This window comes from Xyrauchen texanus, chromosome 3 (genome assembly GCF_025860055.1).
Source record: "Xyrauchen texanus isolate HMW12.3.18 chromosome 3, RBS_HiC_50CHRs, whole genome shotgun sequence".
NCBI classification, from domain to species: domain Eukaryota; kingdom Metazoa; phylum Chordata; class Actinopteri; order Cypriniformes; family Catostomidae; genus Xyrauchen; species Xyrauchen texanus.
This window is the reverse complement of record NC_068278.1, coordinates 40,876,732-41,020,910: the sequence shown is the minus strand read 5'-3', so window position 1 is coordinate 41,020,910 and position 144,179 is coordinate 40,876,732. Positions and strand designations below refer to the sequence as shown.

At 37.9% G+C, this 144,179-nt stretch overlaps 4 protein-coding genes across 6 annotated transcripts; all 4 read left to right on the top strand.

Annotated features, from left to right (window-relative positions):
- Positions 1-39,760: 39,760 nt before the first annotated feature.
- On the top strand, positions 39,761-59,641 carry LOC127630932 (condensin complex subunit 2-like). Of its 3 annotated transcripts, none has more exons than XM_052108839.1 (18): positions 39,761-39,792; positions 41,475-41,691; positions 42,895-42,985; positions 43,071-43,160; positions 43,265-43,382; positions 43,532-43,683; positions 43,805-43,994; positions 46,311-46,390; positions 47,466-47,665; positions 53,215-53,360; positions 54,970-55,076; positions 55,906-56,025; positions 56,193-56,300; positions 56,392-56,526; positions 56,679-56,789; positions 57,215-57,291; positions 57,427-57,502; positions 59,250-59,641. In XM_052108839.1, the coding sequence occupies exons 2-18, from the start codon at positions 41,480-41,482 to the stop codon at positions 59,307-59,309; spliced, it is 2,073 nt and encodes a 690-aa protein (XP_051964799.1). In that variant the 5' UTR covers positions 39,761-39,792; positions 41,475-41,479; the 3' UTR covers positions 59,310-59,641. The 3 variants fall into 3 exon arrangements, with proteins under 3 accessions (XP_051964799.1, XP_051964790.1, XP_051964781.1); XM_052108830.1 differs by lacking the exon at positions 39,761-39,792 and adding an exon at positions 40,957-41,043; XM_052108821.1 differs by lacking the exon at positions 39,761-39,792 and adding an exon at positions 40,958-41,019.
- A 1,052-nt stretch (positions 59,642-60,693) lies between these two features.
- On the top strand, positions 60,694-65,980 carry LOC127630722 (vesicle-associated membrane protein 8-like). The gene is made up of 3 exons (XM_052108456.1): positions 60,694-60,858; positions 63,153-63,317; positions 63,496-65,980. The coding sequence occupies exons 1-3, from the start codon at positions 60,832-60,834 to the stop codon at positions 63,658-63,660; spliced, it is 357 nt and encodes a 118-aa protein (XP_051964416.1). The 5' UTR covers positions 60,694-60,831; the 3' UTR covers positions 63,661-65,980.
- A 3,466-nt stretch (positions 65,981-69,446) lies between these two features.
- On the top strand, positions 69,447-79,585 carry LOC127629655 (vesicle-associated membrane protein 5-like). Its single transcript, XM_052106810.1, has 3 exons — positions 69,447-69,652; positions 76,792-76,935; positions 78,274-79,585. Exons 1-3 carry the CDS (start codon positions 69,650-69,652, stop codon positions 78,415-78,417), a joined length of 291 nt encoding a protein of 96 aa, XP_051962770.1. The 5' UTR covers positions 69,447-69,649; the 3' UTR covers positions 78,418-79,585.
- A 774-nt stretch (positions 79,586-80,359) lies between these two features.
- dnah10 (dynein axonemal heavy chain 10) lies at positions 80,360-129,434 on the top strand. The gene is made up of 79 exons (XM_052099758.1): positions 80,360-80,591; positions 83,010-83,140; positions 83,284-83,389; positions 83,484-83,599; positions 83,694-83,913; positions 84,141-84,298; positions 84,485-84,715; positions 85,067-85,257; positions 85,751-85,949; positions 86,063-86,257; positions 86,344-86,514; positions 86,662-86,838; positions 87,741-87,884; positions 88,032-88,189; positions 88,344-88,495; positions 88,608-88,772; positions 88,924-89,131; positions 89,246-89,402; positions 90,176-90,655; positions 90,766-90,924; positions 91,138-91,254; positions 91,687-91,789; positions 91,886-92,064; positions 92,185-92,396; positions 92,505-92,661; positions 92,805-93,038; positions 93,487-93,609; positions 93,746-93,979; positions 94,173-94,396; positions 94,633-94,902; positions 95,409-95,592; positions 95,671-95,805; positions 96,036-96,188; positions 96,315-96,503; positions 97,039-97,185; positions 97,312-97,503; positions 97,701-97,819; positions 97,967-98,125; positions 98,543-98,678; positions 98,763-98,885; positions 99,135-99,147; positions 101,278-101,399; positions 101,480-101,701; positions 101,840-101,954; positions 102,656-102,801; positions 102,908-103,060; positions 103,199-103,459; positions 103,590-103,762; positions 103,957-104,050; positions 104,223-104,387; positions 104,512-104,700; positions 106,229-106,400; positions 106,574-106,777; positions 106,899-106,979; positions 107,869-108,066; positions 108,152-108,313; positions 108,685-108,859; positions 112,904-113,085; positions 115,537-115,673; positions 115,850-116,067; positions 116,922-117,143; positions 117,241-117,388; positions 117,717-117,996; positions 118,086-118,315; positions 119,988-120,261; positions 120,484-120,588; positions 120,698-120,852; positions 120,956-121,110; positions 121,205-121,388; positions 122,223-122,423; positions 122,636-122,845; positions 122,986-123,081; positions 123,304-123,475; positions 123,561-123,692; positions 125,753-125,964; positions 126,490-126,657; positions 127,682-127,862; positions 127,963-128,108; positions 129,083-129,434. The coding sequence occupies exons 1-79, from the start codon at positions 80,360-80,362 to the stop codon at positions 129,227-129,229; spliced, it is 13,740 nt and encodes a 4,579-aa protein (XP_051955718.1). The 3' UTR covers positions 129,230-129,434.
- Positions 129,435-144,179: the final 14,745 nt, after the last annotated feature.

Below are 144,179 nucleotides of genomic sequence, written 5' to 3'. Positions count from 1 at the left end.
GGCTTATTATGGCAGAACTTGGCAAGCTAATGAGGATCTTGCCCTCAGGGGCCAATGCCCCTGGGGTGGGAAATAAAACGGACAAAAAAAATATACAGCATATATATTAGTAATGACTGATGAGAATGCAAAACAGTTAATTTCTGTTTCAGGCAGTGCAGCAGTAACTACAGCAGGAAGCTGGTTCACTTTTTAAGCTTTAGAGTGAGGCACTACACAGCCATTGTGTTGAAACAATGGGTTGCGATGTTCATTGATAAATTTCCTCCTTGAGACATCTGCAGTTTTATTTTGTTGTGTTAATTCATTGAATTAACGTTTCGCGGCCAACCCACTGGCCAGCTCGTTCTCCCCATGGCCAATCTGCCCCTGATCGGCCACAAAGTGCGTCGGCCCACTTGGAAAATGTCCGTTATGCCAGATTACCAGTCCAGCCCTGGTGGCAAGGAACACAAAACTCCATAAGATTTTGGTTAATGGAGAGAAATAACCTTGGGAGAAACCAGAATCACTGTGGGGGCCAGTTCCCCTCTGGCTAACATCATGAATATAATGCTAATAATACTTATGTATAGTGCATGTAATGGTTTAAAATGATTAAACTAAGCAAGTGTTAAGGGTTTTGTATAAACTATAAGATTAATGACTAATGTCTTTGAAGTCCATCCTGGATTAACTGTAGAAGTTCACATAGATACAATTGTCCTTGTTAGTTGGCTAATGAAGGTTTTTGTTGGCAGTTAATTGATAGTTTATGTATTCCATTATAAGAGTGTAGTCCATCATTAGACCGAGGTGATGCAGGTAGAGATCAGTGAGATTCATCGCAGTTCAACCGGACGGTCATTTCGGTGATGTCCAAGTCCAAGGTTCAGGCAATGGCATATGAAGTATCCCATGTCTTATTGTTGGAGTTGGCATCAGTTCATCCTCTGAAGTCCATTGTAATAGACTGAAGTGATGTTTGGCTGGCATCGGCTGCTATTAGTCGTCATCACTCAGAGACAAGTAACAGTGGAGTCCAAAACAAAGCAGGAATGGAGCTGGATCTAGCCGGTTATGGTGACCTCAGGACAGGAGTCCCGAGGTTGAGACAGGAAAACAAATATAATAATATTAGCATAGATGCCATTCAATTTATTGCAGAGTTATAGATCATCGTCACTGTTTCTGGTTCCGGCAGACTTAACTAAAGCAGACTGATTGTGATTTGAAGTATATATTAGGTGTAAGATAAAGTTGTAAGATTGCCTGGCTAAATAGATGAGATTTAAGTCTAGACTTAAACTGAGTGAGTGTGTCTGCATCTCGAACATTGTTAGGGAGACTATTTCATAGTTTAGGAGCCAAAAATGAAAAGGATCCTTTTGTGGATTTTGATATTCTAGGAACTATTAACCAGAATTTTGTGATCATAATGAACGTGTTGGAATATAGCATGGTAGAAGGTCACTTAAGTACTGTGGAGCTTGACCATTCAAACCTTTGTATGTAGTTAACTGAATGTTTTAATTAATACAAAATTTAACAGGTAGCCAATGTAACGACAATAAAATGGGGCTAATATGATCATATTTCTTGTTCTAGTCAGCACTCTGGCAGCTGCATTTTTAACCAATTGAAGTTTATTTATTGATCTTGCTGAACATCCTCCCATAATGCATTACAATAATCTAGTCTTGAGGTCATGAACGCATGAATTAGTTTTTTTGGCATCAGCAACAGAGAGCATGTGTCTTAATTTAGCAATAACTAAAAACAAAAACAAACCAGTCAGGTATGTCACAATACCAAAAATATGTTAATTCTGAAATGCAGAGGTGGAAAGTAAAGAATTTCTACTACTCTAGTTACAGTACTTGAGTACATTTCTCACGTTTTTATAAATAATATAGATTAGGGTACAATAGGGATAAAGGCCCACCAGGGGTACAGACAGTTTTGAATTTATTTCCCAAAACACTAAACAAAAACAAAAACTACCACAGTACTTTCCTTAACACCTGTTTGTCACTACAATCTGCATTGCTTGCATGTAATGTCTAAACTTTGATTATGAGGTAATTGATCTAATATTTACATTTACATTTACATTTATGCATTTGGCAGACGCTTTTATCCAAAGCGACTTACAGTGCACTTATTACAGGGACAATTCCCCCGGAGCAACTTGGATTAAGTGTCTTGCTCAAGGACACAATGGTAGTGGCTGTGGGGATCGAACCAGCAACCTTCTGATTACCAGTGATGTGCTTTAGTCCACTACACCACCACCACCATATTTAATAATTTATTAAATTATGCAGATTTATGTAGCTAATGAGAATCCCTGAAATGAGGTGATTAAATAAATAAAAACTGTCCAATAAGTGAAAGGATAGTATTTGGGTTAAAATCCCTCTGTAGCAGGAGCTAAATGACTGCAGGGCACAACAGCATGCTCCTACTAAGAATAATAATACGTTTTATTTATCGGCGCATTTCACAGCACTCAAGGACACCTTACAGCAAAAAACAACAGTTAAGCAAGATAAGATACAAAATAAACACAACATAAACTTGGTCCAAGTTGGTCCAAGTCCAATGAATTCAAAAGTTACCTAAAACACAACTATATTAATTATGTAATGAATAAGCTAATTTTAACAGATACGTTTTAATATGAGATTTAACCTTTGAGTTGGAATCCAACTGATGAATATGGAGTGGCAATGAGTTCCAAAGTTTTGGTGCAGAGCAACTAAAAGCTCTAGCACCCATTGAACCCATTGAAGTTTAAATGTTGGAACAATCAATAAATCAGCAGAGGAGCATCTTAATGAACACAATGGAATGCATGGTTGGAGAAGGTCTGAAAGATAAAGGGGGGCTAAATTATAAGTAGCTTTAAAAGTTAGTAATACAATTTTAAAGTGGATACAATATTGAACAGGTAGCTAATGAAGTTGAAAAAGAATGGGTATGATGTGTTCAGTGGTCTTTGTATGAGTGAAAATACTTGGAGGAATTGTCAGGGATATCAAATAAGAGAGAGATACAATAGTTAGTATGGGATGTTACCAGTGCATGAATAAGAATTTGGGTTGAGTGAACACTGGCACATTTTGGCTGCTTCTACTCACTTTATATAATAAAGTATAATGTTTTATAGTTATCTTGTGTGTGGTGGTCTGTTGATGTCCTGGCTGTCGGCTTGCTCTGGTGGTTCTTCAGATTTTTTCACTTACCTGTGGATATTTTCTGTTCTCTGTTCTCATCCTGTGACTGGCCATTATCCCAACCTTGGATCTTGGGCTTGGATGTTTATAGTTGGTGTCTGCGGTTACCTGCTTCTGCTGAATTACTGATGCAGAGGTTTGGCGTTCTGCAGGACCATTTGGTATGGTTCAGGTCCAGTTTGGTTGCTTGGCTCTTGCCTCTCTGTCGATCACTTTCACTCCTGTTTGGCTAACCTACTGAGAAGCTGATGAAACTTTGCCATGTGGTTCCTTAAGATGCTGTTGTAGATTCTTTTATTTTCCACCCTCATCAGTGCCGCTCCATGACTGATGTACTCAGAACTCTACAGAATCAGTTCTTTATATAAACCTCCACTGACTCTGTTTAACCACCAGGAATAATTACGACATCCAAAATACATTCATTGTAGATCCCATCAGAACTCTCGATACAGCAATGCCAATGTCTGTCTGGACATTCTTGTCGACAAATTAGAGTTGGGGTACTCGAGTTTGGACTCTGACTCAAGTCCGAGTCACGAGTCCAATTTTAATGGACTTGGACATACCACGAACTCGAATGCATTTATACTCGGCCTTGACTCAGACTTGAGCCTTTGGGACTTATTTTTTTCAGAGTCCAGCAGAGTCCATGACATTTGTGATGCAATGAAAAAAATAAATGAATAACAAAACAGAAGAATGAACACATTAATATTGGATATTAAGTCTTTTAAGGCATAATTTATCTATGAAGGCTTCTAAAGTCTCTTGTGGTTCACGCAGTGTTGTCAGCTTGAACTGGTCCATAATAGCTTGATTAATTAACTGTCACTTTTTAAATAGTCGGGGTAAAAAGCATTATTGCTAAAGCAGACAGCAACTCTTTATTATTGATTGACTATTTTCAAAGCATTGACGAGCAGCTTAAAATACATTCTTTTACAGCATTTGTCCACCATTCACAACATTCAACCATGCACAATAACATTTTAGGATATTTTGGGCAGTGAAATGTTTTGTTTATAATTGAATTATAGACTATATAATAAATGTATTATTCGATGACAGAGTTTGTGTATGAAGCTAAACTCAATGTTACGAGATTAATTAATGTATTTTTTTATTTAAAAATTTAATTTAATTAAATCTTTTATTGTAAGCCACTGGGTAACTTATGCACTTTGCTACTTATTTCTTTTTTAGCCTACATCTCTGACACATTTGAAGGACAATTCTGTTAAATGTATGACTCAAAATGTATATTCTCCATGTTTTTGCGGTTAAAGAAGAGCTCAGTTAAATTTTCTTTGGTTGATATTTAAAGATTTCAGATTGAAAATGCATGTAAAATGAGCTAGTGAAGGCAAAACATTTTGAGAAATGGTGACCAGCACCTAAAATACACTATAAAAATGTTTTTCTACATTCATATAAATGTAATAAATTATTTAAGTTAATTTAAAAAAGGTTAATGAACATGTTATGTGTCGACCACCCCTTTACTTCATTTTTATAATTTATATGTACTTTATGTAATTTACTTTAAATAATTTATTATTATAATTTTACATTTTATATAGTGTATTTTACATCTGTCTACTGAGGCACGTTCAAAGAAATTACTTTTACATTAACACAAAGAATTGTGGGTTGTGAGTGACACCGAAGGATGTAATGTACCTCCTACACCCTCTTAATTCATGTGAAAGAAGGTTGCATTCAAAGGCTGCATACGGAGTGTCCAACTTGCTTTTCTGAAACAAGACAGCCTCTAATGACGTATGCGGCTGACAGATGCAACCTCCGGAGCACGCAGCCTTTGAAATGAGACTCAGCTAATGTGATTTGCTCAAGAAAAACATATTCTGGATTGACATCCTGTGTTGTTCCTGGAACAACAGTCTTATCAACAAGTCATTGCACTCTTATTTTATGGATTGGGTTTGGGCTATGATTGGTTGATCTGTTCACCCTATCTGCTGTTTCAGTAGAAATATGTCAACACACTAAAGAAAACTGCACTTGTCAAGGCAGCTCACGAGGCATTTTATTTATTGTCAAAAAAATGTAGTAATTCTTAACTATAACTTTACAGCTTCCAAAGGAAAGCTGGGCATTGTGGGTTGGATTTTTCCATGACCGAATTATGTCCCAGTCCAACCCATATCAGGAACCAACTGATAAAAAAAACACACATTATGAGTGTGTACCATTACATAACACCACTTATTTCACGGTTACATTAACTGGCCTTCATTATGACACCTGCTATTATGTACATGGAATTATCTGCACTAATAGAGGTTAAGAAGCTGCCTCTCTGAGGGCCTTTTAGTCAATGTCCATCATGTCATAATGAGTGTCATTAAATGGTTGGACAAACTGTGTCATATGGAAATAATATAGACACATGCACACAATCACTCTGACATTCGCTTGAAAAAAAAATGCAGTTCCATGGTTGACGAGTTGAAGCTGTGAAAATATTTTTAGTACATGTTCACAGTAGGATGAAGGGGAAACCAGCAAGAGAATACAATGAACAACTGGAGAGAACAGAAAGGCAGCATCATGGTTGGATTTTTAGCTGCCTGGCCACAGCAGGTGATCCCTCTAAATGCTGCACAGATAGATATGTTAAGGTAACAGCATAAAAGTCCCCATAATTCTTTCTATCTCTCTTTCAGTTCTCTCTTACTTCCCTTTCATTATTTGGCCGCCAAACCAAACCCCTACTTTCTTATTTCCCAATGTTGTTCAGCTTATTGTAACTGCTTAATCAGATCTCAATGTTTTCTATGAAGATATATTTGGTGCAAAACAAATGAGCACCTGTGACAGTGTTATTTGTAACTATTCATACTAAAATAATCACAAAAACAACAACATAACTTCAAAGTAACTGCAACTTTGGCACCCCTCCCAGGAGCGCAGTGTAAACTTTAATTTTTTAAAACATTTTTGTCTTTTTGAACTCAAATAAGGTACATTCCAAATTAAGGTATTTTACAGGGTTTAAGAGCCTGTTTGATTAAATTTGTTTAGCCAGGTCAATATTTTCTTTTAAACGTCATCAGACCTGCCGTGACCAATTTGGTGCCCCTTGCATCACAGCCAATTCCACACAGCGCTGATCAGTGGTTCATACACTTACACAGGAGCTGCATCGCTTTAAGCTATGGCATTATGTCTTTGAGATTTTCTTTATTTTTACAAAAAAATAAATAAATGAAAACAGTATTAAAGAAGGGGGAGGCTGAGATATTATGGATATTATTTCATTGAACTTAACTTTCTCATGGATCAAACAGTCCATTTGTAACTAAGGGGGTTGTTGTTGTTTTTTTACATAATTTCCATCAGAGTATTTAAAAAAGAAAACATGAATTTTTAACATGATTAAATTGATTTCTATTTTTACACCGAACATTTTATAACACAGCTCTCCTGCTTTCATGGCATGATGGTCTTTAATTATTTGAAGCATTATGAGTTTATTGTTGCTATAGTAACGAATGCAACATGCATGTGCGTCTGATTGACAGATAAAACGCACGCTCTTATTTCAGTGTTGATGTTAATTTTGTAGTAATTATTTTGTGGTTATTGCTTTGTATTCAGTTCAACAACATTAATAATTTTGGGGTGATGTTGCCTTTAATTTTCTCAAACACTGCACTTTTAATTGACCTACAGGATTTACAATTCAAAGTTTATTACGAGGTACATATGAATGACAATGAGAGATCCTTGGCAGAAAAGTCAAATTTATTACATGTAATATGTAAATTTAATGTCATTTAATTCATTAAACTTTGGATATAAAATATTTACCTGCCCTATCCAAGAGTCTTAACCAGTCAGATTTCACATAGGCTAAATCAAACATATTAATAAACACCAGCACGTCACAGACACTTAATAAACGCGTTTTCATCAATATAGTAAGACTGGCTATCTTCTGCACTCAACAGAAGTCAGAAAGCACGTCTTTCTGTTATATGGATTTTAATCGTGGCTGGCTTGACCGCAGTGACCAGCGTTCATATATAAACTATAAAGAAATGTATAACGGTGAGTGATTTCAGAAAAAGAAAGAAAAAACACATCTTTATTTTTTGCCATTGCCAGCTCGGGAAGATGCTCATGGAAGTTTTATTTTTTTTTCCTGTTCGGGCGTCATGTTCCGGCAGTGGAGAGGCGCCCAAACTAGCTCTTCTGATTGGCCAAAATTCTCTGATCTCTGAACAGTGCCCGCCTGCTGCCTCTACAGATGCACAAATCACTTTTGCTCCATATTTTACACAGACATGTGGTGCAAAAGGGAGAGCGCGCGAAAAACAGTGTTCGAGACTCGTAGCAGCAGATTCAAGCAGTTGTACATTTGTACTTGTGTTTGTGTAAGAAGAATATCAAAGAAAAAAAAATATTTGTGAGAAAATATTCTACAAGTGTGCAGCTCTCATTGGATGAATTCACATACTGATTTGAGGATGAGCAAAATCTGTCCGTGTGTGAATGTGTTTTGCACCATTTTTACTGCAACAACTGTAGCAAAAATGTGAGCATATGAGTTTCTTAGTTTGTGATTCATAGAAAATTATTTGTGCACCTGCAATGAAGAATTTGAGAAGGTGTAACTGTTGTGTTGTGTTTGTGGGAGAGAGAAAAAATCTACAAGCTTGCAACTCTTAAAATAAATTTCTCTGTGACTTCAAATGTACTGATACACATGTGCGGGGCTAATCTCTACAACTACAAATAACACTGTCACAGGTGCTCATTTGTTTTGCACCAAATATACCTTCATATGTTTCCTTCACTGTTTAGCTCACTTCACTTGTATTTGTTTCTGTGTTCAACATGCTAGACAGGTTATCAGTGTTTGTGTTGCTTGGTGATTTTGCAGGTTGATCCAGCTCTGGCTTCTTTGGAACTATTTTCTTTGGCAGAGTAAAAATATGTTAAATAACTTTCCATATTATGTCTAAATGTAAGTTACTCAGTATAAACTTATTGTTAATAAAACTGTAGTATAAAATAAATATAAAAGCATTTCTGCATGTGTGATATTGCCTAATTATTACACATGAGGGTATTATTCTTGTTCTCAAATGCTTATTGCATTCTGAGGTGGATGGATATAACAAAAAGCATCAGAGGTCTGAGTTCTTCACCTGTGTACATAGATACAACCTGTTATACAGTATATGAATTGAATTGAATATACTTTATTGTCCCATATAGGGATTGTAACATATGACCTTGTCCTGTTTTACTGTTTCCCTTTTGTCTTCCATTTTGATACTTTCGTCACTCCATAGTTTTCACTTTTGAACCTTCTGTACCTCCATAGTCTTGTTAGCCATTGTGTTCATTGTTCATTGTTCTCACCTGTCCTCGTTAGTTTCCCATTGGTTTCTGTTCATCACCTCATCATGTCATTTTGAGTTCTGGTTGTTCATTGGTCCTGTCTTGTATTTATACCCTGCCTGTTTGTTCAGTCCCGGTCGATCGTTGCATGTTAGTAATGTTTGTTGTTATGAATGTTAGTTTATGTTGTAAGCCTGCTCTGTGTTTCCTGCCCTTGTGCTCTGTTCATGTTTATTTCCCCATCGCGGGTGTTCCTTTGTGTTTAAGTAATAAATATACTGCGTTTGGATCCTCAACCTTGTCTCCCTCGTTGTCCCTGCTAATTCGTAACAGGGATATTTGTCTTCGACTCAATGCACAGCAGCCAATGGACAGCAGACACATCCAATATGAACAACACAAAATAAAATAACAAAAATATACTAGCATAGAACAATATAATTTTAGTGCATTATGCACAATGTAGAAAATACAAAATACAGTACAAGCTCCCATGGACCTATAGTGCAAAACCTTAAGAAATATTATTAAAATATAAATGCATGTGCACATATAAAATACAAAACTCCATTATATAAAATCCAAACTTCTTAATAAATCTTATTTAAAAGCCTGACTGAGGTTGGCACAAATACATTTTTGAAATGGTTCACCTTACATAATGGAAAACTGAACCATCTACCAGAAGGTAAAAGTCTGAATTCTTTATTTAGGATATGATTTTTAGAGCTTGCCTCACTGTATATCACTAATATATAGCCACTGAATGGAGCGGCTTTCTTTCCAACCTATGATTTTTTAAGGCAGAATATTCCAAGCAGTTAAGCTTTGATTTTAACTGGACTGATAGATTACCATACCATGCCGTTATACCATATCTTATCAAACTTTCGAAAATAGATTGATAAAATAGAAACATAATTTTCTGATTCACCCCATATACCTGAAGCCGGCACAAGAAATACAACCTCTGCTGCAATTTCGAACACAAACTATTAATACGAGAAGACCAGCTCAATGTGTTATCTATATGGACCCCTAGATATTTAAATGAAGAAACTTGAGACATAGGATTACCACCTATTACTACTGGACTGGGGTCCTCCACAGACATAGGGTCAAATATCATTTCAACTGACTTTTTCTCATTTAGAGTCAAATAGTTATTGTCACACCACTGTACAAACCTGTCCACTTCTGAGAAATACTTAAGAAGACTGGTATTCTTGTGCAATAAACTCAAAATAGCAGTGTCAGCAGAACATTTGACAATAAAATTACTTTCCATGCTGCTAGTACAGTCATTAGTATATAGTGTTAATAAAATCAGCAAACTGACACAAACTTGGGGAGCCCCAACATTAATACACTTGATTTCAGAAATTAACTATTGACCCTGACCTGCTGAGTACGATTTGTTAAAAATTAATAAAAACCATTTATTAAGAAAAGTATTCACATTCAACTCTCTCAGTTTCTTAATGAGCAAGTGAGGTTGAAGAGTATTAAAAGCATAACTAAAGTCTACAAAGAGTAAACATGCATAAGCCTGAGTATCTTCTAGATGCGTATTAACAAGTTAGGGTTAGGTGAAGGAAAATTATAAAGATTCAATAATCTTATTTTTAACTCTGACACGTTTTTTTTTTTTCAGGTGTTTTTAGCTATACCAGAGAAATAGGTATGTAGCCGGAATGCCCAAGGTGGTTTTTCAGTCTTCCCGGTTTTCACCACTGATGATATAGCCCCAACCTGTGCTCCATCACCCCACTCCCCTTCATCTGATTTCACACAGCACTCCAACACACTCACCCACAGTATTTCATTCACCACGGAGATTGAACTCCAGTCTCCCAGCCAGCATCAAGGGGGAACTGACATTACACTATGGTGGCCCTTGGAATGGCCTTAAAGGGTTAGGGTTAGGGGTACCATGGTAAAGGTGAGTGATATTGTTGATAGCATCATCAGTGCTCCAAGAAGATCTATAAACAAACTGAAGAGAGCCAAGGGATAATCTGACATCTTCTTTAAGGACTGTTACCATCAATCGTTCAAAACATTTAATTACATTTGATGTCAAGGCCACAGGCCTAAAATCATAGTTCTCAATTGGGCAAAGTTTTTTTAGGCACAGGGGACATTATAGATTTTTGTGTCCAAAGGGTCCAAACGGGGTATCATGCTAAAGCAAGTTAATTGGTACAAGTCTTTAACAAAAAAAGCAGAAATGTCATCAGGACCTATTGATTTCTTAGTACACACATATTTGAAGAGTGACCATACCTCATGAGGAGTAATCTCCAGTCTCTGCTCTCCAGCACATGAGATGGAATATACCACAGTTCTATTATCAAGGGGGAATCGTGGACTTCAAATCTAAGGTAAAAATCATTCAGTTTGTTTGCCTTTTGCATATCATTATTGGTTATACTGTAAGTCTCTTCCTGCACAGATCCATATTTGTTACTCTTTTCATGGCATCCCTCAGTTTTAGGAAGTTAAAACTTCCTTGCACTCTTTAGCATTGCATTTAGTTCCTTCTGGACTTGCTTGAGTCCCCTTTGATCATGATTGATAAACGCATTTTTTTTTCCTATTTATACAATCCTTTACTTCCCTCATAATGTAGGGTTTGTTATTGTCTCAACATCCATATCCACACATTATTGTATATAATTTGTTACAGTTTCTGTAGTCAGTATCAATGTTAATTTCATGAAAAACTTGACAGGCTGTACAAGCAACACAACCCCTTAATATTTCAATACTATCCTCCGACCACACTGCCACTCTTAGTCTGTGGCTTACTAGTCTTTAATATAGTCTAATGTGTAGGGATTAAATGAATTGTGTTGTGATCTCAGTTTGACAAAGCGGGTTTAGACTTTGCAGTGTACCCATTCTTTATATTCCCACAACACTTATCTAAGATCTTGTTTTCTTGAGTATCCTCACACCTGATGTATTGCTTATATCCAAGGAGGGAGAGTTCTAATTTACAATGATTAAAATCCCCAAGGATAAAGATGGGAGCTCCTGGAGTGTGGATCAGTTGCTGATGAACACAGTCTATTATACAACTTGCAGCTTTAACAGCATTCCCTCCCAGTGGTACATATACAGCACATATTAGAATGTTCTCGAATTCCCTTGGAAGATAAAGGGTCTCATCGATAAACTAAATCAGAACTACACATTGTTTCTCTTACCGTGTGCTGACTGCATAAATCGTCTCTTACACACACACACACACCCCCTCCTCTGCTTTTTCCAGATTTTTTGTTCCTGTCTGCCCGTACAAGGGAAAAGCACTCAAGTTCAATCAGTGAGCTGGGGACATCGCAATACAGCCATAAGACTCTCGGTGAACAGCATCAGACAAGTCATCAAAGTCAGGGCCGGCCCAAGCCTTTATGGGGCCCTAAGCAGAATTTGATTTGAGTGCCCCTCGGTGCCGCCAATATGATTGAATATTGTTAATGCTTGATTATTCACACACTATAAATCTAACACACCCCTTATCTGTTAGATTATTCATAAAGACCAGACAGGAGACAGCGGGCTCTTCACATGGAGGCTTTACTGAAAACATCTACTTACACGCATCCAACGCATGCGCACATTACATACAAAACATCCTACCAGTACATCTCCCCCTTTTAGCTAAAGAACGTTCCATGCATTAACATAACATATTACTGCACTATTACTTTCTTATTCCGTCCATTCCTTCCCCTTCTTTTTTAATTTTTTTTTTATAAAAACATGTCTCTGTATGAGAAAAAAAACAGGTATTATTACACATTTTCATTACTTATTACTGTTTCAACAGAAGAAAGGGAAATAACATCAGAACGGACACTAAGTCAACTCTAAAGGTTTAGTCTTAATGGTGGTCTGATCACCCTGCCCACTCTGCTTCTAACACAGTCCCTAATCTCTCTTGGCTGTGAAGGAACTGCCCTCAGATGAGAACGGTGTCTTCTCAAACTACCAAACTGCCCTTCTACAATGTAGGAACGTGGAGCATCAGCAGGACTCATGACTATGCCTGGGTTTGGTCCATTCTTGATCCAGACTGATTGTCCAGACTGTAGAGCAGGTTTTGTATGTGCCCTGTGGCGTTTATTGTACCACATAGTCTGTTTTTCCTTCAACTCTTTGTCTTTTCTTTTGAAAGTGTTGAGGTTTGGCCAGGCTGGTTTCAGGATGGATGGACTCACTGGGAGAGTAGTTCTGATGTTCCGTCCCATCAAGAGTTGAGCAGGTGAAGCTCCTGATGCTAATGGCGTAGCTCTGTAAGCCATAAGTGCTTTGTGAGGGTCCTCACCTTTACGCAGTAGTGTTTTAACAGTTCTCACTGCTCTTTCCGCTTCTCCGTTGCTTTGAGGATAGTGCGGGCTGCTGGTTACATGATGGAAATCGTACTCTTTTGCAAAGTCGGCAAAGTCAGATGCTGCGAACTGAGGGCCATTGTCAGTAACTAGGACCTCTGGGACCCCGTGTCGAGCAAACATCGCTTTGAGCTTCTCCATCACATCTCTTGATGTTGTTGAAGTAAGTGAAGCAACTTCTATGTAGCGTGAAAAGTATTCTATCAGCAGAACATAATTACCCTTGTTCCAATGGAACAGATCTGCTGCCACGCTCTGCCATGGTCGTGAAGGTAAAGGAGTGGTCAACAGGGGTTCTGGGAAACTGTAGCTATTTTTTACACATGTTTCACACTGACTGACTTTGTCTTTGATGTTCTTTGTTATCCCTGGCCACCATACTGACATTTGCGCTCTTGCCAAGCATTTAGTGATGCCTTGATGTCCGTGGTGCAACTTCTCTAGGACTTCTTTTTGCATACTGCCAGGTATCACTAATCGTTTTCCTTTCATCAGCAAACCCTCTGCATTGAGCAGATCATGTCTGTGTTGCCAAAACAACGCTAGGCTTTTTCCATCCCAGCCTGTATGCACAAGAGAACTTAGCTGTCTGCACACTTCGTCCTCTTCCTGAGCCCTCTTTATTTGAGCAATCTTGGTAGGTGTTGCTGGCAATTGTTGAATGACATGATCAACACACACTTTTACCTCTTCCTCTCTTTTTAGATCTGCTTCAGTTGGGTTTTCTGTGAGTGGAGCTCTAGAAAGCGCGTCTGCTGTGATCAGATTTTTACCAGGAAAATGCATGATCGTGTAGGAAAACCGCAGAAGTCGTAGACGAAATCATAATATGCGTGGCGGCAGGTCATCTAGTGATCGCGAGCTAAGTAGACTGACTAGTGGCTTATGGTCAGTCCTGACCACAAAATCCAGTCCCAGAAGATAGGTTTGAAATCTTTCACAGGCCCATGTGACTGCTAGGGCCTCCTTCTCAATTTGAGCATATCTTTTCTCCGTAGGCGTCATGCTCCTTGAACTGAACGCAACAGGTCTCCATTCACCTGTAGGCTGCAGTTGAGATAATACTCCTCCTAATCCAAAGAAAGACGCATCAGCTGAAACTCTGGTATGTCGATCTGGACAGTACTGTGCTAATACTGCCGAAGAACTGAGTTCTTGCTTCAATTTTTCAAAAGCTTGTTGTTGTGGACTCCCCCACACCCAGACATTTTCAGCTTTGAGCAGGTCTCTGATAGGTCCAGTCAACTCTGCAATGTTGGGTGAAAATTTACCAACATAATTCACCATGCCGAGGAACCTCTTGACATCAGCCGTATTTTTAGGCTCTGGCATTTCTTTGATAGCTTTTATTTTGTCTGGGTCAGCTCAGTATGCCTTCTGCACTGACGATGTGGCCTAGGAACCTAACTTGAGGCACTGCAAATTGACATTTTTCGTTCAGTGTCAACCCTTTCTGTTCCAGAAGGTTCAGAACCTTGATGAGTCTTGCATCATGTTCTTTACGTGTAGCACCGAACACTAAGATGTCATCTGCGTGGCACAATGTGCCCTCCAGGCCCTCGAGTAGTTGTGTCAAACGTTTTTGAAAGTGTTCAGGTGCTGAGGAAATGCCAAATGGAAGGCGGTTAAAACAGTATCTTCCATAAGGCGTAATGAAGGTAGTGAGCGGGACCGAATCTTTATGCAAAGGAATCTGCCAGAATCCAGCAGTAGCATCCAACTTAGAAAACACTGTTGCGCCTGACAGTTTAGCCAGTGTTTCATCCACTGCAGGAAGAATATGTCTCTCTCTGCAGACATTGTTATTTAGATGTGTTAAATCAACGCAGATTCGAATCTTGCCATTTGGTTTCGGCACTATCACCATACCTGAACTCAGTTGCTTCTTCAATGGGCGTTATAACTCCTATCTGTTCCATTCTTACCAGCTCCTCTTTCACACTATTCATCATGGGCAAGGGCACACGACGAGGGGCAGCCAGAGCAAATGGAGTGGTTCTCTTTTTGAGTTTGATTTTGTACTCTCCTTCCAATTTTCCAAGTCCCGTGAAACCTTTTGGAAAACATCTCTTTGTAGTTTGGATCTGCTGTTTGAATTGCATCCACTGTGTGCAGTAAGTCCAGCTCTTTTATGGCAGGTAGTCCAAGGAGGGTGGACACCAGTCTTGGTATCACAAACACTGGGTGTTTTATCACTCTTCCCTGATGACAATGTGATGCTTTAAACTGCCCTCTCACCTGTATTGACATATTGCTTGGTCCACACAGCTTTTTGTTCGGGGGGCTGAGAACACCGTGGCATATCTTTGAGTACATGCTCTCTGGAATAGCTGTTACAGCTGCTCCTGTGTCCAATTTGAAAATAATTTGCTCACCGTTCACGGCAATGGAATTTTGTCAGACATCAGTCGAACTCTCGGCCTTTACAACTCCCAGGAACACAGTCTCTATACTCTCCGTCTCATCACAATGATATATTTCCTCCAATCTTTTTTTTGTTTTGCAAACTGCAGCGAAGTGGCCTTTTTTGTTGCACTTCCTGCACTCAGCCTCCCTCGCTGGACAGCTGTTCAGTGAATGTGCTTGTGGCTTTCCACATCTGCCACATCCCTTGCTGGCTTCATTATGTTTTGTACTGTCTGGTCGTCTTTGCAGTCCTTTTTGTGCAAATCTTGGTTTCATTTTGTATTTTACCATGTCCATGTTTACCTCATTTGAGTCACCGCTTGCTTGTCTTAAGATCGTCTGCTGCTTTTTTATTTCTTCACTTTGTCTTATCTTTGTGATGGCTTTAATGAGTGTGAGTTCTGGATCAAGCTGTAATCTCTCTGATAATCCGTGATCTCGTATGCCAACTACCAGTCTGTCTCGTATCATTTCCTCTTGAAGGACTCCATACTGGCAATTTTCTGCTAGTTTATGAACTGCAGTGATGAACATTTCAGATGATTCGCCCTGTTCTTGGCACCTCTTGTTGAATTTAGCCCTCTCGTAGATCACGTTGTGTTTACATACGAAGTGTTTCTCGAACGCGTCTTTAACTTCGTCATATTTTTTTTTTCCTTCATCAGAAAGAGCCAGCGTGCACATGATATCATCAGCTTTATCTCCCATCGTGTAGATAAGCGAATTAACTTGATATTCTTGGCTTCTTTCACTAATTCCCGCTGCTATACAGAATCTCTCATATCGTCTAATCCAATTTGGCCAGCTGCCAAAATCATTGAAGTCGAAATGTTCAGGCGGGCTTATTGAGAACAAAGTATCCATCTTATATGTTTACCTTGGTGCTGTTGTAAAGTGAATTTGTTTTGTTGTTGTAGTTTTTTTCCCTTTCTTTTCTCTCACTTCGTTTATAATCTCGGACCTCACACACTCTGTTTCCGTCTCGCAACTCCAGCCATGCCGACCGCCTGATCTCGTTTGATTCCTCCAAACTTCACTTACTAACGCTTGTCTTCGCCGGGCTGGTGCGGATGACTGTATCTCTTAGAAAGCGAGGTAATTCCGCTTCTGACACCATGTTAGATTATTCGTAAAGACCAGACAGGAGACAGCGGGCTCTTCAAATGGAGGCTTTACTGAAAACATCTACTTACGCGCATCCAACGCATGCGCACATTACATACAAAACATCCTACCAGTACATTATCAATTTTATTAGTTGTAGCTGTGTTGCTTACAACATACCAATGTCTGCCTGGCATGATTTTACCCTTCTATGGTTTTAATTGTAACAGCAGCACACCTATATTCACCCAATCTTGTTATCCCTCTGTTACCAGTTTTGTAGACTTCCTAGAGAACAATTTGCAGCAGAAGCTGTAGACTGCATCATTTCTTTTTGAATAAGTGAGCCAGCTCCACTCACATTATTTCCCCATTAATTAATTTTCTGGTGTAGTGGTAGTGGAAGCTTCGGCCACCAGGTTTTTCAGGGAATGTGAAGTTTTCCTTTATAGGCAGTGGCCCTCTGCTTACCAGATCAGTCCTTTCTGAGTCGGACAGGATAGATGACCACTCAGCTGGGTCAACTGGAGGAGCTGCTGATCCATGGTGTAGGCTGGAATTTGCTAAGGGGGTAGATGTGACATCAATCCCAATGACCACAGAAGTAGAAGGACCTATAAGGAAATTATATTAATAATTATAATTAGAAATATTAATCTCATGATATTTTACAGTAAACTGAGCAATACAAAGGCCGCTGTGCTATTAACTTGCCACATCCGCTGAGGTTGGAACAGACATGGAAGGAACAGTACGATCAGTGGATGTACGTGCTGGGAAGTGCTCCTCGTCTGCAGAGGATGGACCTGATGAAAGATGAAAATAATAATAATAAAAGCTAGCCATGTTAGATGTCATATTAGAAGGTATTGCAACTGTCAAAAACAAAAAAAGGTCTCACAAAAGGCATGGTTTATCCATATAAATAAATTGATCTGGGATTGTTGAAAAATCATCATCAGCTATAGCATTGGCACTTGGGGCAGGTGGCATTGGTTGTGCCCCATCTCCAAAATATTTCAACAGTGCTCCTAGGGAAGTTTCAAAAGAGTGAATATTTGACAGAACAGAATGTTATTTTCTCAACACAAACTATTATACACAGCAGCAAGTCATCTCTTAATCTATAACTAGCTAACTGAGGTATAATAATATTGGGATATAATAGCAAAGACCCCAAAATGGTAGACTAATGTAAATAATGTTAAGTTGTTATCAGTACCAAGTTTATGGAACAGAAGCTTATTTTTATTACAAAAAATATATACCCAGGAAAGTTATTTTTACACAGAAGACAAACACTTTAATCTAAAACTTGCTAAGTAATATGTTGTACTAATAATATATTAAGATGTCAAGGCTATTTACAGATGTTTAATCAAACTTTCCTGAAAAGGAAGATATGCTACATAGGCTATGTTAACTAACTAGCCAGCTAATGTTAGCTCGTAACATAGCTTAGCTACTTAACATACCTTTATCTTGCTGTTTTTCTCTTCCTCTGTTTTATTCTTTTTCCTTTTCTCTGCACCAGAGGATATGTCCTTTTTTGTGACATTGCTGTTTTGCTGTCTGAATGTGCTTGCATCCTGCAGCCTGTTAACATAATATAAGCAGCCGCTTAGTTCGCTTATGCCTTGGGCCGGCTCTGATCAAAGTACTCAGTGCATATGTTGGAGTTTGTACGAAGCTCCTCAATATTGTTTCTGAGACCGAACATTACTTAAGATCACTGGTTAGTAGGTGGTTTGTTTCCCCTTTTCCGGAGATGCTGTCGTATCCCTCCTCTCCTTTCCTCTTTTCCATAAACACCTCCTTCAGTTCTGAGCTCGCTGCTAACAGCCTCAGGTAGATCCACAGGGGAAATTGTCCTTGCAGGTCTGAGTGACAGCACCTGTTATCTGCTGTACGATAGTGGCAGTATGCCAACAGAGTATATTGCTGTAACTTGGTCTGTGGCAAAATGTCCTCCAATAATCAGTGCCAGCAACAATAAATGGACAGATGCATTCATGGTTCAAATAGTTTACATATGAACAGCAAGAAATCAACAAGAAAACAATAAAATATAAGGAACAACATGACTGTGATGTACCAGTCCTAGTCACCAGAAGAGCAGCGCCACCAGAATCTAGATCCAGATAATTTACATTTACATTTATGCATTTGGCAGACACTTTTGTCCAAAGCAACTTACAGTGCACTTATTACAGGGACAATCCCCCTGGAGCAACCTGGAGTTAAGTGCCTTGCTCAAGGACACAATGGTGGTGACTGTGTGGATAGAACCAGCGACCTTCTGATTACCAGTTATGAGCTCTAGCCCACTACGACGGACAACACTGAATCAATGGGTTGTTATCAAGACAGAATACCATTAAAACCAGGTTGCTTTTGCATAAGTCAAAAACTGAACAAGAGATGTGATAAAAGGTGTCTCATTTTCCCAGGGTTGCGTAGAGTGGAGGGTTAGCTCAGGTCAGAGCTAATCAAATGAGGATCACAGTGCTCTGTCATGATGTGATCAGGACTTAATGCTACCTGAAAAAATTCAAATAACTTGCACATATTAGCCTACCAGTTTCTGCTTAATTTAGATATTAATTGATAATACAGATAAACACTTGTGTTGTTAAATGTTATGCTAATGCTAATTGAAAGAAACAGGGCCAATATTTTATGTTGAATTTTGTTTTAATTTAGCTTCTGTTTTAACTTTAGACTTGTGTTGTGACTTTCATGATTCTTAACAACAAAGGCTGAGTTTATTATTGATGTAAAATCAAAAAGATGGCAACAATACAGCAACATGTGACACATGAAATCCCAGCTCCATCTTGGCATGTTAGTGCATTAATCTCCAGACAAAACAGTAGTGATTTGCCTAGCTTTCAATGTGGCAGGCAGGTTTGGCGGATGAAGTAAACACTTTAACAGGCTCCGCCTCCTTCACACAAAAGAGTGGATTGATCTTATCAAAATCTGTGTTAAAACAAGAATCTTGCATGTTGAAGCGCATCACAGTCGCACTCAATGGAGTTAATCAAACAGAATCCAAACAAGAAAAGGACTGACAGAGCGCATTAGCTAAAGTCAGGTAATCCCAATTGTGGTATTTTAATGTGCATTGTTGGTAATTACACTATCATTGTGCATCTAACAAACTTGCAAAGCTGCTAATCTTTCAGGCAGGAAATTTGTATTCTGAGGCTGGTCCTGTTGCCTAGGTGATGTGTTATAGCTTGCTTTTGGATATTGTCAGCTTGGCAGAAAGGGTAACAGCATGGCTGTGATAAAAGAAAAAAAAAGACTAGCAGTGTCTCTTTGCAGCGTCTATGCCATCCATCAGTATTCAAGTACTCTGGGTTTCTAATAAGCGCTTACTGAGCTATCAGTCAAGGCAGGAGGAGAGATTGACACCAACACCTGCCATTTGGTGCATATACCAGTGAGACTCTACTAGCATTGCATTCTTCTATTCTTCAACCCATATAGAGTCATTTTGCTTTTATAAGATAGTATTCCTGTATGTGTTTGTGTATGTGCATGCAGAAGAATGTAAAACAATACTAAAATACTAGAATGTAAAAAAAAACTTTACCAGAACAGATAAGATTTAGTGATTAGAGAGACCATTTCAATATTTTTAGGGCCCAAGCCTTGAAAAGGCAAGGCCCTATTGTTTTCGTTAGGATGACTATGATTATTATTTTTTTTAGGACTATTGGGGCACTTTTGGGGCTCTTAACGTGCTCGAAAACTCTTGAAACTTTGCACACGGGTCAGAACCCGCGGCCATTAGGGCCGGGCTGAAGCTGGTACCGGGGCGTGGCAGGGGGGCTCGACGGCGCCCCCTGGAACGGGGTCCGAAAACTTGGTCCATAAATCAAACACGCTTGCATGTAATAATATGAAACTCGGTACACATATAGATCTCATCGTTTCATATATCCTTCATACTTTTACTTTTTACCTCAGCCCAACAGGAAATCGTCTATTTAGGGTTGTTTGGAAAAGGCATGCAATGGAATTTGAAATACTCCTCCTAGAGAATTCCACCAATCGCCACGAAACTCGGTCAGCATGAAGTCAAGACATTGAGGATGAAAAATTGCCGGCGGATTTTTGATATCTCGAACGGTTTGGCCGTGGCGAGGAAACGAAATGATGGCGCGAAAAGAGAAACAGGAAGTGTGTTATAACTTCTGCATACATTAATTGATCTCGATGAAACTTCAGCAGTTTGTTCGCTGTAAGAGCCCGATCGCATGGATGTGACTATTGTGAGTCAAAGTTATAGCGCCACCAACTGGCAGAAGGAAGTGTGTCACTTTCAAAATGCTTTGAAATCACCCTCTTATTTTTACCCGATTTACTTAAAACTTTTGGTGTGTAATGTAAACACACGGCAGATGTAGACATGTGAAAGGATTATTGATATCTTGGATACTGTTGCAGCGGCAATGCTTCAAACTCGAATATTCTTTTTTTTAAAAAGACACACATTTATTAGCCAGTAGACATGTGCAAAGTTTCAGAAACGGGCGTGGTGCAGGGGCTCAGTAGCGCCACCTTTTGACAAAAGTGAGGGGGTTGGTTTTATACTTTAACCCACAGTCACAAAACTCAGTAATTATATTGTTCTCATCGAGCCGGACAACTTTCTAATTTACAGTCATTAGCTCAGACCAACAGAAAGTCAGATATTTTGGTTTGAATGTGGATTTTTTGGAGAATTTTCTCTGCCTCTCCCACTGACCCTACGTCTCTCTGTGTCTGGGGGGAGGGGGCTGATTTTGCTGATGAGTGAAATGCTTTTATTTTTGTTTTTCAAGGTTTTGGGGCCCTTAACGTGCTCAAAAACTCTTGAAACTTTGCACACGGGTCAGAACCCGCGGCCATCGGGGCCGGGCTGAAGCTGGTACCCGGGCGTGGCAGGGGGGCTCGACAGCACCCCCTTGAACGGGGTCTGAAAACTTGGTCCATATATCAAACATGCTTGCATATAATAATATGAAACTTGGAACACTTCTAGATCTCATCGGGCCGAACAACTTTCGTGCTCTAAGTTTTACGCCAGCCCAACAGGAAGTCGGCTATTATAGGTTGTTTGGAAACACATGCTCTGGAATTATATATATTCCTCCTAGAGAATTAATCCAATCGCCACCAAACTCGGTCAGCATGAAGTCAAGACATTGAGGATGCTACATTGCGGATGGATTTTTGATATCTCCAACGTTTTGGCCGTGGCGAGAAATTAATTTATGAATAAAAAGGACAGCATAATAATGGGAGCATAAAAGCAATCCATACGACTCCATTGGTATAATTCATAATTCCCACAGTGTACTTGCTTGTTATATTAGCTACTACAAAATATATAAATACATTTACTATCTTAACTTTAATGATCTACTTAACATAATGATAAATAATCGTAAAATATGATATCAGTATGCTATGTATTGTGAATACACCCATGTTAAACATAAAAATGTACTTCCATTGCATATCATAGGAACACATAAGCGTAAATTATAATTACATTAATAAACCTGTACAAAGACCTCCAGATAAATACTGGCCTTCTGGATTAACACATTTAAGTGCTGCAAAAGATATTGGCCTATGACATCCTATGACATTAAAAATTATTCTACATTTGAATTACCTCATAGATGTGACTATTGTGGTTCACGGTCATAGGCCCTGTCCCAAATGGCACACTTCATATGAATTTTCAGTCTTGTGTACTTATTTCATGTGTCCATTAACTCCATGAGACCGTAGGGTGTCTCATTTTTCATTTTAGGTATCAGAAGGGTGCTCACGCATACTTTGTGGTTGATATGTGCCCTCGATGCGCACTTTTGCAGAGCCCACACTGATGCAAGGTCTACAGCACACATCTTCTCGACAGTCAAAGCGAGGTTACGTTATTGCCCATCGTGCACAGCAACCCTAAAGGCACGGGGGTGGCGGTGCCACCGGCTTGGGCCCGCCATCGCTGCTTGCAGCTATATTTTTATTTATTGTTTTTATGTGTTAAAAGTGTAAAATAATTATGCTGTTAGGTGTAAATGAATTTTATTTCTAAGACCCTACCAGAAAAATGTAATAATCAAATGATATAAAGGCAAGATATTCAACATACTGAAGGGTAAAAAGGGGGAAGAATATTACATCTGTAACAGAATCACATGATAATAAACATATTTGTCCTTTTTTCTGGCACTGGTTAACAGGCACTCACTATATTATCAAGTTACATTGACATGGAGACCAGACTTAAAAATACACAGATGAGCCAAAACATTTTGATCACCTGCCTACTATGCTGCCGGTCCTCTGTGTGTCGACAAAACAGTGCTTACCTGCCTAGGCATGGGTTCTACAAGTCCCCTGAAGGTGTATTGTGATATCTGGCACCAAGACATTAGCAGCAGATCCTTCAAGTCCTGTATGTTGCAAGGTTGAGCCGAAGTGGATTGGACTTGTTGGTCCAGCACATCCCACAGATGCTCAATCTGATTGAGATTTGGGGAATTTGGAGGCCAGGGCACTTCATTATCATGCTCCTCAAACCATTCCAGAACAATGTGTGCAGTGTGGCTGCACACATTGTGTGTATCCTGCTGAAAGAGGCCACTGCCATCAGAGAATACCATTGTCATGAAGGGGTGTATTTGGTATGCAACAATGTTTAGGTAGGTGGCACATGTCAAATTTACATCTACGTGAATGGATGGAAACAGGGTTTCTAAGCAGAACCTCGACCCAGAGCATCACAATCCCTCCACTGGCTTGTCATCTTCTCACAGTGCATCCTGGATCACTTCACCAGGTAAACAGTGCACACGTACATGGCCATCCACGTGACATAAAAGAAAAAGGGACTCATCGGACCATGCAACCTTCTTCCACTGCTCCAACGTCCAGTTCTGACGCTTGTGTGTCCATTGTAGGTGCTTTCAACAGTGGACAGGGATCATCATGGGCACTCTGTACATACACAGTCCCATATGCAGCATGTTGTGACACATTCCCCCTGTAACCTTCATTAAAATTATCTCTGACTTGTGCCACATTAGACCTTCTGTTGGATCAGACCAGACGATATAGCCTTTGTCGCCGTTGCACATCGATGAGCCTTGGTCGCCCAACACCCTGTCATTGGTTTGTCCCTCCTTGGACCACTGTTGGTAGGTACTGACCACTGCTGACTGGGAGCACCTCACAAGCCTTGCCGTTTCAGAGATTGTCTGACCCAGTCGTCTGGCCATAACACTTTGCCCCATGTCAAATTCGCTCAGGACTTTACTGCTGCCCATTTCTCCTGCATTCAAGTTCTAGCGGGAAGACTAGCAGCTGTACATCATCACATCATTAGCTGGGTAATTCCTAGCTAATCACATGTAAGCCATTGCTTTATAAGTCTGCTCACAATCTATCACATTGCTGTTTCAGTGTGCTAACACGGCAACCTCCACCACCCCACCACCACCAGTTGAGCCCTGTCCCGCTCCTCGCCCCTGCCTCCTATCTCCAGCAGGACATGACGTTTCCGAGTACAACTCCCTCGGACCGCCGGACAGGGCCTACGCCAAAGAGAGAGACATTACGTTCTGTTTTACATTTATCAAATAAATGGTATCTAAAAACTTCACTCAAGCCTGCATGTCTTCCCGATAGAACTGATTGTTATATTACAATCTAATCTACCCAGACCTTGACATATGGCCTTGTTAAGATATGATCAAATTTATTCACTTCACCTGTGAGTGGTCTTAATGTTTTGGTTCATCAGAGTAGATGTTTAAGTTAAAGGTAAAATAGTTAGATAAATAATGTACAAATAAAAGCATTTCTTATGTATTCATCAAAAACACATACTCTAGACTCATATCTTAATATAATTTAAAATAAAACCTTATTCAAACTATTGATGATCTCTGCTGATTTGCATCATAACTCCAAACTGGCCAAGTGATATGTTAATTATTTATGAAGTCTACAAAGTCCTTTGAAATGTAGAGGTGATAAAGCCCTCTTGGAGACAGAAAATAGTGACAGGGATGTGGGTACGGAGCACAGGAGAGGGGGCAGATGACCGCAGATGGAGGATGCCTAAATGTCTTGAATTTGGCTGCAATATCCTCACATTAATAACCGGACCCACATTATGAATCCATAACCAGATAAGTAGCAAAGGCAAAGGTGAAAAGTGACAACAAATGAGATTTATAGAATGGGTTTGTGTATGTGTATGGACAGAGAGGAAAATCTTGTAAACAACTCAAAGCAAAGCCCCTCTTATTCATAATATACAGATATTAAACAGTAAATGAAAATGGTAAGAGTGAGAAATATACAGGATATACAGTATGTAAATGTACTTATGTATAAATTAATGTAAACATGCAGGTGACAGGAAGCAGGCAAAATCTGTATACCCCCTTAATATTGCACCTTCTCAACTGTGTCCAACAATTAAAATGATAAGATAGTACCATCATTTTAACACTCTGTAATCTATTGAATTTATTAAATAATTTTAATAACAAAAATGTAAAAAGCTGTGTCCCAAATTGTGCATGCAACCCTGTTATTGCATGATTTTACCCTTTCACTTCTTTGTGACCCAAGAAGTAACATATGGACCCTTTCTACATCATGGTGGGTAATTTCATTCCATTTTTTCAAATTTAACATATAAATGTTGTGTTAACTGTAATCATCAAGCTCAGCATTCAGATACAATTTTTTAGTAAGAAACAAAATCAACAAACTAATATTATTCTTATTAACAATAACTACAAAACAACATTTGGTCCCTAATTAGGAAGCCCTAATAAGCAAAATTTTCAACCCTTACTAGTAACCCTGTTAGCCATTCTGGAATAGGGTTTTTCCCCCTACATTTTTTTATTATTGTATGCATTTTGTGTATTTACTTTTGATGTATTCCTATTCATGGAAAGTTCCAGGAACCACTCTTTGTGGTGACACAGATAGCCATTCACTTCTCCTCCATCTTCCTGTCTCTTGATTCCAGTCCTTCTTGCTATTTCTTTCCCTCCGCTCTTCATTCCATCCCAAAAATACACAAGCCCCTCAACCTTCTCATTCATAGGTCAAGAAGGAAGACGTTGTGCAGAGAGTACCTCCTCCCAATTTGATTTCCATTATCAAAAACTGAATACAATTTTCTTGGAAAAAGTAGAAATGAGAGCAAGATGACACTTGAACCTGAATCACTTCCCATCCAAACTCACAAAGACTGACTAAAATAAGTGGCAGTTATAGTAAGTATTTCTATGATTTTTGGAAAGAGAAATAAATCTATCAGTATATATCTACCAGATGAAAAATAAAACAAAGCTATTAAAAGGTCAAAATATATAAAGAAAAAAACACTTTTTTTTTTTGTAGAAATTGGCAAGCAAGCAAATCCGGGAGATGGCAGAGCAAAGCCCCAGCACAGAATAGAGCTCAGCTTCTGCTCAGCAATGTCCAGGAATATCAGGTTGTATATCAAATTGTATGATAGAAATGGCAATGCACTGCTGTTTGGTGGGGACACAAGGAAGATGCCATTTTATTATCTCAGTCAAAATCAAGATGTCACCCCCTCATCTGAAAGGAAAACCTCTGTTGTGAAACAGTAAAAGTTTGTGCAATGGAAATTACACTGTATTCTTGTAAAGACTAAGATAAAATAATGTGGAACAAAATTACAACTTTCTGAAGAGGAAAATTGTTAGATGAAAATGAAATGAATAGGAAATACAAATTATAGTAATTTTTTCCCTAAGATAAATAAAATGCACTCTGTCCACCACAGCTCATGGTATAAAACATAGCATAATGTGCATTCAGTTCACGCACCTGTCTTTCCTACTTAGAATATTTTTTCAGAAATCTGTTCAGTGAAAAGGATATGAACAAATCTTCAGTGGAAATTATTTTGGAATTATTTACTCACCCTCATGTCATCCCATTTTTTCTTCTGCAAAACACAAATACATTTTTTAGAACTATCTTGGCTCTGTAGTTCCATTTAATGCAAGTGAATGGTGACCAAAACTGTGAAGCTACAAAAAGCACAAAGTCAGCATAAAAGTAATCCATAAAACTCTGGTGGTTTAATTAGCACTAGGAAGTGTAATCAAGCCTTGTACCTATACTGCAATGGCAAGATATTGAGAGAAAAAGGAGTTACATTTTGACATGCTCTCTCCCAAAACCAATTGGATTGCTTCAGAAGACATAGATTATACCACGGGAGTTTTATGGATTCATTTTCTGCTGCCTTTATTTGCTTTTTGGAGCTTCAAAGTTTTAATCAACATTCACTTGCATTATATGGAACTACAGAGCCAAGATAGTTCTAAAAAATGTATTTGTGTTTAGCAGAAGAAAGAAAGTAATACACATCTAGTATGACATGAGGGAGAGTAAATGATCAGATAATTTTTATTTTTGGGTGAACTATTTTTTTTTTATCAAATATGGTTAGAATAGCAAACTATTAAAGCCTATATACATTTTTAAATAGCAGGAGAAATCACTTCCCATATCTTATGGTGTTGAGGTCAAAGGCTATGCATTCAATCAAACTGTGTTTTGGCACAATTTCATATGGTAATAAGGGATTAAAATTTAATGAAATTATTTGATTTTAAGAAACGTTGTGTTACTTTTGTATGATTAACAATTGTTGTACTCGGTTGGGTTGCTATTTAACATGCCATAAAACAAGACAAACTCTCTCTCTCACCCTGAACTTACAGAAGAGGATGATGTCCATTGTAAACAATTCTGCAATGTTGTCCATGGTGATCTCACCTTTAACCAGTTTACACCACCAGAATGTTGTAGGAAATGCAAAAGAGGATTCTTTTTCTACCTGCTGCCACCGAAGAGTTCAAGGCTTTCATCTTCTCCTCTTGCAGTGCCTGCCTTTAAGCTACTTGCTGCCATCCCACTCAGAAGTAACAAAATTTCAGCATTACCAAAACCTTTTCGATCGCCCTGTCAACCTTTGTGGTCTCACTATCAGCCTCTGCATAAACAGACAAGAAGTCTGCATCCTGAAATGCGGGTTTGCAACACGTGCAGCATAATGAAAACATATGCCAATAACAAGGCTGACCAGAGGTCACCACAGGCTAGTTCAGAAAGTAAAGAACTTAAGGAGCCCTCCCTCCTCAAGCTATCCACTGCAGGAGTTGAGTCTCTATAGCATGAAGTTGTGTTGCCAAGTCAATGTTAAAGGGGTCATGATATGAGTAATCAAATTTTCCTTGATCTTTTGACTTATAAGAGGTCATTATACTTTAAAAACATACTATAAGTTTCAGAACTCAAAACATACACCTCTTTTATCAAATGTACTGTAAAAAGTTAAAAAGAGATTATTATTATTTTGCCTTTATCCATGACTCTAATAAAATAACGTTTTAGATTTTAAAAAAAATATTGCAAATTTACCACCACAGCTGCCCTATTAAATGAAACCCATGTGGGGACTGGAATAGGTATTTAATACACCAAGAATCATCATTAATATCTTGACAGGAAGGACAAGCCAACATGTTATTATGTTGAATAAATTGTAAGCTTACGACAGAAATATTATTTAAGATAACAAATGTACGAGTTAACTAAGGATCAAATGCATCGTTCCAATACAATCCGTTATCGCAGCTGACAAAAATGTATGTGTTGTCTATGAATACGAGAGCCGTTTTCAGCAGAGTAACTAGATGACGTAAAGGACAAGAGCAAGACAGCCAAAAAATATGAGGATTGTAAACAACCGTAGTGGGGTTTATACTACGTTGAAAGTGTAATTATTCAGTTCAAACATAAGATTGGATTAAGAGGTAGAAATAATACATTTAACGAGAGACGGACTTCCTATTGATAGTTAGAAACTGCATGTGCTGACAATTTCTTTAGCTTCACTGCCATCTAGCGGATCAGGAAAATAATAATTTTGCGCTTTAGGGCCTGTTTACACTTGGCCACTTCATGCGATTGCTGATCAGCTAAGCTATCCCTTCATGAAGAGACCAGAGGCCTGTACCATGAAAGTCGCTAAAATATATCAGGGTTTCGTGTTGACAAATTTCAAACCAATCCAATCAGGCTTAATTGGTACTATGATGCAGCTCGTCAACTTTCTCTGTCAACTCCGATCTTAGGAAGCTTCGATCCTGACTTTAAGTTTAGATTACGCGCTCGTGAATCTAAACTTAAAGTCAGGCTCGAAGCACATGAATGAGTGACGTTTGCAGGGTACAGCCAATCGTGTTAGAGAAAGTGATTCACTTCTCGCGAGAGATTCAGCAAGATTTACCTCTCTGTTGAAAGCTGATGAATATGAAAATAAGAATTTAATTGAATTTAATTTAAACTGTTCTCAAGACATTGTTTTATCAATCAATCGATGTTTATTTATATAGCACGTTTAAAAACAACCAAAGTTGACCAAAGTGCTGCACATTAAGTAAAAAGAAAACAATCAAGACATGTAATAACGGTAAACAATAAACTTACAAAGATAAAAAGAGAAATAGTCAACAAATTTTAAAAGCCAAGGGAAATAGATAAGTTTTAAGTTTAGTTTTAAAAGCCGATATAGTCGAGGCAGTTCTAATATGTGCCAGAAGCCTGTTCCATAGCTTAGGTCCAGCAACAGCAAAGTCAAGTCAAGTCAATTTTATTTGTATAGCGCCTTTCACAACACACATCGTTTCAAAGCAGCTTTACAGAAGATCAGCATTAACAGAAGATAAAACTGTAATGTCTATAAAGTCGATGAATCATCATTGCGTAATTTAGATAAAATATTATTCTTAATCGTGTTTAAAAATAATTAAATAATAATTGTATTAATAACCCCATTGAGCAAGCTGTAGGCGACTGTGGCAAGGAACACAAAACTCCATAAGATGTAGATTAATGGAGAAAAATAACCTTGGGATAAACCAGACTCACTGTGGGGGCCAGTTCCCCTCTGGCTATATCATGAATATAATGCCAATATTACTTATGTATAGTGCAAGTCATGGTTTAAAATTATTAAACTAATTAAGTGTTAAGGGTCAGTGTTTAAATCGAATGTGTTTGAACTATAAGATTAATGACCAATGTCTTTGAAATCCATCTTGATTAATTGCAGAAGTTCACATAAATGCAATTGTCCTTGTTAATTGGCTGATGAAGGCTTTTGTTGGCAACAGTTAGTCTATGCATTCCATTTCAAGATCGTAGTCCATCAATAGACTGAGGTGATACAGGTTGGAGTTGACATCAGTTCATCCTCTGAAGTTCATCATAATATACTGAAGTGAGGCTGGCACCGGCTGCATTTAGTCATCATTATTCAGCGACATGTAGCAGTGGAGTCCAACACGATGCAGGAATGGAGCTGGATCCAGCCGGTTCTGGTGACCTCAGCATAGGAGTCCCGAGGTTGAGACAAGGAAACAAATAAAATAATATAAGCATAGATGCCATTACATTTATTGCAGAGTTAGAGATCATGCTCAATGTTTCTGGTTTCTGGTTCCAGCAGACCCAGCTAAAGCAGCCTAATTGTGGGTTGGAGGATAAATTAGGTGTATGCCTGGCTAAATAGATGAGTCTTTAGTCTAGACTTAAACTGAGAGAGTGTGTTTGCATCTCGAACAGTGTTTGGGAGACTATTCCATAGTTTAGGAGCCAAATATGAAAAGGATCTACCTCCTTTTGTGGATTTTGATATTCTAGGAACTATTAACAGGCCAGAATTTTGCGATCTTAATGAACGTGTTGGAATATAGCGTGGTAGAAGATCACTTAAGTACTGCGGAGCTAGACCATTTAAAGCTTTGTATGTAGTTAACAGAATTTTAAAATGAATATGGAATTTAACAGGTAGCCAATGTAACGATGATAAAATGGGGCCAATATGATCACATTTGCACTCTGGCTGCTGCATTTTGAACCAATTTAATTTTATTTATTGATCTTGCTGGACATCCTCCCAGTAATGCATTACAATAATCTAGTCTTGAGGTCAGCAACAGAGAGCAAATGCCTTAATTTAGCAATATTTCTTAGGTGGAAGAATGCTGTTCTACAAACATTTGTAATTTGATTTTCAAAGGATAGATAGGTATCAAATATAACACCTAAGTTCTTCGCTGTTGAAGATGATGTAACAGTACATCCATCTAGAGTCAAATTATATTTTAGCGGCTTATTTTTAGAGTTTTCTGGTCCAATAATTAGAACCTCTGTTTTGTCAGAATTGAGTTGAAGGAAATTTCTGGCCATCCAATCTTTTATTTCATTGATACACTCTGCTAATTTTGAGAATTGTGAAATCTCATCAGGTTTTGAAGAAATAAAGTTGTGTATCGTCAGCATAGCAGTGGAAACTTATTCCACGATTCCTGATAATATCTCCCAGGGGAAGCATATACATGGAGAAAAGCAGAGGCCCTAAAACTGATTCCTGTGGCACTCCATATTTTACTTTTGGTTGACAATTCCTCATTTACATAAACAAAGTGGTAGCGGTCTGCTAAATATGACCTAAACCATGCTAATGCAACTCCACAAATTCCAACATAATTCTCCAGCCTATTCAAGAGAATGTCGTGATCTATCGTGTCGAATGCAGCAATAAGATATAAAAGTACTAGAAGAGAAATGCAGCCGCAATCAGATGATAAGAGCAAGTCATTTGTAACTCTGACAAGTGCTGTCTCTGTACTGTGATGAGGCCTAAATCCTGATTCAGATTCTTCATATATACTATTTCTCTGTAGAAATTAACATATTTGGGAGGATACTACCTTTTCTAGTATTTTTGACATAAACGGGAGATTTGAAATCGGTCTATAATTAGCAAGTTCTCCAGGATCAAGTTGTGGCTTCTTAATAAGCAGTTTGATAATTGCCATTTTAAGGTTTCTTGGGACATGTCCTAAGCATAGCGAGGAGTTAATGATATTAAGAAGAGGTTCTGAGATTACAGGAGATACCTCTTTTAAGAGCTTAGTTGGTATAGGATCTAACAAACAAGTTGTGGCTTTTGATGTTTCGATAAGTTTTGTTAGCTCTTCATGACCTATGACAGAGAAAGATTGAAGTTCCACGTGAGGAAAATTATTAGGCACTGTTTTCTGAGGTGCTATGACAGATGATTGCATAATTCCAATTTTATTTCTGATTATTTAAATTTAATCTGTAAAGAAATTCAGGAAAGTCATTACTCTTGAGCTGTGATGTAATATCTGGTTCTGTTGAGGCTTTATTCCTAACCAATTTAGCCACAGTACTGAATAAACATCTAGGATTGTTGTGGTTATTTTCTGTGAGTTTACTAAAATATGCTGACCTGGCAGCTTTTAGTGCCTGTCTATAGCTACAGACACTATCCTTCCATGCACCATGAAATACTTCTAATTTTGTATTTTTCCACATGCGCTCCATTTTCCGAGCTGCTCTCTTGAGAGCATGAGTGTGATCATTGTACCATGGTGCAGGGCTTATTTCTTAAATTTTTTTAATCAAAGTGGGGCGACAATATCAAGGGTGCTAGAGAAGACTGCATTTAAATTTTTGGTTATTTCATCAAGTTCTTCTGGGCTTTGGGGTTTATTGAGTGTATGAGATAGATATGGAAGATTATTAGTGAAGCTATCTTTAGTGGTCGAAAGAATAGTTCTACCTGAACGATAGCGTGGTGTATATTCAGTAACATTAGTTGATTGCAGCATACAAGAGATGAGGTATTGATCCGAGATGTCATCGCTCTTCTGCAGAATTTCTATATTATCAACATTAACTCCATATGAAAGAATTAAATCTAGCGTATGATTATGGTGATGAGTTGGTCCTGTAACATTTTGTGTGACTCCAAGAGAGTTGAGAATATCAATAAATGCTAATCCCAATGTATCATATTCATTATCTATGTGAATGTTGAAGTCACCAACAATTAAGGCTCTATCTACAGTAACTACAAGATCTGATAAAAAATTAGCAAATTCACTAAGGAAATCAGAATAAGGCCCGGGTGATCTATACACTGTAGCAAGTGTAAAAGACAACAGAGATTTTTTATTTATATTTGACGGTGTCTTATTAAGCATTATTGTTAGGACTGTAGGTGAAGGCAGACGAGGGACGAGGATCTACTTGCAGTGGTTCTTTTATTAAACAAAATGAAAACAAGGCGAACAGGAACAAATGAAATATCCACGATGGGAAAACTGAACAAAACACACGAGAACATTCAAGAGTGCAAAAACAGAGTGGGCAGGGCAAAACATGAAGATCCAGACAACTACAAACATCAAAACAGTGGGAACAATGAACGACAAGGGAATGGAAAACAAACAGGGTTAAATACACAAACACAATGAAGACTAAACGAGACACAGGTGAAAACAATGATGAGTGCAGGCAGTGAGGGAGGTCGGGAATTGTGGGAAATGTAGAAGGACAGTGAAACACGGGGCGGACAACAAGGAAAACGTGACATGGAACGTGATCAGTGGAGAGTGAAACAGAAAACACGGGGCAGACAACACTTCACTGTAAATTGTAGCAACACCTCCTCCTCGATCCTTCAGACGAGGCTCATGTTTATAACAATAACCTGGGGGAGTAGATTCATTTAAACTAATATATTCATCCGGTTTAAGCCAGGTTTCAGTTAAACAGAGCTCATCCAATCTATGATCTGTAATCATTTCATTGACAATTAGTGCTTTGGTAGAAAGAGATCTAATGTTTAGTAGCCCTATTTTTATATGATGTGTATTTTTAATTTGTTTGTTTTGTTCAAGTTTGACCTTAATCAAATTTTTTCTAAATGATTTAGTGAGGCTATTGTGTTTCGTAGTTCGGGGAACAGACACAGTCTCTATGAGATATTTAGGTGATACAGTCTCTATGTGTTGTAGTTTATGTGACCTGCGTCTCAAGGCAGCTAGCAGACGTTCGGATTAACCAGTTTGTATGCAAAGGCACGATCACCACTATTCTTAAGTTTAGACCTGGGAACACAAAGCAAATCAGATTCACCTAATATAAGAGACCTTGTGAAGTGTACGGGTGCAGCAAGTCTTATAAGTACTGGGGCACCTGGTTATGGAGAGATTTAAATACAAATAATAACATTTTAAAATAATTTCTAAATTTAACAGGAAGCCAGTGCAATGAAATCAACACCAGTGTGATGTGCTCAAATTTGCGTTTGCCCTTGAGGAGCCTAGCCGCAGAGTTTTGAATAAGCTGAAGGCGTGAAATAGATGAATGAGGGGCACCAATGTAAAGTGAGTTACAGTAATCCAGGCGAGACGTAACAAAAGTATGCATCACTGTTTCAAACTTGCTTAATGACAAGATTGGCTTAACCTTAGTTAACAAACGAAGATGATAAAAACATGATTTTACCACAGTGCTTATCTGCTTATCAAATTTAAGCTTGCTGTCAAATAGAACACCCAAGTTCCTAGCACACATGGTCCTATAGGGTGAGAGAGTGTCTAGGTCAAAATCAAATGCACTGTTGTTATTAGAGCCAATCAGGATGATTTCAGTTTTAATCTCATTCAGCTTTAAAAAGTTATTTGTAAGCCACAATTTAAGTTAATCTAAACAGTCTAATATGGGCTGTAAGGCATGTTTATTGTTACACTTTAAAGGGAGATACATATGGGTGTGGTCAGCATAGAGATGAAAGAACACTCCATATCTGTTAAATATGGAGCCCAGAGGAAGCATATACAGAGAAAACAATACAGGGCCAAGAATTGAGCCCTGTGGAACACCACAACTTATATGAGAATAAGAGGAAGAATGATGTCCAAGACGGACAGCAAACCTCCTATTAGTAAGATATGAACGAAAGCACTGCAACACTGTGCCCCGAAGGCCCACAAATGACTCCAGTCGAGAAAGAAGAATATTGTGATCAACCGAATCAAAGGCGGAGCTAAGATCTAACAGGACCAGAGTCATAGATTTCCCAGAATTAGTGGTTAGTAAGATGTAATTCGAAACTCTTAGGAGAGCAGATTCAGTAATGTGACGAGCTTTAAAACATGATTGGAATATTTTAAATAGATATATATAGACATGATAGAAGAATGGGGGGAGGCGGTGGATGTGCTACATTTATAAAGAAAAGAATACTGTACCAAGTATTTGGTGAAATGAGCAAGAATATATGGTAGTAAAGGTGTGGGATGAAAAGAAAGATTTGGTGATTGCAAATTATTATAATCCATGTAAAAGACTAGAGTTAAAGAAATTTGATGAGATAGATAGAGGGAAAAATTGCAGCAACATCGTGTGGTGTGGGGATTTTTAATGGCATAATACATTGTGGGGGAGTGATAGACAATAATGGTCAAATGGTAGAAGAAATGTTAGATGAGAAGAATTTAGTGTGCTTAAATAATGGTGAATTCACAAGAATAGATGTTAATACAGGAAAGGAATCAGTACTGGATCTTACATTAGTATCAAACAACATTGTAGCAACATGTGATTGGTCAGTGTATCAAGAAGGAACAATAGGCAGTGATCATTATCCACTGTGGTGTAAAATAAATATAGAGGTAGCATGGAATACAGAGAATATAAGTGAGAAATGGAATCTTAGAAAAGCAGACTGGGTAAAATTTCAGGAGGAAAATAGTAGATATTTAAAACAAATTATGGTTGAAATTAACATTGAAACATTAGACAACAAAATAAAGCAAGGTATAATATTGGCAGCAGCAGAGTCCATTCCCAAGAGTAAAGGCAGAAATAAAAAGAAAGTAGAACCATGGTGGGATAACACATGTAAGGAAGTAGAAAAAATAGGAATTAAGCATTTAGGATAGTTAAAAGAACTTCATTTTCAACACATGATTCAGTATAAGCAAGCTCAGGCTACTGCAATAATACAAACAAAAAGTACATTCTGGAAAACATATCGTGATTCAATTGGAAACACAACTCAAATTGGAGATATTTATATATATATATATATATATATATATATATATATATATATATATATATATATATATATGGGGAACAAGATGTCCCTTTTAGCATGGGAGAACTGCAAAGAGCATTGGACAGGACATGGAAAACTGCACTGGGAAAAGATGGAAAATGTTACAGTATGTTAAATCATTTAAGTCCAGAAGGAGAAACTATTGATGTTGTATAATAGAGTGTGGGAGGAGGGAAAATTGCCACAAAGCTGGAAAGAAGCAGTAATTATTCTGTAATTAGCCTGGGAAAGATGTAAGTAGACCTGGGAACTATAGGCCAATCGCATTAACATCACATATATGAAAAATAATGGAAGGCATGATAAATGAAAGACTAATATATTTCTTAGAGAGTAGATATATAATGGCTGAATGTCAAAGTGGATTTAGAAAAGGAAGAAATACAATGGATCCTGTGACAAATTTGTAAAAGGAAATAAGAAAAGTTCAAATAAATAAAGCAGTGTTATTTGATGTGGAGAAGGCATACAATATGCTATGGAAAGAGGGACTTCTAATTAAATTGCACTTGATGGAGTTGGAGGGAAAATGTTCAACTGGATCATGGATTTTTTAAATGGAAGGAATATACAGGTGAAGATAGGGTCAGATATATCAATGCAATATAATGTATAAAACGGAACACCACAAGGGAGTTTAACAAGTCAAACTTTATTCTCAATAATGATTATTGATATTTACTTAAACTTTCCAGTGGATATGGGGAGGTCCTTATTTGCAGATGATGGAGTTATATGGAAGAGAAGTAGAAATACTGAATATATAATCAAGATGCAAGAAGGAATTGGGCAAGTTGAAAGTGGGGAACAAAGTGGGGATTTAATTCTCAGTGGAGAAAGCAAAAGTAATGGTCTTTACAAATAAAAAGAAGGGTATGGAATGCAAGTTGAAAATGTATGGAACTATATTAGAAAAAGTAGTGTTTTTGATTTTTGGGAATATATTTTAACACAAAACAATTGAAGAAAGAACATATAAAGTACACAGTTAATAAATGTAAAAAGTACTAATTGTGATGAGGTGTCTTACAGGGTTAGAATGGTGAGCAAATATTACAACGTTGGTATATATATATATATATATATATATATATATATATATATATATACAGAGAGAGAGAGAGAGAGAGAGAGAGAGAGAGAGCTCTAATAACGTCTAAGATAGACTATGGGTGTATTTTATATGGATCAGCAGCAAAATCTGTGTTCGCAGAATTGGACATTATGCAAGCACGTATTTTAAGAATATGCTTAGGGGCAATCATAACTTCCCCAGTATGTGCACTTCAGGTTAAAGCAGGTAAAATGCTGTTGTTATGACGAAGGCAACTGACAACCAACTATTGGATCAATCTAAGGGGACATGGAGCTCACCGTCCAGTGAAAAAGGTATTACAGAAATGTTGGGAGGAGAAGTGAAAGAAAGAAAGATTTGGAAGGACAGGCGATTTAGTATCAAAGGAAATGTAAGTGATAAAGAATTTGCTGAGACTGTGGTGTGGCCTGATAAACCAATTTGGTTACTGGAAAACTCGAAGGTTGATCTAGCGCTTTTAAAAATTAAAGGAAGTAGAAGAAGCATAGATATAACCAGTGAGTATTAAAAATACAAGCATTATAAGTACAAAGAAAGCATTCAAATATTTACAGATATCGTAAATATCTGCTCCCCACTATCCCACAGAGTGGACCCCACGCTAGTGAAGCCCACAGAGCACTGAGCCCTCCAATCAGCACTGCCTTTTTTATCATTAAATTTACATTTACATTTATGCATTTGGCAGACGCTTTTATCCAAAGCAACTTACAGTGCACTTATTACAGGGACAATCCCCCGGAGCAACCTGGATTTAAGTGCCTTGCTCAAGGACACGATGGTGGTGGCTGTGGGGTTTGAACCAGTGACCTTCTGATTACCAGTTATGTGCTTTAGACCACTACGCCACCATCACTCCGTGATCTGATGCATAAAATTGGGGAAAAATTACTTTTGATTCTAACTCACTACAATTACTGTTTCCTTCAGTAAATTGTCAGTCTGTGTATACAGGACATTGCAGAGAAGTTTGCAGCATAACATCTGACAACACTTTTGCTGAAAAACAGGAACTGCTCAACGTCGACCCAGCACTCTGGGCAGTTGGGGCAGGCATCATTGACATATGTTGCCAAATTAATTTGCCAGTGTACTGCAAAAAGTATCCTCTGTCAAAAGAAAAAGAGGAAGGTATTGGACCAATAATACAACAGTGCCTGAAACAAGGTATTTTGAAACCCATTCAGTCATATAACACACCAATTAATCCTGTGAAGAAAGCTAATGGTACATGGTGACTATCACAAGATTTGAGGAAAATGTATGATTTAACTGTTCGATTGTCTCCTGTGGTGCCAGAGGTATACACAACCATTAAAATAAATTCCAGCAGACCACACAAATTGTTCTGTTATTGATTTGCATTCTGCCATCTTCAGTGTGCCAGTCGTTCCTGTTACGCAGCCTCTGTTCGTATTCACATATGGAGGACACTTGGAACAGAATGAGACTCGCATGCTGTGTTCTCCGCTGGAGGCTGGATGTTTAATAATTCGCCCTGGAGAAGGGGGACTATTGGTACATTGACAGGTCCTGTTCCAAGCCAAATGATTGCGTATACTGGTTTGGTTATGCTGTAAAGGAACCCCTGAATCGAATTATAGAAAGCTTATTCCCTCCCATATAAATCTATACAAGCTGCTAAGTTGTTTGCATTGATCAGAGCATGCCAGTTGGCTAAAGTTAAATCAATCAATATATACACAACAGTTTTCTGATGAAGTAGCAAAGTGGGCTGCAAAGGAAGTTGTGGTAAGCTCAGATCTGAATCAAGCTGAAGAGTTTGTTTCCATGATGCAATCAACTCTGGTTAGAGACAGTGACATAAAATTGTTGTAGGCAAATCCATCTGAATCTGATTTTCAACATTGGGCATCAAATGATGTGAAACCAGACCAGACTAATTTGTTAAGAAATAAACAAGGGTGTCTGGCTCTGCCCAAGACAGCAATTGTAATACTCTCTTGACATTATCCCGGTATTTTGCACATTTCAAAAGAAAAGGTTATCCAGTCAATAAATCAAACTTATTGCATAAATGGATTGTACAAAATGCAGTTAAACTAATCCTGGACTCATGTCTAATGTGCGTACAGAATAACAGACACAAGTCATGACTCATTACCACACCCGGAACTGCCGTTCCAACACCTACAAATAGATTTGACATATATGCCGCTGTGCTAGAATAACACATTTTTGCTCGTGATCGTGGACCGTTTTTCGAAATGGACAGAAGCTTTCCCATGTGTGAGGGAAAATGCTAATGTTCAAAATTCTGGCAAAAAAAATAGTACAGAGATTCGGCATTCCAACCATTATTGAAAGTTAGCGTCCAATGTTACGCAACTACTCGCGAAGGAATTTAACATAAATTGCCATTTCACATACTATATCACTCACAGTTGGCATGCGTGGTTGAACGGACAAATCGAATATTAAAAGAAGGCTTAAACAAAGCCTGCAACGAAACCAGAAGACCATGAGTTGATGTTCTACCGGCTGTGTAGTCTGAACTTAGAATGTCACCATCCTCTGTTTTTAAACTCTCTCTATTTGAAATACTAATGCGTAGGCCTTTCCCTACCCCTTGGGTCAAAGTCTGTGCTGGCTCTCTCTCCACAGGTGACACATAGGTGGTGATTGCAGAATATGTGGCTTCACTCATTAAAACATTGAACGGCATAAATGGTGATGTCTCTCTTTCTCTCCCTCTGCCTGCAGAAAGCCCTAATCATCCATTTGTTCCAAATCAGCAGGTTCTAGTGAAATGTCTGAAACCAACAAAGTTAGGTGAACCAAAGTATTTGGGCCCAACTACTGTACTGCCGGTGACCAGAACGGGGGTGCTGACTGACCTTCAACCGCAGTGGATCCACACAAGCCGCGTGAAGCCTGCACCAGAGGTGGGCCTCACTGATTCAAGGGTGAACGGTAAAAGCACTGGAGGAGCTGAACACGCAGTGCCAGTGCCTAACCGGGAATCTGCGAATTAGGAGGACCTGAGGAGGGACAAAGAACAGTCAACATGAAAACATTCCTACTGACGCTCTGCATATGGCAGGTGGTCGTGCTTGCCTACGCCCGTTCAGCGTCAACACAACAGCAAGTGTAATTCCAATTCCTAGAAATAATGTATGATGGTTTATGTTTTATGGTAATGTTACAGGAAGATTACAGGAGATCTGTTATGAAGATACAGGTAAAAACCCGGAAACGAAAGTACCTAGAAAGTGATGCCGAAGTGACCCTGAAGTACATCTAGACAGTGTTGGACAGCCTAGAGGTATTCCAAACCAGTTCAAAGCCCGAAACTAAATTGCTAGTGGTTTTGAATCCATCTTTTTATGGATAACCCCAAATAAAAAACACTGAGGGGATCAATTACTTATATTATTATCAGCAACGTTTCTTTAAAAAAAACTAAACGGGCCTTCTGGATGACCTCTTGGCTAAAGACGGAAGAGTATGTAAAATGATTGGTGACAAATGCTGTACATATATCCCGGGTCACACTGATGATGATGGTGAATTCACGAAGGTATTAAAGGTAATGGATAAGTTGAATAAAGTATTAGCTGATAATGCCGGACATTAGGGAATATGGGGACATTTTTTCAATATGTTTGGGTGGTCAATCGGGCGGAATGGCCATCGGGAGAACCAAGCGGGCCGGTTGGTCGACCTAGAAACATGCCAAATGGTCTATGATAAGCATTGCAGAACGGACCGCAAAAATGGCGCCACGATATGCAGAAAAGTACAGCACCTACACATGGCCCAATTACCATGTAAAATCCTGGGTTGATTTCTCTTCCCAGTCCAGCCCTGGTGATGAGCTGGACAATAAACTTTTGAGAATGATCTAATATGATCTGGTGTGTGAGAATCCGGTGAACTGTAAATCTCCCCTCGCGAGTATCCAGGTTGAGAAAGCGACTGCAGACCTGACTTGATATTTAGGGATACTTAGGGGCCAATTCTAAAAATTCCCTACAAAAGGGAAGAGATGAAGGAACAGCTAAGGAGAATGGATATAGGAGAGTACAATATTAAATGTATAGAATGTGGAAATAATGATCAAGGAAGGAAATATTTGATTGATTTCCTAAGGAGGACTGGACTGGATGGAGGAATCTAATTAACAAGGACTAAGTTATAGAACGACAGTAGGTGGCAGTAATGCAACAATTTGGATGCCAACTGCCGTAAAACACCAAGGAAGAAGAAGAAGAAGAAGAAGAAGAAGAAATTATGTAACCATTCGGCGCTCATTTTCAAATGGTCGTCTGAATAGGACAGAGAGAAACAGTTTGGATCGGTTACCGGAGATACTAGGTATAAATCGTCAGTTTACAGCTGGTAATTTCAACTTTTGTTTTTATGCTTAATTTGAGAGTCTTTAAGGTTTCGTTTAAAGCCACAGTTTATAATTTGAAATGTTGCGTTTTCTGAAGCGTTAACCGCAAGCTAGCATGAGTTTTGTGAAACTGAAACTGCGTACTTCAGACTGGAGAGAAAAAAATAAAAGAATCCTCAACGTTTTGATGTATGATTGTCAATATTTGGTAAAAAAAAAAATAATAATAATAAAGATTTGCTTTTACTATTCGTATGATCATTTCATTCAATGAAATAATCGTTTCTTGACGATGTTTACATGTCAAAGTCTCTGGCCTTGCCGTGATAGTTGAAGTAATGTACACCATTTCGCTCACTGCAATTCGTAAATATGAACATATTGTCTGTGTATGTAAAACAAACCAATATTGATCCATAGTTTTGGTTTTCAGTCGCCATGAGCGCATTCAGCACCCCGACATCCCGTCAACGGCAGTGGTCCTCCCCAGCAGTGGGACACAAAGCGGCTCTTTCGGCCACTAGCACACCACTCTTGGACAATATTCAGGGAAACGACGACGCACAGGAGAGAAGACAAAGACGCAGGTCCAAAGTAATTGACCTTCATGGTGTGAACGATTCTTCCATTAACGAGGCCGGTAGCCACAGGTAGGTCGAAACCCCAGGGCCATTTAGCTGCGAGAAAATCATAAAATTAAAGTACACACATTTATGGGCATATACACTGGTGGCCAAAAGTTTTGAATAATGAACAGATTTTGCTCTTATGGAAAGAAACGTAGTACTTTTATTCACCAAAGTGTCATTCAACTTATCACAATGTATTGTCAGGACATTAATAACATGAAAAATTACTTTTACAATTTCAAAAGATTTTCAGAACTTCTTAAACTATTTCAAAGTGTTCCAAATATCCTCCATGTGCAGCAATGACAGCTTCGCAGATCCTTTGCGTTCTAGCTGTCAGTTTGTCCAGATACTCAGGTGACATTTCACCCCACACTTCCTGTAGCACTTGCCATAGATATGGTTGTGTTGTCAGGCACTTCTCACACACCTTACAGTCTAGATGATCCCACAAACGCTCAATGAGGTTGTGATCCATAAAATTATTTTCCAATTATCGGTTTCTTTTCTTTTTTTTTTTTTCTGTTTCAATAGTGGCTTTTTCTTTGCGATTCTTCCCATAAGGCCTGCACCACCGATTCTTCTGTTTACTGTACATGAAACTGTTGATAAGCGGGTAGAATTAAATGAAGCTGTCAGCTGAGGACATGTGAGGAGTTTATTCTCAAACTAGAGATACTGATGTACTTATCCTCTTGTTTAGTTATACATCTGGCCTTCCACATCTCTTTCTGTCCTTGTTAGAGCCAGTTATCCTTTGTATTTGAAGACTAGTGTACACCTTTGTATGAAATCTTAATATTTTTTTTGGCCATTTCAAGCATTGTATAGCCTTCATTCCTCAAAACAATGATTGACTGAGTTTATAGAGAATGCTGTTTCTTTCTTTCTTGCCATTTTTGACCTAATATTGACCTGCATACGGTGGCAACTCAAAAACAAAGACAATGTTAAGCTTCATTTAATGAACAAATAGCTTTCAGCTGTGTTTGATATAATGGCAAGTGATTTTCTAGTGCCAAATAGCAGTTTAGCATTATTACTTGAGGTAAGGTGTGTGAGTGATGGCTACTTGAAATGTATCCTGTCTAGATTTGATTAAAGTACCAATTTCTTGTTTACAAAATCCTTCTGAAACTGCAAAAATCTGTACATTATTCCAATGTGTATTTCATATGACAAGTAGATCAATGCATACAGTCCAATCTTTTGTTCCCAACATAGTTCTTCAGCCACCCCTGCCGCAGTTCCTAAACTGTCATCTGCACAGATATCTGAACATTACTCAACCTGCATCAAGCTCTCCACTGAAAATGTCTGTTAAGTTATAACATTTACAAATGGTGCAGTTTACAGCATTTTCCCTTAGGACAGGACTAATGATCAACTTTTCACTTCAGAAAATTACCACAAAGAATGCATTTGGCCTGCACCTCATTGATTACATGGCAGACATTCTCAAGCAGAAAGACTCCGAGCTCAACTTCAAGGTATAATCTCACAGAATTTGTGTTTACCATCTCTTCACAAAGATTACAATGACTAACGAAAACCATATTTTTTGTGTTATAATTCGTTTTATGTGTTCATTTAGGTGGCAGCAGGCACCCTGGACGCAAGCACAAAAATCTATGCGGTGAGGGTGGATGCAGTTCACGCTGATGCTTACAGAGTTCTGGGAGGCTTGGGTTCAGAGACCAAACCAAAAGAGAGTGAGTAATTATCCAAGGCAAGTCACATGTGTACTGATTTGTTATGTGATGTCTTCATTGTGTGGGTTGGATTGTTCAGAAAGCTAGGTGGATGAGCTATGACCTCCCAGGACCATGCACAGTAATATGGATATCTAATCTCATTCCAGGTCAAAATGGTGATGAGGAAGGAGAACTAGCAGAGGGCAGTCAGGGAGAGCAGGTGGCTGCAAAGCAAACTACTAAGAAAAGACCTCCAAAGAAGACAGTGGAGCAGAACCTCAGTAACATCAATCTCTCTGAATCCGAGATGAAGTGTGAGGTGAATAATACCAGAGTGTGACTGAAATGTGATCTATGTGAATATATGGTATTTGACCCATTATGCATTTGTGATGGCAGTATAAAAACCTACAGGAAGACTTTTAACATCCTCTGTGCAGGTGGACCCCATGTTCCAGCGCATGGCTGCTTCCTTTGATGAGAACAGTACAGCAGGAGTGTTCCTTTCCGTGCTGCTCATTGAGGACAGTCACTGTGAGCTGCGCTTTCCTTCACATATGACCTTGCTGAAGTCACAGCCTCCTCCTGTACAGATCTCTCCTCAGCACGTTCCTGCCTCACCATTTACAGGTAAACTGGCTTTCCACATCTCACACAGTCCTAAGTGATGTGTCAGTCTACTCTTGGGTTCAAAGATAAACATTTAGCTATTTTATGGTCTAAAGCTTTCTGCATGCATTGAGATTCTTATATATTTACAACCATTCAGGATGTGCCCAAAGCGAATACCTTATTCGGAAAGGCACAAATAATGTCTTCAAAACGAATAATGGATTCATCTGAATAATATACAAAATATTTGTATGACTGATTATCCAAGAGGCACAAGGATAAAGTGACATTTTAAATAAACAAATAAAAAATTACAACGAGTGTTTGAATCTGTGCAGCCAATATTTAGAAAGTATAAACATTATGAATGAACATGTGCACGATGAGATTGAGATGGCCGTGGTCTCATTTTCAATCTCTGTTAATTGTGCGCAGCAGCTATACGTAAGTTACAAATTAGCCTATTTGTGGTGTAAATGGGCACTAAGTTACAATTTACACACTAATAAATCTTTTCACCATTAAACTTAGGTAGAACATAACCCTGTGTATAAACTAATTATTTACGGAAGCCTCCGACCAGGAGTAACGGATGGAATAAAAAAGCAGGCTCATATAATGACATCAATGGGCTCATGTTTTGGTTGGGAGGCATTAGTCCTCTCGACAAATATGATGATGTTGGCACTCGTTTACATTTATGGGAGAAAACATAATGTAAAAAACATACTACTTCAACATGAAACCAATCTAATGGTGCACTTTCCTGTGTACGCTGCCCATTGTCAAGTTTCAACATACTGTATACGAAATATATAAGAAATTAAAATGAAAAAAAATTAAATTTTTCCCGCCTGTTGTATTAGCATTTTATGTATTGCCCCTTATTCATTTTATATACTTTTATTGAATATTGTTATTTACATTGGCTAAATATACCATTAATGAAATCTTGTTTTATTATGTATCATATTTCAATGGGGATATAATTTATTACAGCTGACAGTTACGTGAGCAAACAATGTTTAAACATTAACAATAACAAGAAATTCACAGCTTTTTAACACTTGTGCATTTAATTTGAAGGCTGCTTATTGGATCATGGGAAGTAAGCATCATATTGTGCGACTTCGCATTACTTAACTGAGAGCTTACGACCTAGTTATTCTTGCATTAAGAACAGGTGATGCAACCAAAGTAATCTCTGACTAACAGAAACTAACTAGTAGCTACTAAGCCCTTAGTGTGAACTTTAAATCTCAACTTAAGTGAGACCTTATGCACAGCTGACGCAACTTTACCCTGGAGCTTATCAAGTGTAACATTAAGATGCAACATCATACAGTATACACTTTCAACTTCTTGCTATGTCTATGTTAATGTATCACATGATTCACATCTGATTCCCATGTATTAATTTATAGCCTAAACCTGAGCACAATGTTAAATTCCTGACCTGAAGTGATGATTTCACGTCGACACCTGTCTATCCATCTCTTAAAGTTGACCACATGTATATTCACATCAGCGAATAAGGAAATTATCTGGTTGAGACTTTATTCCCCCCCAAAAAAGTTAAATATAAATGCTCTATAAAGGTTTAAATGCTCCATAGAGTATTCATCTATTAGGAATATTCTTCCTTATGTAAAACTGAAACATGCTCTGTCTATTTTTTCTTCTTTTTTAAACTGTGCTACATAAATGTAACATTATTATTGTTATTTAACTAAATAATGGTGTCTAATAAAAAAGTCCTGATTTTTTTTTTTTGGGGGGGGGGGGATTCACCTGTTCTTAGGCTATATTGATTTTATTTTAATTTCTTTTAATGTTTGAATTTGTATTTTATTATTCACTTTAAAATATGTGCTTGACATTTCACATTTTGCTTGACACCTCTTGCCTTCAGAATACTGTTGTTATACATGCACAGACAAATGGAAATTCTGTTTCATGCAGATATTAATAACACAAATACTAGGAGAAACCACAGTTAACAACATATTTACAGTTAATGTAGCCTACAAATTCAGCTTCATCTGTTAAGAAAAAAAATATAAAATAATAGTTGTATAATAATAATGATGATAATTTATTATGAAAAGGCATATTTTATTAATAGAAACTATAAATGTAACGTTTAAAAATGGGCATTTCATTTAATTTTGATGCACTTCCGGTTTAAACCCCAACCACACCTGTTTGTATTTGAATACAGATAGTTTTGTCATATGAACAGATACAAATACAGATAATTGCTTCGCTGCACACCCCTAACAACAATATGTTTAAATACATGAGTGCAATAAATCATGTCTCCGATTCTTCAAGGTCATCTGAAGACATTGAAAGACAAGCCAATCTGTCCATCCTTAGAGGATTTCTCTTTCACAAGATGGACTCCTGAGCAGGTACCCTCTTAATGGCATTTAAATCCTCTTCCTTCTGAAAGATGATGTAAAGTGTGTTTATGTTGATTTTATTTTTATAAATATTTAAAGCTGAATTATGTAATTTCTGTGACACTAGCGCCACCAAATGGAATTACAAAACTTTCCATATATGCCCTTTGTCTGCTGTTGTTCAAACAGTCAAGATAGTCCCAGCCCCAACTCATGCCATTGGTTAAGTAATGCTGTGGGGTGGGGTCTAAGCGGGTTGCTCAAAACAAACACAGGAATATTTATAGTGCTGCAGAGACAGTGTTTACAGTTTTTTTAAGACTAGGAATGTCTTTCTTATAGTTGTCTCTAGATATAAAGCTTGGATATAAGAAAGTATTTTAACGCTAAAAAAGTTACATCAGCTTTAAAGAAATATTCTGGGTCAATACAAATTAAGCTCATTCGACAGCATTTGTGGCATAATATTGATTACCTGACTTGCCCTTTTTCTTTCTCACAAATCTGAGTTAAATATAGTCAGAAGACATATTCGATATGCGTGGTAACATGATAAACTGACTTACAATTTTACACAGAAAATGTTAGTATAACTTCATTGCCATGACGATGTACAGTCAAAGACCCGTAAAATGATGACTGTAAAAATTATAATTTAAGCAACTTTACAACTCAATTAATACATGAGTTTTAACAGAAGAATTAATGTAAGTGCTTTAATAAAATTATAGGCTTCAAATCTCTGCCTTTTAACCCCTTAAACCCTCACTGCATCTTCAGTTTTTGCTTTTTTTAAAGAAAAGGAGGGAAATAATTTTTTGTGGTAATCAACATAATGCCACAAATGCTGTCGATTGAGTTTATCGTGTATTGAAATATAAGGTCTATATAAAAATATGCCCTGACCTTTCCCCATTATGCTAGTCATATCAAATATAAAAGCACTTTTTAAATTACGTTTAAGCTGATCTCTGTTAGAAATATAACATGCAAATATAATTTATAAATATCATGGTGCAAAATGTTTCCCTGCCCACCATGTTTGTTCATCTATCTTCTCTTTTGTCACAAATGTTCAATGTAGACCACACATCTCAACCAGCTGCTTGAGAAGATGAAGCAGGGAGACCATGCATTCGATGTCAATGCAGACATTGAACCAGATGTTGATGATGGTCCAGGCTTTGGGGATCATTTTGATGCAGATGTGGATGAAGGCAGGCCAGACTGTGAGGAGTACAAGGAACAAAGGGAAGCTTGTTCAAAGAGCCCTGAGAGAGGACGGTTAGTGCTTTGGAAATGTATTGCACCAAAGTATTTGTAATGGTTTGCAAACCGACTCTGTTTTTAGGGCTCGACATTAAGGGCTGCCTGATGGCCCGGGGCCAATGTGAGAGCGATTCGGGCCAGTTGCTAGAACTAGCAGTCAGTGCTTTATTTATGATGTTAGTGAAAGCAGACAACTAGCGATAGAGCACAAAAATTACATGGAGCGAACATAGTCTTTTAACCAAGCCTCAGAGATGCGCGAGTGCGTAATATATTGGATGCACCAAGGCACAGACGCGTGATTGCGCAACAGCGTGCACACTCTTTTAGAACTGTCCTCGCTATTTTTCCAAGTGTTTTAGCATCTATTACAAATATGTAGAAATCTGCTGGGGAAAAAAACTCACCTCTTGAATTTTAGAGCGGGATTGCACATTTTACACAACATTTTAAGAACCTCCACATTCAGTGTTCACAGTGCCAGAAATTCACAGATTTTATTTATTTATTTTTCATTTTAACATGGTAAAAAGTGAGTAATCCACACATTGGAGCACAAGAAATCGTGTTTTTCTATTGGACTGTAAATCCATCTCATCTCATGCATCTCTCTCATCATCTTTCTCTGTGCAGTGTAGACACTATTTAGCGTGCATGCACACTCAGAAATGGAGAGAGTGCAAGTATTGATCCCACAGTAAAAAAAGTGAATTTTCTCCCATTATTTCACCTTGAGTGCTTAATATGGTTGCGTTCACAAACAGGATGGTTATTTAAGAGTGTGACAACCACATTCTATAATCAAACAAATTTTCAGGTCTATCTGATGAATGAACTCCCACATCATTTGGACTTATTTAATAATGCAACACAAATTCTGATAAGACATGCCGTGTTATGAACGTTGCCATCTTTCATATTTACTTTAGTAACTGTCACTATGGTTACAGCTGTCAAAGTACACAACAGGCTTGACTTCAGGTGTTCGTTCATTCAGACATTATTCAAGCCACTACTGTAAGCTGTTGTATGATCTGGACATATAAAGACTCACACCTGTAAGTGAATGCGGTTGTTAATCCCAAACACTGACTGTGTGAACCTAGCCTAATAATTTTCAGAGATGTTCAGATGCAGGGAAGTGCTGGGTTATATATTGAATATTAACTATATAATGGCGTTAATTTTGCTGACGATGTAAAATTGACCAATATCGTGAATATCACGATGATTTTAATTTGCTTTCATTTGGCCAATAAGTTTCATAAAGAGCGCATCAGTGACTTTCACGATCCTTCAGGGCTGCACAATTAGTCCAAATAACATCAGAATGGCAAGTTATTGCCATAAGTGATTATTAATCCACAAAAGGCTGTGATTTAAAGACACATAAACACGGTCTGTGTGTGGTTCAGAACAAACCGGTGATGCACTTATGTGTGCACACGCATGCCGGTGCTCTCAGATCAGTTCAAGTGCATTGTGAAATCAAAGTGATGACGTTCAAGCATTTGCACACTTCCAAACATTAATAACTGCTACAAGTTATACAAATCTACAAATGTGGCACAGAATAATAGAAAAGGAGGAAATTACAGAGTTTCAGAAAATGCAGGACATTCTAAACGGCCAATTACACATTGCCTTTTCTGTCTCACAATAAAAGCTCCTTGTGAAGTTGAAGTAAATACGACAGCACGTTCGGTGTCAAAATAAAAATGGTAAGGATTAAATTTGTATAACTCCTTTATATTTAATTAAAAACATTTGATATGTTACTGCCAACTTCAAGAAAAAACGCGATAGGCGACATGACGTTCTGCTACTTTGGATACTGATAGCGTAGTTGAAGTTGCATTGTCACAATAAGCAAGCAAGAATTTTGCAATTACAGACAGTGAATCTGAGACTTTTATTTGTTCTGTTTGTGTGTCTTATATTTGAGAGGGTTGTCACTCAATGCAGAGAAATAAGTAATACAAAAGATACCAACGCACTATAGGCTAGTGAAGGACTGGCTTTGGTAAGCTCGGACGTTATCGGTTCTGCTGTCGGTACTGGAGAAATTAAGAAAGTACATTTTGTTATTGCTAAAAAGAGAAAGTTATTTTATCTCGCCAGCCATTTCTATGTATAATAATATGAAACCATTTGTCTGTGATGCAGTTTAGCTATTCACGTAGCCTGATTACACTTTAGATCTGTGATATTAGTCTGATTTTATTTTAGATTTCGCCTTCCAAAGATTATAAAAATAATATTTATACATAAGCCGCATTCTCTCTAGCACAACTTCCCTTCACAGCGGTGCACTGACATTTCTCCCTAAAACTCAAACTTAACGTCAGAATCAGCACTATCGGTGATTGTTGTAAAATGCAGTCTAGCTACTGTTGCTAAATTGCGGGACGCGTTTAATAATAAAAAGAGCGCAAGAGATACCGTTCAAAGTATAGGCTACTTTGGGTTTCATGTGCGTGTCTAAACGATCGACTATACACAAAAATATGTCAAAACGACCGGCTTGGAGATTCACTTAAACACAGTTTATGTCTTAAATGGACGTAGTTATGGAAATAGTTGGGAGAAAATATGGTGCATCAGGAGCCTATTAGATCTGAACTCGGTCTTAAAGGGGCAAGCAGTCTAATAAACATGTTGACGATTGAGCCATTACTGCGAATCAAACCACAAAAGGCAAAGAGAAAATCACTTACAGTTCTTGAATGAATAACTTCTGCATTAATAAGCATTAATCTATCTATGCTAAAATATGTAGTGTTATTTTACAATTGATTACTTTATTAGATTTCTTTTTAGACCACACCTGAACAGTAATGTTAGTAGACCTTCCTGAAATTAAATCACTGTGCCTATATAACGTTTATCTTTGTGTAATTGTTTATCTTTTGTTTATCTTTGTTTAATATATATATATATATATATATATATATATATATATTATATATACACACTCACCTAAAGGATTATTAGGAACACTATACTAATACTGTGTTTGACCCCCTTTCAGCCTTCAGAACTGCCTTAATTCTACGTGGCATTGATTCAACAAGGTGCTGAAAGCATTCTTTAGAAATGTTGGCCCATATTGATAGGATAGCATCTTGCAGTTGATGGAGATTTGTGGGATGCACATCCAGGGCACGAAGCTCCCGTTCCACCACATCCCAAAGATGCTCTATTGGGTTGAGATCTGGTGACTGTGGGGGCCATTTTAGTACAGTGAACTCATTGTCATGTTCAAGAAACCAATTTGAAATGATTCGAGCTTTGTGACATGGTGCATTACCCTGCTGGAAGTAGCCATCAGAGGCTGGGTACATGGTGGCCATAAAGGGATGGACATGGTCAGAAACAATGCTCAGGTAGGCCGTGGCATTTAAACGATGCCCAATTGGCACTAAGGGGCCTAAAGTGTGCCAAGAAAACATCCCCCACACCATTACACCACCACCACCAGCCTGCACAGTGGTAGCAAGGCATGATGGATCCATGTTCTCATTCTGTTTATGCCAAATTCTGACTCTACCATCTGAATGTCTCAACAGAAATCGAGACTCATCAGACCAGGCAACATTTTTCCAGTCTTCAACTGTCCAATTTTGGTGAGCTCTTGCAAATTGTAGCCTCTTTTTCCTATTTGTAGTGGAGATGAGTGGTACCCGGTGGGGTCTTCTGCTGTTGTAGCCCATCCGCCTCAAGGTTGTGCATGTTGTGGCTTCACAAATGCTTTGCTGCATACCTCGGTTGTAACGAGTGGTTATTTCAGGCAAAGTTGCTCTTCTATCAGCTTGAATCAGTCGGCCCATTCTCCTCTGACCTCTAGCATCAACAAGGCATTTTTGCCACAGGACTGCCGCATACTGGATGTTTTTCCCTTTTCACACCATTCTTTGTAAACCCTAGAAATGGTTGTGCGTGAAAATCCAAGTAACTGAGCAGATTGTGAAATACTCAGACTGGCCCGTCTGGCACCAACAACCATGCCACGCTCAGAATTGCTTAAATCACCTTTCTTTTCCATTCTGACATTCAGTTTGGAGTTCAGGAGATTGTCTTGACCAGGACCACACCCCTAAATGCATTGAAGCAACTGCCATGTGATTGGTTGGTTAGATAATTGCATTAATGAGAAATTGAACAGGTGTCCCTAATAATCCTTTAGGTGAGTGTATATATAACAAAAAGAACAGTTAAGAATACCGTTAAAGTACCGGATCGATAAGCAGTATCGGTAAGAGTAGTAATACCATTAAAACCTTAACGATACCATCCCTAGTTATGCCTGTGCTTCTCTTGGATGCTCTGAATATTGGATTACGTGTCTGGATTGCCCCTTAATTAAAGCTGCATTTGGATCTCAACATTCGTGTCTCGGAGCAGTTCGTAACACCTACTTTGTTTATTTAATATATTTGTTATACATTATTTATACAATATGTATGTAGCCTTTCTGTCCGCTTGAACCAGTCTGGCCATTCTCTGTTGACCTCTCACATCAACAAGGCATTTCTGTCCTCAAAACTGTTTTTGGCACCATTCTGAGTAAACTCTTTAGACTGTTGTGTTTGAAAATCCCAGGAGATTAGATTACAGAAATACTCAAACCAGCCCATCTGGTACAAGGTCAAAGTTTTTCCACATACTAATGTTTAAGTGAACATTAACTGAAGCTCCAGACCCATATCTGCATGACTTTATGCACTGCAATGCTGCCACGCGATTGCCTGATTAGATATTTGCATGGATGATTGTTGGTGCCAGATGGGCTGGTTTGAGTATTTCTGTAACTGCTGATCTCCTGTGATTTTCAAACACAACAGTCTCTATAGTTTACTCAGAATGGTGCAAAAAATATCCAGGAGCGGCAGTTCTGTGGAAGGAATTGCCTTGTTGATGAGAGAGGTCAATGGAGAATGGCCAGACTGGTTCGAACTGACGAAGTCTATGGTAACACGAATAACCGCTCTGAGCAATTGTGGTGAGAAGAATATTATATCAGAATGCTATTCTGAGAAACGGGTTGGCGCTGTTTTGATGGTGCGAGGGGGACCTACACAATTATTAGGCAGGCAGGTGGTTGTAATATTGTGGCTGATCGGTGTGTGTATATATAAATATGCCGATTCGGGAACGGTTTTTAATGCCATGACGGTTAAAAAAAATAAAACCATTTTACATTTTTGTGTCCTGGCCAGAGAAAATATTGGCAGGGCAAATACAAATTTTAATCACTGGCCCGATCTATTAAGAAAATTAATAGTTGAGGTTTAATAGTCATGGTTCAATACTGTTTAGAATTATATTTTCATTAATTTAGGCATGACCATGAAAATTTACATATTTCATGTTGGGCATTGTTCTGTCTCTGCCTATGCTGAACAATTACAACCTTCCAACCCATTTTATTTGCAGCTAAATTAATTGTGTGTGTGTGTGTGTGTGTGTGTGTGTGTGTGTGTGTGTGTGTGTGTGTGTGTGTGTGTGTGTGTGTGTGTGTGTGTGTGTGTGTGTGTGTGTGTGTGTGTGCGCACTGTGTTCAGAGGTGTTATTCCTATTGGCAAGGTGGATATTGCCACCATGTGTCTGCAGTTGTCTGATCAGCCCAGAGAGTACTCGTACTTCAGTCCCAGGACCATGGCCACCTGGGTCGGACCTGGCTACTGGCTCTTCAAACCTGGACATAAACGTAACTCTTGGTTTAGTCTAGAAGTGTTTAACTTAATTATAATTAGGTGCTTGTCTGTAGTATTGATGTCTAGTGCAGTGTTTCCCAAAACATTTTCTGCCACAGCACACTTTTTATGACAAAAAAAATTCTACAGCACACCCACTATCCCACATAGGCTAACCATGGTCAAATTTTTTCCTTTTCAAGAACTTGTCAATGTTTTCTGTCCATCTTAGTAGCATGTTTACTTGTAATGTTTGAAATTCGGCTATGTAAAAAAATAAAAAATTTGTCACATAGTGTTTGCGTTAGACTTTCTCCTCGTCCGTCATTTTGACGGACAGGGTCGTAAAAATTCCATCATAATCTATTACCCGTTATTTTAATTTTCATATTTTAATGATAATAAGACTGTTAATAGCTTTTATTTTAATTCAAATTTTCATTTGTAATCATGATTTTACAGGACGAGCATATAGCAGATTATGCATTTATTTATTTATGAAGAGAACAGATGAACAACAGACACCACAGGAAGCAGATGGATGTTTTTTCCCCGCAGTGACCACAGAGGCCACTAAAAAGCAACATATGAACAACGCAATATTACAAAAACAAATACGATAAAAATATGAACAAAACACGTAATTAATGAACTGAACAGAACTCAATCGACAAATCAAACCTTCCTCCTGGTCTGCATTGACTTAAACTGTGTGCTTGCCTGTGCGTAATCAAACGCATCAAGGGAGACTGATGCTGAGGCAATTGTTATTAGATTTAGCATCTTTGCCTCGGACAGACAACTTCTCGTTTCAGTTTTAATTTGGTTCTGGAGGCTGAACCGAGCGCCAATTGCCGCATTGCCCTCCACATGACAAAGAGTTGCAGAAAGCGTCACGGAGGCGATTTTACGAGTTTGCAACGTTTAAAAGCAGGAGGTGTGCACAATAAACATTTGAAAACGTATTTGGAAGAGAGAAAAAGCTTGCAGTTGCTTTGAAAGCAGAAAGTAATAAAAGCGTTTTCTTGGTGAATTTAAATTACTTCAATAACTGGGGTCCCTGATATTTGTAAACCATAAGGTAATATTTAATTAAAAGAAATTATGAGACATTCATTGTCTCTACAAATTTGGACAGTTTTTAAATATTTCTTGTTGCTTAGTACTCTCAAAGACATTATTGGTGATCAAAAACTTGTGTGTGAAAAACTTAAGAGTGTAAAGTCACTTAATAGATTTCAATGTATTCTGCAGCGCTGACGCAAGTTATGTGAAAGACCCTTAACGTGTATAAATATCTGTCTCACTTACACATTAGTCATTGCTCTTCACAATCACAAAAGTGACCGATTATGGTTTCAAAAAGGCGAATTTCTCCTGAAGGTGAGGAGTTTGGATCCCTGAAATATTCTTTTTTCATGCATTTATTTATTTTGTGGAATTTGATAATTTTCCATGGCACACCTGACAAACTAGTGTGCCGTGGCACAGTGGTTGGGAAACACTGGTCTATAGAACTAGAATATTTATTGCAGATTTCTTTTCTTTTCATGTTTTAATTCTATTTAGTAGTGTATTTAGTAGTTGTGCTATTCACCTAATTTCTCTAAAATCTTTATGTAGAGGATCACAAACCAGACAAAGAACTCCGGAAGCGGGTACCAAAGAATCCCCTGGTTATTGATTTTAAAGAAGATATCCACTTTCATAATTACTTTAAGACAACTAGAGTAAGTACCTGTTTACTCAGTTTTACTATGCAGTTCACACTAAAGCACTTCTAGGCTTGTTTGACTTAAGAAAATTATTTGGATGCTGTTGTATTATCATTCAATTAACAAAATAGTTGCATCAATTTTAATTTCATGCAGAGTTTTAGTTTTAAGTAGTTATTTTCAGTTATATGCATTTTGTCATTGTATTTTTTCTTTGTACATGGAAATTTATAAAAGTCAAAGGAAATGTCTAGTGAATATAAACAATTCTAGTGAGCTTTAAACATTACATTGGCTAGAAATTGCTCTTTGTGGGTACAATGTGTGGAAACCCTGGTGACAGGAACTGCTTGTCACCATCACTAATGTAACTAATCATGTAACTGCCTTAGTACTGTAATGTTATTTTTTTTGTGTGTCTTGTTTTGTACCAAACAATGTTTTTAAGCAAAGTACATTTAATTCCTTCAAAGCTGAATGAAGTATGTACTGTAATTTCTGCGATACTAGCGCCACCAAACAGAATTGCCAAAACAAACAAGGTTTTCAAAACAGCTTTCTGAATACGGCCCTCGTCTGCTGTTATTCAAACAGTCAGATTGTCCTGCCCGAACTCACTCCATTGGCTGTGTAATGTTATGGTTGGGTCTAAGCAGGTCGCTCAAAACAGAGACATTTTTATAGTGCCACAGAGAGACAATGTTTACAGTTTTTATCTATTTATTTTTTTGTGGACAAAACATGTGTTTAACATTGAAAAGTTACATACTTCAACTTTAACTAATACGCTTGTAAAAGCAAGTAACAGATGACTTTGCCATAATTATATGATTGTTGTTTCCAGGCAGCAACTACTATTAGTAAATCTGCTCTAAATAGTACCAATAAGAAAACCACACTTCCAGCAGACTTCCATTATCCACCCAGTAACCTATCACAACTCAGCCTCAAACCCTCTAACACAGTAAGTCAATGTATATGTATGTATTATTATTATTATTCTGCAACAACCAATTGCATTGTAGTGTCCACTTCAGAATACCAGTTATGCCAAATCTTACAGCAATATTACTTTTCTAATGCTGTCTTGTTGCAAATGGTGCTGAGCATTATGGTTTTGTCCTCATTCAGCTCAATGCAAAGGGCAAGAAGAGATTATCAGGAGAACTGGGTGAGGAAATAGGAGAGTACGACTACAACAATGCCAATGACACAGCCAACTTCTGTCCTGGTTTTCAGGTATATTTAACACTATTGTCACATGGAGTCATGGAGACTGTTTAACACATGGATGAAGTGGATGTTAATGCATAGCTTTCTCTGTGAATAGGAGGGAGACAGTGAAGATGCTGATGGCTTTGCAGGATCCGATGACTCTCAGACAGACAGACCATACCCTTTCTCTCTTGACACAGATGGCATCTCTACATATGGAGAGGACTTTCTTGTTCCTGAGCCTCACAAGGTAAGATATAGTTAGATATAGAGAGAATAGTTGTTGGGAAACTACACCATACAATGGCTGAGTGATCATGCAGTGTTTTATTTTATTACCTACCTCAGAAAATGTGTTAAAAGAGAGGACTGTATAACTATTACTTTTATTCTCTTATCTAGGTTAATACCATTGAGATAAACTATGCCAAAATGGCTAAAAAGATGGACATGAAGAAGCTGAAGACCACTATGTGGAGTCTTTTAACAGAAAGTCCAGAAAACCCAGCCAAGGTTTGCCATTTTTCTTGGGCATTAGATTAATAATTCTGAATCCTTCAACTAATATATAGGAGTGTTTTTGCCGATGTTGTATTTTTATTATTATTATTATTATTATCTTTTTGACTATCCTATAGTTGGCCCTTTCATACCATTAAAAAAATCTAGTATCTTTATGACAATATTAGTAGTTTTGACAGATTTGACCAAGCCCTTCAAAACTAATACTACAGACAGATGACTTTCTGACATCAGAGAAGCTCTTTCTAAATGTTTTCACACTTTCTCTTTGTAGTTAAAGTTACCCTTCAGATAATTCAGATCACTTGTAGTATGGCTGTTAAATTGTGTTTTGAATTAATTGTCCTTTTATTGTTTATCCACCCTTGTTGTGGTTGGATGATTTAAAAGTTATAAATTGGTTTTACTATTTTTAGGAGGTGGCGAGTGAGGAGACAACAGAAGTACCTAGTGAAAAATCGTTCAGCCATTCTGTCAGAAATCTTGTACAAAGGTACAGTTTTTCAAAGCTTCATGCTATGCATCTTTTCAGTGTCCCTGATCATGGAGGAATTACTGTTAGCTCTGTTCTTGTCTAAGGAGCGACAATTTTCAGCATTCATATTCATTTCTCTTTCCTCTTTTCCAGGCTTCCCTCCACAATGGCTACCAATCTCTCAGTACCCTTGGCCTTTGTTGCTCTTCTGCACCTGGCCAATGAGAAAGTGGGTACTTCAAGTTTTAGTGTCTTCTATATATAATGATATTTCCAAAACCTCTGTTTTTTGTCTCTCTATGTTGATTTAATATGAGCATGTTATGTGTTATTTATACAGAGTTTGTACAAGTACTTGAATTTGGCTTTTTCAAATTGAAGTCCTGGAAAACCCTTGAAAATAGCCATTTTTGCCAAGAGGTGTTTAAAAATTGCTTGAATTATAGAAAATAGTTAAATACGTATCTTAAATCTTTAATAAATGAAATGTGTTTATTTATTTTTGGAAAAACATGACGACACGTCTACAGCCAAACAGCACATCCCCCTCTTCCCACGTTTTCTTTGAATATTTTTTTTGGCATACTTCTCTCTGTGTGCTGTATGGTTCTTATTCAGAGCCGCTAAAAAAAAAATAAATAAAAAAAAGTCCTATTCAATAACGTGACTAGCTATATATTATATTTTATAGATACTGCTGTGGCAGATTTAACAAGTATGAATCCTTCCAACCATCAGTTTTAATTACAAATTACTCTCCAAAGTAAAACAATTAGATGAGATGTAAAACCTTCTGATATTTGAATGCAGATCAATGGAGGATTCCGTTTTGTGAGCCTTCTAGCACCCCCTTGTGTGAAGAAAGCTTTGTGTCTCACAAAATAAGTTATTTCTGACAACATTTGGGTCAAAATCCAAATTTGTTGGCAAACATGTATCTTGACTTAAGTCAAGAAAAAGCTTTCAAATAGCCAAAAAGAATATAACCTAACCTTTAATAATATGACATGGCTTGACTGTTTTTTAGAAAATATATTTTAGAATTGTCAATTGCCTGAAAAAACTCCTTGTCCCCTTCTTCTGGTACACCACTTCTATGAAATTGTAAGTTTATTTTGTACTTATTTTTAATACAAGCATTAGTGCAAGAACAAGAGTGCAAAAAAGCTCAACAAAATTAATGTTAATAATTTAAAAGAATGTTTGTCCCTTGATTTCATGGCATTGGTGTTATCAAATAAAAGAAGTGTGTGTGTGTGTGTGTGTGTGTGTGTTTAAAAGTTATAATTCCCATTTTAACTGCAAAATTTTCACACACAAAATATGGTGTTGTAACCCATTTAACCATCATTAGTGTTAACTTGCTTCGTTCGTGAAACAAAATTAAATAATAAAAGAACAACAGTCAAGTTTTCCTTTATGAATAAAAATAATGTCAACATGTTACAAAAGGTCTACACTCAGCATTTATGGGCAAAAACTGAAAATTTCAATATTTTGTATGTTGGAAAGTAAACACTTTTTGAATGACCCATTTGCAATTTGATCAGTTCCTCACATAAATCTGTTGTGTGACTTTAGAAAACATGGAACATAGCACATGAGTCATATGGACTACTGTTTACAGACCCAGTTATTTACTTTTTGGTTGGAAAGAAAAGTGAATTTTAAGGTAGCACACTAGAATTTCAACATTTCCTCATGAATGAACCAAATTAACAATTAAATAATTTTTTAATGACACATCCAGTATAGTCCTTGAAAACAATTAAAAAGTGCTTTAAGTCCTAGAATTTAACTTTGAAGCATCTGTAAATTGAACCCTGTTTATACTTCCTAGTTAACATTAGTATGCATCACATGTGTTGTAGATTACATGCAGATACCTGTTTTCATGTGTTTTTGATCTCATACATGCACTTGTTTTATCTGGCATTGATTGTTGTACATCTAAAAGCTGTTCTTTCCATCAACAGAACTTGGAGCTGCACAAGATTGACGGCATGACCGATATCATTATAAAACAAGGCCACTGAAAACTGATACAATCATTTCTACAAAAATATCTTATTTGTATTAAAAAAATAAATAAAATATATATATATATATATATTCTCAATGAGCTGTAAATTACTTGTGTAAGACCTAACAATTTTCAAGATCATGTTAAAAATGTTGTACTTAGATTTTCGGTGTAACTATAAAAGATGTTGAAAGCTTGTACCAGGAAAATACATATTTACAAATAATATGAAAATACACATTTTTACTGCAGGGTTATGGTTTTCTTTAGAAATGACCCTGTTTTGGTAACATCTTTTAGCAACTGTGGTTGTTTCTCTATCCTGAAAAAAAGTCAACATGAAATTGCTATTGTCAATGTTACTTTTTAAAATGCTTTATTTAAATTTTATAACGTTGATGATAATTTTTAGATGTACATTCTCATTTTCAAAATAAAGTTATAAAAGTAATGTTAGGTTGTTTATAGTTTATGTACAAAATCTAATGTTTGGTGTTCTTGTGTAGACTATGATTTTCGGGAATGGTGTGGCTCTATCATTTTTGACGGGAATGACAACGAGTCTCTTAAATGCGTACTGTTGTTTCAAGTGCTTTGGGTCATTCCGATGACAAAACACTGAAGAAAAAATAAATCTTTCCAAGAAATATTAGTAGACAGAAAATTTCACAAATCATGAGGGCATTTAGATGTGATCTAAAAGCTTGATACAGTGAATGGCATTGAAGACACTTTAAAGGAAACTTAAAATAAATGAAAATTCTCTCATTTATTCACCCTCATTCCATCCCAGATGTGTATGACTTTCATGAGCTGAACTCAAAGATGTTTAAGAAGTATGTTTCAGCTCTGTAAGTCTATACAATGCAAGTACACGTTCCAAAAGTGCACATAAAGGCAACATTAAAGTAATCCAACAGACTCCAGTGGTTAAATTCGTATTTTCAGAAGTGATAAAATTGTGGGTGAGAAACAGATGGCTATTCAAGTCTTTTTTTTTACTCTAAAATGATCTTCCCTGTTCAGTAGGTGGCGTTATGTATGAAGTATGTGAACCTGCAAAATAAGAAGATTGTAAAAGTGGAGATTGATAGTAAAAAAGGACTTAAAGTGTTAGTTCACTCAAAAATGAAAATTATCCCAGAATTTACTCTCCTTGCTACCTTAGATTTTGAAGCACATCCATCAATAAAGTAATCCATATAGCTCCTTTTTTAGGGGAGTTATAACGGCTTTCTGAAGTGAAGCGATGCGTTTTTGTAAGAAAAATATCCAAATTATAAATTCTCGTCCCTAAAGAGCATATTGTTGCCCTCTCACCTGGCTGGCGTACGTCATGAATATAGCGCCCTCATGAGGATGCTTTGGGAAGTGGCACTACAGAGAGGTGGACCAAAGCTAATTCAGTCAATTACGGACGAGGAAGCGTTGAAACGGTGCATAGCTGACGATAACTAGAAGAACAAATTACAGACATCAAGTCTACAGGATACCGTGTGATTGTTTGTCGTGGACGACATAAAATACATCAAATTATGGGGTTGGGTGATCCAAATAGTAAGGTAAGCGATGTTTCTGTCAGAAGGTGCCTCAAGTTTTCTCAAGTGCCTCTTGTTTTATTTAAAAGTACACTAATTAACTGCGCAAACTCTGTCCTTTATCCGTTAAAATAAATAAATTGGTAATTTTGTCTTACTGGAAGAGTCTTAACCAGAGTTGGTTGGTTTGATTTATTTTAGTTTCACAGGTTGTGATGTGGGTTGACTTACGTAAAACAGGGTTAGGCTCGTTTTTCAAGTTGGGCTTAAAGTTCCTGTTGTGAGATTACTGAGTTATTAATTTTAAACAAGTGTGTAGCTATCTATATACTAGTTTTCATACCCAGACGTCATCCAATTTGCTTTCAAACTTTCTTGTGCAGATTTGTTTACACTGAGGCATTTAATTTACCTAACTGGTTTGCAAGATTTAACGTCTCGTTACGATATCCAAATTAACGAACCAATGTTTTAGATATGTTTTGGCATATAATTGTGAACATAATTGTTGATCACATCACACGTCCGTTGACTGTTGAAATGAACCAGATGTGTGAGGTCCTCGTGCTGCTGGGTCGCTTAGAATTAAAAACAGTTAATCGTTCAGCAAACGGTTTTTTAAACCTGGTATCATTTCACCATACAACACAGACATCTCTTATATTTCTATGCGTGTCGGTGTTTAAATAAAGGACATTGACCTGATGTTTTCAGATTCTGATCAGGTCTATGAGGGATTGTGCATATATGAAAACATTTGGAAGGAGGTGCTGAAGGGAGTTAGAGGAGGAACGTAAGTTTTGTCCCTGATTTAATAAACAAGAATGAAGATCATCAAGTTTAAGGCAGTTGTTCTTACTACCGTCATGAACATTTTATTAATAGGCATTGTATAATGGAAACACAATTAATAACTGAACTAAGGACATGCAGAGCACAATTGTACTGGAATGCATATAACAACTTTTTATTCTCAATTATGTTTTTTTATTATCACATAATATTGTCAACATTTTGCCATTCAATTTTGCCACAATGGTGGTACTTCAGGCGGTCGGTATCCGATGGTACCTAATAGCTTTCTGCCATTCTGCAGACCTTATGACACCAAAACACACACAGCCATTTACTTAAAATGGAAAGGCATTGACATGCTATTGCTCTTGGGTTCCTGGTAACATCTTGAAGTAACTATGAAGTATCAGCAGCACAAGACTGCTCTTGTCTTGAGTATCTAAATGACACATAAACAAGCAAAAGAGCTATTATATGGATTATGCTCTCTTACCAGTATTACTGGTTTTGATGCCTGAATGTGGTAAAACTATTTTAGCGGAGACATTTTACACAGTTTTTGTGAATATAACTCTTAAGGTGTCACATTTAATCATCAGCATCTAATGGTGTTACTGAGCACTGTTTTTCATACAGTTTAAGCTGTCTGATCATGGTAGGACATAAATTATTGCCTTGTAGTTCATTGTTGAGATTAAATGTTTTGTGCTTTATTTATTTTCTATGAATCTATGAATTAATGTGTTACAGCAATTATTGTAACCTTTATATTAATTATTTAACCCTTAACGCATAGACTTCCTTGGGTCTCTAGAGGCCGGGACCTCATTTGACACCCTGTACCTGATTAATTTTTTGGAGTTGTGCCCACACCACTTTAGTATTACTCAATATGTCTCTTATTAATAGTGTGTGTGTATATATATATATATATATATATATATATATATATATATATATATATGTATAAGCCAAAATTGCTAAACATTATATACATTTTTTATAATGGTTTGAGTACCAAAAGTGCCTTTTTTTTTTTTTTTGCACTTCCATAAATGACATTTTTAGGATTATTTCATAGAACTATTTCATATACAAGTTTACTATCACATGATGTTTATTTCTTCATTTATTACTAGATAAATTAGTACTATATTCATACAAATAAATACTATATGCAACAGTGGTGAATTATCTGTATACCGTTTGCGTGAACACACATATTGGTGAAATTCACATCCAGTTAAGGGTTAAATTATGAATGGTCTTCTATCAGAATGAAGGTTAAATCTTTGCATATATTAAAAATCACAAAACTGGCTCTATTATTGTAGGTTTTATAGACATAATATTAATCGTTTGATAACCGGGGGACAAAAAGTAATTTTAAACCTTGCTACAACTTATTTATGAGCCAGAGGTTGACTTCAAATATATGTGCATAACAGAACTTAAGAGAAACCCTCTCTGTATGCTTAGTGCCATTTTGATCACATTTTGGTTCAAAATTCCTCTGATTGCAGGAGCAGAGAGATGTGGAGGCTGCACAGGAGGTGGGTCGAGTTAAGTCTCTACAGTCTCAAGTGGATGGGGTAAAGGATATTATGACCCAGAATGTTGATCGAATCCTGGCCCGTGAAGAAAGACTGGAGGATATTATAGGCATATCTGAGGATCTGCAAGCTGGGGTGTGTCTTTCTTTTCAAACGTTTTGATTCTTACTGTGTATTGCAGCCATAAGTCTGCCACACTGTTGTTATCATGTCAGTGCTGTCCATTATTTTATTTTAGTTGTATTATGATGGTAGCAGCTGCAGTCCCACACTAGCTGACATGGTAATGGTCTTTTGTTTTTGTCCTTCATAGGCCCAGAACTTCAAGAAGATCTCTCAGAAGGTTGCTTGTGCTTACTGGTGGAAAAATGTGAAGATAATTGTGTGTATTATTGTAGTCGTCATCATCATTGTCCTGATTGTCATATTCCTTGCTACTGGTGTGATCCCAACCAGTTCATCCAAACCACCACCTTAGGGTTTGCATCAGTTACAACTAGAGATGCACCGATTGCAATTTTCTTGGCCGATTTCGATTTCCGATTTTTTGCAAGTGTGACCTGCCGATACCGATTTTTTCCGATTCCGATTTTCTTTCTAAGAACTATTATTGACCACATATACAAACAAAATCTACCTTTCTTCAATGCTAAATTTTATTTTCATAATAAAATAAATTATTAAACATTACAATTTCCCCCAAACTGCACTAAGTTACAGGATCTTCTTTCACTTAAACAACTCTATGACTGGAAAGAGGTAGAAATAACAATTAACTGCAAATAAGTTGCTTTATATAACAGATTTTTCTCTTTATTACTCGTCTAACAAAACAATTCCAAAGATCTGAAAAACTGAAGTGTCCAATACGCTCAACTTATGTTAGATGTCCAAATATCAGTTGTAAAACTGAGCACTGCTTCGGGAATGGCTTGCATACCTGTCATCACTCCCGTTTTTCCCGGGAGTCTCCCGTTTTGTTATTTCTCCCAAAAAAAACTCCCGTAATTTGTATGGCCCAAACCACGTTATATGAATAATCACATCAATATATTATTCCAAGGTGGTCCAGTTGCCAGATCTTGAATGAAACGCATCCTACTCACACAATCGACACATCATACAAATTACAAATCATTTATGACCACAATCTGGCAACAATACCCAATGGGTATTTTCAGCTGGGTGATGGTGTTATAAATGTCTAATTAGGTTTGTTGATCTGAAAGTTATTTTTGTGGTTCCCCCACAGTTTACTTTGGCCTTGCAATTATTACACATTTCGAACTTTATGTATTCTTCACTCACAGTGAAGATCTTCCATGCCAATGACATGTTTACATGCGGCTGTGACGTTATTGCCTGCGCCACTGGCAACAAAATGGACCGGCTTGGAATCGGTAAGATGTGAGGCTGACCGGCCAATCACCGGTCCGGGCCGAGCATGCGGATTCCGGTCCCTGGCCGGTCGATCGGTGCATCTCTAGTTACACACACACACACCTATGCCCACATACAGACACAGTCATGACATCATAAATTCACATATATACATACATACACACTTTAATTTGCACATTTTGCTCCTATACTTTCATAACCCTTAATGTCTCTGCACCCTTTAAAAGATAGCAGAGCTTCCGTTATGAAAGCTTCAAAACCTTTTAAGTGAAGGGTTTTAAATAGTCTATTGTCTTTACATTTACATCTAATGGCCACTTCAGCTGTCTTTATGGTTCTCTTAAACCTATTTTATAATAAATACAATATTGTTCAGGTTCTTCTATACCGAAGGTGGCCTTGAAACAATCACGTACTGTATGCTTGCATTGAATTAGAGAAGGTAATGGGTAAAAGATCTGTCTACTGAATTTTTAAGTATATTTAAGACTGTTAGATTAGATAATATAAGGTGTTGCTTATTGTAGAATACTTTTAGTACTTCAAGATTATGTATTTTGTATTTAATTGGTCACTGTACCATTATGTATGTCATTTATAAAAGGTCAAACAAGCATGTGTTTTTGAAACTGTTAAAACAAAGTTTGCATTGCTCAAAACAAGCTATTTCCATTAGGCAAATTTTAAAACTGTAAGAAGTTTTTTCTTTCTCAAATTATTACCGATTATTGAAAGTGTCTATAGAATGGGACAAAGCTTCAAAACAGATACAGATTTTCCTCCAGCAAAATGAATGAAAGATTCTTATGGAACAAGAGCATCTGAACAAGGTTACGTGTCTTGCTTCTATCTTTGAAATTGTTATTTTTCTAGACGAATGTGCTTTTTATCTTTCCTCAAAATATGTCACTATGAATCTTCAAGTTACGCTAGTATACTGTAATCATAATTTTTTGTACTGCATCAAATGTTGGCCAAAGTTTGGCCTTGCTCTGTGGGAGCTTTTTAAAACCTGAGACTATTGAAACAAAGCAAGGAGGAATATTTTAGAGCCTGTGCTGTAATGTCCAGTTTGCAGTTTTTAGTTAAAAAAAACCCCCATTGAAAATAACCTCTCTGGAACTGGATGTCCTATCCACACATAATATCCTCTCTTCATAAGTAGTTTCTGTTACAAACAGCTCTGGTTTTGTTGACTGATCTTATTTTAGTCTGACTGGTACTGTCGCCCACTGATTTGGTGAGGTTTAAGTGTTGTTTGTTTGTGTTTGATGAAAATGGCTTGAATGTTTGTAAACCCCAATCTCATATCTTTAGCTTCTATGAACTTCATATGTAAAAATGTGGGTTTTATTTTAAATCTTGTAACTTGTAAAAAAAAATGTAATTAATAAAGAGTCCCTCTTCTACTAAAAAAAATATTATTTTAAACCCTTTAAGTGCATTGATTAATAGTCCTGTAATATTTAGAAATGGAATAATTTGTAAATATTTAATCTGTGAGTAAAACTAATGAGTTTAACTAATTATTCAAACCTTTGAAATGTTAATAATGTTGCAGATATGTTACAGGTTTTTATTAATTTAGTTTCCTGCTTCTACCATTTAGTGTAAAATATCTCCAGAGAGGGATGAAAGCAGGTTTTAGGAACATTGTCTGACCTTGTTATGTATCAAAAATATCCCCAGAGAGTGAGAAATAAAGAATGTGACTATTATTTTGTAATAGTCAGGTATACGGGAGACCACGATCAGTTGGAAAAAATAAGCTACATCACCATTTTTGTGTCAGAAAAGAGGTACAAGTACTCACACCAACCAAATACTTATTATACCTTGTAAATATTTGAAGATATTTTTTCAAATTTCAGACTAAAATTGACCTTTACAGCAGGGTCAGTTGTAACATCTAGTTTCATTAAGGTGAACTTAAAGTGATACAGTAAAAGAATATTTGTGAGTTCTTTGGCTTAAAAATCCATTAAATGAATATTTTAAGTACTACAAACTCAATCAAATACAGAACAGAGGTTTTGGGGAATGCCCATAAGCCCTTGCGCTTGAATAATTTAAGCATGTTTGTTTGGTCAAAAGGAACTTATTGGGGTGTTTAATTAGTTGCTATTAAGAGTTCATAGAGATTTTAGCTCTTTTCAGTACAGATATTTTCTTGATTTGTTTTGTGCTGTCACCATTAGAGTGATAAGCGTTCCCTTTGGTGAATTTGGATCCTGTTCAACTGTAATTTTTTCTTGTGCATGTGAATATGCATAGCTGAAGTGCAGCTTTATATGCACTTCTTTGACAAATCAATTGTTATAGGACTGATCTTAGTCATTATATTCTTTTGAGTGAATAAATTAGGTAGAACCAATAATGTTAATTAGAAAAAAAATTGATATTATTGACACTGTTAAATCTTATTTATGTAAAATGCCTTTGTAATAAATAAAGTTGAAAGAACTGATATAGTCCCTATTGGATCCAGCGCTGGGTTGCCAAAATGACACAAATTGGGTCAATTGTGTTTTCTAAAAAAGTTTTCTAGTTAAAATGTAGTTAAAGTTTTAAGAAAATAGTTGGACATTTCAAAGTAGAATATAGTGGCTGTAGCATTGTTTTTGGAGAAGCCAGTATTTGTATTTAGCATGTTTCCTAAATCTGTGATAACATATTATGATAATTATCCTTTAGTACAGTAAATATATTACATACTTAAACTTTAAGGATCAACTTAAAACATGGCAAATTTTAAGATTTGTGCTCTCACGGGTGTTCAAGGCTGACAAGATCAGAACAGAGACAATTTGTCTGTGCAAAATAGTATCGATACTTCCGATAGGCTACTGATGTTTTAACTAGGGGTATTATTATTTGGTTACCACAAACAATAATCACAAGATTCAAAGTGAAATAAAATGGATTAGGTTACAGTGCATCCGGAAAGTATTCACAGCGCTTCACTTTTTCCACATTATGTTATGTTACAGGCCTATTCCAAAATTGATTAAATTCATTATTTTCCACAAAATTCGACAAACAATACCCCATAATGACAATGTGAAAGTAGTTTGTTTGAAGTCTTTGCAAAATAAAAACATGAAGTATCCACAGCCTTTGCTCAATACTTTGTTGAAGCACCTTTGGCACCAATTACAGCCTCAATTCTTTTTGTGTATGATGCTACAAGCTTGGCACATGTATTTTTGGGCAGTTTCTCCCATTCTTCTTTGCAGGCCCTCTCAAGCTCCATCAGGTTGGATGGGGAGCGTCTGTGCACAGCAACTTTTAGATCTCTCCAGAGTTCAATCGGTTTCAAGTCTGGGCTCTGGCTGGGCCACTCAAGGACATTCACAGAGTTGTCCCATAGCCACTCCTTTGTTATCTTGTCTGTGTGCTTAGGGTCGTTGTCCTGTTGGAAGATGAACCTTCGCCCCAGTCTAAGGTCCAGAGCGCTCTGGAGCAGGTTTTCATCAAGGATGTCTCTGTATATTGCTGCATTCATCTTTCTCTCGTTCCTGACTAGCCTCCCAGTTCCTGCCACTGAAAAACATCCCCATAGCAAGATGCTGCCACCACCATGCTTCACTGTAGGGGTGGTATTGGCAAGGTGATGAGCGGTGCCTGGTTTCCTCCAGACATGGTGCTTGCCATTCAGGCCAAAGAGATCAATGTTTGTTTCATCAGACCAGAGAATTTTGTTTCTCATGGTCTGAGAGTCCTTCAGGTGCCCTTTGGAAAACTCCAGGCGGGCTGTCATGTGCCTTTTACTGAGGAGTGGCTTCCGTCTGGCCACTCTACCATACCTAACCCATAAACCCTAACCCATTTTTGAATAAGGTTGTAACATAACAATTCTCTCTAAACGCGCTCAGAGATGCACTGACTGGGGAGCACTGGCAAGACAGACAGTCGGACTAAGCTGATCGTTCATTTCAGACGCGATCGGATAATTGCCAACCAATCATATTTTCCGTTTCAGTAAGGGGCGGGACATTTCCAGAGTTTGACACACAAGCATGCCTGGAGAAACTATAATTTGCACTGCATATTTATTTCCCTGCTTAACGTAAATATATTTATATACATTTAAATGTAACTTATGCAATTAAACTTTGTGAAAATACTGCATGTTTTTGCACCCCTGATTTTTTTTTTGTAAGAGTAAACAAAACAGAAGTCAAATCATTTTCTGTTTTGGCAAAAAAAATAAAATAATGACTTGAATAATGACTGAAATATTATTAAAAATGACCCATTATATCCAAAGTAATCGCAAAAAAAAAAAAAAAAGATGTAACAGAAATATCGGTATCGGTATTGGTATCGACGATATTGGACTTTAAAATATTGGCATCGGATCGAAAAGAAAATAAGTGGTATCGCCCATCCTTAGTGCAAAATAATGCTATTTCCACTTCCAGTCAAATCTAATCAAGCGTTCATCATGTTCGTGTATAGCAACCACAGCGCGCTGCATCTAATTTGCATAGATACATTCAGTGGTTGATGATAATAGAGACGGGACAACGGCTTGATGGTTAAACACCAGTGAATGGTTATCAAACGGGAAACACTTGAGGGTAATATTTATACTTTGGGTTATTGATTATCATTATTTGATGATTAACAGAGGTAATGGTTATAGACTACGTTTGATAAATTGATCACCATTATTCACTGATTTACAATGACCAATTATTTTATTATCATACCACATTTGTCGCATTTCTTATGCCATATCTTAGAGCATCATTATATGGCAAGCCAAGTAATAATAGCATAAGTTTCTGAAGCAGCGCAGAATCAGTCCCTGTGGGTGTTTCTCTTAGTGTCACAGCTGCGCAGTGGAAAAACCCACCCCATTAGATAAAAAGGAAAGCCCTTCTCAGCAGTAGCGCAGAACACCGAAGTCGTTTTTTTATTTGAATAAGTTGTCAAAAGAAGCGCAAGTGAAGTTTATAGATACCGGTCTTTTATTGTTTGCGCTGATCTGTTCCTGGTCTCCCTTTCTGATGCAGTATATTCGTTGACAGTTTCTGGTGCATTAAATCGACACTAAGACAATGGTAAGTTGTTTTGTCCTTTGGGTTTGCTAATGCTCTATTAATAGTAAAATAAGAACACTAAATGGTTAAAGTGTTTTGAAGTGTTTTCTTCACTGTCTAAACTGCGCGTAACACACACACACACACACACACACACACACACACACACACACACACACACTTTCTTATACAAAATTCAATATATAAACTGCTGTCATTATGTGCTTGCATACAGTTAGTTGCCTTGAGTTTTGTCATTGTGGTCAAAACAGGTTCGGTGTTAAACTAATTAATTTTGAAATGTATTCCACAACAGATTACAGAATAAATGCTGTTAAATTTAATTTGTAATGTATTCCGTTACAACTCAAGGTCTCAGGACTCAAGGTCAGTAACGTATTCTAAATACTTTGGATTACTTCTTCAGCACTGGTAGATTTTCTAACTTGTTTGGACTATAAAATCTCTGCCAGTACAGCAAGACAGAATGTTAAAAATACATTCTTTGAAAACCCTAAATATCTTATGCAGTGTTGTTTCTAAAACAAGATTAATCAAATTGATCTTGTTTTAAGGATTTTTAGATATTTTTACAAGAAAAGAATACAAAAATTATTATCAAGAATATGATTTTTGCCCTAATATCAGAGGTTTTACCAGAAAAAAAGATATTATCCAATGTGAATGTTCTTGTTAAAAAATATGATCGTGGCTGGTAAAATGTGCATGTAAAATGGCTAGAAATAACATTTAAGCTAGCAGAAAGCTGACAATTTACACAAAGTTTATTTCTATTTCTTCTGCTCCAAACTTACTTCAAACTTACTTCTCTGTCTGCTCGTATGAATGTAACACATCATAAGAAAGTGTTTCACCGCTGTTCAAATGCAATTTGGATTGCATCAATTATATGTATAAATGTTTTCCATCTGAAAGGACTAAATATTAAAAGAAACAAATGCCAATAAAATGCAAAGTAATCTCTTCAGTAATCAAAATACTTTTTGAATGTAACTGTAATCTAATTACCAATGATTTAAATTGTAACTATAGTGGAATACAGTTACTTATATTTTGTATTTTAAATATGTAATCCTGTTACATGTATTCCATTACTCTGCAACCCTGTAAATAGCAATGCCAACTCGTATGAGTGTTGAAACATAAGGTATGTCAATTTAAGTGGCATTTGTTCCCCCACAGGCTATATATAGAATAGCAGCTTTCATTTCAATTAACTTTGAGGAATATAAATTAGTTTAGACATACAGTGTTTGATAAGCACAATTTAGTCCTTTTATGAGTTGTTTTTACAATATAAAACACACATCGGTGTTGTGAAAGGTCATTTGAATGTCATTCAGAATGTCTGTAAACCATATTGTTTGTTTAACTCAAATGGCTTGAAATGAAAATGCCAGAAGTGTTAATCTGAAAAACAAAAGAGGGGGGATTTTGCTTAGTCTCAAGGAAATTCCTTAGTCATAATAGCACTTGGAGCAAAAGAGGAAGGAAGGAGACAAAGAATGTAAAGAGATGTGCATCCTGTATTTCCAGTTCATAAGGCAAATACTTATGAAAAACTCAACAACATTCTCTACTATTCAATATATATTTAGTTTTTGTGCATATAGCTAATATTTTTAAAGATGTAGTGTTATTGACATCAGTTCTCTAAAATTTGGGGCATAATTAAAGCCCCATATTTATTAAAATTTAAAATTAAAATTATTTTACAAAGTGTTTGTAGAGTGAACCCTTGATGGTCATATTGCACTGAAATGTAAAAGAAAAGTTTCGCCACCATGATTGGCAGTGTTGTTTCCTCTTCTATTGTGTATGGCCTCTTATGTGAGATGGCATAAATATGTAGCATTTCCTGAGAAAATGATTGTATTTATTTTCGCTTGATGTTTCCTGTCTATGAAAGGCCACTCATCAGCTAAACCTTGACCATGAGTTACTTACATTCTTCTGAGCACAAAGAGGAATTAACAGTCAGACTCAGATGTAGACTGCTAATGTTGAGGCAGTCATGATCTCCAATTGTCCCTATTTCATGGTGTTTTTACAATGGCCTAATTGTTTTGATTCTATAGCTTCAAGAAATGCACAGTGACTCTCTCTCCCATGCTGTTGCTTGTTAAACTGTGACTAGGCTTGTGAGAGAGCAGAGGCACTGCTCCAGAATTACATTCCAACAGCTTGTTGTAAACAGAGTTATGAAGGCATTTTCATGCAAGGCATCCATGGGAGTTGTCAGTGCCTCTTTTTGGCCTTTGCGGTGCCAATATTTGCCAATAGTCAATAACCTGTTGCCACACAAACAGTGGATCCGGAAAGTATTCACAGTGCTTCACTTTTTCCACATTTTATTATGTTACAGCCTTATTCCAAAATGGACTAAATTCATTATTTTCCTCAAAATTCTACAAACAATACCCCATAATGACAACGTGAAAGAAGTTTGTTTGAAATCTTTGCAAATTTATAAAAAAATTTTAATATTTTTTTTTTTTACATAAGTATTCACAGCCTTTGCTCAATGCTTTGTTGAAGCACCTTTGGCACCAATTACAGCCTCAAGTCTTTTTGAGTATGATGCTACAAGCTTGGCACACCTATTTTTGGGCAGTTTCTCCCATTCTTCTTTGCAGGACCTCTCGAGCTCCATCAGGTTGGATGGGAAGAGTCAGTGCACAGCCATTTTCAGATTTCTCCAGAGATGTTCAGTCGGTTTCAAGTCTGGGCTCTGGCTGGGCCACTCAAGGACATTCACAGAGTTGTCCCGTAGCCACTCCTATGTTATCTTGTCTGTGTGCTTAGGGTCGTTGTCCTGTTGGAAGATGAACCTTCGCCCCAGTCTAAGGTCCAGAGCGCTCTGGAGCAGGTTTTCATCAAGGATGTCTCTGTACATTGCTGCATTCATCTTTCCCTCAATCCTGACTAGCTTCCCAGTTCCTGCCACTGAAAAACATCCCCACGCATGCTTTACTGTAGGGATGGTATTGGCAAGGTGATGAGCTGTGCCTGGTTTCCTTCAGACATGACGCTTGCCATTCAGGCCAAAGAGTTCAATCTATGTTTCATCAGACCAGAGAATTTTGTTTCTTATGGTCTGGGAGTCCTTCAGGTGCCTTTTGGCAAACTCCAGGCGGGCTGTCATGTGCCTTTTACTGAGGAGTGGCTTCTGTCTGGCCACTCTACCATACAGGCCTGATTGGTGGAGTGCTGCAGAGATGGTTTTTCTTCTGGAAGGTTCGCCTCTCTCCACAGAGAAACGCTGGAGATCTGTCAGAGCAACCATCAGGTTCTTGGTCACCTCCCTGACTAAGGCCCTTCTACCCCGATTGCTCCGTTTGGCCGGGCGGCCAGCTCTAGTAAGAGTCCTGGTGGTTCCAAACTTCTTCCATTTACGGATGATGGAGGCCACTGTGCTCATTGGGACCTTCAATGCTGCAGACATTTTTCTGTACCCTTACCCAGATCTGTGCCTCGATACAATCCTGTCTCGGAGGTCTACAGACAATTCCTTGGACTTCATGGCTTGGTTTGTGCTCTAACATGCACTTCTTCTTCTTCTGTTGTTTTATGGTGGTTGGCAATCCAACTTAAATGGTGCATTCCCACCACCTACTGGATTGGAGTGTGTAGCTTTAAATAGTTGGAAAGTAAAAAAAAAAAAACACTATCTTTTAGTCTATTGATCAATCTTGTATCTTTTAAGAAATTAAATAATTCTTGATAAATTCTTGATTGCTTTGGGCCATTTCCCAACAAAACCTGAAGTGACACATCATTTACTCCCAGAGATCTTAAAGCTCGAGTTAGATGGAATCTTGCTCTTTCATATGCATCCCATTTTATAATTACATGTTCTACTGATTCTTCTAGACCACATTTATCACATTTACCATTCTCATGTTTCCCTATTCTGTACAAACACTTATTTAATGCACAATGTCCAATACACATTCTAGAGATTAAAGCATCCTGTTTCCTGTTTCCAAATTTTCTTCTTTGTAGACCAACTATTTCTTGAATGTGATGCAAGTGTCTATTTTAATTCCACTGTCCCACTCTTTCTGCCATATCTTTCTTATTTAACTCGCTATAAATCTTTAAACTTCTGTTTTACTTAATGACACTTTTATGTCAATTTGTGAACGTTTCAAAGCCTGTTTAGCCAGATGGTCTGCCTCCTTGTTTCCTTTTACACCCACATGTGATGGTACCCACAACAAGTTTACAATAAGTCCAGATTGTCTTATTCTAAATAGACTCTGCATCACTTCATATATCAAATCTTGTCTTGCTACCAATATTCCACTTGACAAGCTATTGATAGCTGAAAGTGAATCTGTGCATATCACTGACCTTGTAGGTTGTATTTCTTCTAGCCATTGAAGTGCTAGGAATATTGCTATTAATTCTGAAGTAAATACAGAAATATGATCAGAGATTCTCTTTGAAATTTTAACTTTGAAAAGAGGTATGTAAGCTGCTGCTGCTGTAAATCCAGAATCTGGATCCTTTGATCCATCTGTATAAATTTGCACTGCATTATAATATATTTGATCAATATATTGTTGTACTGTTAAACTTTCCAACACATTTCTTTCCTTGTTATGCTTATCTTCATACAACTGAATGTCTACTGGAGGCATAGGGGAAAGCCAAGGAGGTATTGCTTACATATCGACAGAAGTGGCAATGTTGATATCACTTATTCCTATGTTTTGTGCCTCCTTATTGGCTGTCTATCCAAAGCTTGTTGATTTTTTATACTCGTATTCCCAGCAATCATTCAAGACTTCTTAACTGAATGACTATCCGAATTACCTTTAATATTAGTCCAATATCAAATTTTTAATTTGAGCCTTCTAATTTCTAGAGGCATTTCATCCATCTCTACTTGTACTGCTGTTTCTGGAGATGATCTTATTGCTCCACAACATATTCTCAATGCTTGTGTTTGCAATGCCTCTTTTAAAACTTTTAAAAGTAGCTTTTAGATGCAGAACTGTACACCATACATCCATAATCAATAACAGCTCTTATCAGTGCACAATATATACTTTTAAGGACTGACGGCATGCTCTCCATTCAGTTCCTGCCAAACACCTCATTATATTTATTACTTTTTTGCATTTGTCTATAATTTTCTGAATATGCACTTTAAAATTCAATTTTGAATCCATCCACATTCCCAGGAATCTAACTACAGATGTTTGCTCCAATTGTTGTCCATACATATTAATATTTATTGTTGGGTTAATTTTTCTTTTTGTGAAACAGATCACCTGAGTTTTTGCCACTGAAAAACGAAAACCCCATTCAAAAGCCCAATTCTTTTCGTTTGAATACACCTCTCCACATGCCCAACATTGCATCCTCTCTTCCACAGTGCCCCGTCATCTGCATATAAAGACCTCCCTATCCCTGAATCTATCTGTGAAAAAACGTAATTGATCATTATGTTAAACAGAATTGGACTGCTAACACTTCCTTGTGGTGTTCCGTTCTCTACTTGATATACCTGAGAAAAAGCAGACCCCACTCTCACTTGTATTGTTCTTTTAAACAAAAAATCATAATCCAGTTATACATTCTACCTTTTACTTCCATTCTATCCAATTTTATTAAAAGTCCCTCTTTCCACATCATATCATAAGCTTTTTCAATGTCAAAACATACTCCTACTAACACTTCCTTGTTTACTTGGGCCTTTCTAATTTCAGCTTCCAGGCATAAAACAGAATCCATTGTGCTTCTCCCTTTTCTGAAACCACTTTGGATTGCAGAGAAAAGGTTTTTCTTTTCAATAACATATATCAATCTGTTCATGACATAGGCTCCATTAGTTGCCATAAATTCTACGTTAATGCTATGGGCCTGTAGTTAGTGGGCTGCGAATTATCCTTCCCTGGCTTCGCTATTGGCACTATGATCCCATGCTTCCAATCATCTGGTAATTTCCCTGATTCCCACACCTTATTAAAAAGACTCAAAATAATATTTAGAGATGTTTCTGATAGGTGTTTTACCATCTCATAACAGATGTCATCTCTACCTGGAGAAGTTTGTTTTACCCCAGCATGCGCTTTCTTCAGTTCAAACAGGGTAAACTCTAAATCTAATGATGGTCCTTTTTCCTCCAGAATTTGAGGGTTCTTACTCAAGCTCAGATCCCTATATCTCCTCATTTCTTCTGTTATATTTTAATTACTATACTTCTGCTAACACATCTGCTTTTTCACTGTCTGATATTACTGATCTATTGTTATATACTAAGACAGGAATGTTACTGTTTCTATGTTTCCCTCCCATCTTTCTTATCATACACCATACTTCATTCATTTCAATTTCTTCTCCAATATTATTACAAAATTCCCTCCAATATCTTTTATTAGATGTCCGTATTACACTTCTCACTACAGCCGACATGATATTTACAGACTCTGTAATAAACTTCATGAATACCTTAAATTCCTCTTTCCTCCTTCTTGCCAGATGATTACCCTTTTCACTGTCCGTTTCTGATATTTGTCCCCAACTTTTCTTTCTTTTCCTAGCTTCTACCACTTTCCATTCATTACATGAATTTCCTTCTTTATCCGCATCCACCATTTCATCTTCCATTTCCGGATCGCTTCCGGAGTCTACGCTACTTCCTACCATCAGCGCTCCAGTCACAATCCAGCCATCACCAACCGTCCGCCTACCACCTCTGACATGCACTGTTAACTGTAGGACCTTATACAGGTGTGTGCCTTTCCAAATCATGTCCAATCAACTGAATTTACCACAGGTGGACTCCAATCAAGTTGTGGAAACATCTCAAGGATGATCAGTGGAAACAGGATGCACCTGAGCTCAATTTTGAGTGTCATGGCAAAGGCTGTGAATACTTATGTAGCTAAGCTCGTTTTTTAATTTTAATAAATTTGCAAAGATTTCAAACAAACTTCTTTTACGTTATCATTTTGGGGTATTGTGTGTCAAATTTGGGTAAAATAATGAATTTAATCCATTTTGGAATAAGGGTGTAACATAACAAAATGTGGAAAAAGTGAAGCGCTGTGAATACTTTCCGGATGCACTGTATAATGTTGACAGTTGTAACACCTTTGCCATTTAACCATTTGATCTGCCCTCAGGAGAATGGGCAAAGCCGTCTCCGTCAGGCCCAGGAGGATGTGGAGGAAGTGAAGATTATCATGTTGGACAACCTGAACAAGACTGAAGAGCGATCAGGAAAACTAGGGGAGCTGGATAACAGAGCTGAGCAGCTACTGCAGAAGGTGGCCCTTATTTGTGATGTCTGCTTTTATTTTATATCAATATTTTATGTATATTTGTTTGTTTCATGCAACTTAAAACTGCTTATCGAAAATGCTTGACTCACTGTGCACTTTATTAGGAACACCGCTACACCTACTTATTCATGAGATTATCTAATCAGCCTATCATGCAGATACAGGTCAGGAGCTTCAATTAATATTCACATCAACCATCAGAATGGGAAATCATGTGATATCAGTGATTTCGACCGTGGCATGATTGTTGGTGCCAGACGGGCTAGTTTGTGTATTTCTGTAACTGGTGATTTCCTGGGATTTTCACGCACAACAGTCTTAAGAGTTTACTCAGAATGGTGCCAAAAACAAAAAACGTCCAGTAAACGGCAGTTCTGCAGACAGAAATGCGTTGTTGATGAGAGAGGTCAACAAAGAATGGCCAGACTGGTTCAAGCTGACAGAAAGGCTACAGTAACTCAGATAACCACTCTGTACAATTGTTGTGAGCAGAATAGTATCTCAGAATGCACAACACGTCGTACCTTGAGGCGAATGGGCTACAACAACAGAAAACCATGTTGGGCACTTTATTAGGTCCATAGTGTTTGTAATAAAGTGCTCAGGGAGTGTATTTGCGCATGCTATGATGTTTTGTGACTTTGAGGACTCTGATAAACAACTGGGTTTCTGAAATGTCAAGTGTTCCAAGGCCTTACTTAAATATCAAGGGAAAAGCAAGGAAATGCCATATTAGAGTCTATAAATACTCTCTAGGTTGAGCGTATTGAAAAAAGAATGTACAATTTACATCCTGTGTTTAGTTTATTGTGTTAATTTTAGAAAGCCATTTCCTTTCGTTATAAAATGAATAAAAACTTGTTTAAGAGGATGACGGTGTGTGCTCAGAATGTGCAGGACATACCATATGATCAGGCAGCGAGGTCACTTTGTATCAACATTACATGTTTATCATACAGACACACTGAAAATCCCACTGGAGTATTGGTTTCTTTCAGTTACTGGTCTAAAAAATAAGATAATTACAGTTAGAAAAACAAGAACATGATTCCAGGCATCAAACCCATTCCAAAGTCTCTCACTACTTACCCCAATTTTTTAAACTGGAGACCCTGGAGCAGTCCGCTGAAGCAGTCAAAAATTATTTTCAAAATGTTAAATTAAATTATAATTCTTGGGAAAAAAAAAATAAAAAAACTTAAGTTAATTAGGGTCATAAACAAGCAAGTTAACTATTAAGATTTTTGTATTTCTTTTCTTATGCTATGTGTTTGTTTGTAATGTTAAAATTAAATGTAAATGTTTGTTCTAATTTCTTTTCAGAGCAAAGGGTTCTCAAGGACCGCGACTAAGGTGAAACAGAAGAAACGTTGGGAGAATATTAAATATAAAGTGATAATTGGAGTTGTAGTGGTCCTCATCATAATTGTGTCTGTGGTTGTGACTGTGATATTACAAACGCAATGAAGGACCATACCCACACAAGAACCAAAAGCACAAATAGATGGCTAGAAGATCAGACGAAGAGGATGAGTGAACATTAAGGTTTTCTTAAAATGGCTCAAGGTATCAGATTATTTGAGAGTCTTACTTCAAACGATGTACAACTGAAATTTGTGATGCTGGGTGATACATAATGGTACCATGGAGTTACCAGCATTTATACGTACCTTTTCATTTTACAATGGAAACACCCATATGTGGCACTAATGGTAACCGCCTGCATGCATTCCTTTTGGACTAAACAGATTTGAATCATAAATCTGGGGAACAAATGGCGATGTGGGACATATTTAAAGTGTGTCAGAAATATAAAATGTAACTGTTTGGAATGTGTAGAGCATTGTTTCTCAACCTGAGTCCTTCAGCTCATTAGCTCATTAGTTTAGGGCTCCACGGCATAAATTGGGTATAATTAATAATGAGACATCCAAAATTTGCAATGTTGGGTGGCCTCCAGGTCCAGGTTTGAGGAACACTGGTGTAGAGCACATGCTTGTATTACTTCCGTTAAAAAAACAACTGAAAATGTATCTTCTTCATAACAAACGTTCTTGATTCTGTTCATAATCAAACAAGAGTGTGTATAATTAACTATAATGAAGTGTTGGTGTTTTCTCCTATCAGTTTCATTGGAAAAGATTGTAACTTGTGACATTAGGCAGTACAACTGTATATTAATACCAACAGTGTGTGTGTGTGTGTGTGTGTGTGTGTGTGTGTGTGTGTGTGTGTGTGTGTGTGTGTGTATGTGTGTGTGTGTTTTCTTATACATTTGAATTTTGTTCCAAACTTTTTTAAGGGTTTCACCGGCAATTTATTTTCTACAATCAGGGCCGTGACCACAATAGACATTGAGGGGGACATGTCCCCCAAATATTCAGATTAATGGCCAATCAATGGGTTTTTCAATTACCAGTTCTTAAAATGTTACATGTGATTCCCTCAAACCTGAATATTTGATTACATCCTTGTCCATTATCAATGTAAAAAAAGTTTAATGATAGTCACAGTAGTGGTTTTAAGTTGTCCTACTGTAACTTGAGTTTCAACTAGAGATTATCATGTCAGTGCTGCAAAAACAGCTCTCTCTGACTGTAATCTAAATTGTATGGTTCTTATGTAAAAATATAATGTTTTTAAAAAACGTTTTCACCAAGGCTTTCTTTTGATTTGTTGGGCTTTTGTAATGACAGTAACTGCACTGTCAAGCAGTTAGGCAATTGTCAGTGGTCAAGTCGTCACCTTCCAGCCTTGTTTGTCAAGCTCTGTGGGTTTCAAAAATAAGAGGTTAACATAAAAAATGGATACATATGGTTAGATATGTTAGGCTAGTTATTTTTAGTTTACATATGTAACTATACATTTGAATGGAAACAAGCATCGGAGATGGAAAACACCACACTCTCAGTTCCAAGCAACTTATTACAATTCGATGTTTAAACAAGGGCGACAACAAAGAATCGCTTTGCACAATAATCGGAACATTCCAAGTAAAGCTCAGGTAAAACGCCACCTGGTGGATTTTTAAGGTGTTTGAAAATCCCACAGATCCTAGAATCTAACATGATAGTAAAGGTTCAGTCTTCTATGAAAAGCAAATGTTACAATGTCCAGGTGGACATACATTTCCACGGGATATTTTTGTAACATGGGACGTAAATGATATAGAACATAAATACTTATGTTACAATAGACATTTATGCGGTACAATACATTTTCTCTCTTCCTCTATTCTAACCATTAAAAAGCTAGCAGCATACAAGAAGGCACGCGCGGTGAGGTTGCTATAGTAACGTCAACTAAAACCAGAGCGCGGTTTCAGTTGCGAAACTGACAGACTAGCTTGTTTTCTCATACAAATTTAGGCTTTATTGATGAATTTATTCTATCTCAAACAAAAGGAAGAATGCCACTCGACGACCCACGAGTGGATTGGATTAAAAACACAGCGTGTGTCATGTTGGATTTGCCTGATTCCGGCTGCTTTGAGGAGTTGCTCAGCCGCGGTGATGGAGAGGAAGAGCAGAAAATCCTAAATTTTTTAAACTTAGTCACTGAGGAGGAGGCGTCCTTTACGCTCTTTGTCTTCAAGAATATAAGGGAAGAAGAGGTTGAGGTTGAAGTTGATGTTCCTGAGGGTAGGTTTTGTGATGTGTATGACTTTCTTCTCTTCTGCTCAACTCAAACAACGATTTTTAGAAGAATATCTCAGCTCTGCATGTCCATAATATGCAAGTGAATGGCGACCAAAATTTTGAACTTCCAAAAAGGTCACATAAAGGTTATTTATAAGATCACAGTGATTTAATCCATGTCTTCTGAAGCAATCCAATCAGTTTGGTGATAACAGACCAAAATATAACTGCAGTCTCCTTGGCGATCATGATTTCAAGCTCGATTACACTTGCTAGCGCCATCTAGTGCTCTTCGCATGTGTCAAGTAGAGGTCTTCATGGGTCCAAACATTTGTGCCTGAACCCAAAGAGACCCGGACCTGACCCATCTATTATTTGAAAACTTGGAACCATACCTATGCAGAACCGAGAAATCCCAGACCCTAACCAGACCCGTTTATTATTTGAAAGCTGGGACCCAGACCCAGCCGGGAGACACAGACCCGATCGAAACAGATTTCACAGCTGATTGCTATTAACAAGTTAATGTACAAGTTGTTAGAAAACAAAACTTTGTGTCTTACCTAATGTAACATTAGTAGTCTTCTCCCCTGTGCCTGTCCATGACGCATATAATCCATCCTCCTTGCCAAGAAAGTTGGTAAAATACATCCAGTTTTTTTGCGGATCCTCTCTTGCTGTTTGAAACAGCATAACTAATCCACTCATTATTTCAGCTTCAAAAGTCCACTTGCTGTCATGGTAATGGATGACAAACGCGAATTGTTTAGAATCAGCTTTTTTTTGCATAAGATAACTTCTACTGTTTGCCCTTTTGAACTATAATAACGATTGCTCGTTCATTGCTATGGCTGCAATCGTTAGCATTAAAATTATCCCATAATTTACTCACCATAAAGCCATCCTAGGTGTATATGACTTTCTTCATTCATCCAAACACAATCAGAGTTATATTAAAATATATCCTGGTTCTAACAAGCTTTATAATGGGAGTGAATGGTACCTTAGATTTTGAAGCCCAAAAAAGCGCATCCATCCATCCAAAAAGTAATCCATACGGCGCATTTATGTTTAAAAAGTATCCATATTTATAACTTTTTAAACTATAATCACTGGCTTCCAGTAACGGCCGTCCACGCGTTCACAAGAGAGTCGAGTTCCGGCACATGACGGAGGCATAGCATAAGCTCCGGTGAGAAGTGACGAACGCAGAATTGCCGAGGATAGAGCAAAACAAAATGCCGATCATGAATTAGAAGTTAACAACAAGGATTCTTGAAGAAAAATGTTGGTGGATTTCGATATAAGAGAAGAGGAGATTCTGTTTTTTGCCCAGCCCTATTTGTTGAACCGGAGTACACCAACAAGGAACTCCAGAGGATGGAGGATGCTGCAGCAGCAGCGGCGGCACAAAGAAAATAATCTGGGAGACGGAGAGTACGTAAGATGTGGTGGTGCTCATGCAGGAAATGTGAGGTAATGCCAACAGAGGCTGAGAGTGTTTGCTGCCATGAATGGATGATTGGAATGACTGGATAGATGCACGAACGCACCATTTTAAGACTAATACAAATCTACATTATAGCTAAAAAAACGAACTACTTTTTGCCATTTTACTTTGCTGTAAACAATGCGTGCTTCCATCCTAATTTTACAATGTTGCAAGTTACAACACACACACACAGAGCACCATCATCATCACTGCTGTCTGATCACGGCCGGGTCTTCTCGGATCGACTCGGGTGTTACACATATTGTTAAAAAGACCCGGGACCCACAGAAATAGAATGGGACCCGAACATGTACGGGTCCAGGTTCGGGTCTCGGGCTGGGTCTCGGGTCCTCAGGTTAGGGTGGAATGGTGAAGACCTCTAGGGTCAAGCACTAGAAAGTGTAATCAAGCTTGAAACCATGATCATGTCTAGAGACTGCAATGGCAAGATGTACAGTGAAAAAGGAATCATATGTTTTGTCTGTTTTCACCCAAAGTCAACTAGATTGCTTCAGAAGACATGGACTAAACCACTGGAGTCTTATGTTTTACTTTTATGCCGACTTTCTGCTAATTTTATATGACACATATTTCAAATAAAATGTAATTTTGCTCACTTAAGTAGAAAATTGAAAGTATTTAAGGGCCTTGTCAATAAAAGTTGCTGCCCAGAAATAATTACATGTAGAAAATAATTTCTCAGTGAATACGCATCAAGATTCTTCAGAAATTGCAGAGAATGGAAAAGAGAGAAGTCTACCTGCAGTTTCTTCAGAAGAAACCCTTCACATAAGTAGAGAAAATACTGCTAGCAGTAAGTGTGCTTCCTGATGGTTAACATTCTTTTAAATAAATTCTTCAAAATAAGAAAGTAAATGGCTGTTTTTGTGTCCTTTTATTGTTTTTCTATCGCTCATACATGACTGAAGGGAAAAGAAAAGGCCAAAAAAGAAAAAATAAGGAGACGGGTGTCATACACCCAACAGAAGACTCTCAGAAGGAGGATCTTGAAGTTGAGGGAATGACAGATGCAACAAATGGGGATAAACCACCTTGCAATGTAATTCTCCTTTGTTAGTCATTTACATTTCCATGTGTTTTAGGGCATGATAAAGATCATTTCTCTTCACATCAGAAGTATTTTAGTGAGAATCTTGATTCTCATTATTTGAAAGCTTTGTTTTTCATCTTTCCACCACAAAGATTGAGGTTCAGGTTGTGTATCATGTGGAGCTTCATGTGGCTTTGAACAATATCCCAGAGAAGTTTGTGAACTTTAATGCCCTCTACTTCCTGAGGAGTACAAATGGTAGGTGGACTAAATTACTCTCAAAATGTGTCTTGTTTTTCACATATAATTGCACATTTACTAACCGATCTGTCTGGTGTGTTATCCATTCCAGAAACTATCACTGAACCTGTCGACATAAATGAGGCTAATGATTTGATGTCTAAACTGATTGAGTTTGGCATGATGAACGGCCACCCCTTGATGATGCTTAGAGGGCTTCTCAACTATGTGTGTGACTTAACTTCTCATACACATATAGATGGAATAGCATTGATTATGCACAGCTGCAATATCTCTTGATTCTTTCTGCTTTTTCATGTAGGTGTATATCCCACTTCTCTCAGTGAACCAGCTGAGGCTCACTGATGGTGGTTATCATGGAGTGACTGGGTCTCAAGACAGGGATGAAGAACATAAGACTAAAGGAGATGAGGAACAGCAGCCTGTAGAGTCCCATAGGGCTTTTATGGTCCGAGATGAACTTCTTAACAGCACACATAAGTTCTTGGGGGTCATAGACAAAACCTTGCAGCAGTTGGAAGGTGTGTTAGTGTTTCTCACTTTGATTCTCTGGCTAAATTCCACTTGTCATGCGCAAATTGAAGGAATAGTGTTTTTTATTTCATGAAAATGTAGCCATTACAATATGAAAGCACTGCAATTATTTAAATGAATGTCTCAGGGCTCCTTGAACTAGCTAAATTCACTGACAAGATATTTTGTCACATCGAAATGAAATGCAAATACAGTATTTATTTATTTTTTGTAGGCGAGATTAAGTTACATATTCCAGAAATTGATTTGGAGGGTGAGGTGGAGGTGCTCTTGTCTAACCAATTGATGGTGGAGAAGCTTGAGCAGTGTGTGATGAACTGGCAGACACAAATCACTATTGTCATTGAAGAGCAGAAAAGGAAGAAACCACAGGTCTGTGTGAAAATTTGTTTATGGTGTTGTACTTCATGCCTCTTGTCCTTGTCATACCTTATGTTGTTCAAAATTAATTTGACTTTCTGTCCTCTGTGGAACAAAAATAATATGTTAGACTTTTAAAAAGAACTCACCTTCAAACAAAAGACTAACTTACTTTATATTGTTCTTGCACCACACAAGGGATCGGGTCCTTTGGTGGAGATTGAGTTCTGGCGTGAACGTACTGCTGTCTTGAGTAGTCTTTATGAGCAGCTAAACCTTCCAGTGGTGAAAAAGATTCTGGATGTGATGACACGTGCTGACTCCTTCATTATGGAGGAGATGGACAAGACCATAACTGAGCTTTTCAAGTACCATGATGAGTCTGTCAATAATGTACAGTTCCTCAGCACGCTGGAGAGACATTTCAAGGTGTGGAACCATAAGTATCCTTAAGCTCTTTAAAGAAACAGTTCAACCAAAAATGAAAATTCTATTATTACTGACTAACCCTCATGCCATCCCAGATGTGTATGACTTTCTTTCCTCTGCAGAACACAAACAAAGGTTTTTGAAAGAACATTTCAGTTCTGTGGGTCTATGCATATTGTACAAGTGCCATTGCCGTCTCTAGGCACGATCATTATTTCAAGCTAAACACATCTTAGTGCTTGATGAAACTTGCAGTTGCACCTCCAAACCATCAGCAATTCCCCAGTTGAGCAGCAAATCTCCAAAAATATTTACACATTTTCTCATATACTTATGTGCTATTATTTACAGAATCTTGCCACAGGGGTGAATTTCAAAGTGGTCTTGGACACTATTCCTGAGATGATGAATGGGCTGCGTTTGACCTGGATATTATCCAGGCATTTCAACACAGATGAGCGTATGGCATCTCTAATGGAAAGCATTGCCTGGGAATTGTCTGAACGGGTTGCCAGAGTTGTGAATGTTCATGCTCTCTTTAAGTGAGTTTGTGTATGTACTTTAAACCACAAGCCAACAGTAAAAAAATCCAAAAAAATAAAAAGGTTTCAGTAATGTCACCTCTCTTCGTTTGGGTTTTTAGCCCACTGTAAATTCCTATTTCATTTCCATTAGATGTTAACATGGTTTCTGAGTTAAAGGCATATGGAAAAACATTTACCTTACACTATAAAAAAAGCAATCTATACTCAAAAATGTGTATGCTGTATTTGCATATTAAACATTAACATTATTTATTAAAAGAAAGTCGCTTAGGATATTATGTTAAAATGTATCCATATTGATTTGTTGGCAGTGTTGGACATCATTACGAAAACTTAGTGCTTTACACACTATTTGATCCCATATTTGATTATATTTGTTTAGTTTTTGCATTGTTGATTACTTCCAATCATGTGAAATGATTTTGGCAGAGAAATTGACACAATATTCTTTTAGAAGATTATAATCACCACATTCATCAATTGTATGCAGAGATAAGAGGATGGTGGCCAAAGCTAAGGCTCTGGATGGAAAACAAGTATTAGATCAGTGGAAGGCCAGCTATTTTGAGGTCCGTGCACAGATTGAGGCATCAGACCGAGATCCCCGCTGGGAATTTGATCGTAAAAAGCTGTTTGAAAAGACAGACTATATGGCTTCGATCTGTCAGGACTTGTATAACTTCTTGCAGGTTAGCCCGATCAGATCAAGTATGGCTATATATGAATCCATATCTTTCTATTCACATTTGTGCAAAGAAAATCCCTCACAATAACCTACTCACAAACTAATATTCACTTATAGACTTTAGATGAGTTCTACATTATCTTTGGACCTGAATTGAAAGCAGTGACAGGTGATCCAAAGCGAATAGATGATGTTTTACGTCGAGTAGACTGCTTGGTCGTACCAATTGAGGAACTTGCCTTTGACCCTTTTGACATCCGCAAAATGGGCAGCTGGAAAATTACCTTGCAAGAATTTAAAACTCATGTCCAGGTAGGAATTGTGACAAAAAGTACATTTTCAATTTGCATTTAGTTTTGTTTTTATATCATTATTAAAAAAAAAATTATTTGATAAAGTCTATTGAAGGAGAAGCCATCAATTTTATTGACCAGTCCTTCAAGACGCTGCGTTCTGCATCTGCAGCCTTTGACCTGCTGCTGAAATTCCAGCACATTCGCTCCAGAGATGCCATCAACAATCAGTTGATGAAAAAGTTCAATGATATTCTTTCTCAGTACTGCAAAGAGGTGCCTTAGGATCTGCTTACTCAAAACTTTTTCCAAGACATTTTTGAATTATTTTTATGGTGATACAAATATTTGTATACAATGTTACAAAGACACAAAGTGTTTTCTTTAATACTGTCTGTGTTGTTTGGTGTTTGTGTTGCCTAGGTGGACATTATAAATGACATATTTGTTAAACACAAGAATAATCCACCTCTGAATAAGAATCAGCCTTCTGTGGCAGGGGCCATTGATTGGTCGCGTTCGCTGATAGACCGCATGAGGAGCACCTTTATACGCTTCATGGAAGTGAATGATATGATGGCGAGTGAAGAAGGCAAAATAGTAAGTCTTTGCATAATAAGTCATCGCAATATTATATTAAGCTTTTATTAATAGTATATTGGGGTGAGCATCAGTCCTTGGTACCATTTTATTTTAAATAATGTTCATCATACATATGTAAAAGGGGCAAATAAAATCATATTGGTGTGGGGCCTGGTGGCGACGACTATTTTTGGTTTGTGGCATGAGGTTAGGCAAATTTTGATGGTGATGGGTGATGACAAAAGGGATGTCAATGCACTTTCTTGAGGGGAGGCTGTCGTTCTGACACTAGCTAGCTCGCATATTTTAATAAGAATCAGAATGAGCTTTATTGCCAAGTATGCTTACATTAAAGATTCCAGTGCACAGAGAAAAACAACAGTAAGACACAGATCATAAAATAATAAAATAAGTGAATAATATATATATATATATTATAATATATAAAGAAGTAGGGCATATCACATAAATATAAAATATTTTAATCAAAATATGAAAGAATAAGTTCATCAAAAACATTTAAATTCTGCCATTATTTTCTAACCCTCATGTTGTTCCAAACCTGTATGACTTTCTTTCTGCCATGGAATACAAAAATGTAGATGTAAGTGTTAACCTCAAACATTAAATGTAAAAAGATTCAATGAAAGTGATTGTTAACTGAGGCTGATATTCTGCCTTACTTCTTCATTTGGTTTCCACTGAAAAAAATTAAGTCTTGCAGGTTTGAAACAGAACAACATAATGGTGAGTGAATGATGACCGAATTAAAAAGTTTTGGTGAACTAATTCTTTACAATGCTTTTTCCATTTGTCTTGGCCAACATTACTATTATTTACAAAACTATGTGTTGTGTCCTAACAACTGGAACCATTCTCAGCCAATGGCTTCTTCTAGTTTTGTTTTTTCATCTTTGCAGGCAACAGCCAAGTATCTAGAGGTTGCAAGGCGTGTGAGGGACTATGAGATAAACATCTATGATTGTTGGTTTGCAGAGACTGAGCAGGCTCTGCCCCTTCTCATGAAGAGAAGTCTGCTGCTCATTGTCAACAAAGCTGGCATTGTCTGTGCAGACTCCACACAGACAGAGACTGTACGTTGTGTTAATGAAACCTGTGAGAAAGCGATAGCATTTAAAATGTACAAAATTAGTCAAAACAATTTGAAATTTTTCTTCTTTTATAACCTTTGAATATGGTTGTGATTGCAGGGTACAGAGAGGCATGTAGAAAAGGATGTGTACTACTCTGTAAATTTTGCCCCTGAGCTGAAAGAGATCATATCTGAGACCAATTACCTCGATCAGCTGGGATGCAGAGTTACAGAACTGGCACGAAATGTTGCTCTGCAGGAAGAAAAGTTTCTGAGGTAACACCCCCCCTCTTCTGTTACTTTTCTCAGAGAAAAAAAAAAGGACTGTTGACAACATAGATAATAAATTGGTACACTTCCTTTTTCTTGGAGTGTGTTTGGATGGTTTGCCACTGTTTAATTCATGCTTCATGACTGTTTTTACCTGCAGGTACATACATGGGCTTAAAAAGTTGGTAAACCATTACCATTCTCTGATGGACAGCCTAAATGATGCTGAGTTATCACTGATGGCTGAGCAGGTGCAGGAACTTAGGCAAGTGCTACGCTATGGCTGCAAAAGACTGAACTGGAATTCACTTGGTAAGCAAACATGGGATACAGCAAATTTTTTTGGTGTACCTTGTAATATTAACTTTTAACAGTTCTCAAACATAGATTCTTGAATAAACTTTATTTACACCTGTTCTAAAAGGTATACCACAATTTATCCAACGTGGAAACCAGGCCACTTCAAAGTTTGAGTCCCTTATGAACCAAATTCAAAAGAATGAACGAGACATTGATGAGAAACTGAAATCCATTGAATCAGCAAACCTTTTCAAGTTCCCAATGCCAGACAAAACAGGACGCCTACCAGGTTAAGAGTGTTATAAATGTTTTAAAATAATTACCAATGGCTAGATTATTACTAATTAGATGTAGTTAGATGGTGACAGTGACACCATTTAACTAATTAGACCAGGTCCAAAATTACAATAGTTTACAGTGTTATCTGCCTATTGTTCCAGGCATAAAGGAGTTCTGTGAATTCATTGAGTGTGAGAGGGCAAAAGTTGTGAACCTGCTGGTGAATAAATATGTAGCCATCAGTCCCCTCCTCTCCAAGATGGAGAGTCTGATCATGGGAACCAGCACTGGCAAAGCCAAGCAAATGGCTCTGTTCTACGCTTACTGGGAGCGCAAGATCTTTGACTCCCTCACCAAGATGGTGCTCAAGTGAGATTTATTTGATAATTTTCCTGATGTTCTCCTATACTTTTATGTATTTTAAGACCTTAAGATTTCAATGAGTGTATTTTAATGTAAAATTTTGTGAATTCTGTCTTGCAGGAATATTCAAGCTTTTAACACTGCATTGATGGGCACCACGGCACTTTTCCAAATTGATACCATCCTTGCTGCTCCTGAGATTGCTTTGCATCCCAAGAACAACGAGGTGTACAAGCTTATTAGGCAGTGTGTTGGTGACTGTGTGGAGAGCACCAGGGTAAGCTAACTAGGAACTACATTTGGATAGCATATCTCCGATTGGAAAACTAAAATCTTAACAAAACAAATTTACTGCCGCATGATGTGTCAGTTACAAACACTGCAATAAAATAATTTTCTCAATTAATTTGATCCGAAATCTCTTTACCCTGGCCTTTAAGTCTGAGAAATTAAATGGAGGACACAGTTTGGAGTGTTTGTATTTTGTGTTTTAGATTAGTGGTGTATGTGTTTGTGATAATTTTGTGGTAATGTTGTCATGTTTTAAATTGTATAATTGATAAGCACTTTGGTCAGCTCTGTTGTTTTAAATGTGCAATATAATAACGTTAAGTTGAGTTGAGTCAAAGTCTTTCTAGCAACACAGTCCACACCTAAATCTAAAAAATGATTGGTCAAGATTAGTATCAAAGAACATATTTCAAATCAGCAGTAAAATCTGAGAACACTGGTATCATAAATTGTGCTTCTTTACCTTAGAGTATACAAAAAATATATATCTTGTTTTCAGGCCATAATTTTGTGAGGTTTATGCTTAAAACAATAAAAGATTATTTGTCAATGGGGTAAGAAAAATTTACATAATTAAAAAGAAAAACATATGTTTCTTGTTTAAGGATGTTTAGAGATGTTTACTGGAAAAGACAAAAATACAGAGAAGAATTATTTTTTTGGACTTTGGCAAATAAATGAAGAAGCTTGCTGAAATTTTATTTCAAAGTAAATATTTGGTCATCCAGGTCACCTTTTCTCCTGTTCATATCTTTTTAGAGGTTTGTTCGCTGGATGCATGGCAGTTGTCTCCACTGTCCTCCACAGCTTGTTGATGGTGAGGATAAGCTATTCGTCTTCACTTTTTACAGTGAAATATGTCAGATTCCACAGATAAATGAGCAAGTCATGGCTGTCACACAGAGCATGCAGCGACTACTTAATGGCATCAATGTATACCTCAAAAACTGGATGAGCTACCGCTCTCTCTGGAAGCTCGACAAGGCTATTGTCACAGAGAAATTTGCAGCCAAGAAGCCCTCATGCGTGATGTATGATGAGAAGTTTCAGTTCTATGTCAAGGTCGGCAAAGAGGTGGCGAAGCAGCCATTGGTGAAGCATGAACACATTATCAGGCTGAACCTGGAGCCACTGGCCCATGCCGTGCAGGAGAACGCTCAGGCATGGGTCACCTCTCTGGGTAGGCTACTCAATGACTCAGCCCGAGAGGAGCTTTTCAACTTGCGCAATGAGCTGCTGGTAAGGACAACACAATGTTTCACATGCTCACATTTAACTAAAAACTGTTCTGAATGTTATCTATAAATCATAAATCACCTACAGTATGTATATGTCTTTACTCTAAAAAGAAATTGTCAGATAATTTGAAGAGGAGCCCCAATACCTTGGAGGACTTGAAATTTGTTCTGGGCACCATCACAGACATCAAAGATATGTCTCTCTCAGTAGAGATGCGAATCAATGATATTCAAGAGAGATACAGAACTCTGAGCATGTACAATGTGGAGGTGAGTAACAGTTCATGTTTCCATTTGAAACAAACTAAGTTTTTAGATGAAAATTGAATGGTAAAATGTGAAGTTTTAAACACATTCACCCAGTACTCAATCCAATATTTGACAGTCAAGTTATTGAAATTAAATGTGTAAAGCATTTCATATGTTCTAAAACTTGGTGACTTCATAGATTATTATCTCATTTACAACCTTTTTGTTCTGTAGACTATGGAGGAGGAGCTGCAGCAGTCTGCGAACATCAGCAATCTGTGGAATGAACTATTTACAGAGTCTAGACTTGTGGACCGCAGTCTGGGAAAAGTAAAGAAGACTTTTGCTGAGGTAGGCTTTTCAATTACCAGGCCTTAGCTCTAATTACCTCATTCTTCATTTAACTTCCATTTAAGTACAATTTAGCACCCATGCTCACTAATCAACAGAGTTTCTTACACTTTTCTTATGCTTAATTATGACAGAGAACTAACACACCCAGCTGATCTTTGATTTTTTAATTTTTCAACTCTCTCTCTCTCTCTCTCTCTCTTTCTCTCTCTCTCTCTCAATTTTCAGTTTAAGTTTAAGGTGCTTTATTAGCTTGACAAATATTTATATATTTATGTAAGTGTTTACAGCTAAACTACATATAAATAACACAGTGCAAAACAGTATACATAATATAAGAAAAAAAGACAAAATGTACAATGTATGCTTGACAATATTCATATATAACTTTATATACATAAATAACTCTCTCTCTCTCTCTCTCTCTCTCAGATCACCCTAAAACAGACTGAGGAGTATAAACAAGAGCTGTCCATATTTGCAGAGAGCTTCAACATGCATGGGCCTGGAGCAGTGGGAGATGATCTAGAAAAAGGCAAGAGCACCAGTGCACTAACATAAAACCTTCTGTTGTTTGTCATATTTGACCCATCTGGTATAATATCACAATTGTCTCTGTGTACTCTAATAGGTTTGACAATCATGGGCACCTATGAGATGGAGCTGGCTAAGGTAGAGGCAAGCCGTCAGGAACTGGCCAAAGCTGAGAAGCTGTTTAACCTTCCCATCACTATGTACCCAGAGCTCCTAAATGTGCAGAAGGAGATGAGGGGCCTCAGACAGATCTATGATATTTATACAACCCAGAAGGTTATAATAACCCATAGCTGTATAAACTTATTATGTTGGTAAAATCTCAAATGCATATTTGATAAGATGTTTTCTCCATCTAATTGCAGTTTAATGTTATGTTGTTTGTATATTAATTAGGCGGCTAAGACAGAGTGGTCACAGACCTTGTGGGTAAATTTGGACATCCAACTCCTGCAGGAGGGTATAGAGGGATTTATCAAGAGCTTGCAGAAACTGCCAAAGGATGTGAGAGCACTTCCTGTGTCTTTCTTTCTGGAGGGCCGCATGAAGGAATTCAGAGAGTCACTCCCCCTCCTATTGGACCTGAAGAATAAGGCTCTAAGGGACAGGTAATTGCTTTTAACATTTTGTTTTGTAATATTTCAGTGTATTTTATCAGCTCACCATCAAAGTTTATTTAATCTCTAATCACAATTGCTATCATTTGGTTTGTGCAGGCACTGGAAGGAGTTGATGGAGAGGACAGGCACCAGCTTTGAGATGAACCCAAGCACCTTCACTCTGGAGAACATGTTTACCATGGAACTGCATAAGTATGGCAACGTCATCAGTGACATAGTCACCTCAGCTGTAAAGGAGCTTGGCATTGAGAAGGTTAGAAATCTAAAATCATTGACATGATGACATGGCAATGGGTCATATACCAAATCAAGGCATTAAGTTTGGCAAAGACCATTATAGATGTTATTGATCATATAATATTACATTACAGAGTGCGTTGGTGTGTGTGTATACAGGGATTGAAAGAGGTGGAGGAAACATGGGAGAATATGAAGTTCAATGTGCAGCGGTACTTAAAAGGCACACAGGAGCATGGTTTCGTCCTCGGTTCTGTGGATGAGATCCTCCAGCGCCTGGATGATGATGCCATGAACCTGCAGAGTATGGCAGGAAGCCACTTTGTTGGTCCCTTCCTGGCCACTGTACAACAGTGGGAGAAGAATCTATCGCTCATCAGTGAGATTATTGAGGTCAGTGGAAAACGCTCAATGTTAAAGACATTAATATTGGCTTTAAATAGTGTACTCTTAAAAGTTGCAAACATTTAGCAGGTATACACATTTACAATATTTAACATATTTAAATTTTTTTGTCCAATAAATGCTCTCTAGAATGAGAATGTCCATCCCCCTTAATCATAAATACTGCATACCATTGACTAGCAATAACATGTAGCAAATTATGGTTTGTTAATGCATCTTTGGTGCACCATATTAAAGGCTATTGGCTACTTAAGAAAAATCTGTCTTTGACAGGTATTGCCTTAACTTCCTATTTTGATGGGAAATATGTCATCACAAGAAATAAAACCACACATATTACACCATTTCACAGGGTCTTCAATCAAGGACAAAGTGTGTGATGCACACTTGGGTCAGGTCTAAAGCATTTTGTTTACTGTTGCTCTGACATCTTTAGGTGTGGATGTTGGTACAGCAAAAATGGATGTACCTAGAGAGTATCTTCATTGGAGGTGATATTCGCTCTCAGCTACCCGAGGAAGCTAATAAATTTGACAATATTGACAAAATGTTCAAAAAGGTGAGTACTGCAACACGAAATATGTAAACAGTTTATTCGAAAACTGTGAATTGTGGGGATATTATAATTTTGAAGAACTGCATGCTTTACATTGAAAATGAATGTCAATCCAATATCCTGTGTTGGATATCACCAGATAATGACAGACACAGTGAAAGATCCTGGCATTAAGAGGTGCTGTCTAGTTCCAAATCGCCTGACTGATCTGCAAAACCTAAGTGAGGGTTTAGAGCGCTGCCAGAAGAGTCTGAATGATTACCTTGATTCCAAGCGTAACGCTTTCCCACGCTTTTTTTTTATTTCTGATGATGAACTACTCAGTATTCTTGGCAGCAGTGAGCCTACTTGTGTGCAGGAGCACATGATCAAGGTACTTTTGCAACATTTGTCTGTCAAGGAAAAGCCTCACTTTTGTGAATGTTCTAATAGTTAGTTTACTTTGAAATTTACTTTTGCCAATCATTCATATTAAATGAATTTTTCTTATCTAAAAAGTCTAATCTCAAATCATAAGTTGCACAACAGAGCTTAAATCGATCAATGCATTGCCTCCTCATCTGCAGATGTATGATAATATAGCAGCTCTGCATTTTGATACGGGAATAAATGGGGAAATGGTGGCAAGTGCTCTGGTGTCTGCGGAGGGAGAGGTGATGACACTCAAGCAACCTGTACCTGCAGAGGGCAGAGTGGAGGACTGGATGACTGGAGTACTGCTGGAGATGAGGAGAACAAACAGACTCATCACCAAAGAGGCTATTTACTTCTACAGCCACCAGAAGACCAGGTAATTAAATAACTAGACTGCATTAAGCTGTCATGACCCAGTGCAATCCATTAAAAACCCTCATCAAAGTTGCTTCTATGATTAGTGTTTGTGAGAATTTTGTGTGAGTGTTAAGCTAAATACAATTTCTACAGGAATATATTTGATCACCTTGGTGTGGTTTTGTTGTTGATTAAACTAGTTCAGTCATTGATATCACCATTAACTTTTCTGTTGTCTTCCCGCCTGTCTGTCAGGGTGGACTGGATGCTTGACTACCAGGGCATGGTTGTGCTGGCAGCAAACCAAGTTTGGTGGACCTGGGAGGTGGAGGACATATTCAAAAAGATGAATCACGGAGATAAGCAGGCATTAAAACAGTATGCAAAGAAAATGCACCAGCAGATCGATGACCTTGTGAAGCGCATCACACAACCTTTAAAGAAGAATGACAGACGCAAACTCAACACGGTTCTCATCATAGACGTCCATGCAAGGGACATTGTGGACAGTTTTGTCAGGGATAGGTAAGATGCTAATACTGTGCAGTCATTTATTTGTCAATATCTGATACCTCAAGAGTGGTTTTAAAAAGAAAAATGTCTGTTTCAGTAAAAATTGCTCATATAGGGTTTAGTAGTGGTCATTCACCGTTATTTAAATGAACAGTTCAACCAAAAATTTTAATTCTCTCATTATTTACTCACTTTTATGCTGTCTCAAACTCTAAAAATATCTTCCCTATTCTGCAAATCACAAACAAAGATATTTTGATAGAGATATGAGGTGTCTTTGACCATACAATGCAAGTCAGTGTGGTCCAACACTTTCAAGCTCCAAAAAAGACATAAAGGCAGCATAATGATAATTAAACTCGAAATAATGAGAGAATTATAATGTTTGTGTTAGCTATTCATTTAAGTAACAAAGGAATGTTTTTTATCACTGACACAATAGACAAGGAAACAGTAATGGCTGCTTTGTTCTGCAGTTCTGAATTTTCCCTTCTAACACATACTTTTGTTGTGGGCAGTATCACAGATGCCCGGGAGTTTGAGTGGGAGAGTCAGTTAAGATTCTACTGGGTTAAAGAACCTGATGAGCTGTTTGTGCAGCAGTGCAGTGCTCAGTTCTCCTATGGCTATGAGTACATGGGACTGAATGGCCGGTTGGTCATCACTCCATTGACTGACCGTATCTATCTCACACTCACTCAGGTACCCAGTTTATAAAGTTTCTGCCCTGAATAACTTATTCTGTTCATGTCTTGATAATATGTTATATGGTGTTCTCAGGCCTTGTCTATGTTCCTGGGTGGAGCACCAGCCGGGCCTGCAGGTACAGGGAAAACTGAATCCACTAAAGATCTGGCAAAGGCTTTGGGGCTCTTGTGTGTGGTCACAAACTGTGGAGAGGGCATGGACTACATGGTAAGAGACCTTAGACTCAAAACTGTACTATACGATTCTTTGCTTTCCTGGGTTACATGAACATAGGCAAGAATGATGTCAGTTCAGTTCAGTTTAACAAAATAATAAAAATATAATTAACTGTATATCAGAATGAGAACTTGGCTGATAAAAAGAACAATTTATTGGTCAATATCAGTTATTAAATCAGATTACATTTCATAACATCATTGTTTTTCTCAATCCCTCAGGCTGTGGGAAAAATTCTCTCTGGTTTAGCTCAGTGTGGAGCCTGGGGTTGCTTTGATGAGTTCAACCGCATTGATGCCTCAGTGTTGTCTGTCATCTCATCCCAGATCCAAACTATTCGAAACGCTGTCATGCTGCACCTCAAGAGGTTTCATGTGAGTTTATTACACCATCCAAGTCTATGCAATGGAATTATATTGCCATTTTCATAGTCAAATACAACACAAATTTAGATATAAATATTTCAGGGTCTGAGTGCCTTGTGCATTTCTTTTGGTTAGTTTGAAGGTCAGGAGATCAATTTGGATAACCGCATTGGGATCTTCATCACAATGAACCCTGGTTATGCTGGCCGCACAGAACTCCCTGAGTCAGTGAAAGCTCTGTTCAGACCAGTGGTGGTCATCGTGCCTGACCTACAGCAGATTTGTGAGATCATGCTCTTTTCTGAGGGCTTCCTCATGGCTAAGGTGTGTGCATCAGTGTAATGACTCCGGGCAGACACATTACAAAGGTTCTGCCATTCCAACAAGTGTTTATGCTGGTTTATGCTGTATTAACGGTAAATTAGTTAATCGTGAGTGTTAACGCATTAATTTTGACAGCTCTAAAAATAATACATCATGATTAAGCTCTTGATTTTATTAGATACCGCATTAAAACATTCAGTTTCTTGTAAAAGAAAGAAAAATAAATAAGTGTAAGTTTTGGGTTTAACAGTTGGTCTGGACACTTTTAGCAGAATATATTTGCATATAGACACAAGACAGTCTGCAACATTTAAGAAAATAATAACTGCCTAGTCACTTTTGTAGTCTGTATAGTGGTTTTTATCATAAATCCACAGACAAACATGAACATCTGGAGTCTAGACTCACTGTCCTCTGCCAATAGTCCTCAGTAGTGCAACATTTTCAGCAAATTAAAGAGCCAGTTTTTATTGTCTTGAATAGGCATTCAATTGCAACAGGGAGAAATAGTTTACTGTTTTTTTTTTAATTCCAGGTTTTGGCAAAGAAGATGACAGTGTTGTACAAACTAGCACGGGAGCAACTGTCTAAACAGTCTCACTATGACTTTGGACTTCGAGCATTGAAATCAGTGTTAGTGATGGCAGGGGAACTGAAGAGAGGGTCACCTGATCTTAGTGAGGTACTGATCATTCTGCATACTGGGAACAATACAACTGTTATCCTCCAAACTACCTCAATGAGCTACTGACAGTAATAAACACTTTCTTTCTCTCTCTGTTTCACCTTCCTTTCCTCCATTTGCTAGGATGTTGTCCTGATGCGGGCTCTAAGAGATATGAACCTGCCCAAGTTTGTATTTGAGGATGTTCCTCTGTTCTTGGGCCTTATATCAGATCTGTTCCCTGGCCTCGACTGCCCACGTGTTCGTTACCCCAGCTTCAATGATTCTGTGGAGGCCACCCTGCAGGAGAATAAATACATTATGCTTCCCAACCAGGTGACCCTTATAAAATGAATATTTGCAAAACAAAGGATTGGCTGCACCTTGCAGACCCACCCACTCCATTGTTCCACATATGAATCAAATACAAAAGAGTTATTTGCATTTTTTTGTATTTTACTTTAATCTATGTAAATCAGCTGATTAAAACAGAATACTGAGTGTTATAATGCACAACTCATCTTTGAATATAGGTGGATAAAGTGGTGCAAATGTATGAGACCATGATGACAAGACACACAACCATGGTAGTTGGACCAACAGGGGGAGGGAAATCAGTGGTGATTAACACCCTCTGCCAATCACAGACCAGGTTTCTGTCTACTCATAGCTGACAAAATATTAATATGGCAGCTGTATACATGTTTTTAAACAGAATGTCTAGAAGTTCTGCTACATTTTCAGTTCTTTGCAAAACAGGCCCAAATGCATAACTGTTGAATGTGAATTATCTCTTTAGATTGAGCCTGCAGACCAAAATGTACTGCCTGAACCCTAAAGCGATGAGTGTGATTGAGCTGTACGGGATCCTGGACCCTGTCACACGAGATTGGACTGATGGGATACTGTCTAACATATTCCGTGACATCAACAAGCCCACAGACAAAAAAGAAAGGAGGTGAATATTATTGTTTTTGTATTATTTTAGATATTGCAGGATTATTCATTATATCTTGTAATATTTACATTAAAGGGATAATTCTCCCAAAAATGAAAATTCTGTCTACATTTACTCACCCTCATATTTGTGACTTTCTTCTGTGGAGTAAAAAAGGAGATGTTATGTAGAATGTTAGCCTTTGTCACTGTTCACTTTCATTTTATGGAAATGGCTAACTTTTGGGTGGACTATCCCTTTAAAATGTACAACATTAAGAATTAAGTTTTTTTTCCAACATTAAATAAAAATTTGTTTACTAATTCAATGCTTTGAATAATTTTAATTCCATGCTAAATCTAATTTATATCAAAGGCACTGTTTGATACTAATGAAAGTAGACAGGAATCTACCATTAACTTCACCATGGATTCACAGGTACATACTGTTTGATGGAGATGTGGATGCTCTATGGGTGGAGAACATGAATTCAGTTATGGATGATAACAAGATTCTCACGCTGGCTAATGGAGAGAGAATCCGTCTACAGAACCACTGTGCCCTTCTCTTTGAGGTATCATGTAAAGACCCAAACATGCTTAAGTACAAGAATTTAGTGTATTTTTTTCTGATTACAAACACAAAAGATTTGATTTAGGTTGGAGATCTGCAGTATGCCTCCCCTGCTACAGTGTCTCGTTGTGGAATGGTGTTTGTGGACCCCAAGAACCTTCGTTATGCTCCCTACTGGGAAAAGTGGGTCAACAGCAGACCCCCCACAGTAAGACTCAATTGCCTATGCTGCTTTTATATGGGCCCCTGAAAAAACTGTGTCAGTCTGTTATAGGTGGCAAGGGAGGCTGAGCCTACCAAAAATGCATTATACATTACACTACATACAATACATGACACATAAATAAAACAATACTGTTTATTTAAAAAAAAAAAAATTTATAATGTGCATAACTCAGATGGATATAATAAATAAACCTTTATTTAAAATCCATAGGTGAGAATCACATTACAAAAGCTGGAGATTCACAGTTTCACAACCTAAATGTTAATCTAATGGGGAAATTGACCAATTTGAATTAGATTCAAAATGTATAACGTCATTAGTTGTCGGATAAAAAAGGAGCAATAAATAAAATTTGGCGTCTCCTTCATAAATTTCTTCCAGACCAGTTCGTTTTCATTATTATGTTAGTCTATGCTAATGATTAATGCATAGGAGGAGACAAAATGGGTTGTTGATCAGAAAGATAATTGTAACAGGGCATTAATTATAAAGACAATTTAAAGATGTTAAAGATATATAATTTGTATGCGGGATTAAAAATTCAACAACAATACTAGGCGTTGTGACAGTATCAAATTTTGACATCACAATAATTGTTGAAGCTTTTATCACTGTATAGGCAATTATCATGGTATTTAATTACATTACAAAAATGAAAGATAAATAAACTTTATTGTTTATTATTCTCTTAATAACAAGTTTAATTACTTTTTTCAATACCAAACTGGCCTTTTAACTTAGAAAAAATATCTAAAAAATGTACAATGAAACATTTACAAATTTACTAGGTAAACCAATATTTAACAATACATATTAAGTCAAATAGTCATTCACTGTCTTAAAGTGCAAAGCTGCAAACATGTAAAGTCCCTTATTAAAGTTGCTGTATGTAAGATTCAGAAACCTTGTTATTAATGACACTTGTGGCCACTTTGCTCGTGCTCGTGTACACACTCCATAAGTGAGTGAGTGAGCATCCAAAACAATGACGTAACGTACAAAGAGACTGAACGTGATTCACTGGCATCATACTGACAGATGAGGTAGCATAATTAAAATTACACAGTTATGATTGTTTTTCTACAAACTTTGAGACTAAACTAAAACTTCTTATCAGCTAACATAGCATACTGATACACAAATACAGCTACCTAACTATACCAAACAGTTTACTGTTGCACCGTTATGTTGCACTATTGTATGTTTTGTATGTCATATGTTGTACTATGAATAAGAAACCTGCGTATTTGCTTAAATTTATCCTGTATACCTGAATTTTAGTATAAAGAGAAGATCGTTGAATTATTTGAGTTACGAAGCAAGGTAGCTTGCATTTTGTTCAGCGTTAGCAGGCAAGATCAAGTTAGCTAAAATTATACAGATCAATCCTTATGGGACTATTTTTCACATGCTTTGCAGTTATGTAAGCTTACCTGTCCAATAAGAAGAACGCCAATTCAGGGTCGGTTTTGATCCCCAAAACCGAACAAGGGTACCTCCAGGAATCAAATGCCCTGCCGATGTTCACTCTAGTTTTTGCTCGACCACGATCACATTACCGCTTAGCCAGACTGGATTCAGATTTTAGTTTTTTTTGGCGTACTCTGAGTTTGTGTAGGATTCGGTGTTGTGCTGGGATCTGGACGTTTACTGGATTCCATTTCTAAGATAACGTTACCTAATGTTGCAGACTGTCTGTTGACGTGGAAGAGAAGCTATTACTGAGGCAAGGCTCTCGGGAGCAGGCATAAACATCAGATCCTTTGGATTTTCCTGGCAAAAGTGATTGGCTCCCTTCACATCAAAATTAGTCTACAGGCTTTAATAGGCAACCTAGGATGTCCGGAAAGGGCTATTTTTTAAGTTGCATTACAAGCCATTCAATCATTGGCAAAAAATTAAATATTATATAAATATTTCATGAAAATTATTACATATTGCACTTTTAATGATCACATAATTATTTGTAAACTGTACTAATAAATATCTGGTGCAATCCTTTTAGTACAGATTAAAGTGCAAATGCTTCTCGTCCATGCTGGTTTTGTTTAAAATCAAAGTGCACATGTGTAATTTATTCTGCATTCACGCAGTGTTGTGAATCTTGTTTCGTTGATGAAAAAAAAAAACTACTGTGCGACCAGAAAAATCTAAACAATTTGGCTAAAAGGTTATCTAGAATAATTTATGGTATTTTGAAATGCCCACGATAACAATATTCTGCATGTTCATTACCGTGATATGCTGTATTACCAATTACCATCACATGCCTACAAAATACTTGACATAATGATTAATGCTAGAGCAGGTTTGCTCACTATTAATTTACACATACATTTAATATTGGCTTTGCTGTGTCTACAGGAAATGACAGATCTCAGCAAAGTGTTTGAGAAGTATGTACCAAGTGCCATTGATATGATAGTGGATGGTATAGTTGACGGCAAACAGACAGAGAAATTGAAGACCGTCATCCCACAAACAGATTTAAACATGGTGAGTCAGTCAGTAGAGACCTAAACAAGAATCCTGCATAGGTTATATTGCATGTAGTGCAACCCTCTTTCTTTCTGTAGGTTATGCAGTTAACTGTGATGCTGGATTCTCTGCTAGAGAAAGAGGACTTAACTTCAGAAGAGCTTGAGTGTTATTTCCTTGAGGCACTCTACTGTTCACTGGGGGCCTGTCTCCTGGACAAAGGCAGACAGAAGTTTGATGATTTTATTAAAAAGTTGTCTTCTCTGAACAATGTTCATGATGAGAAGGTACTTGCTGGCCCAGGAGAGATTCCCGGTGAGATTGCAATATTATAATATATTGTCATTCAGTTAGACCCCATTTTGTTCATTTTGCTTGCAGTATTGTCCTTGAATTAATTAACTCCTCTCTGTGTCTAGATAATTGAGATTGAACTTTTGTTTAATTATGCAGTTTACTTGCCAACTCTCTATGATTTCCACTTTGATGGGACCCAAAAGAAGTGGGTTCCCTGGAGCTCCATGGTCTCAAAATACGTTCATAACCCTGACATGAAATTCATCGACATCCTTGGTAAAACAGCTGATGTTTTTTCTTTCACACCCTCCTATGTTGTCCTCTCCGCTCTTCCACTCTCCTTTCTTGTTTTGTCCTCTCCAACCTTCTCCTTCTCTTCGCTTATTTATTTGGTTTTCTCCCCTGTTAAAAACAACATCCTTTTTGGAGTTGGTCCCCTGCATGGGATGTTGTTGATGTCTGGGATAGCTTGGGTGAACTAAAGAGACAGTACATACAAAAATGAAAAGTCTTTTATAATTTACAAACACATATAACTTTCTTCTGTGAAACACAAAAGTAGATGTTAAGCAGAATTTAAGCCACAGTCACCATTCACTTTCATCTTTTAGAAAAAAGATGCAATAAAATTGAAAGGTGACTGAGGCTAAAAACTAACATCTGCGTTTGTGTTTAACTGAAGAAAGAAAGTCACATGGGTTTGGGACAGCATGAGGGAATTTTTATTTTTGGGTGAACAATCCCTTTGACCAGCAAGCCTTCCTTGGTCAACCAACATTATCTGAAAGTCCATGCTGGTTGACCAGCATTTTTTGATGTTGAACAACATAGGTCTGCTGGTCCACCAGTTAGAACAGTACCAAACAGCATAAACCACCATGGACAATCATGAAAATTCATGCTGGTTTTAACTTTTTTTCAGCAGGGTCAGGATGTGTCACCAATAAAAGCTAATTTTATCCATTGTTTTCTATCAGTTCCAACGGTAGACACCACTCGTGCCAACTGGTTGTTGGAACAGATGGTGAAGGTGAAAAGGCCAGTGGTGCTGGTTGGAGAGTCTGGTACCTCTAAAACAGCCACCATACAGAACTTCCTCAGTAATCTCAATACAGATACATCTGTATGTCCACTGCAGTGAACATCACACAAGCTGTTTTTGTAAACACAATTTAAAATGTACTTCAGCAGACATTAACGCAGAATAACCAGTATGCACTATTTTCCAGATAACGATGAGCATCAATTTCTCATCAAGAACAACATCCATGGACTTGCAAAGAACTCTGGAGGCAAGTGTTGAGAAGAGAACCAAGGACACATTTGGTCCTCCAATGGGAAAAAGGCTCCTTGTCTTTATGGATGATCTAAACATGCCAAGGGTAAGACTGGATTTATAGGTCTGATCTGAAACAGAGGATTACCTGAAGTCTGGAAAATGTAGTTGTGTGCTGATGTGGCAAAAAGTTTGGAAGTTCCACCTTATTGGTCCTCATGGGTTCATATTTGTATGATCTTAGGTGGATGAGTATGGCACCCAGCAGCCTATAGCTCTCCTTAAGCTGCTGTTGGATAGGGGTGGCATGTATGACAGAGGAAAGGAACTTAACTATAAAAGCATAAAGGACTTAGGCTTCATTGCAGCTATGGGGAAGGCAGGGGGTGGTAGGAATGAGGTGGATCCTCGATTTATCTCTCTATTCAGTGTGTTCAACATTCCCTTCCCTGAAGAGGAGTCCCTCCATCTCATCTACTCATCTATTCTTAAAGGACATACCAAGGTGTGAAATGTAATACAGCTCACCATAAAGTATCAGAACAAATGATATTTAACATCATAAAATCATACAAAAATCTGTCTGTTTTGAGTTGAAAGAGTTTAATCTGAATTACTACTTTTGTACTTTATAGCCTTTTGAGGAATGCATTCAAAATATCTGTGACAAGTTGACCTTTTGTACACTGGAGTTATACAAAACCATCATTAAAGACCTGCCACCAACACCCTCCAAGTTTCACTACATCTTTAACCTGAGAGATCTCTCCAGAGTCTACCATGGCCTGACGCTGACCAATCCTGAAAGGTTAAGGGTTTCATAATTCAGATGAATTTGAGTATAATAAGGACTGAAGCATTTATTTTTTGTTTAAAAGAGCTTAAATGCAAGACTCTAAACCACTGTGCCTCAAAGTATAATCCTCATGCAGTGTTTGTCATGGCCAGTTTGTGTCATGTTTGTTTTGCTCTCACATAACCAGTGTTCCCACATTGTACCAGGTTTTTCACAGTCACCCAGTTTGTCCGTGTATGGAGGAATGAATGCTTAAGAGTCTTCCATGACAGACTTATTAATGAAACTGACAAAGTCCTGGTATGGCTTTTTTTATTTATTCTTTACAGTAGCTTTCAATATCTCTGCATACTGTATGTTTAACAGAGAAAAATAAAAGAGTTTGCACATTACAAAAGCCAATTATGGTCTTAATCTCAAATTATACACTTATTGTCTAATTGCATTTCTCTTATGCCTTTGCTTTCTACAGGTCCAGGGCCACATAAAGAATTTGATTGAAGAGCACTTCAGATCAGACCTCGATTCGGCCATGAGAGACCCCATTCTATTTGGAGATTACAGAACAGCTCTTAAGTCTGAGCCGAGAGTCTATGAAGACATACTGGACTATGATGCGTCCAAAGCTCTGTTTCAGGTGCAGAGATGTCAAATCTTCTAAACCAGAAAACCTTCAACGTCTTTGAAAATGAACAGGCTTTTCAGTCTGCACCATTTATTATTGATTATCACACTTTATTTGCAATTTGAATCACTTTTAGGAGATCCTTGAGGAGTATAATGAAAACAAGACCAGAATGAACCTGGTGCTGTTTGATGATGCTCTTGAGCACCTGACTGTTGTTCATCGCATCATTAGAATGGACCGTGGTCATGCATTGCTGGTTGGCGTAGGTGGTTCAGGGAAACAGTCTCTTACAAAGCTGGCTGCCTTCACCGCAGGTTATGAGGTAATTCATAATTTTAAACTTACCACCTTTTCTTCATATATTTCATATTTACCTATAAAATGAAGGAAGCCGCAAAAGAGATATAAGTGGGAAACAAAGAAAAAATGGAGGAAATAACATTCTGTTCCCTGTCTGTCGCTCACTTCGACGTTGTGTCAAAGAAGCGACACTAGGGGTCTCTCTTGAGTGCCGAATATACCTCTAATCTATGAAAAAAGGCCAATGAGAAGTTGGCAGACAGAATTTGCATGTCCCGCCCCCGGACATACGAGTATAAAGGCAGGGAAATCCGTCTGTTTCATTCATAAATTTTCTTTGGAGCCGATGGTCGTGTATGCAGCAAGTGACACACACCTTTTCCTCTTACCTCTGGTGATCTGCTGTTGGACCTACGGCACACTTCAGCGGCTTTCTCCTTCTCTGCACGGCAGTGCAGTTTGCTCCTGGGCACTTTGACAGTGCAAACTAAAAGAGTTTATAAAAGTGTGATTTTCTCGTCTTTATAAAAATGCCTTTCCGCTTTTTCTCCCACTCACTCGGCTCCCTGGATGACTCCTCCCTAGCCCTCTGGGTCCGCAATTCAGTGGAGGAATTCGCCGACCCAATCCATGGTGGGTACTCAGATCTACCCTGTATTGGAATAGGTGCTCCAGAGGTCAGGGCTCCTACGTGGGCTTCCCCCCTGTGTGCATTTTCCGTGGTACGGTCCCCTTACGAGCGGACCCGTGTCTCCCTTGGGCAGTTCCCACTGCCCCCCGTTCGCCGTATCTGTAGCAACTCCTCCCTCCAAAAAGGCGGGATCTACCACCGTGTCACTTCCCACATGTGACCTAAAAGCACATGTGGTGTTTGTCACCACTCTTACCTCCCCCTCTCTGGGCAGGTGTGGTCTCTGCAGGGTCTTTCCCCCCTGAAAGAATAGGAAACTGGGTAAGACCCCCTTCCCCGATGTCTGATACAGCTGGTCATTTTGGCACATCAAGTACCTGCCCGCTCCTGTGTCAGCAGTACACGTACACGGCTCAGTGCATGGCGTGATTTAAATTGGACACCTAGTGTCGCTTCTTCGACACAACGTCGAAGTGAGCGACAGACGGGGAACGTCTAGGTTACGGATGTAACCTCCGTTACCTGATGAGGGAATGAGATGTTGTGTCCTCCTGGCACGTCGCTGAGCCGAGCCACTGTTGTGGCCGGACCATTTCCAGCTCCTCAGAAAAATCCTGACTGAAACAGACGTATTTCCCTGCCTTTATACCCGTATGTCTGGGGGCGGGACATGCAAATTCTGTCTGCCAACTTCTCATTGGCCATTATTCATAGATCAGAGGTATATTCGGCGCTCAAGAGAGACCCCTAGTGTCGCTTCTTTGACACAACGTCTCGTTCCCTCCATCAGGGAACAGAGGTTACATCCTTAACCTAGACGATTTTTTTGTTGTTTCCCACTTTTATCTCTTTTGCTGCCTCCTTCATTTTTCTTAACTGCTGAATGTTAATGTTTTTTTGTGCCGTTATTATGTTGCAGGTGTTTGAAATTTTACTTAGTAGAGGGTACTCAGAGACTAACTTTCGTGACGATCTGAAAACCCTGTACCTTAAATTAGGTATAGAGAATAAAAAAATGGTCTTTCTGTTCACCGATGCCCATGTGGCAGAGGAAGGTTTTCTGGAGCTCATCAACAACATGCTTACCTCAGGTATAAAAAGCAACTTTTAAGTTTAAAATAATTTTCAGTAATTAGCATATTTAGCAAGATAATATACAGATACAAATTGATTGTAATTTTCTTTGGCACTTTGACATGAAAATGTCTTTTAGGAATATTATATATGAAATAAGATGCTAACTGCAATTGCTGTGTGTGGTCAGGCATGGTTCCAGCACTGTTTCCCGATGATGAGAAGGAGTTAGTCCTGAACCAGCTGCGAGATGAGGCTATGAAGATGGGCTCTGGACCTTCTAAAGAGAGCTTGTGGCAATACTTTGTCAACAAGAGTGCCAACAACTTGCACATTGTGCTGGCCATGTCACCTGTAGGAGAAACTCTCAGAACACGCTGTAGAAATTTTCCAGGTCCTTGAGCAATACATCCCAAAAATGTCTTGTTAGGAGTCACTCCACCTTTCATTTTAAAGTTTTAAATGTTCTTTGATTTGATTTGGCATATGTGTGTGTGTTTGTGTGCCTTCATTAGGTTTGGTTAATAATACTGGCATTGACTGGTTCTCTCCATGGCCTCTTCAGGCTTTACAAGCAGTGGCCAAATCCTACTTAGGTATCTCTTCACCTCTTGAAAATATAAAGTTGTTTTTTAAAATATGGTCAGTGGGCATCATTCATGGAACATGAGCAGAACAGATTTTTGTGTAAATCGTTCGTAAAGCCACACTGACATAAATTCTCGGATTCATGTATGTTTGACCACGTGTAAATCATGCATAAGACATTGGAACATGTTGTGTTCTTTCAGGCAAACTGACATTTTGATAGAAGTGAAATTAAATAATAATGAAAAAATTAACTAATAATTAAATGAGTTAAATTAACCTAAAAAAATAACATAAATTAGTTAATTAATAACATACATTTTTTTAAATTTAGTATAGGCATCGGCATATCGGATTATGATAATTGCAAATGAACATGCACATGGCCAACATACACACATTTAAAAATCTGGGCTCGGCACAGCATTTGTGAATCCAGAGAAAAGTTTTCGTGAAGGTCCGTTTTACACGTAAATATCTCCCAATTATTTCTCCCAGTTATTTCCAAAAGTTTCATGAATGAGGACCAGCAAGTGTATCCATTGAATCAATTAACTTTAGCTCAGAATAGTTAATGGTAAAGTGTGTAATTTCTCTGCTACTAGGGAAACCAAATGTAATTGCAAAAATAATGACTTTTCAAACAGGTCTTCTATTGCCTGAACAAACAATGGTCCTGACTCCTGACCCAAACTCACATTAAGGCACCCATTAAATCACAGGTTAAGCTAATGTTGCTGTGTCAGGCTAGTTGAGATGAGACTTCACTTTAAGCTTAGAACAGTGAGGAAGTTGATCTAAGCATAGGTTAATCATGATTTAGATACAGTGATATTTCATTTATTTAATGGAATCCAAAGTCATTCATTATAGTTTAGGTGCCATGTCTTTTGTCAGGTGAGAGTCCCATGATCCCAGAGTGTCATGCAGAGGCAGTGATGGATCATGTGTGCATGGTGCACAGCTCTGTAGGTGAGTTTAGTAAACTGTTCCAACAGACACTTCGTCGCAGCAACTATGTAACCCCCAAAAACTACCTGGATTTCATTGGTACCTACTCCATGCTACTGGAGGACAAAGATAATTACATCCTGGGTAAGAGCAAATTTTTATGTGCTGTTTAGGGAAATTTGTGACTGCAATCTTGAATTAATGTACTGCATCTGTGTGCACACTCCAGCGCAATGTAAACGTCTAGAGGGCGGTTTGGATAAGTTGAAGGAGGCTAGTGGGCAGCTAGCTGAGCTCAACATTAAACTAGCTGAGCAGAAAGTGGTGCTGGCAGAGAAGACTTCAGCCTGTGAAATCCTTCTACAAGAGATCTGCTCTAATACTGCTGTCGGTTAGTACAAAATCACATCACATAAAAGCATTTCTGATCTAAATCTCTGGGGTATTCATACAATTCAAGTTCTCACAGACCCATTCGTTTTTTATCCATGTTACTTTAAAAAAAACTTATCTCTGCAAAATACCAGCATGGTAGACCAGCAAATCTCAGGTTGACCAGCATGGTCTTTTCTATTGAATCTGGTTGACCAACCCGATGAGAAGCCTGATAGCGACACCAGCACAGCAGCATCCCATGCTGAAGATCAGCATATAACTATGTTGGTTTTTGTAACACGGATTTGTCACATATTAATTTATATTTATTGAACAAAGAAGAAATGGAATTAATTTAAAATGGATAATAAACTCTTTCTCCTTTAGCGGAGGAGAAGAAAGCCCTGGCAGAGGACAAGGCTAAAGAGATAGAGGAGCAGAATAAGGTAATAGTTGTGGAGAAGAAGGATGCTGAAAGCTCTCTAGCTGAGGCTCTTCCTGCTTTAGAGGCTGCACGTATCGCCCTACAAGACTTGGACAAATCTGATGTCACAGAAATCAGGTGGGCAATGTTCCTCTAGGCTAGTGGTTCCCAAACATTTTACAGTGGCGTACCCCTGCAAATATTCTACATGCTTTTGTGTACCTTGAACGCAAAGACAACATTCACACAAGGTGTTTTGAATATATGTATATTTAACACAATATAATTTAGCTTTGTAAAGCAACTCCATTATTGTATACATGTTATATTTGTACATGTTCTGAACATGACATTTTTTATCATATTGAATAAGTGGCTTGAGAAATTATTGAGATGGGTGTGCTAGATATTTTATAACTGCATATTTTGCCAACTCCTCCCTCATCGTGTTGGTGGAGCAGGACACAGTACAAGTGTCTTGATCAAATGTTCAACGAGTCACCATCTGCATCATAGTGATCCCACTGGCTCATAGATTTTTTAATGGGTACTCAATGCACTGTCCGAGTAGAAATCCTATAAAATCCTTTAATGATTTATGTTGATATAACTTCATAAATAAGACTATGAAAATCTAAAAATCTTAATTTAAGTTCAGCAGAAGAAAGAAAGTCATACATATCTGGGGTTTCATGAGGGTGAGTAAATAATGAGATTTGTAATTTTTGGGTGAACTATCCCTTTAAGGGCTCTTGTCAGATCTGGTTGAATTTGTCAATAAGAAGAGAGGTTTGTAAACAATTTACGTTTTTGAAAACGTGAAAATGTCCAAGGACATTTTATATAATGCTGAAATATAATACCTTCTTTTGCTATTTCATAGCTTTTAAAGTCCTGTGTGGATTCTTATTTCAGTGTAGATATAGTTTTCAGTTTCGTAAGTATTTAGATTGTTAGTTCTGTACAGCAGTACTGCCGCTTTCTAAATGCAGAGCATGCAGCCTATGTAGGGCACCAACCCTGATTGTAGAACACTCGCTGTGTCTGAAACCACCCCCTATCCACTATATAGTGCACTATTTCGAGATTTCGCTATTTTGTAGGAGTGTCTGAATTCTGAGTTAGCCACTCGTTCCCTACATTTGTTCACTCATTCTTACACACAATGCGCTCTAATTTCAAGTGTACATTTCAAGTACACTCGACGATGGTTGATTTCCCACAATCCACCACGGGGAAGACGTACGAGCTGGGAGTTTACTGCTTCCTTCATTCCTGCAATGTTTTATTTCATGCTGAATGTAGTAAATTACTTTTTGACAAATCATTACTGGATTAAAATAACAAAACATACAGATACATTTTAAAATGTACTCTTTATTTGATAAAATGTGTTTACTCTTTATATTAACACAGTATATACGTATATAAAAAATGTCAAACAGAATGAAGATTTATTGTATTAATATATTATTTAATAAGAATAACAAATAAGGCCCAAGTATTTTAAAATTTCATATGTGACATTCTGCACCAGCCCCAGAGCTCTGACACTCTCATCCACATTCACTAATTTTCTTACTGCTGAGATATAGTGCACTAACTGCCATTCACTATATAGGAAATAGTGAATGAGTGAACGATTGCGGATACAGCCACTGTCGTTGTGATGATTGCCTTCAGTGTGCCCTGCGCACCTCGCTGTGCATGTGCAGAAATGCTGTCTGTTCACTCTCCAGTTGTCGATCAAGTTAATGGCAGAAATGTACACTTAATTTGGATGTTTATATGGATTTATACAGTTAATCCGCCTGAAGTAACTGTGATAGTTTCCAGTACCCCTGTGAGGGTGCAGTGTAAATGCATAAATACTGCTTATGACATGCGGTACAAAGCACACTGATAGTGCTGCACTGATTTAAAAATGTACACTTAAAAACTGATGTCAAGAGCCCAGTTACAGAATCACCCTGAAAATGACCATCTCATTACACAGAAAAGCCCGCGTTAGAATTAGAGCCAAAACGTATCTCAGCGTGCTGCCTGAAGTTGGAGCTGTGACTTTAATCTTGAAATATTCACTTGTCTTGGTGTTAAAATAAGTCATTGCATGATGGAACTATTCTTTTTTTCACTGTGTGGAGAGAAGAAAGTGTTTCACTTTGAAGAGTTGGATTGACAGTCTCATCACTCAAGTGGGAGCATCCCATTGCATGCTGCTGTGAACTTCCGCTCTCATAAATGTCCCATTTAATAATCTCTCAATATATTACACATTAATTAAAATTAAACCAAGTAATGTAACAACAGTAACGCCACACTTTGTAAAGAAGTTAAAGTAAAAAAATTCATCAGAAATTTACTTGAGTGAGAGTAAAAAGTACCCACTTTTAAACCTACTCTAAAAGTAAAATTTTCCCCAAAATGTTACTCAAGTAAATGTAACAGAGTAAATGTACTCGTAATGGAGTAAATGTCTTTCAATCTCATATACACACCCGTAATTATTAGGGAACAGCTGTCAATAACATTTCTGTGCGGTCTAAATATATCTTATTTATTTTCCCCAAAAATAAAGGTGTGCTGAGCAGATTTAAGCCTCAATTTAAAACCAACTTTCCGAAAACATGTCATTAATGCATGAAGGTTTTTTTCTTTTTTTATAAATATTTTCATTATTTATGTTAAGTCAGTCAAGTTATTTTCATATGTATAGTGATTTTCACAGTTTCAAAAATGTAGCGATAACTCGATAGGCATTACAAACTGGGGAATCTATTGCAAGGGCGGACTAATTTCATCATGACACAGCACTTTATAAGACCTGCCAGTATACAAGAATAGCTGCTGGATCTGTGTCAGGAATTGCGCATAATTGTAGGTATGCCATTGCCGGCCGACTTCAAGCATTGCATGGAATTATCTGTGCAACTGAACGGCCAGCTCAAGGTGTTTTTTATGATAATTAAAAATGTCAGCCAGGTTGACCTAATTTGCTTAAAAAAATGTAATCGTGTAACAATGGGAAAAAAACAGGGTTCTAGTGTGCGAGTAAATGCAAGTGAAAATTACTGCATGTGAATGTGGAAAATAATTTTGGCCACACCAGTGCTAGTGACATCTGACACTGTTCATCAAAACTTATGCCATCAGAATCAACACTCCCTATGCATCTCACCTTTATATACAAATTATGTTTCAAACTGGGTTAAAAAAAAATTAATAAAAAATTTAATCGTGGATGGCTGTAAAGGCTAGTCTGGTAAAACAGCGAAGTATCAATTTTAACTATCACTTAGCTATGTCACCTAGCAGTGTGCTGGACTGGCAAAAAAAATATACTCTCATCCCGAATGGTGCTCACTTATGCACGACACTTATGTAGATTAATTTTTTAAACCACATAAGATAGGGTTATTTCATTACATGCTATTATCTGACATTTATGACACAACCATTTTGGTGTTTCTACACTAGATGGCACACAAAATAATTTTTTGCCTTTGAGAAATCTTGAATGTTATTTTAGACTGGGATGAAATTAGAAGAATGTTAAATATTTTTGAAATATTTTGTTTGCATTACCCCCATAATCACATCATGTACCCCCAGGGATATTCTTATCCCAGTTTGGGCACTAGCATTAAATCACATACTGGTGCATCCCAAATCGGATAATTTTTTGCTGACTCTTTAAATCATATACCGCATATGAATTAAATACTCTTATAATAAATTTACAAATGTGAATGCATGGCGTTTGCAGAGATGACCATCCCCACCCAGGTAAGACTGAATCTGTCTATCTGTATTTTGAATACTCATGCAATGAAATCAGATGGTGATTTTGTTGCATTGTACATTGTACAGCATTAGACAGATTTACATGCATTATGCTGTAAGTAGGAATTTATGATATAAACCTGTCCCTTTCATTTGTTACATAAAGACCCCCAATAAATAAGAAAGTATTTTCCAGTTCTTTTTGTGCTTTGCTTTTTTTTTTTTTTTTTTTACTGTTTTTAGGAAAAGGAAAATAACAAAATATATTTGAATGACAGTGAAGAGTCTATTCTTTGTATTCTTTTGCACCTTCTGTTTCATTACAGGCTGCTGTAGTGATCTGGCATCTTTAATGCTCTTCCCTTATGTATCTCTTCCACCCTCTTCACTGTGTTATAGATCCTTCGCAAAGCCGCCAAAACAAGTGCAGGTGGTTTGCGAGTGCATTCTGGTGATACGTGGTTATAAAGAAATCAGCTGGAAGTCAGCCAAGGGTATGATGTCAGAGGCCAACTTCCTGCGCTCACTTATGGAGATGGACTGTGACTCTATCAATGCCAGTCAAGTCAAGACAGTCAAAAGTAACTCACCATCCATGTAACAACAATAATTTAGTTAATAACTCAGTTTTTGTTAAAGTCCTTTTGATGTTGAATCGAGTTCCAAAATGCTGCATTTTGGGATCTCTATTATTAAAAGGGAAAGTTCACCCTAAAATGAAAATTATCTCATCATTTACTTGCCCTCATGCCATCCCAGATGTGTATGACATTCTTTCTTCTGCTGAACACAAACTAAGATTTTTAGAATATCTCAGCTCTGTTGGTCCATACAATGCAAGTGAATGGTGGCCAGAACTTATATCCAAAAAGCATATAAAGGCAGCATAAAAATAATCTTTATGACTCCAGTGGTTGAATCCATATCAGATGCCATATCAGAACTTTCCCTAATCAGAAGCCATGGATGAACAGTGAGGTCAGACTCCTGCTGAAAGCACGAGACATTGCATTCAGATCAGGGCTAACCTGAATAGGGGCATCAAAAAGGCCGAGCACAACCACAAGCTAAGGATTTAGGATCACTTCAAGAACAACTCTGACCCCCGATGCATGTGGCAAGGCATCCAGGCCATCACAGACTACAAAGCTACTAACTCCACCCCCCCGTCACGACACCTCCTTGCCTGATGAGCCGAACCACTTCTATGACCGCTTCAGTAGGGACAACAAGGAAGTGGCCATCAAGGCTGTGGTCTCTGCAGTTCACCAGCCCCTCACACTCTCCACCATTGATGTAAGTGTGGCACTGAGCAGGATTAATGCACACAAGGCTGCTGGTCCTGATGGTTTCCCCGGACGCGTACCCAGGGCCTGTGCTGTGCAGCTGACTGAGGTTTGGACTGACATATTTAATCTGTCACTAGCCCAAACAGCTGTTCCCTCGTGCTTTAAAGCAACCTCCATCGTGCCGGTGCCAAAACACTCCAATGCAACAAACCTTATAGACTACCGTTCGGTTGCACTCACCCCCATCATTATGAAGTGCTTCGAGAGGCTGGTCCTGGCCCATCTCAAGACCTGCTTACCACCCTCACTAGACCCCTTCCAATTTGCCTACTGTCAGAAAAGGAGCAGAGAGGATGCCATCTCTACAGCACTTCACTCTGCCCTGTCCCACCTTGACAATAGAAACACCAATGTGAGAATGCTGTTCATTGACTTTAGTTCAGCATTCAGCACCATCATCCCCTCCAAACTGATCACCAAACTCAGTGAACTCTGCATCAATTCCTCCCTCTGTATCTGGATTCTGGACTTCCTAGCCAACAGACCTCAGTCTGTTAGGTTAGATAATCACAACTCCTCAACCATCACCCTGAACACCGGCGTACCACAAGGATCTGTGCTGAGCCCTCTCCTTTACTCCCTCTTCAACTTCGACTGCACACCTTTACATGGCTCTAACACCATTGTCAAGTTTTCAGACAACACTACAGTGATTGGTCTCATCAGCAACAATGATGAGACGGCCTACAGGGAGGAGGTCCAGCACCTATCATTGTGGTGCACTGACAACAACCTGACTCTCAACACTAAGAAGTCCAAAGAGCTCATTGTGGATTTCAGGAAGTCTAAAGCTGGCACACACACACACCCAATCTCATCAACGGGACTGAGGTGGAGCGTGTCACCAGCTTCAATTTCTGGGTGTCCACATCTCTGAGGACCTCTCTTGGACCCTCAACACCTCTACCCTGTTCAAGAAGGCTCATCAGCATCTCTTCTTTCTGAGGAGACTCAAGAAGGTCCACCTGTCTCCTCAGATCCTGGTGAACTTCTACCGCTGCACCATCAAGAGCATCCTCACCAACTGTGTCACAGTTTGGTATAGCAACTGCTCTGCCCATGACTGGAAAGCACTGCAGAGGGTGGTGAAAGCTGCCCAACGCATCACCGGTTCCTCACTCCCCTCCATTGAGGCCATCCAGGGCAAACAATGCTTGCGTAAGGTGTGCAGCATCATCAAAGCCTGTTCCCACCCCAACCACAGACTGTTCACCCCACTCCCCTCCGGGAGGCGTTTCAGGTCTCTCCACACCCGGACCAGCAGGTTCAGAGGAAGCTTCTTTCCTGCGGCTGTCACCCTACTGAACTCTAGCTCTGCATCCCGGTGACAATTGATCTGTTTCTCACCCACACCTATCATATAGCTTCTGATGATATAGATTTAACCACTGAGTCGGATTACTTTTATGCTGCCTTAATGTGCTTTTTGGACCTTCAGAGCTGATATAGTTGTCTAAAAAAATCTTTTTTTGCATTCAGCAGAAGAAAGACATACACATCTAGGATGGCATGAGGGTGAGTAAGTGATGAGAGAATTTTTGTTTTTGGGTGAACAATACCTTTAAGATGTGTTGGGCTTATGGCTATACAAAAAAGAATGAAAGGCACCCATAAACTCATATATACGCATACCTACCTACAGAAATTAAGTATTTTATTGCCTCCTCCTTGTCATTTACCCAGCCTACCTAAAGAACCTCAACACCAGTTTTGAGGAGATGCAGGCCATCAGTAAAGCTGGTTCTGGCATGCTAAGGTTCGTGGAGGCAGTCATGGGCTACTGTGATGTGGCCAAAGATATCAAACCTAAGAGAGAGAAGGTCTGATATTTATATTTATTTCTTGAGACTATACAGTATATGCATGAATCATACAATTTAATTCAATTGCTTTACTTTACAGACATCATCATGCAATCAAGTTCTGTGCATTCAAATTAATTTGATCTCTTTAAGAAGGTGAACTGAAGTTAAACGTTACTATATTACATTTAAAGGTAGCTCGTCTGGAGAGGAATTTCTTCCAGAGCAAGCGTGAGCTGGAGCGAATCCAGAATGAGCTCGGTGTCATCCAGAAAGAGCTCAAAGCTCTTGGAGACAAATATGAGGCTGCCATGTCAGAAAAGCAGCTTCTGCAGGAGGAGGCTGAAGTCATGGAGAGAAGACTCATTGCTGCAGACAAACTCATCTCAGGCCTGGGATCAGAGAATAAGCGGTCAGCTTACTCATTAAAATTTTCCCTTGAATATGAATGGCTGATCTAGGTTCAGATTCCCTTCGTGAAGGCTTAAATTAGTCTCTCCAAGCTAAATGACCTAAAGAATTAAATTCAGCACCCCATTCGGAGAACCAAGAATATTGCCTTTAACACGTTCAAATTCTTATATGAATTACCATCATTCTGCAACATATACTGTAATAACTGCAATGTGTGATGGGTGCTGTTCACTGAATTTTGACTTTGACATATGCTTGTAGTTATTCTTTAAAAACTTTCTTAATGGTGAAGTGTGTAATTTTTCGATGGTCAAATAGTCTTTCTATCTCAGTTTAATGTCCAGAGACAACTGCAATAAGCCATTCTTAATTTTGGCCTGCTGAAAAGTGCAAAATGTTTGAGTTGTCCAACATTTGAACTTCTGTGTATTACAGAAAACTTACTATCTTAAATGTTAATTTCTGATAAGTTAAGTTAGCATTTTTCACAAATTCATATTACAGAAGCAAATCCTAACTACAGTTAAGATAAGGTAATGCATTTAGGAAATGTTATTCTTTAATAGCTTTTGTCCTAAATGAGATCCTAACTGAAATTGCCATGGTTACCAAACAGATAAGATAGGATTCTAAAGTTAGGATATTTCTGCAGTACGCCCCTTGGTACTGGGTAGTTTGGGGCAGAACTACCTTTTTGTTGTGTGTTCGGAAAACCTGTTTCAAATCAATCATTATTATTGCCACTAATTAAAACAAAGTATTAATTCACATAGAATTGCAGTCCATAATCAGTACCAGTGGTATGCCCATCAGCTTTGTTAATGTATGTGAGTATCTCTGTGCCTTCTGAAGCTGGACGGAGGACCTGGAGGAGTTGAAGCAGAGGCGAATACGTCTTCTGGGTGACTGTCTGGTCTGTGCTGCCTTCCTCAGCTATGAGGGAGCATTCAGCTGGGAATTCCGCAGTGAGATGGTGTATGGGGTGTGGCAGACTGACGTCCTGGAGAGAGGCATTCCTTTAAGCCAGCCCTTCCGTATAGAAAACCTGCTCACCGATGAGGTGGAGATCAGCAGGTGAGACACTAGCTTATCTTTGAAATGTACCAAGGTAATATGTGTAAGAACTAATATTATGTGTGTGTTTGTGGGGAAAATATGTGTGTTATCTTAGATGGGGATCTGAAGGTCTTCCTCCAGATGAGCTTTCAGTGCAGAATGGCATCCTGACCACCAGAGCCAGTCGTTTCCCCTTGTGCATTGACCCCCAGCAGCAAGCACTCAACTGGATCAAAAAGAAGGAGGAGAAGAATAATTTGAAGGTTAAAACATGCAATGGAGTTTAACTTCATGTCATCACTTCTTTCTACCTTATGTTTAGTAAATCTTTAAGGTGTAGTTGACCCTCATGTCATTCTAAACCTGTATGATTTTCTTTCTTCAGTGGAACTCAAAAGAAGACATTAAGCAGAATGTTAAGGACTGACAGTCTTTCATTCACCATTCACATTCATTGTATAGAAAAATAAATAAATGCTGTCATACCCTAACATTCTGCTGAACATCTTGTTTTGTTTTCCACAGCAGAAAGTCCTTTTCTTGACCTGAAATATGTCTTTCCCTGATTCCAACCTGTTTTCCAATTTGCAGATCTCCTCATTCAATGATCCAGACTTCTTGAAGCAGCTGGAATTGGCCATTAAGTATGGCTTCCCTTTCCTCTTCCAAGATGTGGATGAATATATTGACCCAGTTATTGACAATGTTCTTGAGAAGAATGTAAAAGGAGCAGAGGGACGTCAAGCTGTCGTACTTGGTGATAAGGAAGTTGACTATGATCCCAACTTCAAACTTTACCTCAATACCAAACTGGCAAACCCCAAGTTCTCGCCTGCAGTGTTTGGGAAGGCTATGGTTATAAATTACACAGGTGAGAACTTTAGTATTTTTAGTACTGCAGCAAATATATGTATGGAAGTGTAAAATATATACAATTTAATCTACTACTATGTTTATTAGTAACACTGAAGGGCCTGGAAGACCAGCTGCTGAGTGTTATCGTGGGATTTGAGCGGAAGGAGCTGGAAGAGCAGAGAGAGCGACTCATTCAGGAGACCAGTGAGAACAAGCGCTTGCTGAAAGACCTAGAGGACTCACTGCTGAGAGAGCTGGCCACTTCCACTGGGAACATGCTGGATAACGTAGAGCTGATCCAGACTCTGGAGGAAACTAAGTCCAAGGCCGGCGAGGTCAGTTCATTGCACACCACACACTTTCATAATGGTCCGCAAATCATTTAATAAATGGGTATTAATGGGTATTATACTTAAGGTTTATTTTTTTGCCAATGTGTGAACGGCTTGTAAAGCAACTTAAAAAATTAGCCCTTCCTGGAGTTCCTAGGTTGCCTATTAAAGCCTTTTAAAGCAAATTATCATGCAAAGGGAGTTACGAAGCCTGCAACACTAGGTAGTGCTATCTTAGAGATGGAATCCAGCAAATGTCCGGCTCCCAGCACAACAGCGACTCCTACACAAACTCTGAGTAAGCCAAAAAATAATAAGTTAGCTACTGAATCCCTTCTGGATAAGCGTGAACGTGATTGTGGTCGAGCGAAAACTAGAGTGAATATCGGCAGGGCATTTGATTCCTGGAGAGACCTTTGTTCAGTTTTGGGGTTCAAAACCGACCCTGAATTGGCGTTCTTCTTATTGGACAGGTAAGTTTACATAACTGTAAAGCATGTGAATAATAGTCCCATAAGGATTGATCTGTGTAATTTTAGCTAATTGATCTTGCCTGCTAATGCTGACAAATTGCTTCGTAACTCAAATAATTTAAACTATCTTCTCTTTATACTAAAATTCAGGTTAATGTCAATGTTAATCTGTAATTATTCAGCAAGGTAAACTACAATAACACGTTAAATGAATGCTAGGCAATGTTCAAGTTAATGCAAAAAAAAACATTCATTAGTGTAACGTAACTTGGTTATACAGAAAATATATACATTCTATTATTATAATATCAATATGACTGTTTGAATAGAATCACATCAATATTAAATTGCGTCAAAATATTTATAATGTACAGTCTATTTTATATACAGCTACTGTCATCATCCACCAAATTTACCTAACAGCTATTGATAAGGCTGACTAGCTAGCTAACTCTGACATAGGCTATTGTATATTCAGTCAATGTATCATGCAAAGAAAAGTGATTACTTCAAACTACAGTCTCGCATAGTCAGACATACATCCACACTTTTGTTTTAGCCCTGTTCCAGCACTGGAGAGTCAAATATTATATGCAGTCTCAAATTTCTAACTGTGTAATTTTACATCTGTCAGCATGATGCCAGTGAATCACATTCAGTCTCTTTGTTTTGGTCGATGCTCGTGTCCCTATGGAGTGTGTGCGCACGATCACGAGCAACAGGTAGCTGGCTGCAGTTCAAATAATGGCCACAGGTGTCATTAATAACTGGGGGTTTCTACTCCTTTAAGGTTAAAATATATATAAATGTTTATAGGAAAGTAAATATGTCAGGTATATCTTTTTCTGCGGTGTGAAATTATTTATTTTTTTAAGTACATATATTCCACGTATACCCTCAATTAATAAGAGGTCATACAAGCTGAAATAATAATAATAAAAGCTATCAGCAACATTCTGTTAAAATAATTTTTGTATTATGTATATTATGTCACACAGCAGGAAATTTTAAACATTCCAAAAGAATTTCATGTCAACTACCTAAATATTTTTCAGAGAAGACCATATATAAGTGATAAGCCCTTTGATTGAAACTGTAGTAAATGGTATATGAGCTGTTTTATGAGTTTTACGAGTCAGTACAAGGTTCTTTTTGTCAGCTGGATAATCAAGCATTTAACATTCATATTTTGACTCCAACAGGTGTTTGAGAAACTGAAGCTGGCAGAAAAGACAGCCATTGATATTGACACTCTAAGAGATGGCTACCGCCCAGCCGCCAAGCGCGGAGCTGTTCTGTTCTTTGTGCTGGCTGAGATGGCGCTTGTCAACAGCATGTATCAGTATTCCCTTGCTTCCTTCTTAGAAGTTTTTGACCTCTCACTGTCCAAGTCTCTGCACCACGCAGTCCTATCCAACAGACTCAAGAACATCATGGACACACTCACACAGAATGTCTATAACTATGGCTGTACTGGTAAAGGCTCTTGATCTCTGACTTTTGATAAAACCACATCATGGACATGTTAACAAAAATATTTTGTTTCACATTTAATTTCTATAAATCATGCGATTTGTTCAAATACATTTAGTAGTTTCAAGTTGTTCAGTGGTTGATGGTGACAATGGAAAAGTGAAACCACTCTCAGTGCTTTGAGGGATTAAAGATGCACCAAGCCTCTTTTGTGTTGTTGTTCAGGGCTGTTTGAGAGGCACAAACTGCTCTTCTCCTTCAACATGACTATCAAGATTGAGCAGGCTGAGGGCAGAGCTCCCCAAAATGAATTAGAGTTCTTCCTCAAAGGTTAGGAGGACACACACTTAATTTCATGCTGTATTTCTGCCTCTTCTTTCTCTCCCTCTTTAAAAATACACCCGTACTTAGCAATACACCTGATCTGCTCCCTCTCTAGGTAATCTGTCCCTGGAAAAGAGTAAACGTACGAAGCCGTGTGCCTGGCTGCCTGATCAGGGCTGGGAGGATATAGTGCGTCTTATGGAACTCTTTCTTAATGAGTTTGGCACTATTGCAGATGATATCGAAAAGAATCCAGAGGAATGGAAGACTGTGAGTGGCAAAAATCACTACACCAAACATAAGGTAGATGAACCACTGTACCACTTTATTTCATAGTTAAGAATTCTGCATGTTGTCATTCTTTTGCTGTCAGTGGTACGACTTGGATATTCCAGAGCAAGCATCCTTCCCAATGAAGTACAAGGACAACCTCACTTCCTTCCAGAAGCTTCTGCTGATCCGCTGCTTCAGACTGGACAGAGTCTACCGTGCTGTCAGTGATTATGTCACGCTTACCATGGGAGAGAAGTAAGAGAGAACTGAAAAGCACTCATGCACTTTTTTAAAGCATTGCTAAAGTGCTAACTCTTTTTGTCTTATGTTTCTTCAATCTTTCACTCAGATATGTGCAGCCCCCTGTGATCAGTTTTGAAGCCATTTTTGAGCAGAGCTCCCCAAACTCTCCCATTGTGTTTATTCTGAGTCCAGGCTCAGAACCAGCCAATGATCTTATGAAGCTGGCCAAACGCTCAGGCTTTGGGGCCAACAGACTAAAATTCCTTGCCATGGGGCAGGGACAGGAGAAGGTACACTCTTTATACAAATGTGCATGCACACACACACTCACAAAGACACACACTCAGCAGAGCATTGGATCCTGACCGCCACTGTATATCTCCTAGGGATGCATCTATCGATCGGCCTACGATCTACAGTAGATTGTCCGATCTTCATCTTAAATCTGTGATTGGCGATCGGCCGGTCATGCCTAGTTTCAGGACCGATATTTGTTTTATTTCAACATGCACAAAATCACACATACAATGCTACCCAAATTAATGAGTAATTCTGACTCACTGTACAGTTTGACACAGATAGGGAAAGATAGTGCAAATGGATTAAAAAACGTAATAAACAACACTTAAACACACAAACACAATTCGAGTAGACTTGATGTAACGTGAGTTGCGACGTTGTGTGAACTGTTTGAACAATTATGCATTTTCACTCCCTCCAGAACATGCGCATTCTTGGTGTCAGTCAAACATGCACTCCACTGTGGTAAAACAAGAGCTTTAAACTTTGGTGGTTACAAATGGCTTTTAAAGGAAATAACCACCCGCAATGTCTCTCGCCTCACCACATGTTATCGTATCGTAATACCATTTGTTAATGAGTTATTTTTGAGAGCCTAGATTTAAATGAGATAATATATGTTATATAATATATAGGCAAAATACCACTAATAACAGAAAACACTATTGGTGATCGGATTGGTATCAGCCGATCACAGTGTTAAAATATCTGTGGTCGGTATCAGACTAAAATTTCCTGGTCTGTGAACCACTAAAATCTACACATGAACTGCTTGATTGTAAGCCATGCTTTAGACATTTTTAAATATGACATTTCTATTTCAGGTTGCATTGCAGCTGTTGGATACTGCAGTGGCACGAGGCCAGTGGCTGATGCTGCAGAATTGTCATTTATTAGTGAAATGGCTGAAGGATTTAGAGAAATCACTGGAAAGAATCACTAAACCCCACCCAGACTTCCGCCTGTGGCTCACCACAGAGCCCATAAAAGACTTCCCCATCGGCATCCTGCAGAAGTCCCTCAAGGTCAGGACATACTTTGCCACTTACAGACCTGAATTGAAATTATTGTGCCACTCCCCACTCCTTAACCCTGAATGGAATACAGTTTTTAGGTAACTAGAATGACAAATCGTTGTGATATAGTCTTGTGGAGCAAGAAGTAAGTACACAAAAGATGGATTCGGCTTTTTTTCCATGTCTAATGTTCTTCTCATGCCTTTACTCTCCATCTTCAGGTTGTAACAGAACCTCCAAATGGGCTGAAGCTGAACATGAGGGCGACATATTTTAAGATCCCTCATGAAAAGCTGATGGGCTGTGCTCACCCAGCTTTCCGTAGTCTGATTTATGTACTGGCTTTCTTCCATGCTGTAGTGCAGGAAAGACGTAAGTACGGCAAGATCGGCTGGAATGTACCCTATGATTTCAACGAGTCAGACTTCCTGGTAAGTTCCATACATTGTTTTGCAGCTTGTTTAATCTACCGGTGCTTAAAGGCAGTGCTCAGAGCTTTTAAAAGCATCATTGTAGATTAATTTCAAGAGACATTAGATTGCTTTTCAATCATATTTTTGGTCCTTCTCAGGTGTGTATGGAAATCTTGGACACATATCTGACCAAAGCTCAAATTCAAGGAGATGCCATTATCCCATGGGGAAGTCTCAAATACCTAATTGGAGAGGTCATTAAATTTTTCAAAAACCAGAGAAAAAGGCAGCAATTTGTAATTGTATTTGCTGACTGGAAGAAAAAACATTTTATTAGTCAGGAATTCACCTTTTCACAGCACTAACAAATGTGGAATGTAGTTTTTTATTTAATGCAAAGTTTTATATACTATTTATTTTCCATGCATTTTAAATGCCTTTTGTGTGTTTCGTAAAGTATTTTACATGTGTAACAGGTGATGTATGGTGGAAGAGCTATTGATAGCTTTGATCGTAGGATCCTCACAGTTTACATGGATGAGTATCTGGGAGACTTTATATTTGACACCTTCCAGCCTTTCCACTTCTTCAAAAATAAAGAGGTGGACTACAAGATCCCACAAGACGGACTCAAGCAGATTTATGTTGGTATGTTACTGCCTGAAATCTAGCATCAGAAAGACAATCGCTTGAGTGCAACAGACACTCAAACTCTTCATGTCACACTTTGTAGATGAGATTGAGTCTCTACCACTTGCTAACACGGCAGAGGTGTTTGGTCTGCACCCTAACGCTGAGATCGGATACTACACGCAGGCTGTCCGAGATATGTGGGGTCATCTCATAGATCTGCAGCCACAGACAGGTACCTTATACAGTACTTTATATCAGTGAAATCTGAAAATGCTTTATTTCATGGTGATGTATTAATTTGAATGTGATTACACTGCCTATATACAGTATATAGTACATTCAGTATATACAAATTACATTACACTGGAAATAAAGTGGCCCCAAAAATAATTTGGACTCTTCAGCCACACTTTTGTTATTATAAATTATGTTATTGTATTACTGGCAAACTATCAAACCAAGTGTCATCCTCAAAATGATGCTAGTTTATTCTTCAGTAATTCTTATTAAGCTTCTATTTACAATTCCATTTATGATCTAAATTGTATTGGTATTTTTCCACTTGTTGTCATAGAGTGATTTTTAAGTCTGCAAAAGGAGCTGGTGGAAGAATTTGGGAAGAATCTCCAAACTGCAAATGCAGGAACTGAGTTTAGACTTTGCGCTTAAAACAGACGTCCCTTTAAACGTCTTAGTGCATTGACCTATTTCTCAGGAAAAGAGCATATTGCGGCACTTCGTTAACATAAATTACAATACCCACATTTTGAGCACAAACTTAGAATTAGAACTCTCACGAAAATGGATAAGACATTGTGCACGATCGTAGCACTGCTCTTTGCGCACACACAAAAATAGAGTCCGATGTCTTGATATTTTGTTTTCTGATGCATTGACATTTATATATTTATAAGTATGGCTTAAGTATCCAGATACTTTTAAGGGCTAGTGTATATTACTTTAATCATAACTTACTCCATAGTGAACTATATATACACACTGGCGGCCAAAAGTTTGGCATAATGTACAGATTTTGCTGTTTTGGAAGGAAATTGGTACTTTAATTAACCAAAGTGGCATTCAACTGATCACAAAGTATAGTCAGGACATTACTGATGTAAAAAACTGCACCATCACAAGGCCCCATTTCCAACAGCCATCATTCCAACACCTTATTCTTTAGTAATCATGATAAATTGTTAATTTGGTACTAAATATTCACTTTCCATTATATCAAACACAGCTGAAAGCTATTTGGTTCGTTAAATTAAGTTTAAAATTGACTTTGTGTTTGTTTTTGTGTTGCTACAGTATAAAAGACTGGCATGTCTTAAAGTCAATATTAGGTCAAAAATGGCAATAAAAAAAAGAAACAGCTTTCTCTAGAAACTGAAATCAGAAATCAGTCAATCACTGTTTTGAGGAATAAAGGCTATACAATGCTTGAAATGGCCAAACAAAACTGATGATTTCATACAAAGGTGTACACTACAGTCTTCAAAGACAAAGGTCAACTGGCTCTAACATGGACAGAAATAGATGTGGAAGGCCTGATGTATAACTAAACAAGAGAACAAGTACATCAGAGTCACTAGTTTTTGAAATGGACATCTCACATGTCCTCAGCTGACAGCTTCATTGAATTCTACCTGCTCAACACCAGTTTCATGTACAACAGTATAGAAAAGACTTGCAGGCCTTATGGGAAGAATTGCAAACAAAAAGCCACTTTTGAAACAGAAAAACAAAAAGAAAAGGTTATAGTGGTCAAAGAAACACAGACATTGGACAACAGATCATTTGACAAGAGTGTTATGGATCTTAAACCCATTGAGCATTTGTGGGATCAGCTAGACTGTAAGGTGCGTGAGAAGTGCCCGACAAGACAGCCACATCAATGGCAAGTGCTACAGGAAACGTGGGGTGAAATGTCACCTGAGTATCTGGATAAACTGACAGCTAGAATGCCAAGGATCCGCAAAGCAGTCATGGTTGCACATGGAGTATTTTTTTATGAGAACTATTTAAAGTAGTTTAAGACGTCCTGATTTTTTTTTTCAAATTGTAATAGTAATTTTTCATGTTATTAATGTCCTGACTCTACATTGTGATCAGTTGAATGACACTTTTGCACATAAAAGTACCAATTTCTTTCCATAAGAGCAACATCTGTACGTTATTCCTTAATCATAACTTATCAGACTTGAGTTGTTTTTCATTACAATTTAGATTTTTATAACTAAGTGCTGCATTTAAATAATAGTTTAACTTACTGTCATGTTCCATCTGAAGGGGACTCGGGTGGTGGTATTAGCAGAGATGAGTACATCAGCCAGGTGGCACGGGACATTCAGAGCAAGCTGCCCATTGTGTTTGACCTGGACGTGATCCGCAAGAAGTTTGGGCTGGAGATATCCCCCACATCAGTAGTACTGCTGCAAGAGCTGGAGCGCTTTAACAAACTCATTCTCAGGATGAGTCGATCTCTGGCTGAACTACAGAAAGTGAGTGATCTGAGAGAGCATGATTGAAAGAAAAAGGGGGAAAAAAACTAATAAAAAGAATAAAACTAATTTAGCAAACAATTACTGTTTGTGTTATATTTTCATTAATTAAAGGCTGTTCATATAATATAGAATTAAAGGTGAAGTGTGGACTTTCAGTGTGCCTCTAGCGGCCACAAACGGAATTGCAAAAATATTCCCTTTTCTGTTTTAAATCAGTTTTTCTCAAACACTACCCCTGTTCTACATTAGTCGGGCAAAAAGATTCTAATGTTACTTGTTGGGAAGCTGAAAAAAAAAACAGAGCAATTTATGTTTTGAAAGCCGCACAGTGTTTACACTTTTAGGGATATCATCCTACACATGAATTACTTGAAGTCTGTACATATTAGCTGAGATAGAAGAACATGTTTTAACTTTTACAAATAATTAAACACACTTTAAACACAAACTTCAAACACACTTTTCCTTTAAAGATGGATCTGTCTGTATTTATATTAAGGCTTGTGTGTGTTTGTGTACCAGGCCCTGGCTGGTGAGGTGGGAATGAGCAATGAGTTGGATGAGGTGGCGAGAGCTCTATTTAATGGTCAGATTCCTGTCATCTGGAGGAAACTGGCTCCAGACACTCTCAAATCTCTGGGAAACTGGATGATCCACTTCAAGAGACGATACAAACAATACAGCTCATGGGTGAGAACCAAATATCACTATATATTATATAAATTCCTTGGCAGACACCACCTTATCAGGAAGCTGTTCATACGTTATGTGCTGGCCTGAGTCTGGGTCAGTGTGAGCCGTAGTAGCTAATTGTATGTGTATGAGGGGCTGGAGACTGATCATTTCAAGTTACTATAAACACACCTCTCCCTCTACACACCAATTAGATTGATCTAGTAATAATTGCATATAGCTTTGTTGAGGTGGAGGCAGAGTATAAAGCCCAGTGTTCTGTGAGCTTGAGTATGGATGCTTCCAGTGTAGATAGTGTCATTGATAAGAATGTAAAAGATATGCTTTTGACGTGATGTGCCGCTTGTGTCCACTGTAGACAGGGTGTAAAGAAAGTGGATATTGTGTTGAAATGACACCTTTTAGAACCAACTGTTGTATGCTGATTTGAGTTTGGTTCTTTTTGGTACTCTTTATTTTCAAAGGAATGCATCACCCAAAAATGAAAATTCTTTTAAAATATATTCACCCTCTTGTTCTTTTGAACTCATGACTTTCTTTTGTATGCAGAACACAAAAGGAAAACTTCTGTTTATTCAATACAGTGACTCATAGTTATTCACTTTAAAGCTTAAAAAGCACCCTAAAAGTCCATGCGTCTCATGCTTCATATTCCAAGTCTTCTGAAGACATATGGTTTTGGTGAGAAAAAACCTGAAATGAAAGTCATTTTTAAGTGAAAATCTTAATGTTCATTTTGCATTTATGAGAGCTATGAGAGAGGCTCTTTCACAAAGGCTTGCATATTCATGCAAGAATTTGGGTTCTTGTTTATGTATTGTATATCGCTAAAACAAGAGTTTTAAACTTTGCAGGTTACGTGTGGGTATGTCAGTTAATACAAGTATTCTACTAAAAGAACAGGGTCGAATAGATCTAATTGGGTTATCAATCAAGATTTTTGTTTGTTCACTTTTGTGTATTATCCCTGTGAAAACAAACCAATAATTAAATTTGGGCATCTAAATGGGCATCAATGTAGGTGGATGAGGGAGAGCCCAGTGTGATGTGGTTGTCAGGATTACACATCCCAGAGTCATACCTGACAGCACTGGTCCAGGCCACCTGCAGGAAAAACAGCTGGCCTCTGGACCACTCCACTCTCTACACACAAGTTACACACTACAGGAGTGAGGAGGAGGTCAAAGAGAGACCAGGACAGGGTAAGAACCTAAATACACACCTACATACATACAACAACGAATGTAAATATGGACATCAAGACCCAAGCACAAGCTAAAATTATGTTCTTTTTTCAATCAGGGTGTTTTGTGTCAGGGCTTTATCTGGAGGGGGCAGACTGGGACATTGAAAAGGGCTGTCTGGTCCGCAGTAAACCTAGAGCTTTAGTTGCTCAACTTCCCATTCTCAAAATAATTCCCATTGAAGCACATCGCCTTAAACTCCAGGCAAGAATTTTATTTTATTTTATTTATAATTTTTTTGTTGTTGAGTTCACAACATTTTTGAATATCTGTCTTAAAAGAATAGTTCACCCCCAAAATTCTCTCATTCTTCACGTACCCTGATACCATCCCAGATGTGTATGACTGTCTATCTTCAGCAGAACACAAATAAAGATTTTTAGAAGAAGATAGAGCTCTGTAAGGTTCTTATAATGGAAGTATACATGTGCCAGCACTTTGACGGTTCAAAAGTCATAATTAGGCAGTAATAAAGTAATCCACATGACTCCAGTCGATCAATGAATGTCTTCTGAAGCTAATTGATACATTTGCATAAAAAATAATTTGCTTCTTAAAATGTTATTAACTTGTTAAAATTTTAAAATGCTTCCTGCCAGCAGCTGACAGATCACGTAGCTGTTGCATGTCGTAAGCACGTCAGAAACAAGTCAATAATTAAAACGTTTTTAACTTTAAATCCAGGGCTCTGATGCAGTTTGAAATGGCTGAACTCTCGCGTGACGTTTGTCATCTGTTGTAAATAAGCGGCACTTCCAAATTATCGCGTGAACTCGCCCAAACGATTACGTCACACTTCACGTCATCTGCTGGCAGGAAGTGCTTTTAAAAAGTGAATACAATTTTAATTATAGATGTATTGTTTACACAAACATAACGATTTGCTTCAGAAGACATTCATTGATCGACTGGAATGCGTGGATTACTTTTATGCTGCCTAAATTTGACTTTAGGACCGTCAAAGTGCTGGCACCAGTGTACTTCCATTATAAGGACCTGACAGAGCTCCATCTTCTAAAAATCTTAATTTGTGTTTTTCTGAAGAAAGACAGTCATACACATCTGGGATGGCATCAGGGTAAGTGAAGAACTTAACAGGGTAAGTTTTGGGTGAACTATTTCTTTTAAAATACTTGTAATTAAATAATAATGTGTATCTTGGTTTATTTTTAATCTAGAACACCCTGAAGACTCCAGTCTACACAACCTCTATGAGGAGGAATGCTATGGGTGTTGGCCTAGTGTTTGAGGCAGACCTCTTCACCACCAAACACATCTCTCATTGGGTACTGCAGGGAGTGTGTCTATGCCTCAATGGTGACTGATTGTTTGTAACCATAAGTTTCATTCTACTGTTCTCTAATTAAAATAGCATACATATATGTTGATATGCAATAAGTTTAAGAAGTAATTTATGGAATAATAGAATGTCTTGATCCAAAAGATTTTTAACTTATTTTTTATTAAAATTTCAAACCTGTAATGCTGTCAGTGTTGACTAATTAAAAGCAACACCTATTGCTAGGGCCAACTGGGCACAGTCACTGAAAACAGATCTCATTGAGGTCCACGTCAAATTTTAAAGAATTATTAGTTTAAGTCTTTTAATTACAATAAATTACACCAGAGGGCTGCTACAGGCTATATCATTTTGTTTTCATTCCCTAAAGAGGACTGAATGAATTACATATATTTGAAAACAATTTCAAAATCTGAGATAAATTGTGTTAATGCCAAAACTTGATCTTTTGAAATCTGTTTCTATGCTTTAAATATTTTACCTTTATTACTAAAGTTGGAGATTAAGATGGAAAAATTGCTTTTAGAATATATGATGGGCATTTCTTAATATTTAGTCGCATGAAAATATATTTGGTAGTTTTCTTAAAAAAGGGGGGAGAAACGCATCTTAGCCACTGGCACATCTTACCCCACTGCACCCTGCTCACATACACTTTATAAACAAGGCCACAGTGACCACTTTAGAGACTGAACATGCACACAGTAAATGTTTTCTTAAGAACAGAACAATCAACACAAGCAATAAAACACTGTAAACATTCTTACATATTGTTTAAGTTTAAGCTTAGTTGTGTTACACAACTCAGACATTGGAGGGCACTCTGGCCACATCCACAACACCGAAGTTCAAAACTGCCAAGCCACACTTAAGATTATTCAGATCCAGGTCAAGCTATACTTCAATTTAAGCTTGCACTATGCATTTACCTACATTTATATTTTTGCATTTGGCAGACTCTTTTGTCCAAAGTGACTTATAGTGCACTTATTACAGGGACAATCTCCCCAGAGCAACCTGGAGTTAAGTGCCTTGCTCAAGGACACAATGGTGGTGGCCATGGGGATCGAACCAGTGACCCACCCTGATGTAGTGACCTACCTCAGTGTGACTGAAACAAGGTTCAGTTATGTAGTGTGTGATCTCAAAAAATCTGCATCTATGTAATTTGTAACACTGCCTAGATTGATCTATGTAATGCATTTAATTATGTTTAGAATTAAAGGAATATTCTGGGTTCAACACAAGTTAAGCTCAATCAACAACATATGTGGCATAATAGAAATTACCTAAAAATGTTTTTCAACTTGCTTCTTATTATAAAAAATAAATAAAAGCTGAAATCGATGTTCCCATGAGGCACTTACAATAAATGAGAATGGGGACAATTTTTGGAGGGATTAAATGTAGAAATGTGAAGCATATCATTTGATAAAAGCACTTACATTAATTCTTCTGTTAAATCTCATGTATTATTTCAGCTGTAAAGTTGTTTACATCATAAATTTTACAGCTGTTGTAGGGTTTCTTGACATTACATCATCATGGCAACACAGTTGTATAATTGGATATAACTTTAAACAAAAGATTAGAAAGCAATTTTATTACATTAAAATCAAGTTAACATGCATATGGTTTATGTCTGGTGGCTATACTTTTAAAATAGTTTTAAAATAGAGTTTTTATTAAATAGCTTTTTTTAAATAAATTTATTAAATACATTTTTGTGGTAATCATTATTATACCACAAATGCTTTTGATTGACTTAACTTGTATTGAACCCGGAATATTCCTTTAAAGAAGTTGAAGGATATCTTCAGTGCCCATAATCACATAGAAGCCCATCAAATATGCCTATAAGAAAATCTGAGCAAAGAGTATCCTACTTGAAGAGGATATAACCCATGGTTAAACCATATAAACAATCTCACAAACGTAACAAAGTACAGGTTTAGCCGGGCCCCTTAATTCTAATGAAGATCTGAAGAATCTTTATTGTGCACAAAATGTCATCTGGTTTGGAAGAACTTGACTGGTCTGCACAAAGCCCAGACATGAAATCCTTTGGGACACTTTTTAACACTCTTAGGAAAAATCTAAAACACTCTCTGCATGCCAGGACCAATCATCCAACAGTGAGTGAGTGGATACAATGACACCTGGGACGGAGAGTTTTGGTGACCTTGATGTGTGCACATGTTAAATTTGTACATTTGTACAGAGTTGATTTCACCTCTAAAGAAATAAATTGTTCCAAAAAATTAAAACATTAAAAAGCCTAAAACAGCAATTGCGATTGGGGTGGCCAATGTGGTGGCCAGGCTTCGGTCCCTGGCCACTCCCTAGCTCTGCGACTGAGAATTAGGCACTATGTATTCAAACAAGACCTAGAAATAAATACTCATTGCCATCTGGGTGGACAGCTGCAACTCCTTAATGGCCTTCCCCCTCAAAAAAACATTACCCTGCTGAAAAGACCAGCATATGTTTTGGACACTGGTCTCCAGCATGGCTTTGAACTTCTCTTGCCTTGACCAGGCTCTCTTGGACTCTGCAGTTTGTGGTCGACGTTGCATCTGATGAGATCTCAGAAGCAGTTAGAAACAGTCCCACTTTAAATTAGGTGTCTTTAACTACTATGATTTAACATTAAAATACATACAATACAATGTACTTATTGTGTAACTACACGTTGTTCTGCAAAATTCTCACAAGGTTCGCATTTACTGCTACTGAGGTTGAGGTACGGGTAAGGTTAGGATTGGTTAGTGTTTAGGGTAAGGGTTGGGGTTTGGTTAGGTGTCGGATTAGGGGTAAGGTTAACAGTTTAACTACAAATGTAATTAAATGCAAGAACTTTATTTATAAGTACAATGCAACAGCACATGTGTACATAATAGGTACATTGATTTGAATGCTTAAGTACATTAGTAGTTAAAAACACCTAATATAAAGACGGTCCGCAGTTAGTTCTTCTGTACTGTGAGTGTGAGGATGCGCAACAGGCACAACAGAATACTTTGACATGTGCAGCTGTATCTCCAGACATCTGCACCAGTTATACCCTTCAAAAAGGTATCTGATAATACTAACTAATACCGACATGTTTCAATGACAAAATAAAGATTATGCTCATGTAATCTCAGAGCCTGCTTTTATGGGAGTCTCTAAAAGATTATCTTGCATCCATATCTTCAAACAGCAGGTGCCAATACCAGATTTATCATGTTAGTCCTCAATTCTTCATTTTTTTCACAAGAAGGTATTTGAGAAGCATCTGCTCCAACACTCTGAGTTCTTAAACCTGTCTCCAGACCTAGACAAGGGTCCATTCCCCTCTTCTTTAATATTTATTTTCCACCTAGAAAAACAGGGTGTGCTGCCAATGTCATCTCTGTGATGTATACCTCACATAAATAAACCTGTGAAAGCAGTTTGATGCTAGTGTAATATTGACAAAAAATGTACTACAAATTCACTTTGGTCTTGTAATTGTCTTTCCATCTACTATTCTGACAGCCATTTCTAATTCTTTAGGCTTGCTTTGGGCTTTGCATACTCAGCATGTCTGTCTAGTTTCTCTGATAATGACTCTAGAGTGGATGTGCGTGGCGGTTTATGATGGATATCAATCTACATCAATAATAGTGGAGTATTTGCTTGCTCTTACAGATACTACTGACCAAACTACATAATTGTAAAAAAGTTATTTTAGTTATTATGTTAAAAACATAAAATATCTGTTCTGTCTTCTAAATAAATTTAGGTTTAATTGATTTGATGGTTCCTCACACATATTCAGTTGCTTCACTCTGCTTCCAGCTGGTCTGATTCACTCAATGCCAAGGTAGTCCTTAAGATGGCACTGATCATACCCAGGCTGTTTGTCTGGGTTGTGGCTGCTATGGAAACACTTCAACCCTCTAGCAGAGAGAGTGAAGGTTAGAGAAATATGATGACTGATTATGGGATTAATAATGCAGAGTTTTCCAAGGCCCTCATCGTCCTTTCAGACTGTCAAACTGTGAGCTGCTTAACTGAATATTTATACATATCTTTGCGAATTATGTTGATGGAATGTAGATGTAGAATAAGGTATATGTAAATTGATGAATCCAAGATTGCTTGGCTATAAAAACACACTTTATGAAAGGGATAATATAAATCCTACCTGTAAGCAAATTATTTTTGGCTCTGTATAATAACCACTCAGACACACTTCCTTGCAGTCATTAGGTGATTATGTTTTGCACAGAATTATAAATTAATGTATTTATTTTTTTGGTGATTTATTAACCTCTGGTGTAGATTGAGGTCTGGCTAGCTTAAGCATGCATATCAATTCTTAAAGGGACAGTTCCCACAATTTTTTTTATTCCTGTCATAATTTATAGTATTCCAAACCTGTATGACTTTCTTTCGTCCATGGAACACAAAAGTAGATGTTAGGCAGAAAGTTAGCCTCAGTCACTATTGACTTTCATTGCAAATTTCTTCCATAGAATATAAGTTAATAGTAACTGAGACTGTCATTCTGCCTAATATCCCAACTGGCCTACTGGTTGTGATATTAAATATTATGAGAATTCTGTGATTTCCTTTCATCTTCTCATAATTGCTTCATGCTTTCTTGGCTTTTGGCCATAAAATAGTTGCCCGTGAGTGTTTTCAAGATAGCCGCAGAGTGGGCTGACTTGCCTTGAAAGAGACTTTACTTTTACCCAGAGCCATATAGAGAGAGAGTTGCGACAACTCCATTGACTCCAATGGAACGTTTTTTTTACAGCAATGGCGGCTCGTGGAGCCTCTCAATAGTTCCCGGAAGTAGCAGCAAACACCGTAGAGATGCAGCAGAACAAACCGTTTGCGACGCACTTTTAAAAGGTGAGACGTTTAAAGAATAATATTATCTTATTCTGTATATTATCAGTACATCTAAATAAAAATAACTTGTAAATTAAAACCTTATAGTTGAGTATTACTCATTAAATTAGGAGATAAGGGATGTTATCGGATAACTAACAGATTAGGCAAGGATTGGAGCTGGATAAAGTTAGTAACGAACACCCTATTAATTGTAAAATCTGTTCTCTTGATTCAGTTTCATCCATCGTTTAAAAAAAAAGTAATATCCGTAATATATTATTACAATTTAAAATAACTGTTTTCTATTTTAATGTATTTTAAAATGTAATTTACTCCTGTGATGCCAAGCTGAATTTTCAGCCTCATTACTTTTGAACGGCAGTTTATATACGAGTATGCTTAATTTGTTTTAAAGCTGAATATATTGTGTATATGAATAAGTATTGTAAGTATTATACATTAGATATATAATATTTATAATACATAAATAATTATATTACTACATATAGAATTGTAAGAATTGTAAACAATAAGCTTAATTTCACTAAATTTTACATTTACGTAACTGCTGCTAATAGTTAAGTTCATTGACCCATTGTGCGGTGCGAGCTGGAAATCACCTGTCACCAGCCTGTCTCTGTACTATCTGAAAAGTCATAAATATGACATTAGTTACCATGAGATTAATGAAAACAATGAACATGAGGTAACATAAAAAGGCAACAGAAACCCTAGCCTGAAATAAGTTGAGGCAAATAACGGTAAGCGAACACTAATCCTCAAATATTAGCTGATTTGATCTTTATAAAAACAACGTCGCTGTAACAACATACTCATACTACATACATATGTCGGTGTGTTACATAAATATATAAAATAAATGCATTTATTGACTACTAATTACCAGAAATCGCAGTTCTGTCACTCTACTCTAACAGTTTGAAATGACCGCCAAAGCACTTCCTGGAACTATCTGAAGTCTACGTGAATCACGTGACGATAAAGCATTTAGAACTTCCGTTGTCGCAACTCTCTCTCTATATGGCTCTGCTTTTACCCAGGTGGTGTGACCTGTCCGAATAATCTTTCACTGACCTGACCAATATACTGTAGTATGTCCAGAATTAGAGCCCAGTGAAGCAGGCTAGATGTGAGGAATGGGCACCATATTTAGAATACACCTTAGATACTTGATTTATTTCTGCTCCTAACTTTTTCACTCAAAGATCAAGTTAGTTTATTAATAAAAAACAAACAAACATCTTCATACCGAACAATTGGTACACATGCACATGTGCATAGAAACACATGCACAGTCTTAGAATCCATTCACAGTATTAAACTCAACAAATCACAATATTGCTATTTGCATTTGCATTGGTACTACAAAAAGCACAATGTGTAACTCATTCATTTACATTCATTCATTTAGCAGACGCTTTTATCCATTCAAGACTCTCAATAAAATTTCAAAGCAGTTTAATTCTAATAAAGTTGCTTTGCCTATTATTTATTAATGAGGACAATGGTGATCAGGTTTAAAGCTGTGCTTTAATCAAGGTTATCCTTTCAATGTTTTCAATGAGGAAGAATAGCTAAAGCACATTCACTATTCAATGCAAGCACTATTTACACTGAAAGTGCCAACAGCTGCTTTTTGGAAAATTGATGTCATATTGACGTTGCACCAGGTGTCACCATTATATTTAGACAATACTGAACAGTGTGAATGTGTTTATATCTTCACTTCAGATATTTAAAGTACCTGGTATGACGTTGTCCTGCTACAAGGATCCATTTATTGTCTGATTCTGTATACCAAGTATATGGTAATGTCATCATTGATGTCTGTCAAATGTCTGCTGATGATGCTGTTCTTCAATATGCAGCTGGCTGTACATCAGCAAAAAAAAGAAAGAAAAATAAATATACAAAAATAGTGCATTTTTCAAACTTAATGCAAGAAACATATAATTCTTTTCTTCTTCAAAGAACATATTGCAACATGGAACCAAAACAACCTCTAGAGGAGACACTTAGTACATGAATTTAGATATCTAGGGAACCTAACTGATTCACAACTCTGGAATAACAATGAAATATTTAGATACACGTTTAGGGTACTTATTAACTTTTAAAAGTGTAAGAATTATTAGAGTGTCTGACAAAAACCTATAATGTATGACTGATCATATGCATTTTAAAAGCAAGTTCTTAAGGTCTTAGCCAAATCATCTTAGTCATATATGACCTTTTATGTAAAGAAACTTTTTTAAATGTACAGCTACACTATTTTCAAAATTCTTAATGTTCTTGCTCTTTGTATGCTTGTAGTGTTTATGAATACAATAACAAGAATACCCACTGTATATAGGCTGGTGGACAAGAATACCATGAAGAAAATGTGTTCTTATTCAATCAACCTTTTTCTGCCTTGGTGAGTGCATGGATTGGACTGCACTTCAAACTGTTTGAACAATGCATTAAAGAATTGTGGTCACATTAGAAGCAGCAGAGGCAGTATGTTCATATAACAGATCTTTATGTAGCTCAAGTGTCCCACTAAAGTGAAATACATGAAGCTGAACTGTCTTCCTGATGATTATGAAGAGCAATATGAACAGGTAAGGAAAGAAATAAAAACAATAATAATAATTGTGGGGCTTTTTATTGTAAAAATTCAGGACCACAAACAGAACCAGTCAGGCTGAATTCATTTTCAGGACCTTGGACAAGGCCTTCAGTGAGCACAAAATGTGAGTGTGTGACAGGGCGGAGGGTGGGGCCGGGTCGTGATGCTGCACACCCGGCCCCTAATCAGGCTAATCAAGCCTCAGAGAGGGATAAAGGCCGACTGGAGACTGCAGTGGGATGGAGAGAGAGATTTACGGAGAGCTGTCTGACATCTTTGTGTGATTGTCTTTTTGTTGTAGTTTTATATTAAACTATTATTTATATTGTCAAGGCGGTTCTCACCTCCTCCTTTCCATGAATCACTTTACAGTGTGCTTTCAAGGTTATTTTTTGCCTGTTACGCTGTTGCTACTAGGGAATAAATTATGATATGGAAATCCTAGCCTTAGCCAAGAACGTGCTTGTACTGTATGTCTTAATGAAAGTTATAAATCAGATTTTTAGCTCACTTTGCAAAACATAATATTTTTTATTAAGATAAATGGTAGTACATACAGTAGCTATAGTTTGCTATCAGATCACAGTTTGTCGTGTGTGTGTGTGTGTGTGTGTGTGTGTGTGTCAAACTGTGCAGCAGCTAGAGAACTGCATAAAGATAATAGATATCTGAACCAAAAAAATGAAAATCTAAAATAAATACCTTAGAGTATGAAACCAACTGCAGTATACCGTATCAGTATACATTTAAATAAATCTTGATAGCCTGCTCTCTTTATGCCCTTGATCTCAACACTATTTACCTGCAATTTTTTGTTCTCAAATTTAAAAGCTCACCATTCACACATACTGTGGACTAATTGCAAAAAGTTTTTTTCAGTAATCCCCCCCTAAAAACTATTTTTTTTTTTTATATAAATAATATGGTATGTGTTTATAATCTTATGATTAACATTCTAATCTTAAAATGTTTTTGTAAACATGTAATTCTGGTTCCCCCTCTGTCACTTGACATTGTGTCGATTGTAGTGACACAAATGGACTTACCTCTGAACTTGAGAAAAGACCAATGAGAAATTGGCAGACAGAATTTGCATGTTCTGCCCCCGGACATACGGCTATAAAGGGAAGCAGACGTGCATCTGTCAGTCAGATTTTTTTCTTTGGAGCCGAGCTAAAAAGTGAAGTGTTTTCCCCTCTAAAAGAGTATTTTCATAAGTAAAAGAGCAATACACAGCAGGTGTCGAATGTCCTTTTCAGGACGCGTCTTTTTAAAGAACCCTTTCCGTCTCTGTGTAGTTTCTGGATGCAGCTGTTTTCTCTCCGCTTCTGACAGTCATAAGCACTGCATCACATGTCTGTGCTGCGCTCACACGGAGGCAGCATTTATGAGTGGTTTATGTTCTCGTTGCATTCACTTCATCCGCCCCCGCGTCATGCCTTCTTCCTACGGGATTAAGGATGGCACGGCCGGCGATGAAGGCGATTTGGGGAAAGCAACAAGCTCAGTTTACTCGCTGAGCGGATGTCCACTATGATTTCCCGGGCCGCCGTGAGCACGAGGCTGGACTGGAAACTTCCGTCTCACCCCTCATGGCTAGACAATTGGTTCCTCGGGTCAGGGCACCCCCCTCCCCCCGGTTCCTTTCTTCCCGGAAGTGCATGATGAGCTGACGAGGTCGTGGCATATTTTACTACCCGGATCCAACCTCCTCGCTTGTCTGCTCTCACTACCCTTGACGGTGGGGCGGCCCACGGGTACACGGAGGTCCCCCAGGTGGATAGGGTGGTTGCGATCCACCTGTGCCCCGAGAATGCTGCCACCTGGCGGGATCATCTGGTACTCCCCTCCAAGGCCGCCACTGACTTCGAAAGCCTAAAGCGCAACTGGACAGGCCGCCTCCACTCTGCATGCCATGGCTCTCCTGCAAGTCCACCAAACCTGGGCACTTAAAGATCTGCACTTGAGTAGTCCTGACCCCGGTGTGCTGCTCTCAGAGCCACGAAGGTCACAACGCGCTCAGTGGCAACGTCATCCTACAGGCCTTGGAGGGGAGTACCAGATGATCCCGCCAGGTGGCAGCATTCTCGGGGCACAGGTGGATCGCAACCACCCTATCCACCTGGGGGACCTCCGTGTACCCGTGGGCCGCCCCACTCGGGCAGGCGATGGCCACCCTCGTGGTCCAGGAGCATCACCTCTGGCTGAACATGGTCGAGATGCGCAACGTTTACAAGGCTCGCTTTCTCAACGCCCCCGTCTCCCAGCTTGGCCTCTTCGGTGACACCGTCGACAACTTTCCCCAGTGATATCGGAAGTGATCTCGCACATAATTCCGCGGCGCCGCCCCAGCATGGTCCGCGCCCCGTCTGCCTGCCGAGGGCGTCCCCCTGAAGCTTCTTCCAAGCATCAGGCTGCTCCGCCTCAACCTGGGCCCAGCTCTTAGCCCCAGTGTCGAGCGAATCGTAGGCGGCGCACGCCCCACTATCTCCAGGACTTCCTCTAGGACCCGGAAGGCTTCTAAGCACTCCTGAGTCTGAGTCAGACGTCCGCTCCGGAGCTGGTACCTAGAACACTTCGTCTCCCGGAGGAGGGCCAGGAGGAACCTGTGTCAGCAGTTCACATAACATGGTTTAGTGCATGGCGTTTTTAAATGGGACCCCTTGTGCCACTACAATCGAAACAACGTCGAGTGAGTGACAGAAGGGGAACGTCATGGTTACTGTTGTAACCTCCGTTCCCTGATGGAGGGAACGAGACGTTGTGTCCTCCTTGCCACGACACTAGACTTACCACTGTAAACGGCCAAACCTTACTCTCGGCTCAGTGCAAAAGCTGACTGACAGATGCACGTCCGCTTCCCTTTATACCCGTATGTCTGGGGGAGGGACATGCAAATTCTGTCTGTCAATTTCTCATTGGCCTTTGCTGAAGTTCAGAGGTACGCAAGGCTCTCAAGAAAGACCCCTTGTGTCACTACAATCGACACAACATCTTGTTCCCTTCCTGTTGTAATGGAGGTTACAACAGTAACCATGAAGTTTTCACTATGAAAAGTCTTATTTCATTCCACTAGATGGCAGCAAGCACTAGAATTTTTTTTACTCTATCACGTTCCATCACAGTATACAGAAATAAACTGTAGGTGGCGCTCTGATGCATTTTATTGCTCAAAGATGTTCTCGTCCATAGATATTCAATCTAATTTTCAGTTCATGCACCACCCTTGTTATTTAATAGAATATCCCGGCCTCTGAGTGGACAAGAAGCTCAATCTAGGTGTCATTGGAAAGCTGAGCATCTCCCCTTTGTGATGTTTAATCATCAATAGTCAAAAACATATTTTTCTGATTAGCGTGCATTTCCTGATGGATGGCATATTTTGTTCTGGATATCTATGATATAACATTAGATTATTCAGTCAAGCAAGCTCACAGACAAATAAAAACTGGCACATTTTCAGCTATTTGGGGCTTACAGCAGCAGTAAGACTTTTGTATTTCATGACTTACATAAATCATGTGATTCTTTTAAACATCTTTAAACATCTTTTTTTAAACCCCCCAATATTTATACCATGATCAATGGAAACATGTAAATGCTTCAGGCTGCAGGCTTTAATTTGCGATACATTGCACCCCATTGGACGCTAATTTAAAGATGCCCATGTGCAATATTGCTCAATGTGTGTTCTTGCAACAAGAAGTGGGAGCATTGTGCATAATACAGGCCAGTGTTTCAAGTAGCTGCAAGGACCCATGTGGACGAATTTTATCTAACTGCTTGCATCAGCACTTTGGTATAACTTACAAAAATACTTTTAATCATCAAGTTTCTTTCTTTCCCAAAGACTTCTTCAATTTCAGAGTAAAAACCATTTACATCACCTCACAACAGATCTGATTTTTTTTTAATTGAATTACCAAATTAACCAAAGGGACCAAAGGGAATTAAAAAGGAATCCTACATTTCGAAAATCCGCCTCCAATAGGTGCCGAATTTAGTCATCATTTGGTATTAGCACTACTGTAAAAAGACTGGTATCATTACTTTAAATATATTATTAAATATTAAGTATTGACTTAATACCAAAATAATGGTACTTTTGACATCTCAACAAGATGATAAAAAATATTCTGGACTTTACTAAAACATTCGGCCCCGGTAGGCCACCGTAGCGCTGCCCAGCACCAGTGACTGGTTCTTGATTGGTTTCCATGTATTCTGAAATTTGCCTCCTGGCTGAGTCTTCAGTCTTAAACACATTTTTGAGCTGATTATTATTGCTGATTAGTCTCTCCTCCCTTTGTCTCTTTAACCTCCATCTATCTTCAGGATCAACTACCCGCTGGCAACTTATTCAAAACAGCCCTGAGCTCCATTAAAAGTCATAATCTAATCAAACATAAGACCCTGGCCATCCCACAAAAGCCTTTTTTAAAGAGAGAATAACAGTTCAGCAATTATATTGAAGTGAGGTGAGAAGTCATGGACCTTGTTGGTATAATGAGGCAATTTAAAGGATGCTACTAAAGGCCGCATTGTTCAGGGTGGTGCATTTAAGAGGGATTTGAGACAGTGCAGGATTATGAAACTAGAGGCTGAATAATGTGTCAGAGATCTGCGTTTTACATTTACATTTATGCATTTGGCAGACACTTTTATCCAAAGCGATTACAGAGCCCTTATTACAGGGACAATCCCCCCTGGGGCAACCTGGAGTTAAGTGCCTTGCTCAAGCACACAATGGTGGTGGCTGTGGGGCTCAAACCAGCGTCCTTCTGATTACCAGATTACCAGTTGTGCTTAGATCACTACACCACCACCACCACATATTATGTATAATATGTAGTTTTAGCTGCAGAAGGTTGACTTGAAGGTGGCACAAGAACAGGAGAACTTGCAGCTAATAAAAGAAGAGGCTGAACAAGTCTTTACTGCAGAATGGAGCAGACAATCTACAAACTTTACTTTCAGACGAGCTTTCTGGCAACAATAGTGTGGGGGTTTGAAAGGCAAATAAATCTGTTGATAGAAGAGATTTGTTGCTCACATTCACAAACCGAGTGCTATTTATTATGAGCTGGTTAGAGAAAAATCTCATGAATAAAAAACAAACAAATTACCTTCAAATGAGTTTATGTGTGGTCGATACACATTATATGAAGGGCTAAAATGATTGTAATAACTTTAATGTCATTATTTTGTCAGCACACTGCAAAAAAAGATGTAAATGCTGTGGAGGAATTGTTGAATATTTTTTTTTTTAACCTGATGATTTAACCAATCGAACGGACTGATTTACTCAAATGAATCAGATTTCCAGTTATATGACAGAAAGGACATTCAAGGAAATTTTATTTGATTATTCCACACAAAATGGTTTTCTAAAGGTGCACTCGGTCATTTTTTGAATATGTCATCTTGTCATCACCCTGACACCGGCTTGGATGCAGCATTATTCAAATGCAATAGTTTTCAGTTATTGATGCCATTGTAAAAATGTGCTATTCATAGTCAACCAGGATTAATTTAATCCCTGAGTGAAAAGGTGCATCCCAAACCGCACAATTCTGCACTATTCTACACCATTTTGTTGTGTAAGTATTGCGAGTAGTATGTTAACACTGAAAATGCAGCAAAAAGAAGTGCACATACCTGGATGATGTACTTTTTCAACTATCAAAATAGAATGTGGAATGTTGAACACTTCATGCACTCAGTGCACGCGGCTTGCAGTACATAGCGGAAGGGGCGGAGTTACCTGGCTGCACTGCTGGTCGAACAAAACAGTTGTAAATAAAGAAGAATGTAGCAGCTAGCAAAACTTCAGTGGATACAGCACCTTACAAATGTGAGTTGAATGCTTTACCATCACACCAAGCTGTGTAAATCTGTACATTGTTTAAGATACAAATGTTGAACTAAGGTTGGCTAATGCGCTACATCTATCAGCAACACATCACGTGAGCTTGGAACATCACTTCCATCAGCTGTTAAATGTAATGCTTCAGTGTAGCAAATAACATTTACATTTTCAATTTGGGACGATACTACACTTTGATAATGCATACACTACATGACTGAGGGCCAGGGCTGAACTGGCAATCTGGCATACCGGGCATTTTCCTGGTGGGTCGGCGCACTTTGGGGCCGATCAGGGGTGGACTTGCCAGCGGGATAACCGAGCTGGCCGGTGGGTCGGCCGTGAAACATGCCGAATGGGCCACGATAAGCAAAAATGAGCCACCACATTATGCAGAACTGACCACAAAACGCTAATTAAATTTTTCATGTTGATTTAGTCAGATTCAATTTTTTTTTTTTTTACGTGAATCAAACCTGTTTGTTTAGATGTTACCAAATGAAGCATATTGTTAGGTTATCATGACAGTTTACATTCATACAATATTCTATAGTGGGAGTGTCCCCATACTTGAGAGCTTCTCAAAGATTTAGTGTTTGCCAACTTTCCTATATGGAGGCCTTACAACATGAATAGAAGTATTTCTTAAGTGGGTGGTCAACACATGCTGTCATTGGGATTTAAGACTTGCAAGTCCATATGTTTCTCAATACTTCTCACCAAAAGACATCTTCCAGTTCTGAAGTCAATAGGGACTACTTTCTCTTCTGGGATGAAATAATTTGGCAAGGAGTTTCTTGACGTCCACTAATCCAAGAAGAAAAACCAGAGGCGGTATGAATAAATAAGAGAGAAGAAACCGTAAAAGAAGCAGAATGAAAGAAATTGGAGCAGTCTTCTTTTTAGATCAGTAAAAATAGAGATGTCACTGTTTTCCATTTCCAAGTTTGCTAAATTTAGGTTGAGTAAACCTAATTGCAAGGCTGTCAATTTGGCTCAGTTCAAGTGAAAGAGTTCATCCTTGATTAAGAAGGCATTTAGAGAAAATCAGGTCAGGAGTGATATAGATCAATACACTCCAAAAGCATGACATGAAACAGGTTGATTTTAGATGTGCGGATTGAACCAAATGTGGAGAAAATGCCAAAGCACTGAAGAATGTGGAAAAAGGGGGCATGCCATATTGACTAACAGACTAATGAAGTGTGAACTGTGCTCAGGTAGAAAGGATGAATAGGACGCACAAAGGTAAGATGCAAGTGTTTGGAAATTAAAATGGTCTTCCACATAGTCAAGACCATTTTATGGTGCTTCTCCAAAATCTAATCAGTCAAGTTATTGCTTCCCCAACCCTATTCCCCTTCCCTCGGTTGGGTTACTGAATTTTTCAATGTAATAAAAGAATGAACAAGTAATTGGGTCAGTGCCCAGTTAATGTTGGATCCCTTCCAGCTTTAGCTCAATGACATACACTTGCATTGGGGTCAATTGGCCTCTTGAGTAGTCACTCTCATGAGGCTGCCACACATTTACCGTGCAGGATCAATAGAAAAAGTGATGCAGAGAAATAGTGCATTGATTTGTTTTGTCCATAATATAAGCGTATTTCAG

What these genes read in the sequence shown, in the direction of transcription:
- LOC127630932 (XM_052108839.1), top strand. Translation starts at nt 41,480, where the DNA reads ATGAGCGCATTCAGCACCCCGACATCCCGTCAACGGCAGTGGTCCTCC. An exon ending in AATCCGAGATGAAGTGTGAG is followed by an intron (nt 43,684 to 43,804) that starts GTGAATAATACC and finishes TCCTCTGTGCAG; the next exon opens with GTGGACCCCATGTTCCAGCG. An exon ending in AAGAGCCCTGAGAGAGGACG is followed by an intron (nt 47,666 to 53,214) that starts GTTAGTGCTTTG and finishes CACTGTGTTCAG; the next exon opens with AGGTGTTATTCCTATTGGCA.
- LOC127630722 (XM_052108456.1), top strand. Translation starts at nt 60,832, where the DNA reads ATGGGGTTGGGTGATCCAAATAGTAAG. An exon ending in TGGGTGATCCAAATAGTAAG is followed by an intron (nt 60,859 to 63,152) that starts GTAAGCGATGTT and finishes CTCTGATTGCAG; the next exon opens with GAGCAGAGAGATGTGGAGGC. An exon ending in CTGAGGATCTGCAAGCTGGG is followed by an intron (nt 63,318 to 63,495) that starts GTGTGTCTTTCT and finishes TGTCCTTCATAG; the next exon opens with GCCCAGAACTTCAAGAAGAT.
- LOC127629655 (XM_052106810.1), top strand. An exon ending in CTGAGCAGCTACTGCAGAAG is followed by an intron (nt 76,936 to 78,273) that starts GTGGCCCTTATT and finishes ATTTCTTTTCAG; the next exon opens with AGCAAAGGGTTCTCAAGGAC.
- dnah10 (XM_052099758.1), top strand. Translation starts at nt 80,360, where the DNA reads ATGCCACTCGACGACCCACGAGTGGATTGGATTAAAAACACAGCGTGT. An exon ending in ACTGTGCCCTTCTCTTTGAG is followed by an intron (nt 98,679 to 98,762) that starts GTATCATGTAAA and finishes GATTTGATTTAG; the next exon opens with GTTGGAGATCTGCAGTATGC. An exon ending in TCAAACCTAAGAGAGAGAAG is followed by an intron (nt 115,674 to 115,849) that starts GTCTGATATTTA and finishes TTACATTTAAAG; the next exon opens with GTAGCTCGTCTGGAGAGGAA.